The sequence below is a fragment of the Cupressus sempervirens genome, chromosome 5, assembly GCF_028749045.1.
Source record: "Cupressus sempervirens isolate cs-2001-9-10 chromosome 5, ASM2874904v1, whole genome shotgun sequence".
NCBI classification, from domain to species: domain Eukaryota; kingdom Viridiplantae; phylum Streptophyta; class Pinopsida; order Cupressales; family Cupressaceae; genus Cupressus; species Cupressus sempervirens.
The window spans coordinates 891,819,525-891,963,703 of record NC_143122.1 but is presented as its reverse complement, the minus strand read 5'-3'; the positions used below and the strand labels follow the sequence as shown (position 1 = coordinate 891,963,703).

General features: G+C 36.1%; 1 protein-coding gene across 1 annotated transcript; it reads right to left on the bottom strand.

The window, feature by feature from the left end:
• Positions 1-33,603: 33,603 nt before the first annotated feature.
• LOC149558793 (U3 snoRNP-associated protein-like EMB2271) lies at positions 33,604-140,533 on the bottom strand. Its single transcript, XM_089832852.1, has 7 exons — positions 140,076-140,533; positions 68,944-69,268; positions 68,632-68,856; positions 67,781-68,039; positions 66,488-66,666; positions 58,618-58,683; positions 33,604-34,370 (listed from the first exon to the last, which is right to left on the bottom strand). Exons 1-7 carry the CDS (start codon positions 140,531-140,533, stop codon positions 34,293-34,295), a joined length of 1,590 nt encoding a protein of 529 aa, XP_089688978.1. The 3' UTR covers positions 33,604-34,292.
• Positions 140,534-144,179: the final 3,646 nt, after the last annotated feature.

The window sequence follows — 144,179 nt, the reverse complement described above, 5'->3', positions numbered from 1 at the left end:
TTTTGGAACCAATTTAAAGAGAGAAATCATCGACATCTTCGCATTATTGCTAAGATTAAAAGGAAGGGAGGAGATCTTAGATTTTATAGAGCATCACTTCTACATAGTCCATGTCATTTATGTTGAGGGACTACAAATTCACTGGGTGTATATTATATGTGAAGAGCTTGCCTCTTCGCTAAATTTGGCTAAGGCATTCAGGCAGTTCTATATGTTGTCATATTTGATATATGCCTTAGCTACACATCATCTCTGGACTGGTATTCCCAGTATTCAAGACTATGATGAGAACACTAAGGTGTATGAATTCTACCTTCACCTACAACTATAGAGGAGCTTTGAGGAATATGTAAAGGTTAATGGTGCCTTTACAATGAGGCTATGTCGAGAATTGCAGGAGTGCCCTAAGTGAAGATTTTCACCAGAGGCTATATTAGCAGTAGGCCAGTTCAAATGTTGCTTCATCCAATTCCCATCTTTGTCCTACTTGAGGATTGGTGCATTCGATGGTTTCCCAAAGAGGCTCCCCAGGTATCGTGAAGACAGGGTTTTTCTTGTTGAGTTATGTAGGAAAATACTAGAGGTGAACACCTTGTGTTCCAATGTGAAGAAGATAGTTGGGTTTTCTTTTCCAATAGTAGTAGGACCTTACTCTTGTGCCTCTAAATTTGAATCTTGAAATCTAGTCAAGGCCTTTGAGAGCATAATTAAATTTATTGATTACGAGGTAATAAGACCCAAATATGACCCATTGAACTTTGTAAAAGATCACCTAAAGCTAGGGTACACTCATAGGCATGTTCTAGACATTGAACGCTCATAGGCATGTTCTTGACATTAAAGACTATTGGGTTGGGTGTTATGATGAATTCAAAACCAGAGAGAGGTGCTAGTCTAGGTTAATAATAGATAAAATTAAATTTTATAGTGACAATTGATGTTACTAATCTTGTAGATTATGGCTCCTACATACATCCCTCAACCTATGAATCAACTCTGCCTAAAAGTCCTATTGTCGACATAATGGAAGTCTTGATGCGTGGAATCATTAAAAGGATGGACAAGCGGGTGGAATGGAACAGAGCAAGAAAGAAAAGAACTAGAACTACAAGTTCTACTAGTGGATTAGCTTCTAGGGTAGCCCAATCAACTCTTGCTACGTCCACAACTACTCGTACATCAATATCAACTAGACCAACACAATCTGTTAGTGGAGGAGGAGACCAACCTGTGGAGGTGGATCTTTGTCAAACACAGGAAAGGTAGGGGACAAAGAGAAAGACACGAAAAAATGAAAGGAGAAGGAAAAATTAATAGCTAAGCCCTCTTCCACTGTGCTAGTGATCAATCTCGATGGTGACAATAATCCTCTAGATGGTCAATAGTAGGAGGCATCTCAATAAGGTGATACTCTAGCCGTCTTTGTTACTAAGGCTACTTCTTTCCCTGTTGCCAACCAAAGCAAGATAAACCCTCCAGTTGTGAGGATTCTATTTGATCCTATAACTCTATAATCGACACTCAATATCCTTTCAACAGAGTCTTGGTTAGAAGTGACTATTGATTGCAAAAAGAGAAGATGTAAGGATGCTTCTCCATCTAAGGACCTCATCGTGCAAGCAACTTCAACTCAACCAATATCAAAGAAGGAAAAGAAGTAAAAGACTATAGCAACATTGGCCACATATTCCTCTATTGGTCTCATGCTAGTGGAAATTGTAGAACCTCAGAAGGAGGGGAAGTTTGATGAGCTAACTACTAATAGTTTTCATATCAAAATGGTTAAAATAGGCATTCCAGTGCCCGATTCTATGGTCAACATTTGGAAATCAACTAATGAGAAGATTGAGGACAAACTCAAAGAATTGAGATTAGAAAAAGAGGTACTCAAAACCTTAAATAAGGAATTGATGAACTATGTTAGAGTTGCACTTGGAAGCACTTCTACAAGCACATTCGACCCAAGTACATAGGGGAATAAGAATTTTCTACTTAAGCTACAAAAGGAGAGGCAGTTTGGTCAAATTAACCATGTCTAGATTGATGACTTGAAAGCCCAAGGTCCCCCTTCATTGAGAACCTTGGAAATATGTTGCTAGACACTGAAAAATTGAGAGTAGTAGTGACAAGAAATCAAACTTTGATGCACAAAGCATCAAAGAGCCTAACCAAGCAACTGGCCTTATTGCAAGAGGTGATTGATATGAAAACTAATGTTGTTATCACCCATGGGATACTTAAAATAGGCCAAGAACCATTGCTTTATTGGAAGCAAACATTGGAGTTCAAAGTTAAGAGCTTAGGAAAGTTTGAGAATGAGCTAAAGGATGTATATGATTCAGTGAAGAAGGTAATGGAGAAGACAATTGAAAAATTAATGATTTTGCACACTGAATCATATGTCACTAGTAATGGTCAACTGGTAGACATCGAATGGATGAAGACTAAATTTCTAGTATTTGTTGATGAGACTATTGGTCCATGAAACTTCTAGTTGGCAAAGATTCGACAACTATCAACAATAGTTTCCATTTTGAAGCGTGTAGTGGAGAAGCTCAAATCAAATATCTCTAGAGTTGAAGAATTGACTGAAATGCATGATTACTAAATGATTAGAGTTGACAACATTCTCATCTTAAGTGTCCATGAGCTAAAGAGTGTAATTGATGTAATGAAAACATACATAGCCAAGGTTGTAACCCCAAAGAAAAATTAATGCTCTGAGAAAATATTACATTCTTCCTACAAAAATATGACAAGTGTCACCTCTTCTCTCTTTATCACTTTCTAATGTTGTAGCCATATTTGGCATTCTCTTCATGGATAAAGTTTTTTAATGGATGACTAATGATTCAATCCTATTATTAGGATCATTCAATGATGATTTGTTAAGTAATCATGAGATGTAACTGGCCAATTCTAAAGGGGCCTATAAGTGTATCTTTTTGAGAAGTAAATAAAATTGGAAAAATTGGGATTTGGGCAAATTCTTGTAGCTAGGAAAAATTGGGATTTGGGCAAATTTTTGTAGCTAGAATTAGGGCAAATTCTCCACAGGTTTGGCAGCCTCTGAAGAACAACAAAGCAATGAGCAAAAATCAAGTTCTGGAATGAGCCCAAAATGTCTCCAAATCCCTTAAAAGAGGGCATAACCCTAACTCACGTCCAAGAGGGGTTAATAAAACATATTTTAATAATAATTTTCATTTATTAGTCCATTGGTTTCCAAAGATTAGCCCCTTTTTTTGAAACTTCACCTTTTTGGGTCTGCCTGCCTTAGCAGAGATTATTATTTTTAATTATTTGAAAAGGGGACATGATAGAATTTGTCTCTAAAGGGCTTTAAAACCCTTAAGTGTAACACATGTGACTCTTCCACCACACTCTTTTCATTGAGGTATTTTTATACTCCTGTGGAAACCCTAGTGTAAACTACCTCACAATTGGCGATATGTCTACACACTTAGCCTAAACGATGGTCCTAGTGCAATTGCCTCATAGTCAACAATCTGTTTACCCACTTAGGAACTCTGATACCACTTGATCAAGGGTGCTCCTTTTAATACCACAAAGACATAACTAAGACAAAGAAATAACAACAATTTATGAGAACAAAATATAGGGTTCTAATTATCTCCACAAAAGAAAAATTACAAAAAATAGAAATATAATATGCAAACCCACATGAGTGCCTTACAATAATTTGCAACGTAGAGATGCAAAATATCACCCAGAGCTATCCTAGATAATGTATGAGCATTCATTAAATAGACATTTTTACACCACCTGCAAAGTTTCTAGGCATCAAACCCTAACCCTTGAAACCAACTAACTCAAAGTTTCCATATAGAGTCGGCCTGATACACCTTTGACACTTATTTTGCAAAGTTTGGTTGGCCCATCTTTGGAAGGGCACAACTTTCAAACTATTTCTTTGGTTAGCTATTATAACCACTTTTTAGAACCCTCTGCTTTAATCTACAAGTCTTGATTAGCGAAGGTGACCCCATTTCAAAGCATATTCGGGACCTCTAAGGTCTTTAACGGTGAGCCTGAAGTTTTTATACTAAATTGTACACCAAAGTTTATGCTATAAATCCATGAATACTCATGATATGGCACTCGGCCTCAACTGGTAGGCTAATATATCCAAGATAAACATCCACCTCTAAAATTAGGACATTTTGAGCTCGTATGACTTACTTACTAAGTAGCAAGCCTCAAGAAACAATAACTCTACACTAAGACAACCATTATTCAAGAAACAAAAAGGACAATTTTTGGGTGATGCAAGATTACTCTTACACCTAGGATGCTCATGCATTAGACACCTACGGTAATTTGAGAAGTGACCTCTTCACGTCTCAGGTGTTCAGAGAAAAACCAAGACGATTAACCTCCTCCCTTGCTAGTCATGATGAATCTTCTACTAGCATACCTTTCCACTTGGCCATGTACTCTTCATAAGTTTTGTTCCTTGTACTCTTGCCAATACAATTGTCTAATATCTCTTTGATCTCCTTTCTAGTTGAACTAGTTGCTGGAATACTCCACTGTGCTTCTGCAACTTCATCTCCATCACCTCCTTCACAATACTCTATCAAATCTGAAATGTTAAATACTGGTGGAATATTCAATTCAACAGGCAACTCTACTTCATAGGAATTTCTAGAATCATGTCACTTTACTATCTTGCATAGTCCAAACTTCTTCATTTTCAGTTTATTATATCTACCTACTAAAAATGCTTCTTTCTCAAATGAACAATGACTTCATCTCCAATATGAAATTCCTTATACCTCCTTTTCATATCTACCTTAGCTTTACACTGTGTAATCATCTTGATAATGTGCTTCCTCACCTGCTCATGGATATTCTTCAAATGTTCAACAAAATCTTTTGCTTTAGCACTGCTTATTTAGCCTTTATTCAATTGTTGCAATTCATAAGCATTTCTAGGACTATTCCCATATACAATTTGGAATGTTGATTTACAAGTACTCATGTTGATAAAATTAATGCATGCAAATTCTACCTCTGATAAAATTAGATCCCAAGCCTTTGGTTTATGTCCAACGAAGCATCTCAACAAACTACCCAAACTCCAGTTCACAACTTCTGTTTGTGCATCATCCTGTGGATGATGTGATGAATTGAACTTCAAATCTATCTTCAATTTCTTTCACAATTTTTGCTAGAAATACCTAACAAACTTGGTATCTCAATCTAAAACTTTACTCTTTGGAAAACCATGTAGTATTACCACTTCTTTGAAAAATAACTCTGCTACACGAACAACATCACTAGTCTTCTTGTAGGGAATGAAATGTGTCATCTTTGAAAATCTTTCAACCACCACAAATATTGAATCATGCCCTTGCTGGGTCCTTGGTAAACTAAGAAAAAAATCCATGCTGACATCCTCTCGGGACTTCTTTGGTACAGGTAACGGCTGATACAACTCAGTATTTTCTTCATGCCTTTTGCCATCTAACATAATCTGCAATTCTTTACAAACTTCATCACATCTTGCTATAAGTATGGCTAGTAATAATTCTTTGCAACCAAAGCAATGGTCTTATCTCTCCCAAAATGTCCATTTAATCCTCCACTATGCTTCTCCTTGGTGAGATTCTCTCTTATAGAACTTCTAGAAATTAACGATTGACATCCTTTGAACAACATACCATCTTGGATAATGAAATCCAACTACTTGGTCCTTTCAAGTGTAAGAAAGTTTTGTACAAGCCTCCCAAGCTTTGCAAAAATCAAGATATGTTGGATATAAAGTCTTGAGTTCCTTGAACCCAACCACCTCAATCTGCTTCTCTATTAGCAAACATTGTCTTCTACTTTGAGCATCTTTAAATTTGTTAGACTTCCCACTATAGTAATTCAAAACAAATGTATAACTCTACAAAAACTCAACCCACTTCAAATGCCTTTGGTTCAATTTTCCTCGACTATTCAAATATTGCAAAGATTGATAATTAGGATACAAAACAAAATCCTTAGGAAGAAGATGGTGTCTCCAGTTCTTCAATGCCTGAACTATAACATTATATTCCTGATCATAAACATAATATTTTCTTTTGACACTATTCAACTTCTCATTGAAATAAGAAACATGTCTACCTTATTAGCTCAAAACAACTCATATTGCAGTACCATTAGCATCACAATCTACTTGAAACACCTTGTTAAAATCTGGAAGTGCTAAAATAGGATGCTTTATAACTTTCTATTTCAACATATTAAAAATTTTATATGCTCCTACAATCCACTTAAAGTCTTTCCTATTTTGTCTCATTATTTCAGAAAAAGGCCCACAAATATTGCTAAAACCTCTAATAATTTTTTTTGTAAAAACTAGCCAGTCCATGAAAAGATCCTACCTCACTTGCACTCCTCGAAGTAGGTCATTCAAGGATTTCTTTGACTTTCTCATGGTCCATTTTCAAACCTTTTTTTGATATGACAAATCCCAAGTACACCAACTCCTCCTTCACAAAACTACACTTCTGTAGAGTTATTAGCATATTTTCTTCCCTCAACTTATCAAACGCCTCATGAATATGTGTCAAATGCTCTTCTAATCTCTTGCTAAAGATCAAAATATCATCTAGGCAAATAATGACAAACTCCTTCAATACCTCTTTCATGAGCCTCATGAAAGTACTCAATGCATTGGTTAGCCCAAAAGGCATGACTAACCACTCATACAATCCTTCCCTTGTCTTGAAGGCAATCTTCCACTCATCTCCTTCTCTGATGCTACCCACTCTTCAGATCCATTTTTGTGAAATACATAGCTCCACTCAAACAATCCATAATATCATCCATTCTTGGAAATGAAAATCTATACTTTATTGTGATCTTGTTAATAGCATGTGAATCTGTGCACATCCTCCATTATCCATTCTTCTTTGGTGCTAATATTACCAGTACAACACATGGACTTAGACTCTCTTAGACTCAATCCCTTCTTCTACAACTCATGAACTTGTCTATTTAATTTTTCACTTTTTGTTGTTGTCATTTTGTGCGATGCCTTGTTTGACAACCTAGCTCCTAGAATCAAATCCATTCGGTGACTGATTTTCCTCACTAGGGTTAATCCACTAGGTACATTATCTGACTCAATATTAGGAAACTCTCCCAATAAATTTTCAACTTCTGCAGGTATCTCCTCTACTTCTTCTTTACCATCTTTCGAGATTACAAAAAAATACATCTGCTTATGCGTTATGCCTTTGAGAAAATCCATTCTATCAACAAAACATGTTCTAGTAGCACTACCTACCTTTTCTTCTTTCTCCTTCAACAACTTTGACCTATGGTTCACTTCATCCTTTGTTAGAGTGTAGGTATTTGCTTGCCCATCATGTACAACATGTCTGTCAAACTACCATGACATGTCCAACAACATATGATATATGTCCATATGTATGATATCACACAACAACTTATCCTGGTAGCTTCCAATCTTGAACTTCACTAAGCACTGCTCATTGACGATGACCTTGTGGTCATCCTGCACCTAGGCAATATGATATGAACACAAATTTTTATGCCTCTTGAGATTTAACTTCATGATCATCATCTTGTCTAATACTAGATTTTCAATAATTTTACCATCAATGGTCACATCACAACACTTATCTTCACATTTGCACCTTGTGCGAAAAAAATTTCTCCTTTGATTTAGGTTAATTCTTACGACTCAATAAGACTCGTTGATTAACTAGGACTTCTCCTCTTTCAACATCTTCATAATGCAATGATTTGGCATCTTCATCAACATGCGCAACTTTGGCCTAGCCTTTAGTTGTTCTATCTATTCTTCCTTGGCACTGGGAACATTCAAATGTTCTATGCCCTTCTTCTCCATGTGAAAACATTTGCCGCGAAAACCTCCTCTTCCAGCTCCTTGCCCTCTTCCTCTTCATCTCTGATCTTTGTTGTTCTAGTCATGGAAGTGATTGTAATTATTTCCCCTCTAGTTCTGACTACTACTACTCGCCTCGTCCTTGTTCTTTTGATCATCATTTCGGCCTCCATAAGACCATCTACCAAATCTTCCATTGCAACCTCTTCTACTATTCTTGTTATCAAAATTTTTGTTTATCTTTTCCTCAACTCTTAGGGAAAAGTAGTATGCCTCTTGAATATTATTTATTCAAACTAGACTCAACTCCTCCAGAATGCTTGGCCTTAACCCATTAAGATAACAAAAAAATTCTCCTTGTCAATTTTTGGATGGTTGGTTCTAATGAGAACTCAATAGAACTCTTTAGTATAGTCTTGAACAAATCTTTCTGCTTGCTTCAACCCTTGCATTTTCTTTAGCAGATCAAGCTCATAAGCCATGGGAGTGAATTGTCACTTCAATTTAACTACCATTTGGTGATTTTTTCCTCTCCTTTTCTATTTCTCTCCAACTAAATATCCTGCCACCAGATCTTTGCATGTCCCTTCAATTTCACCTTCAAAAACTTGACCCTATTAGGATCCTCAATACCTTCATACTCAAATTATTCCTCCAATTCATTGATCTAATTGATCAACTCATCTGGGTTAAGGTTTCTCAAAAATGCGAGAACCTCAAACTTGGGTCTTTTACTAATATTGGAGATGGCTTTAGAAAATCTTTCTTCCTAAGGGTTCATAACTGGTTCTTCTTCAACATTTTCTTCTTCTTCGCCTTCATCATTGATTTTATCTCTTACAATAAGATTTATGCCTCTATGCATATGTTTTGTCAATGCTTGCATTTGTATCTAAAGGATTCTAAAACCCTTAGGTGTAACACATGAGACTCTTCCACCACGCTCTCTTCATGGAGGCATTTTTGCACTTTCACAAAAATCCTAGTGCAAATTGCCTCACAATTGGCGATCTATCTACATGCTCAGCTCAAACCATGGTCTTGGTGCAATCGCCTCACAGTCGGTGATCTATTTACACACTTAGGAACTCCTGCTCTGATACCACTTGATGAAGGGTGCTCCTCTTAATACCATAAACATATAATAGAAACAAAAAAAAAAAAAATTCGTGAGAACAAAACATGGGCTTTGTTGTCATTGAGGTTTGCACTCAAAAGGGGCGTGGGTCCAGGTAACTGCTGACATCAACGAACTGCCTAGTTGGCGATGAATCAAAGCCTTGTTCCAAGCATAGTCATCCTTCCACGTTGCCTGAGGTCCCACCGTGTGCACTAAATTTCATCACTAATATCCAACAGGGCATGCTTGGGACCCACCTTGCTTCTGATATCGCTGTAGTATCATTTTTTGTTCGGGCGCTATGTCGCTAACGACGAGGAACACAAATTTTTTTATAGTGCCATAGCGCCCACCGTGGATCTATCAAAACTCAGAGCTGGAGAAACAACAAGGAAAGGGAGGACCCACCCGACACACAACCAAAAGGCACTATGTTACTATGGCAAAACAACGTGCAACTTCCCATAGTGAGATAGCGCCAACCGTTGATCTTCCTTAGATCTAACGATGGGGACTTGCGGGCCCGCAAAAATATTAAAATGCGCAAGGAAGAAATATCATAAGGTTAGCCTAAAGTATTTTGCGCCCTTTTGAATATTTGAATATTTAAAACTTGTGAATGTTACTACGTTGAATTCAAATGTGCTGATTCTGGCGGGAAGGCAAAAATGACCAACATGCTTCTTATTGTCACCGCAAATGCATAATTACAAAATTTTGAAATACAATATGCAAACCCACATGGGCACTTTCCTTTCAGTAATTTGCAACATAGAGCTATGAACTATCACCCGGAGTTGTCCTAGACAATGTACGAACATTCTTTAAATAGACATATTTACACCAACCGAGAAGTTTCTAGACCAATCTTATTAGATTTCCACAATCCATTAAACATATAATTTTTGCTTCCGGATTTGGTTGTGTTTGCTTTTTTTAGCATCAACATTTCATATCACACTCTGTGATCCATCATCAGTATGAGAGGATGCAAGAATGGAATAGTTCTGGATTTGATTGTGTTTGTTTTGTTTAGCATCAACATTTTGGATCACACTCTGTGACCCATCATCAGGATGACAGAATGCAAGAATGGAATAGTAATCATACTATTCCATTCTTGCATTCTCTCATCCTGATGATGGGTCACAGAGTGTGATCCGAAATGTTTTACTATTCCATTCTTACATTCTCTCATCCTGATGATGGGTCACAGAGTGTGATCCGAAACGTTGGTGCTAAACAAAACAAACACAATCAAATCCATAAGCAAACATTATAAGTTTCTAGACATCAAACCCTAACCCTTGAGACTAACTAACTTTAAAATTCCATATAGAGTAGGCCCGATACACTTTTGACACTTATTTTGGAAATTTTGATCAACCCTACTTCAGAAGGCCATAATTTCGAACCGTTTCTCTACTTGGCTATTATAACCACTTTTCATAATCCTTGGCTTAAGATTTGCAAGGCTTTACACATAGAAGGTCCAATTGACCCCATTTCGAAGCTCATCTAGAGTCTCCAAGGGCTTCAACGGTGAGCTTGAAGTTTTTATACCAAAATTACACACCAAAAATACCTAATAAATCCACAAATACTTATCATATGGTACTAAGCCTTAATTGATAGGCTGATATATCCAAGATGAACATCCACCTCTGAAATTAGGACATTTCGAGCTTGTATGACTAATTTACTAAGTAGAAAATCTCTAGAAACAACAACTCTACAGTAAGACAACCCTTATTCAATAAACAGAAAGAAAATATTTTTAGGTGATGCAAGATTGGTCTTACACCCACGATGGTCCTCTGTCACAACCTTGTGTAATGGACCCAAGAAGTTTAAAATAATAGGATCTAGTGCCATTCACTTCTAACCTTTTGAATTTATCTTTATCAACATAGAATCTATCCAATTTTCAAAAGGTTGTTTTATCCCCTAGTTAAAGATTGGACTCAGTATACAATATAGCTTTTTTGTTAGTCTTATTGCTATCCAAATTGCCAAAGATCTTGTGTTTATTGATCTTTTTATACCAAAAGTATCTGTCTGCACCATTCTAGTCAAAATGACACCCTTTAACCTCATTTTAAGGGGGTTCAATCATATTAATGTCATTTCCAAAAATCCATGAATTGTTTCTTAGTTGGAACATCCATTTCCACAACTCAGTTCTTTCTATGTGGTCATTTTCTACATATACATTATAGGTGCCAATCTTTTCATGACTATATCTAAAAATGATCCAAATTATTTAGATTAATCTGTGACAAGGAGGACATTCCCAATTGGTAATATGTTTGCTCCACTTAGGGCCAACTAAAATGACAACCCCACTTTTCCTTTATGGCGAGATGTGATGAAGTATTTGAGATCTTTTGAGATGCATTTTAGGGATACATCTTGATAAAAATCAACAACTTGAATTTCTTGGAGAAGGATAACATCTTTTCCTCTATTCATCATAAGAAATATTTTAATAATATATTTCCTATTAGGGGAATCAAGGCCGATGACATTCCATGAAGTACATTTCAAGTCCACAGGCAACCTTAAAAATCAATATCCATGAGTGTTATAAAAGCTCTTATAGAAGCTTGGGAGTTGTTTCCTTGGTATTTATTCCCTTTATTGTTATTAAAGGAGTCCTTCAATCCCCCTCTCTTCTTCTTAATCACAACCTCTTAGGGGTCCAAGTATTGAGTAGGGGTTTCCAAAGTGTTTCTTAACCTTTTGATCCTTTCCCTCCCCTTCTTTTTTAGAGCATTAAAAATAAAAATGCTAGGTTCATCTTGAGTGGCATTGACGAGAACAATAATGATCTCATTAATATCTTCTTTACCTAATTTTAGTGCATGAAACATCTCTTAAGGAGCATCACTTGGCTCTACCTCTTGAATCTTAATGGTACCAGGGTTGGAAGAGACATAAAGGGGAAATGCAAAAATGAAATGCTTGCAAAGGGGAGGTGGGGGAAGAAGATTCAAGATGATCACAAGGGAGAAATTAGAGAGCTTCTTCTCTTTAGCATACATATTTTGAAGGGCTTCCAAGCCATCACCAGAAACTACAATATTAGTATCACTGTTTAAATTCTTAACCCTACCCAAATTCCTAGATTCGTTCTTAGTCACCTTGTGGACACTTCCAACCTTGCTACCATTCTTATCTAGGACTAAGGGTGAAATGACATGTTTTTCCAAAGATGCCTAATCCACGGAGGTAGGATATTGGGGTGAGGAACCTTCACCTTTGGAGGATCTGTTACTAATAAACATAGGATCAAGGACCCTTGTGATTTTTTCAATAGAAAGTTTTTGAGCATTCTTAGTCCTGTGTTTAGGATGAGGATCATAGGGCTTCAAACCAAATGTTCGACCACCAACGATTTTCGGAGACATTGAACACTTTGATTATGGTTGGCCATTGGGAAATAAAGACCCTATAGAAAAAAGGGTTGGATAAGGAAATAAATGCTATTAATAGAAAATGACCTTCTACACACAAGGAAGGCCTACTTGAAGATCATACTCAACTTGTAGTACAATCAATAGATTTCTTATTTATATGTGAAACTATTTTTAAAACTAGTTATCAAAAATTAAATGAAAACAACTTCAAATTAATATGAAAACTATTGTAATATGTCTACCAATATTTATATAGTTATGTAAATTTGTAAAATTTATATAGTTATGTAGATTTGTAAAAGTATATGTTAAATAATTTTTTTTTAAAAAAAATTCCTTTCATCCAATTTAATTCTTTTCGGTCGCATAGGCAAGATTCAGTCCCCCAAAACCTAAAATTTATTTTCAGAGGTTTAAGCCGATGAAAAAATGTAGTGGCAGCCAGAGAGTTTCTGAAGGAAGGTGCCGCCATTGTTAAAGCTGAAAGGATCAAGATTTTCGACAATGTTTAATATGAAGAAAAACCAACAGCGCCATAAGAGCAATGTATCCAGAGGAGGAGGAAGAGGAGGACGAGGAGGAGGAAGTAACAGTAAAAGAAAAACTCCTGCAATTGGCAATGACCCATTTTTCAACGATAAAACCTTTAAACGACAGAGAGGGAAGGGGGAGGAGATTCACAGCAACGAAGAAGACGACGACGATTTTGTTGACAGAAATGGGGAGGAAGAAGATGAAGACGTCGCCTTGGAAGATACAGAGGCTGCTGATGATAAGCGACTTAAGTTGGACAAAGCTTATATGGACAAAATTAGGGAAATAACAAAAGATCAGGATGAGGAAAATGAAGAAGATGAAGATGAAGAAGGGTGGAGGGGTAAACGGGATTCGCTTGTTGCCGAGATTCTTCAGCAGGAGCAGCTCGAAGAGAGCGGCCGTGTGCAGCGTCTTCTTGCTTCGAGGTATTTCCCTTCTTCATTTAAATTTATTTATTGGATTGATAAAATTATCTTTTTGGCTAAGGTAATAATTGGGAGGATGAATTTGAAGGTATCACGTGCGAGAAAACTTTTTCTTGACAAGAACGTTGAGCAATGGAGTTCATGAAATCATTAAACTGGACATCTCGTCTGTTAGCATTAAACCATGAACATAAATAACAATTTCATGCAAATATAACTAATAACAGAAAAATAATAGATTACACAGAAAAAAGAACACAAGACACCAAGATTTAATGTGGTTCACCCAATCCATGGGCTATGTCCACCAAACAACAAGTCTGATATTTTTATGATCCAGTGATTACTACCTGATTACAATCCGTAATCCCTTACAGCTCAATACCACCGCAAGAACCAATTTCACATCACAACTATAAAAAAACCCTAACCCTAAGCCCTTTCATACAAGTATTAAATCGCTTTAGGGTTACTACATGTCAACCATAAATTGGCAAATATTAGCCATTACTTTAGTGGTGAATCTACGAATAGTACCAAATAATTTATGAAGTATGTACAATACATTCTTGATTAGTCACCACAAACTAACACTATTGAAATGGGACCTCTCTAGAATCAGGATCAAACAACCTGTAGACCTTAACATCCTCATAGTAGCCAACAAAAATGAGGTGTCAGCTCTTCTGCTCCATTGCTCTCCTCTGAGCATCTGGTATAAATGCCCATGCTTCACTACCAAAAACTCAAAATGAAGATACATCATTCTCGACATGAGACCAAGCCTCCTCAGGAGTCATTAGTTGAACTGCCTTGTGAGGCATCCAATTCTGAATATTGTTGGCACAATTGACTGCCTCTACCTAAAAACATGAACCTATGGACCTAGACTGAATCATACAATTAGCCATCTCCCGTAGGGTTCTGTTCTTTCTCTCGGCCACACCATTCTGTTGAGGGGTGTAGGGCATTGAAAACTAATGTTGAAGACCATGTTCAGAGCAAACATCCTTGAAAGCTTGGTTCACATACTCCCCCCATTATTTGTGCATATCTGCCAAATAGAAAGACTAGACTACTTCTTAATAAATGTCTTAAATACTTGAAATGAATCAAAGACATCAGAGTTGTACTTCAAAAAGTACACCCATGTACATCTGGAGAAGTCATCAATGAAAATAAGCACATATCTAGCACCTGAAAAGGAGTTGGAAATGACATGAGGTCATTATAAATCAACTCCAATGGTGCCAAAGCACGAGTGGCTTGTCCATGAGGAAAAGGATCCCTATGTTGTTTTCCAAGAGCACAACCCTAACAAACACCATTTGTGTGGGAAATCTAGGGAACCCCAAGAACAAGTGCCTGTGTGCTCATCTGCTGAAGATATCTGTAATTGACATGGCCAAAATGCTCATGCCAAAGTCTACTTACTGGATCTGCATGTGCTATAAGAAAAGAACTTGTGTCATGAGAAGACTCAAATCCATCAAATCTGTAGAGGTGAGATGCATAGTCAACACTCCTAGTGGCCACAATCAACTCAGAATTAAGTAAGTGCCGAATAACCACATCATGTGGTGAGAACTCAACTATCTTACCAAAGCCAGAGTGGCAAATCTAATAAATAGACAATACGTTTGTCAATATGTCAAGGACAAAAAGAACATCCTAAAGAGAACCCCCAGCTAATGCAACATAACTAGAACCTACGACTGAAAGATGTGATGAGTTTCCAACAACAATCTATGAAGTAGCACAAGGAGCACATGAGGTAACCAACTGTTGAATGTTTGTAATATGGTGAGAGGCACCAAAATAAAGAATCCAAGTAGGCCCAGAAGTCATAGCTCATGCAGTAAGAGCGTGATCTTTCCCTACAGGGGGGGAATGAAAACTTAGGAGCTAAAATGTGATGCTCCTGCATGGCTTCCTCTAAAGCCTCTAAACATTTCCAACACCTACAAATGAGATGTCCATCCTTTCCACAAAAATTGTAGGTCTTAGCTGATTTCTTCTTAGTCTTGGAGGTAGACTCAGTAGACTTCAAAAGAGATTTACCCTTGGAAGGGTTAGCTAGAGGCTTGGCATCAATTTTTGGTGTATCTTTCTTTGGTTTGGCTTTCTTTTTTGGTTTCCCCTGAGAAGTCTAAGCAACCAATGCTTGGATGGAAGAGCCAGAGGCATCCATCTATTGGATCTTTGCCTGTTCCCATGTCAATCGATGACAAAATGTCTCAAAAGAAGGCATCTGATGTCTGTTACCCAAGGCATCCATAGTGGAGTAGAAAGTGGAAGAAAAGAACTGACACTGTCCTCGCAACTTTGAGAGTATAAAAAAAATACACTCATCATCTATTTTGTTTTTCCCACATCCTTGCAAAACTGTATGTAGAGTTTTAAACTTTATCAAGAAGTCCTCAATGGTGGGCAAGCTAGTAGGTGTCAAAGAAGTCAACTCTGCATCAAGTTGTAGTACCCGAAACTCATTCACTATGCCAAGCAAGTTGTGAAACTTGGTCTAAATAGCCTGAGGAGTGGTTAAACCATCCAGGTGAAACAATAGACTATCAGAGATGTTCACTGCAATCAATCCCATGGCCTCATCCATTTTGTTCCTATGCTGAAGAACCTCAAAAGGGTGCTACAGGATAGGTTCATTTTCATCCAGACATGACCATAAGACACGTGACATAAGAAGTTGAGTCATGTGTGCTTTCCAATTGTGATAGTTGTGTGGCGTTAGCCAGGCCACAGAGGGGTTCGACATTGAGAGAAAAAGACGAAAGTAGAAGGGTCGATTTTGAAGTAAATTATAGAAAAGAAAATGGTTACCCCCACAATGGATAAATATATCCCTCAAAAACCAAAGCAACAACTATTGAAAGCACAAAAATTGAGAAAAGAACCTGGATTCCAGATGCAGAGTGAGAGGAAATTGAAGCCTCTTCTTCAACACAAAAAGTGGGAGCACAAATAGACTCAAAATGGAATGAAACTAGCATCATTATCTTTGTCTTGGAACCAGCATTTTGATGCTTCTTTCGAATTGAAAAAAGACCTCCATTTTCTCAAATTATGGCCAAAAAAGCAACTGTTGCTACAATAGACAAGCTCATTGGAAAATTACAGACATGACCATCGTTGAAAAAAATTTCAGCCATTAGAATGATGACATCAACTGTCAGATTGATGATGTTAGCAAGGTAAAAAAATTGGTGCCAGAAAATGATGTGGCTCATTGAAAAGATGACATAATCAGTCGTGATGTTGATGTATTCTAGTCTAAAAATGATTTCATGCCTACATCATGCCTGCGCAGGGGTTATCAACGGTGTCACTGGCAAAGGTTGTAGTGGCAGTGGCAGATCTGGGTGGTGCCACTAGTGTTTATAGCGATGGGGTTGAGTGGATGTGGCTAGAGGGCGATCGTCGGAGGTGGCCTGGAGTGGCTAGCACTGCGGCTACGCATTCGGTGTCGACTGAGCATGAGCTGAGCGCAGGCTGTGCTCCAATAGTGGCGGGGTGGCCAATGGGTGGAGTAGCCTGTACGACCATTTTTTAAACCATTTTTTTAATTTGTTGCAATAAATGCATTTGTACGACCTTCCAGGAGGCAAAAAAAATTTGCCTAACGCTATAGTAGTCGAAAAACAAAAATTTTATATGGATTCTGACTGTAATGGCAACATCTATTTGGGCCCAAAGTGAGCCAAAAAAATGTCCTCTTGATTGAAGGAAAAAACCTCGAAAAAGCTAGGATTTTTGACTCCTAATCATGGCTTCAAACTCTATAAACCAGGAAGCAGTAAGGACGCTCTGATACCATGTAAAAGTTGTCAAAACCAACTTCATAAATCGCCAAGAACACATGCATGCAAATAACCTGTACTGAAGAGAAATAAAAAAAGGAAAAAGCAGAGCTTGGAAAATCTCAATGGTGTGAGAGAAAAATTGTATTCCATGTTATGAAAATAAAAGGTACAAAAGTTCAACCTTAAAGGTGAACAAAACCCTAAAGGCAAAGAAAATTAGATTTGTGCATTATAATTAATATAAAATATTAATTATATGCATCTAAGAGAAAGCTTAAGTAACTAGAGTAATAAAGAACTTGATTAATTAAATCAATACGATCTAATTAATAAGCAAAATAAATAATTACTCTAACAACACATTTAAGTAATAGGATAAAGAGTGTGAATGAAATTGTTGAATGGTGCAAAGATCATTTTGCTACTCGAGATATTGAACACAATAAGTGCTATTTTTGGGAAGTGAAAGGAAAATATTATATATACATTATTTATTTGATATAATATTTACATATGTATATTTTTATAATTCAAGTTTTAAATTAAATTATCTGTATTTGTATGTTTAGATATAGATCAATCTAATCATTACAATTGCCAAATGATTTCTAGTATTAGAAGTTTACATCAAGTGGTGACTATAGGACACCACAAGCCTCCAGTGATTAAAGTATGAGAGAAATCATGTTTTTGTGATGACTACATGAAGGACAATCCAATGAGTTTATTTGAAAATATTACGAATGGATATGTTTCACATTGGGATTTGAAGCACATAGTCAAAAAGCCTCCTTTTGAAGATGCTGACATTGACATTGACATTCATGATCCTGTATATTTAGTTGATTATGAGTGTGTTTCTAATTCAGTTATGGCAGGTTTGTGGCATGTATTACACACACACACACACACACACACACACACACACACACACACACATGTATGCTCATTAAAGAAAACTTATATATATATATATATATATATATATATATATATATATATATATTAAAGTTTTCACTTTATAAACATGTCTATTTTTATGTAAATGTAGGAGATATTTTTGCTGTCCAAGCCTTAGCAGATAATGTAGAAAATGTAGACTATTATCTTCTAAGATGCACAAAAGCAAAACACAAGTTACTAGAAGGAACTATAGATGTTGATGGACAGTCATATCCAATTGGATCAATTGTTGTTGAAGGAACATATTATCAACAAAATAGGATAACCAATAGTGGTATTGAATTTATTGAATACATGCTTGGACAATTTTTTTTACAATACAGTAACCAAGTTATAGCGACAAAGTTGCAATTTGACACAATACCAAGAAGAGGACATCATGGAAATCAAAAGTGGAAACTGTCTATTGAAGAACATGATAATATTCTAGAGATAATTAAAAATAGAGAGGATCCTAACAATAAAATGTTTGTGGAGCTCTAGTTCAGCTATTTGTACTTATTTTCTATATACAACTCTCATACTTACATATTTACTACATACACATCATTTTGGATATATGTTTTATAAATTTATATACATTTGATCATGGATCTTGGATATATGGTACAAATTATAAGTTACATGTATTGTTATTTATATCTTGTGTATGGTTTGATGTATATATATGTATACATCCCATTAGGACTTCCTCTTTGGACCTCCCCTTAAGACTTCCCCTTAAGACAACCCCTTAAGACATCTCATTAGGACTTCCCCTTAGGACCTCCTCTTAAGACTTCCCCTTAAGACAACCCCTTAAGATATTCCATTAGGACTTCCCCTTAGGACCTCTCCTTAAGACATTCCATTATGACTTCCCCTTAGGATCTCCCCTTAAGACTTCCCCTTAAGACAACCCCTTAAGACATCCCATTAGGACTTCCCCTTATGACCTCCCCATAAGACTTCCCCTTAAGACCCTCCCATAAGACTTCCCCTTAAGACAACGACTTAAGACATCCCATTCTAAGAACTTTCCCCTTAAGACATCCAATTAGGAAAACCCCTTTACTAATTAAACACACTCTTATTAGATTCTATAGCTCATGTATTACATTCTTTACGTTTGTATGTATTATTTGTGTTCTTATATGTATACAATTTAGTGATTAAATGTTGTAACACATGTTTTCTTTACTAGTACTCTTTATGTTCTTAAATATATATTAAATTTATTGATTAAATGTTGTAACACATGTATTCTTTACTAGTGAGCTTTATGTTCTTAAATATGTATATAATTTATTGATTAAATGTTGTAACACATGTAATCTTTACTAGTACTCTTTATGTTCTTAAATATGTGTACAATTTATTGATTAAATGTTGTAACACATGTATTCTTTACTAATACTCTTTATGTTCTTAAATATGTATTAAATTTATTGGTTAAATCTTGTAACACATGTATTCTTTACTAGTGAGCTTTATGTTCTTAAATATGTATACAATTTATTGATTAAATGTTGTAACACATGTACAAAATAACACATGATCTATGAAATAAAAATATCAATATTGAAAACATAAATACATTCAACATGAACATAACATGTACATCTACAAAATAGCACATCTATGAAATAATGGACCCATGTAAAATGTATCCAAAATACCACATCAATTGTCTCTAAAATGGCACATCAAATGTATCCAAATAACATATAAACAACATCAAGGTCTCCAAATCAAAGTATCTGAAATAACATGTATATATATAATGTCCCAACAAATCAATGAAATAGACATCTAGAATGAGATTAACCACATTTCCCTCTGATCCATGATCCCAAGAGGCACTATGATTTGGGTCTGAACCCTGTGTCAAATGAAAAAAATTTGTTATATTATATAAAATTATGTACGTGCATATATATATATATGAATCAAATATATATTAAAAAATGCAACATACCTGTGACTCATGTTGTGCAGGATCTATTGGGGTCTGAAGATCTCAAAAATCCAACGCACTATCACTAAGACCCTATAGAACAAATGTATGTACACAAGTCAGATTGAATCACTTGAATATATGTATGTCTTTAAGTACATGTATAAAAGCTCAAGTACACGTTAAACTTATAAGTGTAAATTATAGTAACAAGTAAATTTAAACATATATAAATTTATATTTACCATAGCATCATGTAATGCTTTGCCAATCTGATTGATATCTGAATCATAAAGTGATAAAGTAGCTTGGTCCAGGTTGACTACCTCATCTGAAAGCATAGTGGTAAATAAACTTCGTTGTACTGTGGGGGCCTGATTATGGGGGGGTGCTTTAGGAGGTGGTACAAGATCCTGAGCAGTAGGTGGGGGGTGGGTGCTGTAGGGCCCCGTATAGGAGCAGGTGCTGTAGAAGGTGCAAGGATATCCTCCTGTCTCTGTGAACCCAGTGATCTTGCTATGCGTGAGAGAATATGGCTGATGTGTCCACCAATGTCACTAAGAGTGATATAAACCAAGAAGATCAGATGCTAAATAGGATGCCATACAACACAATTCATCCACATCTAATATAGCAGAAACCTTCAGTGGAGATGTTATATCTTCTATCACATACACATCATCAACTCCTGTGCTAGAGGGTGTAGCTCTCAGAATGGTACCACGAGATCATAACATATATCTACCACATCGATCTGAAGACATCTCCTGTAACTGTGTAGTAACTGTGGCAATGCTAGAATAGATTTGAGTTGGATTGTATCATCTAGAATAGTCATACCTACAACAACCATATGTGGAGCTCTTAGCATGACCAAAAGGTTTGGACCCATCATTGCTCGTTTACTAACGGGTGTAGGGGTGTCTGCAAGTCTAAATCTCTCTGATAATCTATCAAGGCCCTGTCCAACATGACTTGAAAAATTTGTATAATCTACATCATGATGTAAATAAAATTTTGCAAACAATTGTTTGCATAAATAAAGAGGAAACTCATCCATCTATAGCCACCTGTGATGAGTAACTAACCAACGAGGATATATAAATGGTGCAACAAGCTAATCCATACACTTCAAAGCCAAATAACCTCCAAGCCTAGACCTATTTGTATAAAAGGGAAACATACTCTTCACCATAGCGATGGAGACCTCTCTAACAATCTGTGTATACTTCACAGTGCCAGTGACACTATGAGAAAGAGAAGAGTAAAAAGTCTCAATACTGATTTCATCATATGGGTTGTATGCCTCTATCATCTAAATCATATGGCATAACTCATCTCTCATAGAAACAATTTTCTCCCTGTTAGGGAGAGTGGTAGAAGCCAAAAGTGTAGAATCAAGAAACTCTACAGCATGAGATAATCTAGCAACTGTGTCTCTAAATAAATGTTGTCTCTCCTTAGAGGATGATGTAGGTCTACATGTTGTACCTGACTCAACACTATGACCCCCTCCCTGAACACTAGCCTCCTCTGAGGATGTAGGTGCACCACTAGTACCAGATGTCATAATGATATGCAAAGAAGATCTATGCCGATAAATGCAGAGTTAAGATATATGTAAGTAAATATAAAATTGAAAATTTAATTTAATTTAAAACATGTATAAAGTTGAATGTAACTAAAAAATATAGATCATCATTTTATTTAACACACTTTTATAAATATATATCAACTTGATGTGTCTAGCTCATATATGTGAACAAAAAATATGCACATGTGCATGTGTGATAAAAAACTAATTTGAAATTAAGTCAACTTTCTTCTACCTGATTTTTGACTACATGTTAAAGTACATAGGTTTACTATGTTAATGCTTTCTAAAATGTAACTAATTTTTAGCTATCTTGAGGTCTGAACAAGTTTTTTAAGTTTCATGTACATGTATGTTGAATTATAGTTTCCAAGTTTTCTAAATTTGAAATTGGTTAAATTTTAAGTTTTCAAGTTTGAACAACTATCTAAGTTATTATAGTTTAGTTCTACCTAATGTTTCACTGCATGTTAACTTTATCTATATAGGTTTCTACTATGTTAATTTTTTCTCAAATGTAATTAATTTAGTTATCTAGGTCTCAACTTGAGTTTTCTATGTTTGATGTAAAATCTACATTTATGAAATTAAGTAAATACTTAATTAAAAAATACTATATAGCTCTTTATCTAACATATGATCTAACTATATTAAAAAAATTAACTAATCTAAATAATCAACTACTAAAACACTTAAAATAATATTAATTTGATTACTAAAACACTTTAAAATAATTAATTTGATTACTAAAACACTTAAAAAACAATTAATTTAATTACTAAAATACTTAAAATACAATTAATTTAAGTAATACTCATGGTTGTGCAAAGATTTGGGATGGAAGATTGTCACAAAGTGTTAAGTGAATGCCGCCTTTGTCAAGGCTCTTTAAGCAATGATGTTGGGGTGATATTAGAGTGGATGCAAAACTCCATTAATGGGTCTTAAATATATCTTTATATATGTATTACTGATACTCTAAGATGTATGTGGGCATGTTTTGGAAGAGGGCAGCCAACTCATCTCACATTTTAATTTTGTAGTAGAATTTATAGGTAGTCTAAGGCCATCACTCTATTATCAAATTTATATTATGTTCTGCTTTTTTTCTTAATGTTGGGTATATTTTGTTGTTACAATACTTGGAGGATTCCACTCCAGTATTGTGTTTGGTCTATCATTTTGTACATTTTTTAGATATATCATATCTGTTTATCATTGAATATTTTGCCTAAATATAAACTGTAAGATCGTAATTCCAATGCAGCATTCACCTAAGTTTTTGGTTCTGCAGCTTTTTGTCTCCATTCCTCTCAAATTGCCTGCACCAAACCCTGCATGGAATTATCCGAACTCTGTACAATTGAAGCTTTGGCATTATCGGTGGTCACAAGCATAACTATGACTGATTTTTATGATTTATCTATGCTCATCATACCTACTTAAATGCTTACCTTGTTATAAAAGACGGCATGCTAGGTTAGCTTCCTCCTGAGCTTTACTTAAGGTAGGGTGTTAGAGTAATTATTTGTTTTTCTTATTAATTTATAGATCATGTTGATTTAATTAATCAAGTTCTTTATTACTCTAGTTACTTAAGCTTTCTCTTAGGTGCATATAATTAATATTTTATATTAATTATAATGTGCAAACCTAGTTTTCTTTCCCTTTAGGGTTTCGTTCACCATTAAGGTTGAACTTTTGTACTTTTTGTTTTCATAACTTGGAATACAATTTTGCTCTCACACCATTGAGATTTTCCAAACTCTATTTTTTCCTTTTCTGGCTTCTCTTCAGTACAGGTTATTTGCATGGAGGTGTTTTTCGTGATCTATGAAGTTGGTTTTCATAACTTCTACATGTGTAACATGCATGTATATATAATTTTAAAAAAATTAAATCTGTGTGTGTGGGTGTGTGTGTGCGCGCGCACGTGTGTCTCTCTAGACATAATTTATACATGTATATATTCTATAAGTAGATCAAGAACACACTAAATGTATGTACATATGTACCTACAAATTCATGTTGTTTAAGTGCGCACTTTATACATGCTCTTGCTCCATCGTGCTCCCGTTTTCCATGTCCACTTTCAAAGCAGTTCCACAAAAAACTAACATTTCTTCTAGCAAGTTGCATGGCTAACCAATTAAATCCTTTTGCAGATTTAAGTTGTCTTGTGAGTTCATGAAATGAGATTATTAAAAATAAAAATATATAGAAATCAAATTGAAATATGTGTACAAATCAATTTAAGTTTCGAATTTAAAGTTAAATAAAAATGTACACATACATACACTAACCTACACAACTACCAGACCAGATCCATTGCTCTGAAAAATTTATTCGACAATTTTTAAGATCTTGAGAGATCATTGCAAAAAATGAGCAACATAGCTCCTATCATGAACTCTATCATCACTAATATAGAAATGAACCTCCTTGATGATAATGTGTTCATTTTTCTTCGAACTTTCTATCTCATCCACCTCAAATTTTGCATGTCTATAAACCACTTGCACAAATATTGCAACTTGTTCAAAATGAAAATATTTTCCTTGAAGCTCTGTTTGAGGTGAAAATGTATAGTTCTCAGAGAAATCTACAACTAGAATACAACCAAGTGGAAAACAATTTTTTGAATCACAAAATTGTCTAGCTTGCCATCGTGCACCATGACAATGTTGGATATGTAGATATATCAATGGACGAAAGTTGTTCGCAAACTCATCATACCGCATTTCACTCTCCTTCAATACATTTTTTTTGGATTCAACTCCTGTCTTATTTTGGTATGTCTCATATTCATATCTCATGCATGAAACTGTTGTTGATTCATCAATATTCTCAATTTGCGATGGAAATTTAGATAAATCTCCATAATCTGGACATTGATTTATGATGCACTGTACTTTGAACTCATCTAAATCTTCTAGTATATCACGAAACATAGACTTCACAAATTGTGATGTACTGCTAAGGATGACCAAATTTGGATCAAGTACTGCCATAACCTTTTTTTATGATTACAAGTGTAGACCAAATTCAATATGGTTTTGACAACACCAAGTTTTACGTTTCTTATTTATGCATACAAAGGAAGGATGTAGGCTCTCAAACATTCTCTAACATATTTTCACATTTGAAATTTTTTGCTTGAATATTTGAAATAATTCACTTTGTGTTATATCTATAAAATGTTTTGGATGTTCAATTTTTACCCCTGTCTCTTGATCTTTAATTTGTAGAGTATCATGTCTATTGGAAGAAACACGAGACGATGTGGTCCCAAATTCAATAATCTATATTTTTTTATATCTTCAAAAATTCTATCTTTTCGAGGAGCTCTGCAAATATTCACCCAAATATTCTCAATGTTTTCATCTAACATATTTCTCCTCCTAATGTATCTTTGAATAGTTCTAGATATATGTAGTAAATCAAAAATTGCACGTACTTGTTTTCTATGTGTTAACTTTCTACTAGATATAATAGTCATCAACGCTCTATATGTAGCACTCAAATCACCTCCTTGAGTTGTGTTGTCAATTTTGTTATAAGCAGTTTGCAAATTTTTAACTATTGTTTTATTAACATTATGTGCATGGTTTTTCCTGTTATCAACACCCAACAACTCCAAAACAGGCCTCATATATTTTCTCCTAAATAACTTGACAAATAATTGTGTCTTTCCAAATATACTTTTGTTTTTGAAATATTCATCCCACATGTTTTGACAATGCTTTTTAATAGTGTTCTCTTTTGCCATTTTTGTAGATGGAATTCGACTATAAAATAGGTCCTCATCCATATCCATCAAATTTCCTACACCTAATAATATGTTTCTATCATTAAAACTATCAATTTGTTCATCTTCATGAATCTTGTCCTCTTCATGAATCTCATCTTCTTCATTAACTTCGATAGGTTGGTTTTGATTACGTTTTGTATGACCCTTCATTTTGTCATCTCTTATTCTGTCGTATTTCCTTGATCTAGCCTTTTTATTACCTATTCAATACTTTGACGATCCTTTAATTTAGATTCCACTAGAAATATATTTCAATACTTCAATATAGAGTACATAAAAATAACTAGGTGAAAAAAAATACCTTATTGACGATCCTTTGTAATTGTCATTAAACTCCACGAAACAATTGATAAACACGGCTTCAAAAAAATATTTATTTTTGAAAATGCTCCTTTAAATTTTGCAATTTATTGTGCAGTTATTATAAATTGAAATTAAAAGAAAATTATTTTATATGAAACCACCAATGTAACCAGTAGCGATTTTTTGGGGCCGATAAGGGTTACGGCCGAAACCGTTACAGCCAAAAGAGTTGCGGTCGAAAGGGGTTTGGTCATAACTGTCTATGTGTCATCCTAAGTGGCAGCCACACAAACAAAAGATGCAATTTCTCAAAACTTTTCACTTTCAATACTAATTTCTCCATACAAAATGAAGTTTTTCTAAAAACTAAAAATACCCTTTTGACGAGCTTGGGGTCAAGATTATGTTCATATAAATTTTGTGGTATTTTGATTATTTTAAGTATGTTATATTTATAAAATATTACGAGTAGGTCTTTTAAAATTCAACAAAATGTTTGTTCAAAAAAAGAAAAAAAATAGTAAATCATGTTCAAAAAATAAAAACTTTATGTGTACCTCTCCAGGAGAGAGTCATCTTCAAGAATATGTAATTTTTTTTTTTTAAATGTGTATATTTGATAGAAAAAGTTTGGCGGGAAAAAAAACTGTCAATTTCTGACAAGTTCGACTTTGAACACTTATAACTTGAAACATATAAGTTTAAAATCTTTTTTTGTCCTCTAGGTATACAAGTCCACTATAACATAGTTTAAATTAGACCAACATATGATCATTTGCATATATTTGTTTGGTGCGAACGAAACTGTATATTTTCAACATTTTAAAATAATTTAAAAATAGACTTAAAAAATTTTTAAAATGATAAAAATTTCACTCAATTAAAAAATAAAAAATTATAGGCATAAACTTCATCCAATTTTACACATTTCATTAGTTTACATCATCTTCAAATTTTAAACACAAATGTCCCTTTTCTGTCATTAAATTTGAACAGTTTAAATTTTGATATCATTTTCCTTTATAAAAGGGTGACACATGTTTGTGCTTTTACCCTTAAGTCTAAGTAAACCCACAAAGGATCAAGAACAAGAAGGAACCAAGACTGGTAGGAAGTAATGATGATGTTATGAAGATGTTTTCATTGATGTCAAGGCATAAGAAGGAACCAAGATTGGTAGGAAGTAATGATGATGTTATGAAGATGTTTTCATTGATGTCAAGGCACAAGAAGGAACCAAGACTAGTAGGAAGTAATGGCCAAAAAGGCACATTAATCTTATAGGTGTGACTCTAGTTCACAGGGGTGATCAGAGAAAGATGAAGTACAAGCCTAGTAGAGGCAATGACAAAGGAGATCCACTTAGATGGAATTATGCTAAGTGAAGAGAGAATCTGTTGAAGGATGTCAAGCAGAAAGAATGTCAAATCAACTAGTGACTATGAAAGATGGCTTGGCCAAGTTAGCAAGAAAAACATGAAGCAAGATACTAATGACTGCGATGTCACCAAGTGGGTAGAACTGCACTCATCATTGCACTTAATGGTGATGGGGTTGACATATCAAGGAACGGTCGAAAGAATTCAAATTTGAATTCTTTCCAACAAAAGAAAGTCATCGAAGACACAAGACACCCATGAATCCTATACAAACATACTACATCTAACAAGAGTGACGCACTACTGCAACGAGATTGTTGATTGATTAGCCAAAGAGTCAAGATAAGTGTAATCTAAAAGTGTGAAGAAAGTGACAAAGTGAGGGAAGATCTTACACCTAAGAATGTGTTGAGGATAATCTAGTGAGCCAAAACAACACAAGTGTGATCATGTGCGAGAGTGAGCAGAGCCAAGTCCACAAGTGATCGTGTATGAAGTTGTTTAGCCAAGAGAAGATGGAGCATAGTTCCAAATGTGTCAGAATGGCTGAAGAGGGATCTATTTCCAAGCTAAGTGTAGTAGCTATTTTATTAGATCAATCCCTATTGTTTACTAATCTCTATAACAGAAAATCTCATTGAGAGTGGACCCTAACAGGGTTCTTGCGTCAAATTCCCTAACAGGGTGACACATTAACTTGTGTTCCAAAGTCCTTTGACAGGGTTGCTCCTAATAGGGCAAGATTTTTATAGGCCTCATCAAAATCCCTTAACAATGTCTTTGTAATCTTTTAACACAGATAAGATTGACCAGGCGCACTTTAGGAGAGTGCAAGCTTTGTGAGGATCGACTTACATACTGTAGTTTTTACCCTAGCCAGATTTCCATGAGATAAATATTGTGTTATGTGTTGCTACGTTCATGTTCATTATTTTTACTTAATTCTAACTAGTTAAGTTGTAGCAAGCACAAACCTATAGACTGGTGTGAAGTGTGATATAAGCAAAAAAGTTGAAACTAGTATAGTATATTAATTCACCCCCCTCCCCCTCTCAGTATACTAATTTGTGTTTGGGCCAATTGTATTATCAATTGATAAACTGATGTGGGCAAGAATAAAAATACAATTTTTAAAATACTTGGTAAAGTAGTTAAGTATGGTATCTTAGTTCCTATTAAAGTGTAATCAATTGTCTAATAAAGAGGATAAAAGAAAGTTAGAGAAATGAGTTATTGATCAATTGATAAATTTTAGTAGAACCTTGGTTGAAATTGAAGATCAATTACTCGAGCATTGATATGGTATATTGGAGGAGAGATCGATTGCTTTAGACAAAAATTGGAAGATTAGTGAAGCATCACTACCTATAATACTCCATTTAATCACTATCGATGAGATATGTAACATGTTGGAGCAAGCTAAAAGAAGAATAAGTATTTTCACAATCGAGAAGCAAAGGAAGTTACCGCAAAATTGATGATGTTATACATAGAATGATTGGGGAAGTTAGACCAGATGTTCCAAGGAAGAAAGAGCCAAGAACTAAGAGGAACAAAGACAAGAAATTTGTTGATGATCAATTCTTTCACAGTTAGAGAATCAAATTTGTTTATAGCTAGAATCCTTGTTACAATTCATTCACATGAGGATATCAATTTTGAGATGAATGAGCTCAAAGATGTAGAAATTAATAAAGGCCAATCTTTAATTGACCCTATAAATATTGATTCTAGACCATAAAGTAATGTGCCTAATGTATTAGACAATTTGAGATCCATTTTAGTCATTTTAAATTGTCATTTTCAACTCAATGAAGTAGTATCTAATTCACCTTCTGCTAAAACCTTTTCAATCAAATATGAGCTTGAACCAAGTGGGTCCACTTTCCTTGGTGTAATCAAAGGATATAGCTCTATTTCCTAGTTCGCATAAATAAAGTCAGGAACACATTATCCAACATTATAACTACTATCAACAATCATAATTAATCTTACATATAAACAAGATTTATTGGAAGAATAACACAACACATGAGCATAACACATTGCCTGAGAAATTGTATGTCATCTCTAAGTCCTATAAGTCTGAGCATACAATAAGAATCACCAACCAACAAATGACAAAATCACAATGAAGATAAGTGCAAGCATCCATGTTAGATCTCTTAAGATCATTACTCACTTTCAACTGAGAAATGTTGTCCTTGCTCAAACTTAGATGCAATGTGTGTAACCTCAATTGGATAGTCAACTGTGTAGTGGTTTGGGGCAACCTCTTAACACCGAGTTGCAACAAACTTTTCATTGGATTTGGGATTAGGGCAATCAATGACCACATGCCTAATGGTGTAACATCACCAACAACAAACGTGTAGTTCTTTGCTAGTACATGAGAAACCTAATTTGGTCATCCACGCTGGGCTTTAATTTTGTGGTAGATCCTTTTATATGTTTAAATCTACCAAAATATGTGTAAATGTTGTGGATGAAATATGGAGTAATTGTCAATATCCAAATGTAACCTAATGCATCACCAATCACCTCAAAACAAGAATCACTACAATAATGTAGTGGGAGATGTTGAACCCAAACCAAATTGAATATAGAATGATTCTACAGAAAGATCAAAAAAATGGTCACAGTTTGACCAAAAGATATTGTTCCCATGCCTTTAGATTGTGGAGAATTGCATTACAGTCCTCAATATGATCACAATACACAATTGAGAAGCCACTAACACAAGGATAAATTTCTAAGATTTCCTTCAAAATAAGCTTCTGGATATTAGTGATCCATTGATATATAGCAAAAAGAGAATGTCAAAAAATTAAGTGAACAAGAAACTCATACAAGCCTTGGTCGATTAGCATCACCATTGTTGAGTCCCTTGCGTTATCTTTAAATATCAAGTATTCCCCAAGCTTTTCAAAAGAAATGATCACATAAGACTTTAGATACTATATCAACACAAATCCAGATCATATAGTAAATTTAAGATATTGTTAGATTACTTGAATAATTATATTGATGTGCTCTATAAAAACTTTAAAATAAAAACATCCTAAGAAAACAATCTTTTTACATATTGTTTTTAATACTTACATTATAGAAATTATTCAAATTTGATACTAATTATACTTGATAAAACAAATAAGAATTTATATCTATAAATGCAAGATAACTTTCCATTCTCCAACCATAGTAAAGAGATCCACTAAAGGACTAAAGGCGGTGGGATGTCAACATCGGTCTTAATATGTACCTTTCTAAGATTAGGCAATCCAATCTTCCTTCGAATGGAAGAATTATTCAAAACTAAATATCTCGAGAAGGATAGATAAGTTCAAATAATGGAAGACATTATGACGTAGATAGAGATGAGGAAAATAATAATCCAATGAATACAAATTATTTAGGTGGATGACTTTATTAATTGAAAGGTGTATAAAAGAGAAATATTAGTTTGCCCATATTCAACGTGATTTTAGAGAAATTACTAAGAGTACAAATCTTAAATAAAAGAGTAAGGCACAAAACATAAAGCAGGTATATATGTACATCAATATATTTAAAAATATTGATGGTTATGTTACAATCCTTATTTTACTTTATTGATTTATGTGCGTCTGGTGTTTTATTATTAAATGATAATAATAAATTATTTAATTTAGGTTTGATTCTATTTGTACTTTTTTAAAATTTATATGTAAAATATCAATTATGTTAAAATATATATATATATATATATTAATTAACTTATTTGGTAGTCACGAATTGATTGGCTTGTGAGAATATTTAAATTGTGTGCTCTATTTATGGAGGAAAAAATTTATTTTATTTTAAACATTGAAATGAGAGAGCATAGGTCATTTATAATCCATTGCACAAGCCTACCTCATACTTCAATATGTAGGAGACATCTGATTGCACTTCCAATATTAGTTGTACAAACCCTATCTCTCATACATTTGAATTCGTGACTTCTCTTACAAGAACACAAGTTTCTCACCATCTAGAGTTGGAGTATTTAAATTGTATGCTATGTTTATGAAGGATGAACTTTATTTTATTTTGAACATTGAAATGGCATAACACATAGGTCATTTATAATCCATTATACAAGACTACCTCATACTTAAATATCTAGGAGACATGTTATTGCACCTCTAATATAAGGTGTGCAAACCCTATCTCCTATACATTTTAACTCGTGACCTCTCTTACAAAAACACAAGTTTCCCACCATCTAAAGTTGAGCATTGAATCATTGTTTTAGCTTTTTTTAACATTCAAAGAATATGATATTAACATTATTTCATCACTTATGCTTCTTCCAATGTGTATAGCACCACTTATGCTCGGATCCTAGTTGAGGTCAACATCTCCAAAGGTCTCTCAGCGAAGATTTGTTTGGCCTCTCTAATTGGATCTTGGATCCAGTGTCTTGATTACGAAGGTATCCCTTTTCGATGCAGGAAGTGCCACAAGACCGGTCACCTTGCTGCTCCTCTGAAAAACCTAGACAGAAGAAGTCTCCTTGGTGGAAGAATGTGTCGAATGATCATTACACTATCCTCAAAGCCCCCTCTGTTGGGGATGGTGACTCTCCTTAGGACTGTTTGGTGGCTGCCACGACTGTTGTCTCAAATGGCTCTCTTGTGGCCCCTTCTTTGGAGACCTCCTCTGTTCTACCCTTGTCTACGAATGTCTCCCTTGCAGATGATTCTTCGGTGGAGGAGTTTGTTGTTCCTCGTGGTCCTATTGGGGGCCAGGACCCTGTTCCCTCTCTTGGCCCCGCCCTTGTTCTGGACTTTCCTCCTGTTTCAGTGGGGGGCCAATTGGCTTTGGGTTCTTCTAGGGAGATTGTTGTTTTCTCGAATTCTCTTGGGTTCCATTGTTCTGTTTCTTTTGGAGATCGGATTGCTGAAGCAACTAAGGTGGAGGATAGTTGGAATGCAGTAAAAAGAAAGAAAACTAGGCCATCTGCTCCTTAAAAATGAATCTTCGATCATGCAAGGGAAGCTCTAAATCAAAGGGCAAATCGTGATGTATCTGGCCCTACCTCCTAGCTGGATCTTTTCTTTTGGCTGGTGACTGGCTTTTTGTCACCATGGTTACCCTTAGATTGGGGGGTGACTAGTTCTACATTTATTTATTGTACCTTTTGTTTATGCACTCATTGAAAACTTTAGGCTTGTACAAGGTTTCAAGCACCCTTCAAACCCTGTTTTAGTTAATCAAAAACATTATTTCATCACCCTAGGATAGTACTCTTTGGTCGATTGCTATTCTTATTGTGCTTATATTAATGCTTTTAATATAAGGTGTACAACCCCTCCCCACTACAGATTTGAACTTTTGACCTCTTACAAGAGCACAAGTTCTCTACCATCCACAATTGGCAAAGTATCAATTCATTTTTCACTTTCTGTATCATTCAAAGAATATGATATTAACATTATTTCATCATCCTAGGGCAAATAATTTGGATTATTGTCATCCTTCATCTTTGCTCCAGGCCTTTAAATCTATTCATCTCAAGGTTTGATGAATGGAGAAACTAACCTTGCCTAGTTTTTGTGTGTGCGTGTCATCATTTACAATTTGATGAAGCAAATTATGTCATGCCCTTACACATCAACAACAATGATTTTAAGTGATTGTCACTGTTTTTGCACCAATAGACTCAACAAGACTTTGCATAAAAGCATGCAAATCAAAAGCCAACTAATGTTGTCAATCTTCAAATGTATAGCTATGGAAATAGCATGCAAATAAGCTCAAAATGTAAAATCATAAAGTTCACCCCACATGCAATATTCTGATATGTGCAGTTCTCTACCACTGAGTGGAACTTCGCTTCTTTGTGTAATGTGGAATACTATTGGTTATTGTCGTGACCGGCACTCATTGTATTCTCTAATAGCCACGGTGAATTGTAACTCCTTGCATGTGTGCCATACAGTGCCCATTGCTTATTTTATTGCACTTGAACTCCAAATTTAACATTAATCTAAATTGCAAAAAGTATAAAACATATAGTTACAATGAAAATTGACACCAATTGATTTAAACTTGAAAAGGATGCCATCCGTGCAGTCCAATGTGGTCTTCAGCTGACAAAGAACTACATATTTAACTTTGATCTACATTACACATTATATAACACCATAACGTTAAAATGCCAAAAATAATACAACGATTGATTTCAGCATAAAAGGTGCCACACATGCAGTAACATACAGCCATTCAATTTATCACCAGCTCCTGATTATGGTTTCATGAGTTATATGTTACAGCACATTGCATTTTTATGTTGTGAAATCCATTCTTTAATTTTTTGCGACTTTAATGTAATTTTGTACTACCAACCTCATGTGTCAGTCACCTTGTTTGACAATTTGATGACATAATTCTTTATGATACAAGTAAAGATCGAGCACATTTTCTGTATTACAGAAAAGTTAAATATGAGAAATGCCAAAATACATAATGTTCAGTAGAATCCAACTCCACTAAATAATGAGACATGCACTGATAGGCCATACAATTCACCTTCTATGTAAAATTATTTTGCGAGGCCCATTTAGATATAGCCTAAAATTTGATAAAATCTGGCGAATTTGCATGGCACCTGATGTAGATTCAGGTTTCTCAAAATTGACCTCAAGAAGGCAACTTCTAGAGGTGTATTAAAAAGATTAAATCATTAAGCAATTTTTTTCATATCTACTACAAAATTACATTGGCTTTACAACAAATAAAAGAATGCATAGATTGAGAGGACAAAATTAGAAAATTCTCTCTGCACTACGTCTCATGCCAAGCCAACTTCCTAAAAATACATTTGATATATTCCCGAATAAAATATTCTGGTCGGCCACAGTTAGGGGTCAGAACGATCTTGGTGCTTGAAACTTGAAATGCAGCAGACGACCTTAGACATAAAGCAAACATTGACAAATCAGGAGAATGTGTTGCTATAAAGGATTTCCCAAAACATGCACCAAGTTCTCCTATACACTAATGTACATACCAGGCATATCACTGAGAGAAGCAACAAAGATATGATATGATAATTCCAATTTTCTCCTCATGCTCATCATGAAATATCTATAGGGTACAAAGCAACACCGTTGCGAGCAGCTTGAATGCGACCCCATCTACCTAACCGAGGCTCCTGTTTAAGAAATTTCCAATTAGATAATTAGTGCTTGCTCTAACTGTTGATTTTAATGATTGATAAAACAAATTGAATTGTAATATATGAAGGAATCCGTACAAAATTCAAAATGAAAAGATATGCAGATGAATGTGAAAAATTGTACATTTAGCATTGGTTTGTAGCTATAAATCAACAAGCAAGGAAGCAAAAGTATAGGAGCAAATAGGATTTATTGAAACCAGAGCCCTCCCTTTCCCAAAGACATGTAACACCATATCCAGTACATTTAGTTTGGATATGTAATAACTTGTTAAATGTATTGGATGTAGTATCACCAAAAAAATCAAGCCATGAACTAATTAACAATAGTGCAATGCAGTCTTTTATAACAAGGTAAGCATTTAAGTAGGTACGATGAGCATAGATAAATCAAAAAAATCAGTCATAATTATGCTTGTGACCACCGATAATGCCAAAGCTTGAAATGTACAGAGTTCGGATAATTCCATGCAGGGTCTGGTGTAGGCAATTTTAGAGGAATGGAGACAAAAAGCTGCAGAACCAAAAACTCAGGTGAATGCTGCATTGGAATTACGATCTTACAGTTTCTATTTAAGCAAAATATTCAATGATAAACAGATATGATATATCTAAAAAATGTACAAAATGATAGACCAAACGCAATACTGGAGTGGAATCCTCCAAGTATTGTAACAACAAAATATACTCAACATTAAGAAAAAAAGGAGAACAGAATATAAATTTGATAATAGAGTGATGGCCTTAGACTACCTATAAATTCTACTACAAAATTAACATGTGAGATGAGCTGGCTACCCTCTTCCAAAACATGCCCACATACATCTTAAAGTATCAGTAATACATATATAAAGATATATTTAAGACCCATTAATGGAGTTTTGCATCCACTCTAATATCACCCCAACATCATTGCTTAAAGAGCCTTGACAAAGGCGGCATTCACTTAACACTTTGTGACAATCTTCCATCCCAAATCTTTGCACAGCCATGAGTACTACTCCCTTGCACTAATTACAAAAAACAAGTTGCAATGAAAGATGTCCCAATAGAAATGCGGTTAAATTAGCATATAAAGGTAGAATCATATAAAGCGATTGGGAAGCATGAAACTATTGGAAGTAACCTAGAACCCTAATAAAAACACTTATATATTGTATGTCGAACTTCGCAGAGAATTATGTATCCTCTTTGCCATAAGTCACAACATGAATGAATGCATGTCTCAAGGTTCGCCTTTTTAAGCTTATTATTTGAGTCTGTAAGACATGATTAAACTCTCCTTTCGAAACAGTGCAACAACTTAAGGACAATGAATTAGTGAACAGTAACCAGCCAGGAAGAATGGCACACATTAAAGCAATTTAAGCATAAGAAGAAGTTTCGTGCAGTAAAACTGAAACACAAAATAGTAATGCGTAACAGAGGAGTATATGTCCATCAATGGAAGGGTGGTTTTTAGGCCTTATTTCTAGATCTGAAATCCTTTGACCTCTTTGCCGTTTCAAATTTCTTGTAGTGTTACTTTTAATATTTTATTGATCTGTGTTAGTATTTCTTTATTTAGTTATTAAATTTTATTTTTATTTCTATTGAATTGACCCACAAATCAGTCAGCAACCTTGGTTAAAAGCCAACAACAATTCTTTCCAGCCTTTAATCTGATAGAAACTTATCTTCAAAATCAGACACGGTAGCTGAATGCAGAACATTAATTGAACCTTTGTGCAGATGCACAAGGCAATTGCAAGCATTTCTATCATTGGTTAAAATGAAGCTTCTGTACAGTAATACTTACAAATGTTTAACAGGATAAACTCAACCTTAATGTGTATTGATTTCAGCATCTGTGTAATTAGTAGACACGTATTAAAGAGCTCAGGAAATATTGAACTCAACCGCAGTGTTTTCAGAATTACAAATTTTATGGTAAAATTGTCAGTGTAGCATAAAACTTCCAAAAGATTCTACGAAAAAAAATGGTTTGACGGTGAAATGTTTGCAAATTAATGATAGACTACTTAATTTGGTACAAGCAGTTCTATGTCTTGTCTGAGATGCATGAGTTGATTTCTAGCACCACAATGCACAACATGGAAAAAAATTATCCTGTTTTTTGAGACAATTTGGTATGTATTGCCATCTCACATCAGATTTAGGCAGTGAAAATGTCTTAAGGTTGTTCGATCCCAGTGATCTCTGCCCTTTTTTTTTTTCTGGCATTGGTACTAACCAGTAATTGCTATTGGTGTGTGATGGGTACGCCAAAGAGGAGTGGAAGGTGAAATGGAGAAAATTTTGGTCTATTTTTGACATACGTTTTTGATGTCCATGAGAGAGAGAGAGAGAGAGATACCGAGGTTGAGGAAGAGGAAGCTAGAGAGGGAGAGAAAGAGATGAGAGGAGAGATGAATGGGCAAAGAGACTAAGACATGTCTAGAAGTAGATGCAGATAGAGCGAGAGAGGAAAAGAGAGACAAATAGATAGATGTAGAGAGAGAGATAGAAAGAGAGAAGGGGAAAAGGGAGATAGAGAGGGAGAGGGAGAGCATAATGTTCCCTATTAGAACTTCACTTAATTTTCACTAGGACCCCTAAACGAGGTCTGGATTAATACCTTGGTTTAAAGCCCGCACCAAGTTAGTTATCAATAGCTAAACAAACACATAGTTCAACAATGTTCCAAAGAAAATTCTAATCATTATTATATAATCCTAATGTACACGAGATTTCCTTAAGGCTTTTTCAAAGAACCCATCCTCATTATGAAGCACCATGGGAGATCGTACAGGGCACATGGAACCTATCCATCAAGCCCAAGAGCGAGAAAGTGACAGCCACCATTCAACCTCCCTGCCCCACTCAGGGTTACCACTCTCAAATGGATCTTATACTACTTACAATCCCTATATGTACACTCCCCTCCATGATGGAATGGTAGATTAAGCTTATTGGAATCTTCATTATTAATTATACATTAGAAGCAATAGAATATCGGCACACATTCCCACTTCCCATCAAATGAACGTCCAATAACAAAAATTAGCCAATTGATATTGTAAACCATTCTTGCTTACTTTGAGTGGATACTCATACATTCCCATAGATGATCAGAAATCGTGACCTCTTGTATGGTTATAACTGTTATACAGGCGTGATTGGGCTATTTGCATTGTTTTGAATATTGGATTCATAATACATCTTTGATCCATTGATGGCAGAATTCGTGATCAAGTTACCGATTCACAAAATGGGCAGCGTGATGGGCATTATATTTACCCCATGCTTGATTTGTTTCAAGGTCACTGTTTTAGCAAAATTATTCTAGAATCACAACTAAAAATGAGATCCATAAATATGATGCAATGGACAAATTTTATGGCATTTAATTGACAAATGTTGGAGTCCATTATGAATAGCCCTATGATCGACTATGCAAAGAACATTGGGAAGTAGGAGAAACACTTCTTTCTTATAATCCTTGGTTAATTTATGATGTAGATATTATTGGGTGGCTAGTGAGTTTCAAAGAAAAGCCCGACAAGAACGCCCAAAGTTATATTTTCTCCCGGCAGTTTATAAAGGCTTTGGAATAGCTGAGATAAGTAGAGGATCGGGCTCTTTCTTAAGTTCAAAAAAAATGCATGCAACTCCAATGCCGAGCTCCAGCTCTTACGGTCAATCTCCGAAGTTGCAAAAATAGAGGATTATGAGGCAAAATAGTGGTTGAATTGTCTATGCATGTGACTGTATCATGGTTACTCTAGAGAGAGCTCAAGAAATGGTGGTTGCTGCAATTGGAATGTCTGAAGCACATCATCAAACCATTCTGTTGTGACTTCTCTATTGGAACATTTCCCAGTTGGCTATACTGCATCGGTGGATTGGACTTCGTGACACAGTGACAGATATTCACTGTGTCTTCAGTACCTTTGAAGAGAATGTCACATGTCATAAAAGAATGCTTATTGATTTTGAAGCCCAGGGGGATGCTGTTTTTCAGAGACTGTGGTCTTTATGACATGACAATGCTATGATTTCCTTCTGCTCAAAACATTGCAGATCGTCATTATGTACAAGGTGACAGTGTAAGGCCTATGGATACTCTACATGTTTTATTTGCTGACATTTATCAAGAAATTCATGAAATTGTGACGCTGAATGGAAAGACTGGGGCAGATCATACAAATTGCCAATGTCTGGTTGAACGATTGAAGCTTTTGAAGCCTCTGCTGGATGATGTTAAGGACTCAAAGATAGCTTTGATGGGATCAGTTGTCAGGGTATTTGAAGAACTATATTCTTCTTTGAAGAAGGCTCAGGAACTTATGGAAAGATGTAGTACAAAAGGGAGTCAAGTTTATAGGGTACTTTGCAGCCAGCAGAATATCACTAAATTTCAAGAAAAATCTTTGGATATCTATCATGTCCTGAATTCCTTGCCTCTTCTCTACATACTCCAGACCAGTTACAACTTCAAGTTGAAATTTGTGCTGAGGAATTGCGCAGGTTAAGATACACTATCTCAAACATAATGCCATTATAGGAATCGACACAATTGGTAAAGGAGAAGCTCCATGAATGGTTATTCAAGGTTAGGGCGCAACTTCTGCGGGAGATGCAGGATACAAGTTTTGAGTTTGTTCTTCAAGATATAAATAAGGCAAAGAAGGCAATGGATAAGGCTCCTTCTGGGAGTATTATCAAAGTTATTGAAAACATGCTAAATACTGGAAATCTCAATACTCAATCTGGTCTTGATCTTCAATAGAGTTCTGTAATGACTGTCATTGCAGAGAAGCTCAACTTTTTCCATTTTCTTTCACATTTCCGATCTTTTCAAAGGGAAGCATAGTTTGCACAAATGCAACCAGTACAGTGTGCAAGCTGCTTCCAGAGTCATGGGGCTTTATGTGTCTTGTGCACACACACCAGATGATCACACTCCAAACCGAAGTGTTAATAATGTTAACCTGATCACCTACAGGTCTGATAGTACATACCATAAATGTTCTTCTCAATATAATATATCTCTAAATTAGCATTTTATATAGGACTCTAAGGGCCAGAGACTTCTTAGGAAACAAGATTTTAATGTTTAACCAAACTAACAATTAGTTTGTTAAGTGCTATTAATTATATCTTCATGAATCGCCGACTAGGAAGGAGTTTGATTAGTGCTCATTTAGGAAAGGTTATGTCCCTCTAAGGGACATATCCTTTAGAAAGGATATATAGTAGGTTGTAAATGCAGTTTATATGACACACAGTTACAGCAGTCTGCTCCTCCAAGCATTTTACATCTAGCGTATTCTAAATCAGAGATATTCTAATTCAATCAAGATCGATTGTAGAGTACTGGATCTGCATTTAGGATAAGTGTTAAATTCCTCAACAATCTGAATATTCATAATATTTAGAAGACCATTCTCAGCAATTCAAGACTGACCTAATAGTCTGATCCAAAGAACAAAGAATTAGCAGAAACTTTACATGGTATCAGAGCCAAGTTATCGGTTCTAGGGCTCTGCAAAACTCAGTTATCAAACTTCATATATATTTAGTAGCTTTCTCCTATCTTCAGTGGCATACACAATCAGACTTGAGGACAAGTTTGATGGAAAAGAACACTTTGAAGCCTGGAAATTCAGAATCTTGATGATTCTTGAAGAGAACAATGTTAAACAATTCGTTGAGGGAGCATCCAAACAACCCCCAGTTGAACCTCACAAATCTATATGGCGAAAAGAAAATAGAAAAGCTATTCAAATCATCTTGGATGGAGTTAAAAATGATATTGTACCTATGCTTACAAAACATCAAACTGCCTTTGATATGATGAACGTATTACAAAATGCATATGAAATAAAAAATGCAACCAGGGTTCTTGCACTAAAAAGGAAACTAAATCACATTCAAATAAAGAAAGGAGAATCGATAAATTCTTATTTCCTAAGAGTTGCCGGCATTAGAGATGAACTATCAAGCATAGGAACCATCATTAGTGACACAAAATTAATACTTATGGCTATACATGGATTGCCAGATTCATGGGAGACATTCGCACAAAGAATAAGTGCGAGAGATCAGCTTCTGGACTTTAACAAACTCAAGAATAGTTGTCTTCAAGAGGAATCTAGAAAACTAAAGAAAAGAGGGAAACCAAAAGTAGAAGATGAAGAACTTTACGTTCTTAATACAAACTCTTATAAGGGCAAGAAGAAGCATTTCAAGAAGAAAAAGGGAAATCAAAAAAATGTGAAGCCCAAGAAAGATCTATCTAAAATAAAGAGTTTCAAATGCGAAAAATTTGGACACTATAGATCTAATTGTCTTAAAAATTCCAAACAACAGGCAAATTGTACATATGTCACTAAAGAAGAAGATACTAATGATCCTGAGAACCGTGTTTTGTATTCCTCTCTATCAAATGAAATTTCAAATAAAGCATGGGTAATTGATAGTGGATCTTCTAGACATATAACGAGATACAAAGAAACTCTAGATTTTTTATCAGAGAAGGTTAATAGTGAAGCTAACATTGGTGATAACTCAGCACACCCCGTTGAAGGAATTGGAAATTGTACTTTGAAACTAAAATCAAGAAATACTCTTCTTCTTAAAGGTGTACTCTATGTACCAGGGATTAAAAGAAACCTAATCTCAATTACAACACTTGAAGATGATGGACATAATGTTGCATTCATAGATGGCAAAGTATTAACTTGGGCTAATAACTCTTCTATCAAAAAAGCAAAGTTAATTGGTCAAAAAAAAGAATATTTGTATGAATTAAATACAGAATCTAGTCAATCCACTCAAGCCCTAGTCCATGAAGCTATAGATACAAATGAAATATGGCACAGAAGATTAGGGCATCTAAATTTTAAAACCTTATCAACTATGGAGAAGATGGTTATTGGATTACCCAAATTAAATAAAGACCATCCTAGTATTTGCAAAGGGCGTGCTCTGGGTAAAAGCACTAGAAGTCCCTTTCATGATAGTACTAGAAAAACAAATAATGTACTAGAATTAATTCATTCCAATTTATATGGACCTATGTCTATTCCTTCTCTTGGAGAATTTTGGTATTATATCTTGTTCATATATGACTTCTCTAGGAAAACATGGATTTACTTTTTAAAATGCAAGGAATTAGAAAAAATCCTACAAAGATTTAAAGAATTCAAAGCATTAACTAAAAAAATTTCAGGACATAAAATTAAAACCCTTAGAACTGATAACGGAGGAGAATATAGCTCAGACTTGTTTAAAAGTTTTGTAACGAATCAGAAATTAAGAGGGAGTACATTGTTCCTTATAACCCAGAGCAAAACAGGGTAGCAGAAAGAAAGAATAGGACAATTATAGAAGCTGCTAGGGCTATGATTTTTGACCAAAATCTAGAATACTATCTTTGGGCAGAAGCCTCTTGTACTGCAAAATAGAAGCCCTCACTCCTATCTTTAAGATAAAATCCCTGAAAAAGTATTTACTAAAGTAAAACCCAATATAAGTCCTCTTAGAATTTTTGGACGTCCTGTATATATCCATATTCCAAAAGAAAATAGAACCAAGTTAGAACCCTCTGGGAGGAAAGGTATTTTTGTAGGGTATAGTGAAACTTCTAAAGCATATAGGATTTTCATACCTGGACAAAAAACTATTGAACTTAGCAGAGATGTAATCTTTGACGAAGATCTTGCATTCAAAAGAGTCATAAGTTCTGATGAACCTTCTTCTTTATCTATTTTTGAAAGAAATAGTGACTTTGGGTCCCAGAGGGAGAACTTAGAAGAAATCAAAGATGAAATTCAAAATATGAACCTTAAAGAAAATTCAAAGAAAAGACCACTTTGGGCCATTAAAACAATTGAAGCAGCCCAAGACTTTGTTGCACCTTCCGAAACAGTCAGAGAAAGCAAAAGACCTAAAAGATTCTCTGGTTATACAGCTAACATGAGTGACTTATCCAAAACAAAGCCAACCAATCCCTCTGATGCTATTAAACAAATAGCTTGGAAAGAAGCTATGACAGAAGAATACCAATCTATCATAAAAAATGATGTTTGGGAAATTGTTCCAAGACCTAAAGGAAAACTTGTTGTTTCTTCTAAGTGGATATTTAGAATAAAGCATGTTGTTGACAGTAGTATTGAGAATTATAAAGTCATATTTGTAGCCAGAGAATTTTCTCAGAAAGAAGGGATTGATTATGAAGAAACCTTTGCTCCTATTGCCAAATATACCTCCGTAAGAGCAGTCTTAGCAATTGTCGCATCAAAGGGATGGAAGGTACATCAGATGGATGTAAAAACAACATTCCTAAATGGAAAGATTTAAGAAGAAGTCTATCTAGAGCAACCGGAAGGATTTGAAACTCATGATCCTAACGCTTTTGTTTGCAAGCTCAAGAAAGCTCTTTATGGGCTTAAACAAGCTCCCAGGGCCTGGTATGAAATAATTGATAAATATCTCACCGGCTTAGGATTCTCCAAGAATGAAGCCGATTCAAACTTGTATTATAAAAGAGATAAAAATGATATGGTAATTCTGATATTGTATGTTGATGATTTATTAATCAAGGTGATGATCATCTTATAGATCAATGCAAGAAAGATCTAACTAGAGAATTCGAGATGAAAGACTTGGGGCTTCTCCATTACTTCCTAGGATTAGAAGTATGACAGTATTCTGACAGTATCATACTTAATCAAGGGAAGTACACATCAGACATTTTGAACAGATTTAGAATGTGGAATTGCAAGTCTATGTCTTCTGCAATGGAGACTAATTTACATAAACTTAAAGAAGCAGCAGCAGAATCACCTTCCATAGATTCTACTCTCTACATACAGATGATTGGATCACTTATGTACTTCGTAAATACAAGACCAGATATTTGCTATGCAGTTAATGCCTTAAATCAGTTTATGTGTGAACCAAAGGAGATTCACCTAGTTGCGATTAAACACACTATGAGATACTTACAAGGCACCCTTAATTTTGGACTCAAATATGAGAAAGTTGCTTTAGATTTGCATGGATTCACCGATTCAGATTGGGGTGGAAGTGTTAAAGAAGGGAAAAGCACTTCAAGATGCTGTTTCAATTTAGGATCAACTCTAATATCTTGGATATGCAAAAAGCAGTCTTTAGTTGCTCAGAGCTCCATAGAAGCAGAATACATTGCAACAGCAATGGCCTCTCATGAAGCAGTCTGGCTGAGGAAGTTACTTGTAGGATTATTAATTTACTTGGGCAAGCCATGAATCCTATGATTATTCATTGTGATGATCAGAGTTCCATCAAACTCTTAGTGAATCCAGTTTTCCATGACAGGTTTAACATATTGAAATTTCTTACCATTATGTAAGAGATATGATAGACAAGAATTCTGTAAAATTGGAATACATTTGTACTGCAAATCAGACAGCAAACATGCTCACCAAACCTCTATCTAGAGTAAAGATAGAACATTTTGAGAGGAGACTTGGTATGGTTGAGTTGTAATCCATTTGTACTCTTTTGATTATTAATAAAATAATTTTATTTTTGTCAAGCTATCGACACATGTTTTCTAACAGTGGTGTGAATTCATTTGTTGCGGCCATGACACATTACAAGGATTGTTCTTTAATGCTGAACTACATTCTTAGGCCTTGTTTGCACAACACCTTTGCATCTCCATGCCTCTTTATTGAATGTAATGATCAAATCTCATGGGATTTGATTTCTTACGGCTGGGTGCATTTGTTTTTCCCTTCTTGTCACTTCACTACAGCAAGCTGATTTTAAGATCAGATTTTACTCTGATATTCATTTATTGCTCTCTGCAATTCAACTCCACTTAGGTTGGGGTTTGAACTCCATAGTTTAGATCCGAGTTATGCCTGCTCTATAAAGACAAGTTGTAAATACTTTTTCTGAGTTCTTCTCTGTTCTTCTCTGGTTCATGACAGCAGCCTTGTGCACTGTTATTGTAACTGCAACTTTGCCTTCCATTAATAAAACTTGTCATTTTCTTACCTATTCTTACCATTCTGCTCTCTAGTGCATGTATTTGCCTTGTAGTGAATAGTTCCTTTCTGTTTTCTTGATTCATATGTTGTGTTAAGTCTATTAGTAATTGTTGCATAGTGAAATATCTTTCCTTTCAGCACTTCAATCAGTTCCAAACCTGCATGTGGTTCCTTTGACATAGAATAGAGTCAAGACTAGAGTATTCCGGATTTTCATTGTTGTGTAGTGCAGTCATAGGCAGAGCTGTGACCACACTTCTATCTCGGAGCATCACCCCCTTTCCCTTTCTACATTCTCTTTCAGTTCTCCCTTTTCCTTCCCAGTTTTAGTTTAGGTGCATAATAGTAAGGAAGCCAGCCTTCTCCGAAGATTCAGCCTCAGAGCGCAAGTCTCACATTTGAAGGTTGTTTCCATGTTACACAAGGTCGCTTGAGGGTCATACCTCAAGCAAGGGTGCAGACTTTTTTGTCAATAGTAAAGAAATTGGTAAAAATAAAATGATATTTCCTTACAGCAAAGGTAAACATAAGGGTCAGATATTTTAAAATAGGGAAAAGTGAGAAACCAATGAAGAGGGACCTTTTCAAGATTCAGTTGCAAAACTGAATAATGTTTTCCAGGGGAATCTGTTTATTGAAAAAGATGGGCCAGAAAAGGCTGCTTCTTTCTCGAAAGTCTGTAGGCTACAGGGAAGAGAAGATGGTTTTCGAAGTTCTGATTGTAACAGAGAGAAAGGGGAATTATATTTGTGTTTTCTGCAGCTAGATTTTAATGGCAGGGTTAAAAGTGATCCAAGGATCATTTTTTTTGTGTATTGAAAATTAAAGAGAAGTTTGTATCCTAGATGTTTTGGTCCAGATATTTACTTCTCTGATTGAAATAAATCAGTTGGTTGTTTCTTTCATGTTTTTTAATATTATCCTGTATCATCTTGTCAAGTAGATGTTTGCAATGTGAATCTATTGGTTTATGTATACATGTTTTGCAGATAGAGATATTAAATTCCCTTTTGATTTCTCTGTAATAGGGAAGATTGAATATGTGATCTGTTGATCATTTGTTTATTTTTCTCTGAATCTTTCATGTAATCACATTCATTTCGTATTGATGAATGAATGTCAGTTGCCTTCGTGTCTTCTAGTTAAAGAAATAATCAGTAACTAATTCGTTGAATATCTTTTAGGAGGGAGCTGTAGCTCTCAATTCAGAGGAAAGCTAGCAATTCCATGATAGTCTTTCCAACTGTTGGTTGAGTTTGTTCTTCTGTTAGGGCATTCTGAGTCTTTCTGTATCATTCATTTTGAAGGATAAATCTGTCAACCAACATATGGTATACCTTCTCCCGAATGTACTGTGACTGTTTCCAACTAATTGTTGGCCTTGATCGCTTGTCTTAATTAGGTGGTTGCTCTTAACTATGACTATCTCTAACATCTATTCACAACACAACTAGTAATATTCTTAATACATAATCGATTGCGTACTGCTGCTTGACAAAAATGTATCATCAATATCCATGGTCTGCTGTAGACGATGAACTACCATCACCACCTTCACTGGAGGAGAGTAACAGTTTTTTGGGTGGAATACATATATCTTCATTATCAATTTAAATATTTGTTTTTACTTTAGGTTATTGCGGGGCCATGACAGTCTGCCCTTCCCAATATTGCTTATCCTCGAGCAATCTCAAATTCAGACAATTGATGATCTTCTCTTTCCCATGTAGCATCTTCTATAGGCAGGCCTTTCTCCACTGAACCAATAATTTGGGAGTCTTATTCTTTTATCTTTTCTTCCCCATAGCTCGGAAGTCTTATTCTATAATCTTTTCTCCCGCATAGCAAGGAAGATTTCAAGTTTCAAAAATAAATTTGCCTTCGATGGAAACATGAAATATATTGTGGATTCTAATATTTCCAGACAATTCCAATTCCAAAGCTATCACATCTCTCTAATAATCTTGTATTATCCGAAAAATCGAGCTTCCACTCCACTAGCCTTGATTGAAAATTATTTGTGGTTGTAACCTAGGATACCAATGTAGGCATTGTAGGCTTCCGTCCACATTTGGATGCCTGTGGGTGGCATCCGGGAAATTCCAGTCACATCCACGTGCGTCAGCCCAGAAAAACAAAAAAACAATGACTTTTCACTTTTACAAGAAAATTAAAACATGTACGTTTTAGCACTTTAATAACATTTTATTTGCCAAACCCTAAAACGGCCCTAATAGAGGCCTTTCAACCATTCAACTATCATTTTGTTGCAGCTGGGTTTGCTCTTCTCATTTGGCTTCCATTTTGGCCTTTTGAAGGCAACTTAATTATATTTTCAAAGAGGAATCATCGTAGGGCGAGAGTTGACTTCCACAAGTTCATTAAAACACAAAGAGGTAAGCATTTTATCCTATTCTTGAGTGTCTCAATGAAATTTTTTGAGATTTTGATGAATCTTTGGAAGTTTGTGAAGAAATCTTCCATGTTTGTTTCAATTTATTTTTTCTAAAGAAATTTAGAAACAAGTTTAGGTATCTATTCGAATGGTTTTGTATCATTTTTTTTTACTTGTATGCTTGATAATTGATATTCATAGTTTTTTTATTTATTTAAATTTATTTAATTTCTTATTATAGAAAGAAACTACATTGTATTGTGCAAGAATGGTTGCCACCAGTAGTTAGGACCACTAGTAGTCAAAGTTCAGTGGGAGGGAGGGCAAGGTCAGAGTTCAATGGCAGGGGAAGGAGGGGATAATTTCAAAATTAATTTAGGGTCTCCTCTATGAAGACATGCAACAAGAATATCACAGGTTTCAAGTGGTGGCTCCTATAGTTGGAGTTGTAGTTATTATCAAAGTAACAAAAGAAAGCCTTTTAATAGCTCTTATTCCCGAGTAAAACTTCATTTTATGGGCCCAGTTCGTAGAGCCTTTGGAATATGCAAAGGTGCAGAGGGGAAGGGGTTGTTTGATGCACAGATAGCTTCGTTCATAAAAGAACAAGAAGTTGTCGATCGTTTGGTTAAAAGATCAAAAAAAAGTTATTATCAACCTCCTTCCTCAAAAATGAACAAAATGCAATCACCCATTGAGCCGGAACCAATTGTATCCTCCAAACGTTCATTCATGCAAGTACTTGTACTGGGAGAGGAGGAAGAAGTAGAAAATAGTGCATCAGCCCAAAAAAGAGGCCCATTGCACTCTACATTTAAAATGAAGGCAAGAGACCACGCTAATGAAGCCATTGCACGTTGCCTCTATGCTAATGGCCTTGCGTTCAACCTGGTAAGATCACCACATTGCAAGGAAATGGAAAGAGTCATCAAAGAAGCACCAAATGATTACACAAGTCCTGGGTATGAAAAGGTGTGTACCATACTCTTGCAAAAGGAGAGAGTTTCTATAGAGAAAGAACTTCAACCCATTAGAAGTGCTTGGAAAATTTTGGGTGTGACAATTATGTTTGATGGTTGGGAAGATACAAGAAACAGGTCATTAATTAATGTGATTGCAGTGTCCCCCAAACGGGAAATGTTTCTAAAGGCAATTGATTGTTAGATGGAGGTGAAGGATTCAAAATTCATCTCTAATATTTTCATTAAGGCCATAGATATGGTGGGTAGTGAGAATATGGTCCAAGTTGTTACAAACAGTGCCAAAAATTGTAGGGGAGTTGGTGCTTTGGTTGAGGGTCGGTATAACCATATTTTTTGGACACCATGCACTATACACTCCCTCAACTTGATCATGCAAGAGATTGGCACTCAAATAGATTAGGTGAATCAAATATACAAAAAGGGAGAGGACACACAAATGTTTGGAAAAAAATCACAATCCATTTTTAGAACGTACTCAAAATTGGAGTTGCTGAAGGTAAATTAATTTTTTGTAATTATTAAATTTCATGGATTTGCAATTTAGTTAATATTTACACTTTTATTGTCAATTGACATATTGTTCACTTGCTTAGGTTGTTAAGACCCGTTTTGCATCTCATACTATTGTTATGAGACGACTTCTTAAGGTGCAAGACGCTTTGAGCCAAATAGTCATTTGTCCTCAATGGGGTATGTGGAAGGCTTCAAATACAGAAAGAGCCCTAAAGATTAGGGGTATGATCTTGGATGATTGTTGGTGGACTCGTACGTACTAGATATCACCGAGCCCATCATGACTATGCTTCGCTTTGCCGATACAGATACACCTTGCTTGGCAGATGTGTACAATGGCATGGACACCATGATTGAGATGGTAAAACATTCTATACAAGCACATGAGAGTGACCCTACAGAATGTCAAGCCTTATGCATTAAAGCAGAAGCAGTAATTCTTCATCATTGGGAGAAGATGACTACCCCATTGCACCCCCTTGCATATGCTTTATCTCTCAGGTATTATAGTGAGGCGATACTTTCAATGCCAGATAGAATTGCACCATATGGTGATGAAGAGTTTGCTAATGGGTGCTCCAAAGCTTTTGCAAGAATCTTTGAAGATGATGAGATGCATGAAAAGGTGAGGCTAGAGTTTAACTATTTGCTTTCGGAGCAACACTTACTCCATTTCCAATTAAGGACCAAAATGAAATGGGAGCAATCACATGGTGGTACATGTATGATCAGCCATACCAACATCTACAACATCTTGCAATCAAAATCATCTCACAAGTAAGTTTTGATTTTTGTTTTTAGAATACAACTTGTATTCTACAATCTAGTGTTTAACATCTATCATATTGTCATTTGCTTTTCGTTTGTATGTTTAAAAATTAATTTTGTGAACACAATGTGAGTTGTGAATTCTTATGCTGCTGAAAGGAATTGGGCTACATACTCTTATATCCATTCAGTGAAGCGCAACCAATTGGGGTCAAAGAAAGCTGAGGACTTGGTCTACATTCATACCAGCCTTCATCTTTTGTCACATAAGGATGATGAATACTTGGATGGGGCAGCCAAAATTTGGGATGTACTCCCTCAGTGTGCAAACTTGGATGCAACACTTCATGATCTTACTAAGATGGTGGATGATTGTGATGATAGGTCTATGACACAGGGTGCATCTAGTGCAAGTGGAACCATTCTTGGTTCAAATGATATGGAGCTTGCAAATGTTGGAGATGAGGAGGATCCAGAATTTTTTGAGAATCCTTATGATTCTGATTAGTGAACATTGAATCGTGAACTATGTTTTTGATTTTGTAGTTTGGACATGGAGTCTAGAACATGAATAATTGTGGCTATGAAGTTAAATTTGAAGTTTGAACTATTTAATTGACATATAAATAATCTTGAATCTTGATCAATGGTAAAGCATCATACGATACTATCAAATGATGTATGTTTGTCTATTTCTATGTTTCTAACTCTAAGTTCTTGTATTTATACATTTCTTAAATTCTTTGCATATTTATTAATATGCAAAGAATTTAAACACATCCGTACCCAAAAAAATCCTACATCCTATATCCGCATCTGAATCGATAACTTAGGTTGTAACCATAAGAAAGCCAAACCTCCAACTTCAAGCGTTCTCTCAATGCAATTCCAATTGGTATAGATCTTTTGTTAGTTCCAGGTACGATGCTAGATGCCCTTGAGAGTCTTCGCGATATCCATATTTTGTTGTGCAAAGTCCTTGGCCCTTGGTACTCAACTTTCTTGGATGAACAATGACATGTGGTTGGAGGTATTATAACAATGATCACCAAGGTGCAACCATCTTGTCCATTCATTTTCTTGTCTAGAGACATAGTTCCTCAAGTATCCTTGTATCACTTGTTTACAATCTTTGTTTGTACATCTATTTGGGGATGGTAGCTTGTATTGGGTGTAAGTTTAGTACCTATTAAATGGAAGAGAACTTACCAAGATAGGCTCAGGAACTATCTTTACCACTGATAACTTGCAAGGTCATGCGGTTAGAAGTTTCAACTATTTGCAGAGCTTGACAATCCACCACTACATACATACAATCCTTTCCTTCAACCTTGAGTAACCAGATTATGAATTCCATAAAGATAATTCCCATTTTTCATTTGGATTGGATGAAGGTTGTAGGAACATGACTGGATGACTTTCTTCAGTTTTGTTTCTTTGATAGTCATACATTTTTGTACACATCAAAGGACATCTTTTTTTAAGTCCCTTCCAAAAGTATTTTCCCCTTTTTTGTAAGTTTTGTCAAATCCATGGTGACCGGCTAACGAGTTGCCACAATATTCCTTAATAATTGTGTCCTTCATTTTAGAATTGGGTACCAAGAAAGCCTATTCTTGTACAAGAAAAGTTTTTCTACTACTTTGTATTCTTCATTGAGCATATTTCCTTCTAGAATATTATCATCTTGTGTGTCTTTAACATATTTCGCAATGATGTCATTCCTCTAATTGGCTCCAATGTTTTTCATGGAGTTAAGGTGGGATCCTTATGATAGGGCATCTGGGGACAAACATAATCAAGATCAAAAGTTATAGGCTTGTATATTGTTTTTCATTTAGGTGCTTTGATTAATAAAGAATCTCAAGCTATTATGATCTATTTTGACATGGAACTTCCCACAAACCAAATAGTCTTGACTAGGTTATAGGGTATGCATGATGGCTAACTTCTTCTTGTCATAGATGGAGTACCAATTTGAAAGAACGTAAAATCAAGGATGGCTATGAAAGAACGTAAAATTAAGCATGGCTAAGATAGGGCATAAGCTCCTATACCTCTTTTAATTTCTTAGAAGCCTATTGAGTCGCTTATTCCATACAAAAGCGCCCTTTTTAGTTAAGCCTGTGAGTGGAGTGGCCAGTTCAAAAAATCCATTTACAAACCATCAATAATAATTGCATATTCCCACAAATCCCCATAAATGTGTTAGGGTTCTTAGTTGACCATTTATTGATGGCTTTAATTTTATCCTCATCGACACTCACTTCACGTGCATTGATTTGATGACTACGGTACAAAATCTCCTCTAGCCCATATTCAAATCTGCAAGTCTTGGTGTATAGTGGTTCTTGTCACAAAATGCTTAGAACTCGCTTAATATAATTCCTATGTTCCCCGGGGATGCATACCCGGCCTAAAACCCGACATTTTGAGGACAGGAACGTCCTAGGGACGAGGGGGACAAGTAGGGGACGTCCCCTAGCCGTCCCCAAAAAGTGAAAAAATGCAGGGGACATCTCGAAAACTTGGGGACGCTAGAGGGAAAAAATGGGGGACGGCTAGCTGTACCCAGTACGAAAAGGGAACGTCCAAACGTTCCCTTTTCGAACATTCCCTTTCTGTACTAGGTATGGCTGGCCGTCCCCCTTTTTTGTTTACATAAAATTAAAAAAGTTTTAACATAAAAAAATATTTTAAAGCCTCCAACTTGGTCGGCTAGGTTGGCCCCACCCGTCCAAATGCCCTAAAAGGCAGTAGAGGCAAAATAGGAGCACCAAGCTGCTCCATTTTTCTATGTTTTGTTTTTTAAGTTAAAAAAAAACATGATTATGATACATTGATACTTATTACTTTATGGCAGCCCTCTATCCTTTGGGCCTATAGCTTTGGGCATATTTTGATTTTGATTTTCAGATTTATCATGTTTATCATTATGACATTTTGATATTGACAATTGTTAATGTTTATTGTTCAGCGTTCACTGATATTGTTATGCATTTTGACAATTGGGTACTAAAATCGGATATTATTTCCTAGATGGCATTCAAATGTTGTATGTTATGGTTCTATAATGTTTAAATGACATGCTCATATGAATGATGTGTATATTTGCAAATTTGAACATATATTTTTAATTTTTCTATATATATATATATATATATAGCCGTCCCCGTTTGCCATCCCCCCCATCCCCAAAATCACCATAAAAATTTGCCGTCCTGAAAACCCATCCTGCCATCGAACACCGTCCCTGTACAAGAAACTTGGGGGAACATAGTATAAATCATATGTTCTTTGCATGTCCTATTGTAATGAAGGATATTATCGGAGATCAATAGAAACCTCCTTAGTTGTTTCCTCAATATATTATTCGTGCACAATTCAAATGTTGCAGGGGCATTGGTCAAGCCAAAGGGTAGGACCAAAAATTCAAGTGTCCAACCTAAAAGTCGTCTTGGGAATATCTTCTTTTCTCATTTTTATTTGATGGTACCTAGACCTTAAATCGATCTTGGAAAAATATTTTGATTTGTGTAATTCATTAATTAATCTGTTAATTCTTGGGATAAAGTAGGGGAGTTTTTCTTGTCTTTTTGTTTTAACACCCTTTTATTTATGCACATCTTCATAGTGCCATTGACTTTCTCAACTAGCACCAGGATGGATGCAAAAGGTTCAAAACCTCTCTTTGGGGGTAGTCCTAGAGGAATATCACCAAATACCTTCCTATGTTCTTTTTACATGGGTTGGATATCAATGTGAACTATCTTCCCTTGGGAAAAAGTCTTGTTAATAGTCATACATTGCACAAACCATGTTAATAGTCCCTCACTGGATTTGCGACATGGTTTAACAACCTCATGTGTCTTCAATAAGTCTAGTAGTTTGTATCAGGCATTGACAAGTCGATCACTTGGTGCAACGGCACCCCTAGCAGTTAACAAGTGATATCAGAACTTGGTCACAAGTTTGAATCCTTGCAGGTCGCAATGAGCAATGTTGGGAGGGGGATTACTAGCAATTGAATACATGTGCTTGCAACGATAATTTGATAGGTGCTCAATAATAAAATTATTTTTTAAAACACAATCTTACGTGAACAAATTAGATTATTAATAATTTTTAATTTAAATAACATAGCATTTTACTAAAATCTTTTAAATAGATAAATAATTATTATTTATTTAAATTCAATTTATCAAATATGAAGGCAAGAGCCTACAACATAACGGTAAATTGTGAGCCTCTTAATTGGGAGGTTTTGGGTTCAAATCTACTCAAGCTTAACTAATAATAAAAAATCTTTAACCACAAATAATAATAATTAACCGATAAATTTTTTGTAATCAAATATGAAAAAAAATTAAAATTAAAAAAAATCAAAAAATCTATTATGAAAAATTAATAAGAGAAATAAAAAAATAATAATATGAAAAACTAACATCTCTAACAAATATTCTATTGACTAAATAAAATATAGAAACTAAAAAAACTACACTAATATAAATATAATTTAAAAACTAAAATCAAAATCAATTTTAAAAATCAAAAGCTAAATAAATAGAGATCACAACATGAGCTAATGTGGAGATCACAAGTAATTATTTTTAAAATAAGTAGGAAAAGAAAAACAATAGTTAAAAATGGAGATTTAAAATATAATCTTCTGTGAACAAATTAGATTATTAATAATTTTCAATTTAAATAACATAATATTTATTAAAAATCTTTTAAATAGATTAATAAATATTATTTATTTAAATTCAATTTATCAAATATGAAAAAAAATCATTTAAAAAAACCCCTTCAAAAAATCTATTATGAAAAATTAATAAAAGGAATACAAAAAAATAATATGAAAAAATAGCAACATCTCTAACAAATATTTTATTGACTAAATAAATTATAGAAACTTAAAAATAATATTTAAAGAAAAAAAAAACTAATATAAAAAACAAAATAAAATAATTTAAAAGCTAAAACCGAAATCAATTTTGAAAATCAAAAGTTAAATACATAGAGATCACAACATGAGCTAATGTGAGATCACAAGTAATTTTTTTTTTTAAATATATAGAAAAAGAAAAATGATATTTAAAAGTGGATACAACAACTAATAGATATCTAAACAAGAGTAAAAAGTGGAGTGAGATAAAAATTGGTCGGTAAATAATTAACGGGAAATATCTACATTTTTTCGGCTAAACTGACAACTTTTTAGTCAAAAATTTAATTTCTGGGAACAAAGTTCCCACAAATAGCCTATCAGCTAAATTAGCAATAGGCCAACATCCCTCACTGGATTCGCGACATGGTTTGACTGACTTATGTGTCTTTTATAAGTCTAGTGGTTGTATCAGGTATACATAGGTCGATCTTTTGGTACAACCCTAGTGGTTAACAAACCACTCTTCTTCCTTTGAGATGAGACTACTTTTGGTAACTACTACTCCATTATGTTGGAAACAAATCTCCAAATTTGGAAGGTCAAAAATGAAACATCCCAAGGAGTGTATCCGAGTACCTAATCTGTCATTGGCATCTAATGTTACACGGAAATCCTCTTTGATGGGGTGTTTTCCTGGGGTAATTTCTAGTCAGGGAATTATCTTGGTAAGTTGACCCATTGTAAAATCATTGAAGTCCTTATCTCCAATTTCAATTTTGCAACTAAATCTTTATTGATCAGGTTGTAGAATGCCCCACTATCCAAGATCTGGAGGCTTGTGAGATGGTGGCTAAGTTCCCATGATCTTCCCTTCTTCACCCCATCTTCATTTGCTAGGGTCTTCTTTCCCTCCTTTCTATGTTACTTTGCCAAATAATGCTTCCATATAGTATGCTTGACTTTCCTTTCCACACAATTGCCTAGTATCGATTCTTATTGGTAGCTAAACACAAATTTTGATCTTCTCATTGTCTTTTACAAATGTATCCTACTTCCCTTTCTTCCTTGCACTTAAAACACAATTTGTTTTTCATAGACTCTTTCCTTTCTTTGTAAGGCATCAATGTTTTTTCCATTTGTCTTTATAAAAACTAAAAGGTTTAGGAGATTTTGAGTCTTTGTATGGTTCTTGTCCTTTGTAAGCATGATGACTACATTAAGTTCTTTTTGAATAGCATAGTTAACAGGTGTAGGCTTAAGTGCACTTACCAAGCTCCGAATACAATCTTTTAACTTTGGACAAATAGCTAGGTCAGTCTTCTATGAGATACTTTTGGTACTATTATCAAAAGGCACAAAGAAGGGTTGTGACCCAATTCTTATGAAAGGAGGTGACTCTTTCACCAATGAAGTATAAATGAGAAATTGTTTCAAGCATTCAATGTTCGATCATTAGAACAAAATAAAATAATTTAAAAGCTAAAACCAAAATCAATTTTGAGAATCAAAAATTAAATAAATAGAGATCACAACATGAACTAATATGAGATCACAAGTAATAGTTTTTTTTTTAAAATATATAGAAAAAGAAAAACAATATTTAAAAGTGGATATAACAACTAATAAATATCAAAACAAGAGTTAAAAGTGGAGTGAGATAAAAACTGGTCGATAATAATTAATGGGAAAGATTTACAATTTTTCGGCCAAACTGACAACTTTTTCGTCAAAAATTTAATTTCTGGGAACAAAGTTCCTACAAATAGCCTATCGGCTAAATTAGCAATAGGCCAACATCCCTCACTGGATTCGCAACATGGTTTAACTGACTCATGTGTCTTCTATAAGTCTAGTGGTTGTATCGGGTATTCGCAGGTCGACCTTTTGGTACAACCCTAGTGGTTAAAAAACCACTCTTCTTCATTTGAGATGAGACTACTTTTGGTGATCTATCAAGTAACCCTCTCAAAGTGACTACTACTCCATTATGTTGGAAAAATATCTCCAAATTTGGAAGGTCAAAAATGAAGCATCCCAAGGAGCGTATCCGAGTACCCAATCTCTCACTAGCATCTAATGTTACACGGAAATCCTCTTCGCTAGGGTGTTTCCCTGGAGTAATTTCTACTCAGGGAATTATCTTGGTAAATTGACCCATTGTAAAACCATTGAAGTCCTTAATCTCCAATTTCAATTTTGCAACTAAGTCTTTGTTGATCAAGTTGTAGAATGCCCCACTACCCAAGATCTGGAGGCTTGTGAGATGGTGGCTAAGTTCCCATGATCTTCCCTTCTTCACCCCATCTTCATTTGCTAGGGTTTTCTTTCCCTCCTTTCTATACTACTTTGCCAAATAATGCTTCCATACAGCATGCTCGACTTTCCTTTCCACACGTGCCTAGTATCAATTGTTATTGGTAGCTAAAATAAAAATTTTGGTCTTCGCATTGTCTTTTACAAATATATCCTATTCCCTTTCTTCCTTGCACTTAAAACACAATTTGTTTTTCATAGACTCTTTCCTTTCTTTGTAAGGCATCAATGGTTTTTTCATTTGTCTTTATAAAAACTAAAAGGCTTAGGAGATTTTGAGTCTTTGTACAGTTCTTGTCCTTCGTAAGCATGATGACTACATTAAGTTCTTTTTGAATTGCATCGTTAACAGGTGTAGGGTTGAGTGCACTTACCAAGCCCCAAATACAATCTTCTAACCTTGGATAAATAGCTAGGTCAGTTTTCTATTAGATACTTTTGGTACTATTATCAAAAGGCACAAAGAAGGGTTGTGACCCAATTCTTATGAAAGGAGGTGACTCTTTCACCAATGAAGTATAAATGAGAAATCGTTTCAAGCATTCAATGTTCAATCATCACTCCAAAATCCAACAAAACAAATCCTCCATTCATCCATCAATCAACAATCCCTAAAGAAATCAAGCAAACAAACAATCAGTTAGGTCAATCAAATCATCATCAATCATCACTTCATCTTGTGAATAAGATAAAAACAATCCAGCAATCAACCATCACTTTACTAAATCAACAATCTTAGATCATCATCCACCAATACCTCAAATCAACAAATCAAAGGAATTCATTCAATCAATCATCACAGACATCAATTTGGAAATACAAATAGAGAGCAGCAACTTGTGTGTGTGCGTGCGTGCATAGGGGTGTGTGAGTGTGTGTGTGTGTACTTGTTACATCTGTTTGAGAATAAATCTATTAATTCATCAAGAGATATTTTGCTGGCAATGATAAAGAAATTTCCTTTAGGAACATATTTTGAAGTTCATGAGACCCAAGCATGCCCACCAAGATGACTGTTATGCTTGTAGGCCAGAGGCATTAAGTGCCCCTAAGTTTGAGGCCCCATCAAGTATGCCACTCTAAGATGGTTGGAGCCATTCTCATGGGTTGAGGCGAGTTGCATGCCCCCAAGTCAGAACAAGGACAGCAACCTCCAGGGTGGACTGAGGGATGGAGGAGACCTTACGCTTGTCATACATATGGACCAAGGGCATTGAGTGCCCTTGGGCTTGAGAGTCTTATCAAGTAGGCCACCTGGGATGGATGGATGTGAGCTCCGCGCATGCTCTCAGAATACAAAAACAATTATCCTTGGGATTGCAGTATGCAAGCTATTCCTAATACATTCCTAATATGATTAAATATTGGAATATAATTGCTCAAAATGAAATTGATGTGGAATTAGATATTAATATGGATTTATGTAATTAAAAAGCTATTATGGATTATTAATATTTATTGTAGTAATATAAGTTTCTAGTGACTATTGACAAGTGCAGATCCTAAACCAAAAATAATTCCAATTAGGATCTTTAGAGTGGGCAACTTTATTACAAGTTTATGTCACTGAGCATTATGCATTCTCATCTTGAAGTTGATTTTTTATTTTTGGGCTTAATCCAAGTAAATCCCAAAAGGGACAGACATCACATGTTCACCTAAACGTGTAGGTCGACTTGCATTTAACTTGGATATCTGCATGTCCATAAGATATCTAGTGTTGCTGTTGCTCAAGAAAGGTATAAAAATGGTCCAACATTGCATTCAAAATTTTAATCAATTGAGAAAGGTTCATAAAAATACCAAATAACAAGTTGTGCAAACAATTATGAATTTGTGTTCACAAAAAAGGTTATTTATCATTCACGGTCGTCCAATACTTGAGCTTAATGAAATGGTAAATCAAGATACAAGGTATATGGGTACGTGAATCTTTATCAGAAAAGAAACCTTGAGCTAGGGAGATAGAGGCATGATGCACATTTAATCTAGCAATTAAACAAATAGACTACCCCTTATAAATCAATGTTTCAGCAGTAGGAGAATAGGAAGTATTAGGTGCAACCACATAAATGCAAGACCACGTTTATCATTAAAGAAGAATGCTCCTACCAAAAAAATGCAATGTCAATGCATGTGTGTTAGAAATTTTGGCATTCTTCTAGATTGTTGAATATTAGAAGTTAGAACAAAAACAGACAAGAATTCAACCTTGAGCTGTTGTTGCCCACCATAGAAACAACAAATAAAAACCTTCAATATAAGCTGAAAATAAAAAATACAATGGTTTTGAATCATACTGAACTCAGATTGCGTATAAAAATAAAAAGCGTACCTGCCCAACTCCAGCAATAAGAAATCGTCCAGACTGTGCAAACGTAAGTGAATTAACAAATCCGGTCTGTTTTCCACATAGCACAACAAGGCATCTATTCAGATAACTGACATAACATGAACATAGGCTTAATATTTGAAACAAAATAAAGTATAGCCTCAGAGCATATGAAATGCACAAAACAAGAAATATAGCATAAAACATAATACTAATGGAATCGTGATTGTGTACCAGCCTGAAGACCCAAAAATTTAAAATAAGAATATAATTAAATATCAATCTGAGAGAGAGAGAGAGAGAGAGAGAGAGAGAGAGAGAGAGAGAGAGAGAGAGAGAGAGAGAGAGAGAGAGAGAGAGCGGAAAAATGCAGAGAAATGACAAAAAGATTGGGAGCACAAAAAAATGGAGCAATAAAGCAGAATAATATATCAATTGAAGGAAAGTCTCAGGAGGCAAGAAGAGGAAGGGCAAGAGGTGAAAGTCCAAAATCTGCAAAAGGCTTCTTCCAAGTTGAGTGTGAATCAAAGATTCAAAAAAAATCAATAAGGGACACCTTGGCTAATGGATCGAGCTGGATTCTACATCAAGGATTAGGAGCCAAACTTTGACCCTTCTAACCACAATGTTTTGAATACACAATTGTGGATTAGAATGTATAACCAAACTCTAAAACTGGAGCTCTTTGCTCCTGGTAGGACTAGACAATTACCTATACACTTTCATAATGGCTGATAAAATAAAATCATAAAATGGTTTTGGTTATATGTGCACATTTGTGCCTTCCTAAACCTACCACACAATGCCATATTCAATTGGAATCCGGACCTAAGAAAGGAGCTGAATACAAAAGGATGAAGTCAAGGGTTGTCAGAGTTCTACCCTAACTGCTCAAAATGTGGTCAAATCAAAGAGAATTGCTAAAGAATTCAAAACAACTGCTAGCCTTGGAAGAACCGAGTCTCTCGAGAAATAAGAAACAAAATCAAACCCCAAAACCTGGCAATAATTAGGTAGAAATGGAGATTTGCAAATAATATTGCATACAAATCATACTTTGTTAGGGGGATATTTGGATATATAAGGACAATCTACCTTTGATATCACCTTGAATCTTTTTGGAGGTGCAAAAAAAGTAGGGGAATATTCACCCCTAGGGAGAAATGAGAAAAGGACAAGGAATCGATCAGCAAACAGCCCACCCAATTCCAAATGAAAGATAATCGGATGCAATACAAGGAGAAGAATAGGAACAAGTGCAACAAGAGATCCTCAATTATCAAACATGAAATCACTTGAAAAGAACGACACTAGTGATGAGTAAAATTAGTAGTATTACCTATATCTTTGCTCAAATTGAATATTTTTCTTGATCAAATGTATATGGCCCAACTATATGCACTAATAAAAAGAGTTCGGGAACAAATTATCATCTTTATTGATACCATTCATGTAATGTCCCCTTTCAGAACTAATATTATATCAAATCGAATATTTTTCCACAATTAAAAAAGGATTCAAGAAAATAATTATCATATTTATTGATACTATTCACGTGATGTCCTTTTTCAGAACAACTTATAGTTTGCTCTGAATTCACAAATCCAAAATGAAGCAAGAGCAAAAATGCAGTTAGAGTTGTAATTCTTAGCAGTTAGAGTCGCAATTCTTACTTAAATAAGATGAAATAAGTTGTATGAATACCGAAAGTCCAATTTTTCATATCAGCTTGATCTCTTAAATCAATCTCCTTTATCAAATGTTATTCTTCTACTCAGTCTACTCTCAAAATCTGCATAACACTCTTTTACTGTTATTCCTCCATTTTGGCTTGGAATGATAACTCTTGTATACTTTATTGGTAAAAGGGTCACCACATTTCATTAGAATTGAGTCAACACTTATCAATGCTGCCTTTGAGAATAATATAATATTCCCCAAATTGCTCTCCCTAAATGTCCTCAAATGAAACACTTGCCCCTTCATATCTTGCAATGTGAGCTTGAACCACACCTCTTCATCGTGGCTCCCTTTGCAAAGGTTTACCCCTCTTTGGATGAGACAACCCTTAATAATTATGCCTTTGGAAAGAGTCACAACCCTTGAAAATTGGCCCTCTTTCAAAGAGTAACAAACCGCCAAAATCACCACGTTTTCAAAGAGTCACAACCCTTCAAGACTTTTGACCTTTGAAGGAATCACTTCCTTATTTTCTTCTTATTTCTATTTATCCTCTTCAATTAATCTTCCTTGCTTCACACCTTCCATTTTATACTCTCTCCCCCTTTCAAATGAAGTTCTCCTCCCACTATATATCACATGTTTGATCGAGTTGCACCTTTTCATTTCATGCCTTTTGACCCTTCACCAACTTAACTAAAATTAATTATATTATATATTAATATTTATTTTATTACTTTATATTTTATTTTTATCCTTTTATATTTTGATTTAATTATGTTAAATCCTATTTCAAAAAGGGGACGTTACATGCCCTTCCCAAATTTGCTCATCCTCAAGCAATGATTAAATGATCATGGAATCTCATCCATATCCACCTTCCACTGCACAATTATTATCATATGTGTTCTCTCCCTTATTTTGAAAGTGAATTATGATCAATAGTAGAAACTTGACAAAGCTTGAGAGAATTTTTTCTCTCTTCTTCTAGAAAAAAGATCAAGCCCATCTCATAATGGTGTCAATTGAATTTGCAAATGCCAATGTTCGCATGATAGCATACCACAAATTCATATCTTTTTGTTCACTCTTAGTTATTCTCTTCTTCTAGATCAACTAAAAACATAAAGCAAAGCATGGATCGTACACTTGAAAACATGATGCATACACATGAATGCGTGAAAACATGGAGCATTCACAAAGAAAACAAGTGAATATATCGAAACACAAAGCATAACATTAAAACACAAAACATACACATAAAAAAAATGGAGGGAACACATGAATATAATGTAGCCAAAGTTAACTTGGTCCACAAAATAGGTAGGAAAGTCCAACCAAGACCAGAACCATCTCTTAGGGTAATCAATTCACCACTTAGGCCACATGAGGCAATAACATAAAATCGGGACCAAAACCATCCCTTGGGGTAATCAATTCATCATTTGGCCCACAGGAGGCAAGGACGCCCAACCAGAACCAAATCCATCCCTTAGGGTAATTAATTTATCATTTAAGTTTTTAACCCACAAGAGGCAAGAATATTCAATCAAGACTAGACGCATCTTGTAATGTCCCTATCATAGATCACCACAAGTTGCAGAGAACATTAGCCTATCAATTAATATAACAACCCTTCATCATTTATGCCCTTTAAAAGAGTCACAACCCTTCATAATTGGCCTCTTTGAAAGAGTCACAAGCCTTCGTAATTAGTACCTTTTCAAAGAGTCCCAACCCTTCAAAACTTTTGCCCTTTGAAGGAGTCACATCCTTATCTTTTAATTTCCTTTTTTTTCTTCTATTAATTCTTCCTTTCTTCATACCTTTCTCTTTTTACTCCTTTCTCTCCCCTTTCTAATGAAGTTCTCTTCTCTATTTATATATGTCATGTTTGAAGGAGTCACAACTTTTCATTTAATGCCTTTTGAACCTTTATTGACTTAATTTTGTATTGTTATATTTTAATATTATTAAATTTTTATATATAAATTATTTTTTGTTCTCTTATAATTTTATTTTATTATTACTTATTATTAGGTCCTATTTCAAAAAGGGGACATTAGAATTCAACAAAAATATATTATTAATGAGATAATTTAGCGGTTGTTAAGAAGGTGAAGCAATCATAACTGGACTTTATATTATTTGTAAATGGAGCAAGTTTACCAAACACTAAACTAAAAGACGCACCCTTAACTTGGATAAATCGTCATTTGAGTTTTTTTAATATAACTAAAGATACTAGATCAGTAGCAACTGGAAATCTTTCCCACTTGTGCATAAAGTATGCTTGTTATTCTTGGATCTGACCACTTCTCAATTTAGCTACTACACAAAGAAGATCAAAACCTAGATCAATGCCCGTTTGAATTAGAAAATATGTGGCTCAAAGATCCAAATTTCAATTCCAGCATGGAATAACAACGAGCTGACGCTAAGTCACAAGGTTCTAATTTGGGTTTGTAATAATAAAATTAAGATTATGCAAGGGTACAAATTTGAAAAAACAAAATCAACATTACAATCGCCTTATATAAATTTAATTATTTTGAAGTAATATATCCACAAAATTATCAAAATAATTTAACATTACCTATAAGAGTTTCTGGATTAAATTGTGTCGAATAATTTTGCATCAATGTTCCAAATCACACTCAATTATCCATCATCAAGATGAAAATAAGAAAGCATAAGAAAAATAGGATAAAGTTACAAACCTAAACAAGTGAAATAGAGTGGGAGAGGTGGAAAAATACAATTGTAGAGAACTTGTGATGCAGGAGCATCCTGGGTTTCTTTATAATCCTGCACATTAGTTCATTCTGCCTAGTTCCAATTAGGCCGACTTCGCTCACATTTAATTTTGGTATAGTCAAATTATATTTGATGAGGGCCGACTTGTGGTTTCTCCATGTTCTAGAATTATCCGTAAGCCATTTTGGCAAGTATAAGTAGGGTGTTTAGGTTTAGGGTTAAGGTAGACTTTTGGGGAGAGTTCAATAGAAAAGAGATATGTGGATTTAAAAAGCTGATTTGAAGATCTGGAAGTTGTACATTTGTAATTGGTCGTAACCCAAAAGGCCTTACAGCTGGGCATGTATGCTGAATATTTGATGAATCAATAAATATATCCTTGTTCTCCCTCTCCTTGGTGCTGTTCCTCGTGTTTGCTTCCGTTGTGTTAACTCTTGTAGGGTGGTTTTGATAGCTGGGTGTGCCTTTGGCCCTAGTTATTCATCCCTTGCCTGCATCAGTTGGTATCAGAGCTCGAAGTTCATCCTTGTGGAGATTGGATCGTGTAGAACCCTGATTTGGATCTGGTTGTAGGGTGGCAGATCTGTGGATTTGACCTATAACTTGCAGAGGGTTACGATCTTGCAGGAACCTAATTTGTAAAGATGGTTCGTGGTAGAGGAAATAATGTTGATAACGCTATATTGAATCAGTTAAGACAAATTGCACCCAGATTAGATGATGTGGAGACAGCCCAGAGGAGAGGAACGCATCTTGAAGATGTAAGTGATGATGAAGCAGCAACACCAGACCATAATCCAGAATCTGAAGAAGATCGAGATGAGGAAAGATTGTTGCAATTATTGTCTAGGGCAAATTCAAAGCCTGCTGTAGAAGTTGTCCCTTATGATGGGAAATTGGATACAAATACTGTGCTAGATTGGATCTCTGATATGGAGAAGTTCTTTTGGTATGAAAACACTCCTGATAACAGAAAGGTGAAGATTGCAGTCACTAGGCTGAAAGGTCATGTATCATTATGGTGGGAGCACTTGCAAACTAATAGACAAAGGAGAGGAAAGGAGAAGATAAGAACTTGGCCAAAGATGGTGAACAAGGTAAAGAACAAATCCCTTTCTGCTGATTACCAAGTTAGCTTATTGAGAAAGATGCAAAATTTGAAACAAAGGGACATGACTGTGAAAGAATATACCGAGGAATTCTATAGATTGGACATCAGATCTGGACATGTGGATGATGATGTTGAGAAAATTGCAAGGTACATTAATGGATTGAGACTCTGTATCACATGAAAAGTTCTAGTAACACTATGAGCTGTTCAAGTCATTTCAGATTGACAGGTCTAGAAAATGTGTAACTGCTATTGAAAACATCCCCAAATCCATCATAAGCCTCCATGCATGATACAAGTATTATGGTGAATGGTCATATCCCCCCCATAATATTGATGTAGCCCCTCTATCATATGGTGCGATAGTGAACATTGTTCCAAATATGCAGATTTTTCCAAATTTGACTTTATGTTAGATATATTCTAGAAGTGTTTAATGATATTTGTCTCTTCTGAAGATGAACATGATTGTTACCATCCCTATTAACAAAACATTGTTCAACTGGATCACGTATTTCCTATCTCAGCTACCGCTGTGATGACCCCTTCCTTTTGGTAAGTTTTCTCTCAATTTGTTTAGGGTGATAATATAATTATCTTATTTTGACAATAGACGTTACACTCTTACACTCTTACTCATTGAATCAACATTCCCATTTCATACTTCCTTATCACTAAAATTATGCTATCAATTTCTTATACAACTGGAGACCATATTTTTGTTATGATGACATTTCCAAACCATTTTCTTCACAATAATCAATGTCCTCAAATATGATTGCTGTCTAGTTCGATCTTGGTTATTGACTTATCATAGATTGGGATGATACAATTGCAGTCTTTAATAGTGCCTTGTGTTAATTTGGATCAGTTTGGATTTTTCATTAAACTCCTCAACTAAGTAAGAAATGGACCGACTTCCTATGAGACCCCCATCATTGTTTGTTTATATGTGGCAAAAATACTGACCGTATGTTCTAAGTGATGAATCGATTCCCTTTTCTCCAATTCGGTGATTATATCAATAATAAGCATCACAAAATTCTTCTGTGTCTTCACCTTTCAGCAAATACCCAAAATAGTTGATTTAATATTATTCCTTGGGTCGATACTTATGCTTTGTTAGCATGTTATTTGTATATAATGATCATCAGTAGTTTCTGACATATGCTGAATAGACACAAAGTCTGAATCTTCATTCGTACCATTGACTATGTATTCTTCCATGTGTATTCCCTGGTTGGATATTCATTGTCTGATTATATTCCAATCATATGGGATATTATTCGATTTATAAATTGTAATCCCTCTTTTTCCATCATAGTCATCTGCGACTAATGAATTTACCCTAGAGTTGAATTTCTGTCTGATAGCTGAAAGAGAAACTGAGATTTTTTATGATATATAATTGTGAGGTTCTATACTGGTCGCTGATTCTGACTGGACCTGACTTATGTGATTCCTTCCTTCTTGATTATTTCTATCAATCATTTTTATTAATTGATTGAGGTGTCATCCTAAGCTATAGAAAACTGGATAATATATATTGATGTCTGAATTGAGTCTAATCATTGATGCTTATAGTACCAACGCTGCCAATAGAGAATATTGCTGGAGCATTCGAATGAATCTCTGAGATAACTTCTATTAATATTCATCTTCCTTTACAATTCAGCAATGGTAGGTTTTTGTGTGAAGAGAATTTTGTTCAATTCTAGTTTCTGCACTGTGTATTTAAAATATGGTCTGTAGAACAAGTCTTCAAATGATAGTAGACCTGATTCTCTTCCATAGTGTGGATGCTCAATAATAGGTATCAATGTAAGTCTTGTTTGATGAGTCAATCCTTATATTCCATTGACTCGAGTATACGTGGTAGTAGGTTAATTGTGATACCTTATCTTCTTTCATTCCCATAGCTGAGATGAAGTTTGTTTTGCCGGCAGATACCTTCCATTTTTGTTGTTTGATAATCCTCTATGCACTATACATATATAATCTTTATTATATCAACATTGTATCTTATGATTAAATCAATCCGACTGTAGCTATAATCTTAACAATATGCACTCAAATGCAAGGAAAGTTTTACATCAGAAGTTAAAAAGGCAGAAAAGCAAGCCCTTAATGTAACATATATTTGCAATATGCAATAGTGCAAGACAATCATCTTTTAATGAGTCGAATTAGATAACCTTAGCATTTAACTTCAGCAATATGAACTTCCCACTAAAAATATGCTCACTGGTGCTATTTAAATTTTAATTAGGCCTTTTCTCATCTGACATTGACTTCAGAACAGAAAAAGGTGATCTCATTTCTTACCAAAGGTATATCATGCACAACTTTAAGGCTTTTACTGCTGTTCTCAATAGCCCACAATCGCACAATTCCATCACCAGCCCCTGATGCAGCAAGATCACTCCCTCTACACACTGCAAGAGCTCCAACCCAGGACTCTACAGAAGAGCTACTTCCCATTTTATGTGTTACGTTACCATTTCCTGCATCCAAGCAAAAAATTCAACACAATGTTTTAAACACATAAACTAGAGAAGAAAAGAAAGAGAAACAAATGAACCAAAACAAAAGCGTGTTAAAAACATAGACATCCAAAAAGCAGTAACAAGGTCCAAACTTGCAGGTCGTGTAATGTCTCCATTTTGGATTTTTTTTACAATGCAATTGGTGTTGGCTTTGCAGGTTAGTGTCAGCCTGATCAGAGGAATAATTTACCAATGAGCTTAGATGGTTTAAAGGAGTCATTAGTACTTTCACATGTTATTTACGACTTCTGGTTGTTAATGTTTTCGAACCAGAATACAGGAATGTGATAACAAATGACACAATAACTTATCCTGAGAAAACCCTCCTACTCAGGGGTGGAAAATCCAGCCCCACAAAATATAGACCCTTTTATAGAAAGCTAAAACAAATACACAGGGCTCTTAAACTTCTGATTATCAATACCAAACAATCGATCAGTCAGTAGTATACGAAGTTCAATCACTTCAACTATGCAGATACAGAATATAAAAGTTCTTCAAATGAGATTAACTAACTCACTCAAATCTGGTTTATCACAGATCACATACATACAAATACAATATCATAAGATGCGCTTGATACAGAAGATTTACTCATATTTCAGACCAGTAAATATCTATGCAGCAAAATGATCAAACACCCAATACTCTCTCTCAACCCAATTTCTCTCCAACTGAACAGTATAATAAAGGCACCAATGATTTATCAATTAATTATATCTCTTTGAATAAATGACATTATTTCTCTTGCAACAAATTTGGCTAGTTACAGGGGTTGTCTTTACAGTCCACTCATCCTTGATTTTTAAAAAAATATCTACCATAGAGATTCCGGAATAGTATAGAGAGAGAGAGAGAGACTTCAAGTTTGAAGAGCTGCAGTTGTGACACTTATTTTGCCTAGCATAATTGCTAATTGCACCTTCCTATGCAAATTAATTCATTTTGTTCAATGTTGTCTTTTTTAACCTTTCTCAATAGATCAATTATTTTTGTTCAATGTTGGCATTTTAATCAAACAGTGGCATGACATTAAACCCAAATTTCCAATTATCATTTACAAATTGCTTACCAATATCATTGCCATCATTAACTTGTGATGATGTCATTTCTTCTGGCTTTTCCTCAGCGCCATGATTCTCTAAGAGATGTTGAATACCCGCATGCCCATGTGCACCTTTTGCAATAAAAACCGGTTTTTTCCGCATCATGCTCCAAAGTTCTATGCTTCCATCATCAGAACCTGATATAAACTCTTCATTGTTGACAAAACAACAACATTCTAAAGATGCTGCAGGTCCTCTAAACACTAACTGTGTCTCCTCAGGAATCTGCACACCAAAGTTAGTCATTGGGGAGAATCTATTAAATAATCAGTAAACCATAACCATCACACAAGCACTCTAAAGAAAAAAGGCCATAAATAGATTTCATCATAAAAGTTGAAGCCACTGAATGGATGGTGATGGGAATTTCTAGTTTATCTGCCTTGAACATCATTAGTAATAAATGATCCATCATTTTATATAATGTCAACAAATAAAATACTAAAACTATACAGGGAAGCTAGAAAAAAGGGGTAAAATATTGTGAAAGATAAAATGAACTTTTCACAACCACGGGAATGCTCCATAATATAGACACTAGATTGGGAGAATGATATGATGAGCTAAGCACCTACACCATAAGATCATTCAGATTTTCTAGACAAGAAGTTTCAAAGCAAATTACAGCAGATCTTGGTATTTGTTTCATGACACACAACACATACTGATAGCAAAAATTTCAGAATACTATCATCAAACACCTCAAAAGAAGTGACATTATTTTTTAATGTAAACTTGAGCTGCTATATAAAAAATTATATATGAAACAGGATATCTCTAAGTGCCTAAATCCTTCCACCAATACATTAAAAGATACCTTCCATAAACGCAATGTGTGATCACGTCCAACAGAAAGAACTCGTTCTTTTCGCAAGCAATCTACCATTAGGATTTCACTTTGATGACCGTAGAGAGTATCCATGTACAATCTGTCTTCTGCACTCCACAATTTGATTGTGCGATCAAATGATCCAGATATGAGTTGCTGTGTACCTTGCCGAAAAGCTAAACAAGACACAGCTCCCCTGTGACCTGGAAAGGCCTGCAGTAAATAGAGAAGATTAAAAATTGAATGATTGCTCTGCCCAGATTAATAATGGATAAGCACTAGAGGTTATGAAATTTGTACTTGAATATGTTCTCGTGTGCGGGTATCCCATAGATGAACAAAACGATCTAATCCTCCAGTAGCCATGTACCGGCCATCAGAACTGATAGCCATTGATAGAATATGTTTGCTGCGCTGCTTCCTATTTAAACTTTTTGTAGAGGCTTCCTTGCTAGGCCAGTCATATTTCTCACTTGCACCTATTTCAACATCCCAATGAAAAATAGTACCATCTTTTGATGCTGAGAAACCCTTTGAATCATCTTCTCTTAGAGCTACAGCTGTTACAGACTGCTTGTGTCTTTTAACAACTCGCCACTCTACCTGATTGGAAGGCTTCACAACCCTGTTGAGAATTGACCTTTAGCACTCATTTATTATACGGAACCAAACTAACATACCACAACATATTGTCTTGAATTTCCATTTACTAAATGAATTCTTTTCAAAATTTTGAAGGGCTAATCAATAATTTCCCGTGGCACTTATTAGAGAAATTTGGAATTTGGAATAATTGTCCACTCAATTACTTACTACTTCAAACCATCATACGAGGCTATGCATTGAACTCTTTTACAAAACTCAGCACCAACCACACTATCAACATTTCTTTAGCAAAAAAAAAATATTACCAATAGGCTGGATAGCTATTCAAAATTCATGATATAAACATCAAAAAAAGAAACTAAAACAGCTATAAACATTCATGCGCATAGACTTGTTCCTTGAATGAAGTATGCACACATGTAACAGAATCAAACGACTAGGCAGTTCAGTTGAATACAATGCCTTTTCTGGAAGTAGAGAAAAGATAAATGCACCAGCAAGCTATCATAACATCTACGAAAAAATTATCTTTAAATTGTATTTTGTTAATATTTCATTGACAATCAAGTAAACAAGCAAGTATTTTTAGATTAACAATCTTCTGTTAATATTTCAGATTATCATAACTACTAATTTTAAGTGTTTGCACCATTCTCTGGTGAATGAAACTCAAAAACTTTAAAATAAAAGCCCTGGTCTAAATAAACACAAAGAATCACCTCAAGAAAAAAAGTTCTTATAATAAAAAATTTAAACACAAGAGGTTTGAATCTCCAGGCCATCAAGTTGCTCTTATTTGTCGCATCAACAATAATACACAACTAAACCAATATACAGTTGAGAACTCCAGACACCAATAAAAATAACTAAAAGATCATTGTAATTTGACGGCATACAGTCAACTGTACTTATTTCTGGTGCAAAAGCTTAAGCTGTATATCCATGGCATCATTTAGAGTTGGATCCACACCCAAAAGAAAAACGTGCAGAACTTGTCCCAAAAAGATAATTTCTGCAATGTCCCTAAATTTAAGTTCCACTAAGGCCATAGCTAAAATAAAAAATGTATAGTACTGCAAAAATGCGAAGTACTATAACAAAAATTTAGGTACTATAAAATCATAACTTCAACTTGCAATGTATAAACTTACTGATAACCAAAGCAGAGTATCTCATGGTTTAGAGCCCCATAAAAGCATAACTCGTTTGGGGAGTAAATCCACAAACCAGAGGAGTGGGATTTTTAAATCCGCAAACCAGAGGAGTGGAATTTTGGAAAAAATCGACAAAAATCAGATATAGACAAAAAAATGTGAAAAACTCAAGAAAAGCAGTCAAGAACTGCGCTTCTTTTTTAATTAAAGGACATTTCCATAGAATGGATGAAAAGGGACATACATAATGATTCAAAGCACTTGCACAACCTCCTGATATATTTTAAACTTGGAGTACTCAAAGTTTTAACCGTGATATTGTTTGTTTAGAATTCAATCAAGCTATGATTTGAACAACAAAATATGATGTGGCCTTTCTTATTTTTCAAAATCAGAATGAAGCTACGAAAATCTTCATATTCATTTAAGTAGAATTCATTTGTGATATTGCTATCAAGATTCGTCTGTGTAGTTTTTGAGTCAAACTCATTGACCCAAGTTTCATGAGTAGTAGTTTACAATATTCCATCTCACATAAGAATGAATGGAACACTATGCACTCATTACATCCAAGTGGTGCTCACAAACGTGAACCACTAGGACTTCCCAAAAGGTCACCCATCCCAGTACTACTCCAAGCATAAGTGCAATTAACCATGATTGTACCTTAAGAATCATTCTTTAGAAAGCCTCTTAAACTCATCAATTGATAAGTGGGAGATGTTTTCCACAGAAAATCTAATCGTTATATTTACTATCAGGATTCATCTATGTAGTTTTTTAGTCAAACTCATTGACCTAAGTTTCATTAGTGGTTCGCAAGAACCCATCTCTTATGAGATTGAATGGAACAATTAGCATTCATTGCATCTAAGTGATAAAGAGTGAAGCACCAAGACTTCCCAAGTCGTCACCCATCCTAATAGCGGTCTAGCTCAAGTGTGTTTAACAACGAAGTTTCCTCCAAAGTTAATCCCACTTGGCTTGCAACCCCATTTACATAACCTTCAATATGTGTTGTGCCTTATGAACCATTTATTGGAAAGCCCCTTATACAAATCAAATAATAAGTAGGCCATATTTTCCACAAGTAGTCAAACTATGATATCTCTATCAAAATTCATCAGTGTAATTTTTGAGTCAAACTCATTGATCCAAGTTTCTTGAGTAATGGTTCTCAAGAATCCATCTCTCATGAGAATGAATGGAACACTTAACACTCATTGAATCTAGGTGATGAGCAGAGGTGAAGCATCGGGACTTTCCAAAACATCACCCATCCTAGTACTATTCCAACTCAAAGTGCACTTAACCACAAAGTTGCCTCCAAGGTTAGGCCCACTTTGTTTGCAACCCCATTCACAAAACCTTCAGCAAGTGTTCTGCCCTATGAAACATTCCTTATAAAGCCCCTTAAGCTCATCAAATGATAAGTTGGAGATATTTTCCATAAGTTAAATTTTGATATTGCTAATAATTTTTGAGTTAAACTCGTTGACCCATGTTTTGTGAGTAGTGGTTCACAAGAGCCCATCCCTCATGAAAATGAATGGAGCACTAACCACTCGTTGCATCTAGGTGAAGCTCGTAGAGGTGAAGCATTAGGACTTCTCGAGAGGTCATTCATCCTAGTATTATAGCTTAGACATGCTTAACCATGGAGTTTCGTCCAAGGTTAAGGCTACTTTGCTTGAAACCCTGTTTGCAAAACCTTTAACAAGTATTGTGCCTTATGAAGCATTCATTAGGAAGCCCCTTAATCTCATCAATTGATAAGAAGGAAAATTCATTATTTAGAACTCTCTCAAGTTCCTTTCATTATATACACTCAAAAAACAATTGTATACAAAGTTGGCATGACATACACATATGTGAAGTGATACATACACGTGTATATAACAAAACAATTCTATATATGTTGAACATAAAGACTGAGCTGCGTGAATTATAAATTTAATTTAAGTTATAAATATTGAGCAATTTCATAAATCATAAGAACTTATATGTCATAATTGACAAGCCTAAAGTGATTTATATAATTATCGACGGGTTCTTTGTTTTCTCTAAAATAGATAGTGAAAAACAATGTTACCCTGCTCTTTTAGATATATTGCAACAAATAAGGAAGCTTTGTTATGATCTTCTTTTGCTTCATATTGCAACAATTTAAATATTTGAAATTCACATAAACAAAATCAATGTTAGAAAAGAAATATTATCAATCAAGTTATACAATATATTCAATGCAGAGAGGAAAAATTTCTTTGTAATTGCCTATCTCTCATGCCACTTCCCGAATCTACAATACTTCGCGACTACGCAAAACTTTCAACCCCACTTTCCCAATTGCATCTTGAACGCCACGCATCAATTTCGTAGAGAAACACGTCATATTTTTGCAAGTTTTTCCCATCACAATTGCTATTAGAGTTTTCGCTAGTTTCCCGTAATTATTTTGCTTATCAAATTGTCACTTTTTGCCAATTAATCATCTAATAAATTGCAAAAAAAGTTGAAAGTCGTTGACCAAAAATCCTTGATTTTTGGGAGAATGAATCACTGCACATGCCAACTAATGATTAATCACACATAATCGTGATTTTTTGTCATTTTTTGCTTCTATGCTATTAATATTTATTAATAGACAATAACAATTAATATTTTGAAACTACTTTGTAATATTAATTATAAACTATAAGAGTTTGTTGCTTCTTGTAAACGGGCAATCTATAATAGTCATAGTTACACCGCCTTTGGGGACGGGGGGACGGCAGAATTGGGGGGCAAGTTCCTAGGACGGGCTTACAGAGGGGCCTCAATTTGGGGACAACGGGGAGACGGTGGCAGGGGACGGGGCGTTGTATATACTATACATACGATACTTAAAATGCTAGTTATGAAAAGATGTATTGCAATAGAAGATATAAAGATGTAAAAGTGTCAATACTTGAACATTGCATTGAGTTGGAACATCGAACATTGAACATAAATAGTCAAATCAGCACATAGTAAACATTGGACATCCCCCCATCCTCAGTGAAGGTGGCAGAAATTGACGGTGTCGCTTGGGATAGGGGGACAAAGTCCCCAAGTACCTGGTGCATCCCCTTCTTCGAGATGTGGGGCAAAAGGGGAGGGACGTGTCTCCATGTTACTATGATAATAGTGCATAATAATTATAGTTTCATAGCCCAAGTCCCCGGTGCATCCCCGTCTCTTCATAGCCTTTGCTCATTATAAATTAGAGGTTGCTGGCATTTGGAACACAAATACCAATCTGGCAGCGCTTAGTACATTTGCAGCGATCCTTCGCGAAAACCAACAAATAATGCTCCTCAACCAAAAGCCAACTACTCTACAATTATTGGCGTTGTCTATTATGATAATGGTCAAGATAAAGATGTAATCAACACATGCATAGGCTTTGGACAAGGGTTCAAACCTCAGTGACAACAAAGCCCATGTTTTTTTCTCACGAATTGTTGTTTTTTTTGTTTCTATTATATGTTTATGGTATTAAGAGGAGCACCCTTCATCAAGTGGTATCAGAGCAGGAGTTCCTAAGTGTGTAAATAGATCACTGACTATGAGGCGATTGCACCAAGACCATGGTTTGGGCTGAGCATGTAGATAGATCGCCAATTGTGAGGCAATTTGCACTAGGATTTCTGTGAAAGTGCAAAAATGCCTCCATGAAGAGAGTGTGGTGGAAGAGTCACATGTGTTACACCTAAGGGTTTTAGAATCCTTTAGAGACAAATGCAAGCATTGACAAAACATATGCATAGAGGCATAAATCTTATTGTAAGAGATAAAATCAATGATGAAGGCAAAGAAGAAGAGCCAGTTATGAACCCTCAGGAAGAAAGATTTTCTAAAGCCATCTCCAATATTAGTAAAAGACCTAAGTTTGAGATTCTCTCATTTTTGAGAAACCTTAACCCAGATGAGTTGATCAATTAGATCAATGAATTGGAGGAATAATTTGAGTATGAAGATATTGAGGATCCTAATAGGGTCAAGTTTTTGAAGGTGAAATTGAAGGGACATGCAAAGATCTGGTGGCAGGATATTCAGTTGGAGAGAAATAGAAAAGGAGAGGAAAAAATCACCAAATGGTAGTCAAATTGAAGTGACAATTCATTCCCATGGCTTATGAGCTTGATCTGCTAAAGAAAATGCAAGGGTTAAAGCAAGCAGAAAGATTTGTTCAAGACTATACTAAAGAGTTCTATTGAGCCATCCAAAAGTTGACAAGGAGAATTTTTTTGTTATCTTAATGGGTTAAGGCCAAGCATTCAGGAGGAGTTGAGTCTAGTTTGAATAAATAATATTCAAGAGGCATACTACTTTTCCCTAAGAGTTTAGGAAAAGATAAACAAAAATTTTGATAACAAGAATAGTAGAAGAGGTTGCAATGGAAGATTTGGTAGATGGTCTTATGGAGGCCGAAATGATGATCAAAAGAACAAGGACGAGGCGAGTAGTAGTAGTCAGAACTAGAGGGGAAATAATTACAATCACTTCCATGACTAGAACAACAAAGATAAGAGAGGAAGAGGAAGAGGGCAAGGAGCTGGAAGAGGAGGTTTTCGCGGCAAATGTTTTCACATGGAGAAGAAGGGCATAGAACATTTGAATGTTCCCAGTGCCAAGGAAGAATAGATAGAACAACTAAAGGCTAGGCCAGAGTTGCGCATGTTGATGAAGATGCCAAATCATTGCATTATGAAGATGTTGAAAGAGGAGAAGTCCTAGTTAATCAAAGAGTCTTATTGAGTGGTGAGAATTAACCTAAATCAAAGGAGAAATTTGTTTCGCACAAGGTGCAAATGTGAAGATAAGTGTTGTGATGTGACCATTGATGGTGGAAGTACTGACAATCTAGTATTAGACAAGATGATGATCATGAAGTTAAATCTCAAGAGGCATAAAAATTTGTGTCTGTATCATATTGCCTAGGTGCAGGATGACCACAAGGTCATGGTCAATGAGCAGTGCTTAGTGAAGTTCAAGATTGGAAGCTACCAGGATAAGTTTTAGTTTCTTTACTTTATTATGATTTAGTAGTTTGCGTAGTTAAGTAACTAAAAACTATTAACTCCTGGTGGGGTAATTTTGGATTATGGTTTATTGAGCCCTGAGAAGATTATATATGTAATAACTGGCTACTTGAAAATGTTCTCTTAGTAGATACAAAGAGAAACTCATTTTAATTAGTATCTATGCTTTTGAATTCAAAGTAAGAACTTTGACATAAGGATTATATAAAATTTTGTTAGTTTTATGATTGGAGCTTTTCAAATAGAAACTATTGTCCATTCAATGTGTGATACATTTTCATGTGGAAATAGATTACATGTAGAGTTGATCTTGCCTTATTATGAATAGAGGCTTATTTTGAAGTAAGAAGAAGCTGAGGGAAGAAAGTGAAAGTTATAGTTGGATTTCATAATAATAGATAATCATGTGGATGATTATTGTTATTAAATTTGAACGGTTTTTCAAACTATACATTCTTTTTATATTGATGAATTGAGTGTTATAACTTTTTAAGTATTTTATGGTAAAAATACTTATGAAAGGCATTCTCTTGTAATGAGAAACTATTGAATATCTTTCAAAAATGTAGTTGCGCTTAATAATATTGAAATACTTACATATAAGCAGAGAGTTCCATATTGTTTTGTACGAACTCTAACAATTGGTGAGTTAACTTATTATTTCCTCTGAAAAAACACATATATCATTCCATCTATGCTGGGAAAATCTATTTACCAACACCTAGCATCACTAACCTAATGTGCTAACAAACATCAAGCACATCGATTGCATACATCAACCTTTATCAATTATACTCGGGCTCTCTTCTGGAGACACTCTGAAAAATAGATTACATGCTTTCCTTGTATCTCTAGGAGTATAATTTGATTAACGATCACCACACGGCTTGGAAAGTGGAGTTTCAAACATGTAACCTAATTATGTTTATTGTCCACTCTTTCAATCACTCACCAGTTTGGCAATTGGGCATATTATCTAATTGCTATCGAAATCATGAATTATCTCTTATGGCGCTCGATGATTTTTTACATGAGAGCGAACTCATATATGTTATAGCCATGCCTGCCTCCATTAATCAATGAACTAGATAGGAAACAATATGTACCATCTTCACATTTGATCATATCTTCGAGTTGTAAATGGGAACACGAAGCTTGGACTGGAAATCTCTAGCAAAAAAAAATATAAGGTTGAACAAATCCACCATTATCTATGCTTCCACATATTGGGTTGGACATTTGTTAAACAAGAACACTTGATGTACAATGCCGCTCACATTTTGTCAAATAGTTCACATGTATTGTCGGTGTTTTTCCAAATTCCATTCCACGATGGTAGTCTATTGCTTATATATTCACGGCTATAAAGCCCACATCTTCATATTGATATATTAAATGGCCAATGTAACACCATCATCAATGTTGCCAAGCATCTTTGCAGTTGAAATTTGATTGTAGTTTGAACCTGTTTCCTGATAAATATGAAGAAGGTTATTGGGTACGGTCTGAGATTGAGGATATGCAATTACAACATCGCACACTTGGGCATCGACAACTTTGGCACCCTCAATGCATGGGCGTTCATGTGTCTGTGGAATTAAGACTGAATGTTGATCCTCCTATAGACTTGTCGGCTGACAAGACAGGGCACAGATAGTTTTACTTATATATATTTGTAGATGATGATCATCAATCTGACTCGAGCCATATGTATTGGTCTGCACCATCTTTTATGAGGCCACCCCAAGCTTTTAAGAGAAGTAATTATCTCCAATTTCTACCTTGTTTAGATGAATCTCGAATGGTTTATATCCTTTGTTTCTGGCCACAACTTCTTAGCTACATTATATACTATTGGGTGAAGGTTGGATACCATTTCCAACCACTCTTAAACATCACAAACTCAGAAAAAAATAAGCTTGGGAAAAATAAGTCAACTTTGATTATTTAACACTTTTATTGTAGGAATGAAGCTTAGTGTGTGATGTCAAAGCCGTTTGACCATTTAGTGTGTGATATTTAAGTCGTTCGACCATTTCCATAGAACTCCCCATGAGTTCTACTCAATTGATCATGTGCGTATTATGTAGGAGAATATCAATTGAGATAGATTACTTCATGAAGGTGAATATCTCCATTACAACTCCCCACAAGTTCTACTCAATTGATTATGTGTATTATGTAGGTGAATATCAATTGATATAGATTAATCCATGAATGTGAATATCTCCATTTAATCATGTTTCATAGCTTCTTGTTTACGGATATGATAGGAATGTGACACTTCCCCATAAACAACAATGATAATACCTTCTTACCCGATAATGAGTATGTCACCTACTAATTTTGTGAGTAAAAACCATTTGATCCCTTGAATACGAACTATATCTTTGATCTTGACTAAGTCATGGATTTATAAACTTTTTAGTTCTAGGACTGAACTTATATTTGGAACTTTGTATGTTAAACTTCAGCCCTATGCAACTTCGAGTTGTTGAAATACTTGCAATTCTGAACCATGCATCTAAACCTCCGAACATGGCTTTATACTTTGAACCTTGAACTTTTGATGGTGTACCTCTAATGAATCCAGATTTTGAACCTCAACTTGTTTCATCTTTCTCAAATATTGAACTTCTAAATTTGCATCCTTGAATTGTAGATGTTGAGCCTTCAAACTTTGAACCTTAGAACTTGAACTTGAAACCCATGGTTCAAGTTTGAGTTCAACACAATATCAAACCTTAAAAAGACATTTTTAGTAACAAAAATCGACAAGAAACTAAAACAATTTCCCCACATGACTAATTTGCAAAGTTTAAAAACTTAGATGTTGAAAGCATGCTTACATGTGTCATCAAAACTACCCTCGATAACCCCTGTTTGTCTTCTTTATATTCAGAATTTTAGCAACCTTAGAAGGTTCTAAAAATCATAAACCCGCTTTTATGGTTGACCACCTTTATATTATTTTTTCCTAACTTGGAATATTCAAATAATATGCCCTCAAATGGGTTTCAAGACTCTCACTAATGTATTTGAAGGGATTTCATTTTTTATCTTAAGTAGCATAACTTTCAGAGCTAGTTTGATCTTATAACCACTTTTTGGAAAATAGTTATCATTCATGATGTAGGAGTATCTAGGTTGTAAGTTCAATCTTGCATCACCCAAAAATATTAGTTAATATTTAAACAAAGGCTATGTTGGCATGGTTACTATTTGTTTAGTACATGGTTAATTTTGAACATCTTACACATATTTTTCTAAAATATTGAAAGAATTCCCCTAATATTATGGGGCATTTAAGAGGTATTAGAATTTTCTACGAAATGTCTCTAATAAAATCTTAAATGAAATTTTGAGGACCTTAGAAGCTTGAGTTCATATCAAAAGTTGACCAATATATGGTGATTAATGATTCAACAATTGGTTTCAAAGTTGTCTATCCTAAAGTTAATCTACTGGAAATCTAGTAAAATATATTTCTCAGTAAATAATTTGTCAATTGGGGTTTTGATGCCCAAAAATGGGGGATTTCACCTTCTAGAACAATCTAAGACAATTATGCATTGAAATTAAGTTGAACAAGGATCACAAAAGAGAGTTCTACCAATACAAGTTTCGACTCCAACTTGCAAATTATTATAATAGGAATGTCCATGTAGTTGTACCATGTCATTTTCATAACAATGTAATTATTTCTTTGGGATAACAGAAACAACTATTCCTTTGTTGCATTTTCTTATTTATTTATTTTATTTTGTTGTGTGTTTGGGTTGTCAAGGGCAGTATCCTTCATCACCTACACCTTACAATTCTTTGTGACACACTTTGACATGGGTGTTTAGAGGTATATAACGTGGTTGAATTTGCCATTCCAAGATTGAATTAAATAAATCATATACTCTTCTCTCATCAATAATAAACTTTATTTCATGGATGCTTGACATCTATTGCCATTATTATATTTAGAAGAATATGATTCATTTTTTTAACATTAATAGTATAATTCAATCACGACTTAATTATTTTTTTTAAATATTTAATTTAATTTATCATATATTTTTTCAATCATTTGATTTTTTTCCTATTTAGTATAATGAAGTCAACAATATATACTTGTTGGCAAAATGGTCAAGGCTCTCTTTAGGATTCATGACAGTGGGTTAACTACCTCTTATGGATTCTATATGTTTAGTGCTTGTATCAAGTATTAACAGGTTGATCTTTTGGTGCAATGGAAACCACACTTGTAACAAATGGCATCAGAGCTTGGTCATAGGTTTGAATCCCCTCAGGTAATGTTGAGGGGGAGATTGTTATAACAATGGTCAATGGTCTCCTCAAGATTTGTAACAAGGGACTAACTGCTTGTTGTGGATTTAATAGGTCTAGTGGTTGTATTGGGCATTGATAAGTTGATCTTTAGATACAATGGCAATCACACTACAAATATAGAGTATCCTACATATGGTTTAACATAAATAAATTTATGCTCATGAGATGGAGACCATAATCACAATTCCTTACCAATCTACCATGAAAATAATAGTATCACATATCAAAGTACAAAAGAGCATGTATATATTTGATCGTAACTCATTATTCCTCATGTATACCCATGTTGTCCACATCCTGGGGAATTCCATACATATTAGGATCCTATCATTCTATATATGAATACCATATGGGTGTGTTGACATTTATTTTTGTTGTTTTTTTGGAGTGAGGCAGAATGGAAACTAGTGGATTAGCACAAACTGGTATGACTTTGTCTCTTTCTATATCTAACACATCATTTAACTATCTCATAAGATGATAAAGGGATTGTTGAAAGGTTTATGCATGTTCTTCTTGTTTCTGAATATATGTCTACCCATGAGCAACCTCTTTTGTTAAAACTTGAACAATACCATCAATGAGAAAATCTACAAATTTCTTCTAATCCACCTTCATGATAAGGGTGACCTATAAAGCAATATTGTGATAGATGAGTATTTTTTTAGGCTTGGTAAGAAATCCACATTTACCACTAAAAATGTCTTCATTGCATAACTTCCAAGTGACCAAAAATATTTCAATAATAAGTATAGACTAAAAGAAATTTCTACATTGTTTGAAGCCTAGAATACTAGTTGAAAGGATTATTAAAGTGATTAAAATAACTAAGAGGGGGGAGGGGTGAATTAGTTATCCTCAGGTCCAGATGTGCCAATACAACTTTTAACAACTTAATCAAGCTCATACATCCACTGATTCAATTTAGCAAATTATCAATAATTCAACTTATTCATATCAACACCCAACTCTCTATTTTAGTGTTAGCTAAATTGCAGAAAAATATAGCAGTAAACAACATAAGACATGAAAACAACATTCACACAAGTATGACACTAGGATTTAATGTGGAAACCCAATTTTTGAAAAATGACCAAGTAATATGTTACCACTTTTTCACTCTTCTGAAGTGAGCTCAATGAAGAGTTAATCTTGTTATAGGTTACAAAACACACTATTAGGTGTGAACTTATTAAAGGATTTAATTGTACACTTGATTTGTGTCACACTCTAAACCCTTCTATCCAAACAATTCCATGAGTTGGAATGCTTAGATGTCGGCTTAGAGCTCCCTATCCACGGAGTGCAAGAAGCTAGTATTCAAGCATGAAGGCTCTCAGCCAAGCTTTAGAAATGTGCTTCTTGCTAGTAAACCATGCAATGGGAGGTTCTTTGAGACAAGAGCAAGAATGCAAGTGTCTATAATGTGTTCCTCAAAGATGCAGTGCAAGATGGAAGACTAAACTTGAATGGAAATGCAAGATGCAACTATGCTAAACATGGATGAGAGTATTACAAAATCAAATATTTAAACTATGTGAGATTATTGCAAGAAATCAAATCTAAACTAAAATGCAACTATGCTAAGAATGCCATATGATCTTGTGCTAATATGATGGAATGAGAGAATGAGATAAGAAATGAGAAGTTCTCCACAAAGTTCCAAAGAAACCTGTTAGAAAACCTACAGCATGACAATATTCAAAAGATGGATCCTTTAAGGGGGAAAGCTCTCTCCCTTTTAAAGATATATGGACGGTAGAGATCAAGATGAAGATGGTGGATGATCAATGGTGGAATTCAAAAATAGGAGTGATCCATGTGCACACACAAGTCAACCAATAGAATATAAGTTGACTTGTCACATAAGACAAAAAGTCTCACAAGCCTTTTCTTTTAATTGTAAAATAGAAAAAGGACTTTATGTGTGCACTTTAAGTGGGTTAGAAGAATGGGGTCTTTTATTTAATTAAAAGGGGACATGTTCTTTTAATCAAATAATGAACTTAGGATAGCATAGTCAAACTATAGGTTATAATCAAATAAATTGATTATTAGCAATTTGGTCTAGATAAATGATTAAATTAATTTAGCCAAAATGCTGAAAAGGGGGCTAATAGTCTAGGTGACCATTTTTAGGTGATTACATTTGCCCCTCTTTGACTAATGCGTGATCGATCTGGGAACACATTATGTCAAATAAAATAGAAAGCCAAGTAGGCGGTGATAGATATAGACGTCTGATTCCAAAAAATGGAATGCAGAAATAGATAGCAAGTCCTAAATGCACAGGTTGATAGTGGTAGTACTAAACATTAGGAAGATTATGTTAGGATCCAAAAAGAATTTTAACACCTAGCAAAGTGAATAGACCGAGGGCAAGTGATAAGGTCAAACAAATGCTCCTAAGAAATAGATAGCTATAACAATCAGCAATAGAGTATTTCTGCCCCCTCGAGATCGAAATTGAAATGAGGTAAGGGGATGCAAAAACTGGCTAGACATGAGAAAATTAGAATAGAGAAATGTCCAAGATGACAGGTAGATGATTAGAACCCAAGAATGACTATAAGAAATTGATAAAATGTCCCAGTTTGACTAGAGTTGACCTTGAAGGATATAGCATAAAAATTAGGTCAAATCTAGTAGAGAGATGATTTAGATGTGAAAAGGTGAATAGAAGGAGATATGAAGTATAGAAATGATGAAGACATGAAGAAATGAAGATGCCCCAACGATGATTCAAAGATTAGACTTCAAACGGTCAGCTAACTGCTCAGAAGAAGGAAAAATTTAAAAATGTGATTTTGACCATTAAGATGAACTCAAATTTTGATTTCCATCCTGAAAATGGATCCAGGACGTCGAAATTAGCTAGGGGTGCAATTTTCGCGCAATTTCGAGGAGTTTTAAAAATTAGGTCAAAATGAGGTTGGAGGCTGTAAAAGGGGTCCAAGTGTCATTTTCACTATTCATTTGTCTTTTTGTGATTTGAGATATTTTGTGTGGTCCACATAGCATCATGGCTCAGGCGAACATTCCTCTTCATCGACACCATTTCGAGCGCAGCCGGTTGCACAATCGGCCAGAGCGATATGGGGTGCCGGTAAGTGACTATCTTTTTATTGCTTTTTCGAGCTTTTTGTGAGTTTTTAGCACGTTTTAAAATTTTTTGAAAAAAAGTCGCACGATACTTTTAAAGTATCGCACGGTCTCAGAAATATTATCGTGCGACACATTTTTTCGAAAAAAGTGTCGCACTGTTCAGGAAAATGTGTCGCATGGGCGACACCCAAATGTCACACGACATGGTGTGAAATGTCGCACGACATAAAAATGTTGCACTCATATTTAAAAAGGTGTCGCGCGACATTATTTCAAAAAATGTGTCACACTCTATTTGTAAAAAGTGTCGTACAACTAGTTTTGTTGTTTATCTTAATGCTTTTTTCGTCATGTGACTATTACTGATGATTGCTTGTTTTACCTGGACAGGAGGTATTCCCAACATTACAGATTAGAGCTCCCAAGGTGGTTGGTTTGTGCGTTGTGTAGCATTTGAGCGATGAGGAGCAGATTGCGCTAGTGGCTATGGGCTTGTGTTGGGTTTTACGGTGCCCCATATTCGGGCAAACCACGATTTGCTATCTGCGCTGGCAGAGAGGTGGCATAGCGAGCATAACACCTTTCACTTACCGATCGGCGAGGCATTGATTACCTTGGAGGACGTATATCGTATTCTCCGAGTGCCATGCCACGGCGAGTTGGTAAGTTACTTGGTTAGTAGTTTGTTGATTTAGCCATTTCAATGTTGGATGCCAGGTGTACTGATGTTAAGTTTTCATGATGGCACAGGTGTACTATGATATGACCCCGACAGAGGGGCAAGCACGAGTGCAGGAGCTTTTCCAGGATGTGACCATTCTGGATCATCACCTGAGTTGGGAGAGATTAATGACTGAGTATGGATATGATTATCCTTTGCCCAGCTTGTTATGTTCTTTGGTAGCCCAGGCCCTGGTGACAGACCGAGGCCAGAAGGGCTTTCTACTAGGATGGGGTCGGCTGGTATATGATCTGATCTCCTGACCATGTAGGATGGCATGGGGGCCTGTGATATTGGCAGATATGTACCACGAGCTTCATGAGATAGTATATCATGAGGGTGGATCATGGGCATGCAGAGCAGTGTTGGCGCAGATCTGGGCTTGGGAGCACATCACTGTGATCCGACCACAGGTGTAGCCACGAGAACGCAGCCAGCCGTACATTTTTTGCTATAGCGGTTTCATCCCACAGAGGCATAGTGGAGATGTGACCTATTACTGACGCATGTTTGATGAGCTGACAACATTCACATGGTGACCATACCGGGAGTGTCAGCGATGGTCAGATTCATGGGAGTTAGATTACATGCGGTATAGCAGACCGTTGGTGGGTTGGAGCACAAACATTGTGGAGCGGTTTGTGATCAGTCGCATATGGCGGTAGTTTGCAGAGCGATTCACACATCCAAATGCAACACCTATAGGAGTGGGAGGTGGAGGTGGCGGTAGAGGAGGAGGCGGAGGAGGAGGGAGAGGGGGTAGGCAGATGGAGGGGGAGAGTTCCCGAGCAGGGCGGAGGAGGATGCGAGCGCAGGTGAGGCAGGCGGCAGAGGAGTCCTTAGAGTCTGATGGTGATGATGGTGGAGAGGAGGAGGTGCCCTTGAGGAGACAGTGAGCGGTGAGGGTAGAGGCACCTATAGAGAAGCCAACAGAAGGAGAGGAGGAGGTGCCCTTGAGGAGATGGTGAGCGGTGAGGGTAGAGGCACCTGCAGAGCAGCCAGCAGGAGGAGAGGAGCAGAGTGCGAGGATCCGTGCCTTGGAGGCAAAGTTGCAGGTAGTTCGGGTGACCATTGCAGTACGGGATCAACAACTGATGGACGAGCGAGCACGAGAAAATGAGCTGCACCGAGAGCGAGATGTTGCGAGGCGAGAGGCAGCGCATCATGGTGCCTGAGCTGCATACTATTATGCCGCCTATAAGAGTGTGGTACCACTAGGACAGGGTCTTCCTGATTATTCGGAGCGAGCGGGCAGATTAGAGGGTGCAGTGCAGGCGCTAGATAGGAGACAGGCTCCTCCACCAGGGCCAACACCAGCCGTAGAGGGTGGCAGTCGGACATGACATTGTGTTTTGATTTGTACTTTATGTATTTTTGAGACATATATCCAGATTTTGGATCTCACATTTGTATATGTACCATGACACATTTGATATATATATGAGATACTGGGTTTATCGATATTCTTTTGTACTTGTCTCAAAATGTATGTTTCAGCTTTCATGTGATGTTTCAGTTTTTGTTTTCAGCTCATGTATGTGTATATGCTTATGTGTATTGTTTTTGGTCTCTCATATGGGTGGTATAGATTTAAATATTTTTGTGAAAATGTGACACTTGGATAGATCGTATGTGATGATTTTTTGGATTAACCCCTTGTGATGACAGGTTAGCAAAGAAATGTAGCAAAAGATTAAGAAGGTGAAAAGACAAGTAGAAGTGAAAGATAAAAGCAACTAACTGATATGTCCATGAAAAAGATGAAGAGAGAGAGCTCTTCCCACATGTAGGAATGTGCAAGTAGAAAAAAATGACATGAACCTAAAATGCAAACTACGATGCAAATTGGTTTACCAGCAAGAAGCGCATAACATTTAGACTCTTAATTTCATCATTGAGCATTTATTAGGGACATCATGAGATCATACAACCATCACTAGTATAACTATGAGGATATGAATATGATCGATATTAGATAGGTATGTGGAAATCCAATCTAAGCATCAGAGACATGTAAGTCAAGATAACTACACGATTAGATTCCCTAAGTTTAATTTAGCAAGATTAAACCTGTATCAAGGCATAAGCGCCAGGATAAACCCTGAGTGCGGTCTTGCAAAACAGTCAAGGATGATAGATTTATAAGTCAAAGTGTTGAATAGGACAAGCACGAATGCTTACAACACTATAGAAAAATAAAAGCATACCCACAAGTAGAAATCAAGAAAATATGTCCCATGCCCCCAGTCTTCTAGTCAATGACATCCTTGAAAGACTATTAGGGAGGGAACACATGGAAAAGAAATCATCATAGACAGCACACAAAGTAGATAAAGATCAGCATAGCTCAGTCATTTAAGTGTTAAAGTGCATGTGTGCAAGTCACTTGGCCATTTCTTCAAGACTTGATTCTAATAGTGAGAAATATCGCAACATCGGAGACCGGAGGTAAACTATCTGTAAAGTGTTAAAAAAAAACACTTGATGTCAAAGTGGGGGAAGTGTTGAGAAACACTGTTTTGTGATTTGTCAAAGAAACCCTAATGCACAAGAATAACTCAATAGGCTAAGTAGCTATGCCCTCGAGATGAGGACAAGAAACAATTCCAAGCTAGGAAATGTGTAGCGAAGTGGATGATTGAGTTTGATAGACATAGATGTAAGGGTTTCAAGTAGTGCCGGTTTCCAAGTTTTCACCACTTGACAGATTTTTTCACGACTTTTTTTTTTGTTTTTTGATACACCAAAGTGCCTATTGCTAGGTTTTCACTAAGATGATCATTTTTTGAGGACTTTTTTGATTTTTAGGATTTTTTCATGATCATAGATATATACAAGATAGCTGAGCAACAAGCCTCTAAGTATAGAACTTCTTCAAGTGTAGGATGTTGATAGGCTCTGCAAGCTCTTCAACCTCTGAAGTAGACAAGTAGTAAGCACCAGACCCAAATGCTACTGTGACAATGTAAGGACCCAACCAGTTAGGTTCAAATTTTCCTTTCTGTTCCCGATTTTGCTGATTTTTGGGATTCTCTCTAAGCACAAGTTCACCAACTTGGAACTCACGGGGGTGAACCTTCTTGTTATATTGTGTAGACATGCGCTTCTGATAAGCTCTCATGTGATCAAAAGCAGCCTTGCGACGTTCATCCAGAGTCTTTAATTCTTGTACTTGCATAGCTCTATGATCTTCATCGGTTATTAACCCATGTAAGGAGATGCACAAAGAAGGTATCTCGACTTCTAATGGGAGAACAGCCTCAAAGCCATAGACTAGAGAAAAGGGCGTAGCCCCTGTAGGAGTACGACTAGAGGTTCTATAGGCCCAAAGTGTCAAATTTATTTGCAAGTGTCAATCTTTCCCAGACTTGTGAACTGTGGGGTGTAGGATTTTCAGCAGTGTTTTATTAGAGGCCTCAGCTTGGCCATTCCCTTGGGGATAGTAAATGGAGGACCAGTGTTGTTTAATTCAAAATTTTTTGCACAACTGTTTTAAGTCCTTATTCTTGAACTGCCCTCCATTATTCGTAACAATAGAGGATGGCATACCATATCGGCAAATGATGTGATTCAGTATAAATAGGGCAACATGTTTGTCTGTAGCAGTAGATAATGGTACAGCTTCAACCCATTTAGTGAAATACTCCATTGTTGTGATGATGAATTTATGACCGCTGGATGAGCTTGGATGAATCTTTCCTACCAAGTCAAAGGCCCATTGCTGAAATGGCCAATATCTCACAGAAGGGATTAACTCTCGCCTAGGAGCATGTATCAAGTTGCCATGGAGCTAACATTTCTGACAGGACTTTGCATAGAGCACAGCATCAGCTTGCATGGTGGGCCAGTAATAACTCGTCCTAAGCAGTTTTCGGGCAAGTGCAAGGCCATTAGAATGTGCCCCACAAATGCCATCGTGGACTTCGGCAAGTGCCTTCTCAGACTCTTCTAGCTCTAAACACCTAAGCAACGTTTCGTCTAGACCCTTCCTATACAGGTCACCAGAGACCAAAGTGTAGTGTGAAGCATTACGAAGGAGTTGGCATTTTTGGTTGCGCATGAGGGTTTCAAGAATAACTTGATCACATAGGTAGGAGAAAATAGCTACATAGCGGGAGGAATTGTGACCCACAACAGTGTAGATCACCTGGTTATCTGAGGAATCATAGGCTGGATGGCGCAATTCTTCCACCAGGAACTCAAATTACGATTCATGTTCTTGTATTTGGAGGATAGATGCGAAGGTGGCCATAGCATCAGCAGCCTTGTTTTCTGCTCTAGGAATCTGTTGGAATGTTACAAAGGTAAAATAATTCCTTAGAGCATCTATCAACTTTTTATAAGGGATCAACTTGTCATCCTTTGTTTGATATTCATTATTCACTTGGTTCACAACCAATTGAGAATCCCCATAGATGTGTAGCTCAGTTATTCGCCATTCAAGGGCCATTTTGATCCCATTTGTTAATGCTTCATACTCTGCAATATTGTTTGTACATGAGAATAATAATTTGTAAGACTTTGGGATCGTATAACCATGAGGGGAAACAAACAACACCCCCGCTCCTGCTCCATTCTGTGTATGGGATCCATCAAAAAACATCTTCCATGTTCTGTCAGTAATGTTCATGATCGAGGCATCTGGAAACTCAATTTGCATAGGTGCTACATCTTCAAGTGGGAAGTCAGCCAATTGGTCAGCTATGGCCTGTCCTTTGATTGCCTTACGTTCAACATACTGAATGTCAAATTCAGAAAGAATCATCATCCATTTAGCAAGGCGACTAGTAAGTGCAGCTTTAGTTAATAAATATTTCAAATGGTCTATCTTGGCAATCAAGTGAACTATATGGGCCAACATATAATGCTGAAGTTTTTGGGAGGCAAAAACTACAGCAAGGCATGCCTTCTCTATACTTGTATAATTTAGTTCATAAGCCACCAAAGTTTGACTGATATAGTATATGGCTCTTTCTTTACCCGTCTCATCACTTTGGGCTAAGAGTGCTCCTAGAGAAGAATCCGTAGCTGAAATGTACAAAATCAAAGGTTTTCCCAGAATGGGTGGCATCAAAACTGGCAGTTTTGCCAAGTAGCCTTTGATCTAGTCTAAGCTTTGTTGACAGTCACTGTTCCAAATATGGGTAGATCCTTTATGCAGATTTTTATTGAAAGGTTGAGCCTTATCAGCTAATTGAGAGATAAATCTTCTTATGGATTGTAGTTGTCCTTGCAGACCTCTAAGCTGACTGATAGTCTTTGGTGGAGGCATATCCATGATAGCTTGGACCTTTTCAGGGTCAACCTCAATGCCTTTTGCTGAAATGATATAACCTAGCAATTTTCTAGAAGTGACACCAAAGGCACATTTTTTTGGATTCAGCCTAAGTTGGAATTGTTCCATACGGTCCAATATCAAACTAAGGTCTTTGAGATGTGTGTCTCATTTCTTTGATTTTGCCAATGTGTCATCAACATAGTCTTCCATGTTTTTATGCATCATATCATGAAAGATGGTTGTCATTGCTCTTTGATATGTAGCGCCAGCATTTTTGAGCCCAAAAGGCATGACATTCCAACAAAAGGTACCCCATGCACATGTCAAGGCTATCTTTTCTTGGTTTTCTAGAGCTATCTTTATTTGGTTGTACCCAAAAAATCCATCCATGAGCGAGTACATCTCATAACCCGCAGTCATGTCCACTATCATATCGGTGTTTGGTAGTGGAAAGTCATCCTTGGGGCACGCTTTATTGAGATCTCTAAAATCAGTACAAACTCGTATGGATTTGTCATGCTTGGAGACAGGTACAATGTTGGAAATCCACTCGGCATAATCAATGGCCCTAATGAAGTTTGCATTCAATAGTTTTTCTAACTCTGTCTTGACCAGTAGGGCCACATGTGGATGCATTTTTCTCAACTTTTGTTTGACAAGCTTGACATCTGATGAGATTGATAAGTGATGCATGATGAGATCTGTATCAAGCCCTGGCATGTCAAAGTATGTCCATGTGAAGTTGACCTTCTTGTCTTGAAAGAATTGAGCAAACTGTGTCTTTTCTTCATTTGAGAAAGATTGAGCTACATGGATAATCTGAGGACACTCTTCTGTTCCCAAGTTGATAGGCTTTGTAGGTTCGACTAGAACCAAAGATCTATCCTGGAAATAGCTTGGCAGACTACCAAGTACCTCATCCGCAGGTGTCTCAGAGAGGTTTTCACCGTTAGATACGCCTTTATTTTTACTTTTTTGAGGGTTAGACACACCCACAATGTGGTTTTCGCCGTCTGATCGCTTATTTTTCCTTTTAATTTTTTGACTGAGGTACTTGATATCCAATTCTGTCATGTTAACCGTGGGTTCGCTGGTGGAAGAAATGACAGGTTCAATTGCGTTTAGATAACAAGCGATCTCATAGTCGTTTTGGAAAGACCATATTTCAGGTCTTTGATTTTGGATAGACCAATCTATGAGATTTGGGTAAATTAGCGAGAGTGAGGGAGAAGTTTCAATGTGATTGATATGGAAGGAGTCATCTTTGGTGACCTATGAAGTTGAGCCTATAGAAAATGTCGCAAAAGAGTCCAACTCAGGAATAGTCCTGGAAGAACTAGCGTGATCCATTGAGACATGTTGTGAGTCAAACTCATCTGACCCAATACTAGACCGTTCGACTACATCGGGTTAGGTAGCATAGGCATGAATGACATCCACCCCTAGCTCACAGGATGTATCAGAGACGCTTTCCCACTCATACTCATGAGAATTTGTACTTTGACCCCTATCTATGAGATGAGCAATATTCTGCCTAATTTGTCCTCTATTTATGTCCTCAGAAGTAGACCCTTCTTGTTCCTGTTGTTGGGAGCTAGAAGCTTCTTCATTATTAGCAGTCACTATTTCTTCTCCCCAAAGGAGGGAAGTGAGAGGAACAAAGTCTTCGTCTTGTGGAGTAGAAGCAATTACGGGAGAGTCATCATCCTCTAATTCACTAGACATGAGCAATCTTCGATCACAGTTTGGTGTATTATTGTCTAGCCCAAAGCCTAGACCAGCGGTGTCTCGAGCATCACGACCTTGAGTGTGACTTAAAGGTTCAACTAGAGCATTCTTACAACCAGTTAAGGACCCGTGACCCTGGTAGCCCTTTTTTGTCAAAAATTTATAGCCTTTTCCATATTTTTTGGGAGAAATAGGGGTAGTCATTGTAACCTCCTCGTCTTCCTCTTCTCTGTAGATCCGATCCCTAATGGCTTGTCCTTCCTTCTCCGCTTCCAATCGTATGGAAGATTGCACAAAAGTGCCAAAAAGTGTCATAGCAGAAGCAGAAGACTTCTTTGCAATAGTTGGTTTCCCATAGGGCCGAGGGGAAATTGGTAAGGCAGCAATAGAGTCCAAAGTGTACTCGCCCATACCAAGGCTCATCATTTTCAGTTTTTGTTCACATTCTGTGAAAGATGGTGCTAGCTCATGAGAAGAGCAATTGTGTGGGACTAGCATTTCAGCAGCAGATAATGTGTTGATAGACATGGAGTTGTCGCCGGGGACAACTACTTCAGTACCATTAAAAGGGAACTTAATGCACTGATGGTATGTAGAGGGTACTGCTTGCATATCGTGAATCCATGGTCGTCCCAACAACAAGTTGTATGCAAGTGGTATGTCTAAGACTTGAAAAATAGCATTCTTCTCAACTGGACCAACTCTGATTGGAAGTACAATTAGACCTTTAGAAGGCCTTTCAACCTCATCATAGGCCTTTATAGTGATCTTGCGCTTAGGATCGATGGCAAATTCAGACATGCCCAATTGTTGGATTACATTGAACGAAATGATATTTAACCCTGCACCATTGTCTATCAGGACTTGACGGACGCGAGTACGAAAGATTTAAACTTCGATATGAAGAGCAAGGTTATGGGGATGACTGAGAGCTCGGTCATCTTCTTCACAAAAGGTGAGATAGTGAGGCGAGGAGATGTGGTTCACCATAGCTTGGAATTGTTCCGCATCAATATCTATGGAAACATTGGCAGAACGTAAATCCTTCTCAAGGATATCCCTGTGCAAAGGAGATAACTCTAGCAATTCGAAAATGGATATTTGTGCTTGTGTGCGTTGCAGTTGGCTAACAAGATCGTAGTTGGAGATCTTGGAAGTAATTGGTTGCTTAGACGATGAAGCATTTTTAGGATCATTAGCAACTTTTAGGACAACCTTAGATTGCACCCTAGTGACAGCGTTGAGTGGTTCACCTTGAGAAGATGAAGACTCAGCCACTTAGAGTACCACCTTGGGTCTAGTATCAGTATGATCTTGAGGAGTGGATCGTGTCCTTAAGACCACTCTTGGTCGTTCATCTTCAGCATCATAATTTGGCCAGTTTTCATTGTTGGAGCTTGTCATACATATGTATTCAACGGGCTCAAGCATGCTTATAACATTATCAGTGTTAGCGTAAGCATAACTGATTTTGGCGTCATGATTCTTTTTGGCAGCTACCCTTGAGGTCTCACCCTTTTCGTATTTAGGTAATGGTTTTTGGAAAGCCTTATGATCAGTATTCTTAACAAGGCCATCTGTAACAACTTTGCCAGCTTCAATGAGGTCTTGAATTACATCTTTGAGTTTGAAGCAATTCTCTGTGTTATGTCCCTTACTTCAGTGATAGCTACAAGTATGATCTTCTCTCCACCATGGAGGTCTAACGGGTGGATCGTAAGGACGTGAGTTTTCTGGCAAGGTAACCAATTTTTTTGCAATTAAGGTTTTTAAAACCACTTCATAAGGTTCGACCATAGGTGTGTAAACACGCCGCTTCTTTGCAAACTTAGAGCCTTTGTCAAAGGTTTGTGGTTTTGAACCTTCTTATTGCTTTGTTGCATAGATGGCATTGGAAAGATTAAATGCAGGTTCCTTAGTCTTAGGAGTGTCCACTACTCCGTCATTGACAACATACTTGTTTTTGTTCCAAGGTTTTCCTTTCTCTTTACCGTTTCCATTGTTAATTCTATCCTTGTTTATGGAAATATCACCTCTTTTTATAGCAACATCCTCAATGCGATATGCACTTTCTACCATGGTGTTGAAGGATGTGAATAACTGTTTTCTTAGATCAAAGTATAATTCGAGTACAAGCGTATTGACAAAAATGTCAATTTTTTCAGCCTCGAGCACTTGCCAAGGATACCGAGAGTATAAAGATCTCCATCGTTGGAGGTATATTGAAAAAGATTCTCCTGGTTTTTGTTTGATGTTGCATAAGTCTAGCACAGTCACAGGATGTTGAATGTTGTATGAATATTGTTGGATGAAGCGTTGCGCAAGTTTGTCAAATGGTTTAAGAGGAGGACTCAATTTTGTGAACCATTCCATAGCTTGTCCTCTTAGACTTCTAGGAAACAAACGCATAAGAAAGGTGTCTTCATGCATAAAGTCCATGCTAATAGCATAGAAATGTCTCACATGGTTGTGAGGGTCACCATTTCCATCGTATTTTTCATACTTAGGAACCTCTATATCCTTAGGAAATGGCAGCATGTATAGACTCCTATCGAATGGAAGAGCGCAAATTGATTCAACAAATGATGTCCTAGGAGGCTCTTTTGAAGTTTGTAGTTGTGCAAATTGTTTCCTTAGTTCCTGTATTTCTTCCCTTAAGATTTCAGCCTCAGTGGGCTCTCATTTTGGAATAATATGTTCAACATTAAAACCTTGAGGGAGTTTCCATCCCCTAGCTGTCATGTATCTGAAGTATTGGTCTCTATTTTCCTCTAAAGCTCTGAGCATTAGTTTTTGGGTGAAGCCATCCTGTTGAAATTTGATCACGTCTTCGCTAGTTACTTCTTCATCACTATCATGATGAGATGGTTTAGGTGAAGGACATGCGCCAGCGGCAGCTCTAGGAGTCCTTGGAGGCGTGTGATTACCATCATTATTTTCAAAGGGATTTCGAGGACAAGTTCCTTTATATATTTCATACCATGCCTGATTGTCAGTTTCAGCTTGTTGATTTTCTCTCTCCATAGTGTATATAGCCTCCAAAGTCTTTTGGGTTTCACATGCTTTTTCTTCTAAGCGACGTTTAATTTCATCAAGGTGCACCATAGACTATACCACGCGTATCCTCGATTGTCTCAAAGGGTGTACCAAATGGATTTTCAAAACTATAAAGCGGGTTGTGCCAAACGTTAGCTGTTTGTGTTTGAGCAAATTTGAGATTCTTATCACAAGGTTGTTTGCAAAGACATTTGGGTGGTGTTTCCAATTGCTTGAAAATAAAAGGTGTGTGGCTACCGTTACCAACTTGATATCTAGTTGTGACTGACATGTAAAGAGTTGTCTTTGTTTAGTAGGACAAGAAAAGAGAACCGAATTTGAAGCTTTTACGATTAGGACTAGTCACTTATCAAAATGTGATAGATGGCTTGTCAAACAGTGCTCAAGATCTTACAGCACGGGCGACTCGAGTCGGGCGAACAAGCGAGAAGATCAATAGCGGATAGCTAGAATAAAATAATAGCTGAATTTTGACAAGTGATTCATCAAGACGTTTCAAGACTTACATTCGACGGACTAAACTCATCTTTTCAACCTATGATGAATTCTTCACACACTGATAGGTAGCTAGGATCAAGGGTGACCAGCGTGACACTCCTTAGACCAAACAAATCCAACGGCAAACTCTATTTTTGACCCAAAATGACTCTAGGCGATACTTTCTCAAAAGGAGGGCGACATAAGTTCAAAAACAGTGTCATGCAATAGAATTTCAGGAACAGTGCAACACATTTTTTTCAAGCAACAGATATTAGGCCCGATTGCGATAGAATCTTGCGAACAACGCGATATAATTTACCAAGACATGCGACAGAATTTTTTGAAAAAAATGTCGTGCGATATTTCTTCTGAAAGTGTGCGACAGAGTGTCAGTTTTGTGCAAAAAAGTCAATTTTTCAATTTGAAGTTCGTTTGAATTTGTCAATCAGACAGTCATTTTAATTAGACAGCGTTTCGTTTCAGTTTGTATCAGTAAACAACAAGGTTTGCAAATAGTAAGTGTTGTAACATGTCTCAAAACAATTGATCAAGGGCAAAAACAACCTTGTCAATATGCATTTGGGATATCAGAACGACCTTCCTAACAACTTTTTATCAGAATGTTTATGTTGCAAAAACATAAAACTGGTCAAAACATCGAAAAAAATAGCCAAGCAATCTACCTTAGAGTCACGGTTCATTACTCAACAACTTGGCCCACGCTTGATGCTCCTTTGCCTCACACCAAGTGGTTTCTCACAAGAGATATTGGCTTTGTCATGGAAGTTCCATAAGCACAACCAAGGGAACACATATGGTGAGTGTAAATCTAGGGGTGATCCGGGTAGTCCACTAGGATCGATCCTTGCACCAAGAAGTTGAGCGGCTAAAAAGGGTAGTTACTAACTTAGAGTTTTTAGATCGAGCTTCTGTTCATAGTGTTCCTCTTGCTCCCAATTACGGGACACCTCACCTTACAATGAGTCACCGATCTCGCGATCACAAGAGTACCTTAAGCATTCTTGCCTAGTGATCTCCCTATGGTCCAAATCCCATAAGCGATCACACTAGGCGAAGACAAACACTATGTCTACCAAAGTTTTGTGTCCTTGGTAGCCTTGAGTTTATAGTGGGTTGGAAGAGCCAGGTAATTGGCTTGTCCCCACTTGGGTCGTTCCTCTCAGGTCATCCGAGAGCAAGCCCTCTAAAGGATTCTAACTACACAAAGTGGATCAACTTTCGAAAGTCAAGATTTCTGATTCACCGCAAGGGTGAAGAGCATACTCTCCTATTCCAATCGTTTTCTCCCAAACACGCCAAGAAGATTCAATTACCCCTTGCTTTTGAAACCAAATGGCAAGTCAAGATTTCTGATTCACCACAAGGGTGAAGAGCATACTCTTCTATTACCAAAAGACTCCAATCACAAGTTTTATGTGCCTAAAAAAATGAACAACTATTCAAATGCCGCACATGGAAACAAAAAGTCAAGCTAGTTTGGGTTTTTATGCTTTGGGCAGCCCTGCAAACAATGTTAGTAGCCCTTGCACATTTGAAGCTTTGACATGCGTTCTTTTGTATGCAAGGTTTCAATTTTTTTCTTCACAAAGAGGGCAACCTGCAATCACAACTCGTTAGCCCACAAGTTAGCACAAAATAATCACAAAAATTGTGAATTAAACCTCTGCAAAACAACCTAGAAATCTTCTTTAAAATGACAGTTAGCTAGCTAAGAAGAAATTTCATCAAATCCCTCAAGTAACGAGCAAAAAAAATGTCAAGCGATACTTTTTGCTGAACAAATGTCGTGCGATACTTCACAGTACACGCAAGCGACATTTTTTGTTTGGACGACAGTTTTTCTTAAGTCGTGCGACAGATTTTTGCATAGAGGGCGACAGTATGCAAGCTGCAAGAGCGACACTATTTCCAAAAAAAGTGTCGCATGACAGTACTATGAACTATTGTGCGATACTGGAAAAATGTCGCCCAACCCTGCGACTGTAAAAAAGAAAAAAAAGTAGAGCAGTAAGGGAAATGCAAGCGAAAATAAGAAAAGGTAGGGCAAAACGTATAGTCCATCCCCACGGTGGGTGCCAAAAATGTACACTTGATTTGTGTCACACTCTAAATCCTTCTATCCAAATAATTCCATGAGTTGGAATGCTTAGATGTCGGCTTAGAGCTCCCTATCCATGGAGTGCAAGAAGCTAGTATTCAAGCATGAAGGCTCTCAGCCAAGCCTTAGAAATGTGCTTCTTGCTAGTAAACCATGCAATGGGAGGTTCTTTGAGACAAGAGCAAGAATGCAAGTGTCTAAAATGAGTTCCTCAAAGATGCAATGCAAGATGGAAGACTAAACTTGAATGGAAATGCAAGATGCAACTATGCTAAACATGAATGAGAGTATTTCAAAACCAAATATTTATACTATGTGAGATTATTGCAAGAAATCAAAGCTAAACTAAAATGCAACTATGCTAAGAATGCCATACGATCTTATGCTAATATGATGGAATGAGAGAATGAGTCAAGAAATGAGAAGTTCTCCACAAAGCTCCAAAGAAACCTGTTAGAAAACCTGCAGCATGACAATATTCAAAAGATGGATCCTTTGAGGGGGAAAGATCTCTCCCTTTTAAAGATATATGGATGATAGAGATCAAGATGAAGATGGTGGATGATCAACGGTGGAATTCAAAAATAGGAGTGATCCATGTGTACACACAAGTCAACCAATAGAATATAAGTTGACTTGTCACATAAGACAAAAAGTCTCACAAGCCTTTTCTTTTAATTGTAAAATAGAAAAAGGACTTTATATGTGCACTTTAAGTGGGTTAGAAGAATGGGGTCTTTTATTTAATTAAAAGAGATCATAAGGACAACACTCTTGCCTTCATGGCCAAACGATTGAGCTATGGCACAAATAATGTGGCAAAATTTTGTGTGACAAAAGAGGCTCTAGTTTTAGGAGCGTGGTGGACAAGTTGGCCAATATGGGCGCGAATGCATCTTTTGGGATTTAGGATGAAATATTTGAAGACCTTCAGCTTCTCATTTTAGATTGAAGAGAGGAATTATTAACAAGCCAAATAAAAAAATAAAGCATCCTTGTTGATTATTTAGGGAATGTAACTTTCATCATGACTCCATCCCTTGATGGCATTCATCAATTTATGGTATATAGAGATCATAATCTCTAGTGCATGTCAACTTGTGATATCATTATTTGGCACCTAGACATATGCTTGCTTCCAGAGTATTTGAAGCAAATTAATATAAGGAGGAAAGGCAGGGTAATACGTAGAGTTTTAAACAAGGAAGACAAAAATGGAGGCAAATTTTGCATTAAGGTCAGAGAACAAAATGCAAACTTATGAAGGAAATATTACAGTCCGATGTTTGAAGAACATTTTCATGTTCGATGATCTAGATTTCTTGGAGGACATACAATAGATGTTCCATGTGGAGTACCTGGATGATTACTGGAAGTAGCAATCAAATTTGGACGTTGCCTCACTTTTGTGGCACTAGCATTGATGGTGGGCGAATTGAATGAGGAAGTATATTGGGTCGTGGCAGCTTGTGTCAACCCGTACTAGCTATTGGGGTTGGAAGAGACAGTGGAACACGTTGTTTTGGGTGTGGACTTAGAGATTGGAGAAGAGTCATGGAGATTGATTGGAGGTGGGGAATCTTCTATACAACCCCCGGTAGTTTGGTCTTCAACAAGTCCAAAAGGTTCACACATCCCCAAGGTAGAGCGAGGATGGAGGAAGATAGTGGACTTCCTATAGGGGAGGATTTGGGTGTCGGTTGAGGATAAGCATGGATTCAAGAAGGCAACATTGCAGAAGAGTGTGTTAGCTCTAGGGTAGCCCCTACGACATCAACTTGTGAGGAAGAATAAAAAAGAAGGGGGATAATCCAGGGTAAAGGGCATGTGGGTGGATTTTTCATTGACAGAAGAGGCGGGAGAAAGCAATAGGAAGCATCACCAAATTCCACATGGGAAGCCAAGGTCGATATCTCTACTAGACAATCAATCAACTCCAACGTTCACATGGGAGGAGATGGCTCGTTGGTTCAAGGACTAGACATAGGAAGCTAGTGGAGGTGGTAGGTGTTAGCCCTTTGGGCACCTGTATGTTTTCTTTTTGGGTGGCTAAGTGGGTTTGGGTGGTTAGTACTTGTGGCAGGGTGTTAATGCTCTATTTTTTGTACAAACAAATATGTATGGCCCTAGGGATGGGTAGTTATTAAGGTCTTCGGCCAAACATTGCATATGAAAATATTGTAATTCCTCTTTTTAATATTAATACAAAATCATAATATTACCTATCAAAAAAAAAAAGCTAGGTTGATCTGAAAAATTACAACTCACTTTACATGTTCAGATCTCCATTAAGCCCATTCCTAGTTCATTGATTAGTCTTCATCATATTCTCCATCTCTAATCTGCTCGGCAACACCTCAAGCAATCTCACTCTAACCAACTTCTCATTTTTATCTACAAATCTTGTTCTTTCACAAATTCTCTCAAGTTCGCCAGCCAACCTGTCATCTCTTATGTCTCTTTAAATAGATAGGTTTAATCTTTGCCACTTAAACATTATCGTAGAACTTAGGGTTTGATTAGATTCACTAAATCTGTTCATCATTTCTCTTTCTTCTTCTTTCCTTGAAATATCTCATTAAATCCTCATCTTAGATTATTCATCAAGCTTAATCATGTATTAAATATGTCAGCTCATCAATCCTCGTCTTCAACATGCTTTGACTATTCCATAAATCCAATTGTGTAATGTTAGGATTAACCACAAACTAAAATAATAATTACATGCAAATATAACAATATCAAAAAATAATAAAACACATAGAAGAGAACACGAGACATAACAATTTACCACTAATGAGATGTGCTATTAATAAAATTGTAGGATTGTAAATGAACTGGGTTTTTTTTTCCTCCTTATCAGTGGATGTAAGCTTTATTTCCATTATTTGCAGTGTTATCTAATTCCTTATGCTCTATATAAGTTAGTTTATGTGCATCTTCATGGTTGTGTGGTAAGTTCGATATTTAATAATGTAGGCTACTAAGTAAGAAGCAAACTGTTATTGTGAAACCTCAGTAACTTAGGCAATCACAACATTGCTAAGTTGATTTTCTTTTTTCTTCTTATGTAGTATGCATTATTAGTTAGTCTTGCATTGTTGCATCTTTCATTCAATAAATTAAATAAGCTACGTTTGGGTATCAAAGGAACTTAAGGTGACTCAAGTGCATTCATAGTTGTGGAGCTTTGTGAGCCATCATATGAGATTCACCTATATTGTTTGAGAGCTTCAGAGAATCTAGTCATACCTCTTCTGCTCTCTGGTTAAGAGCATGCCCTTAAATTATGTTGATCTACTAAAAAAAACATTCATTGCAAATATTTTCATACAAGGGAGTTGTACCTTTCAATTTAGGGGTCCTTGATAGAATAGCTATATAGATCCATTATGTTACTAACAAATTTTTCTTTCACCATATTGGGCATATCAAGAGTCAGGGCATAAACCAAATCAAGGAAGACAAGTTGTTAACCAAAAATGATCAATATTAAAATAAAATAAAATAAAAAATCCTTAGGAAGAAGATAGTTTCTCCACTTCTTCAATGCCTGAACTATAGCATAAACTTCTTGATCATAAAAATAATATTTTCTTTTTGCATCATTTAACTTCTCACTAAAATAAGCAGCAGGTCTACTTTCTTGGCTCAAAACAATTCCTATTTCAGTAACACTAGCATCACAGTGTACTTGAAACACCTTGTTAAAATTTGGAAGTGCTAAAATAGGTTGCTTTGTATTTTTTATTTCAACACATTAGAACTTTTATCTACTCCTACAATCCACTTAAAATCTTTCCTATTTTGTCTCATTGTTTCAGTCAAAGGCTCATAAATACTGCTAAAACCTCTGATAAACTTTTTGTAAAAACTAGGCAGTCCATGAAAAGATCTTATCTCAGTCACACTCCTTGGAGTAGGTCATTCAAGGATAGCCTTCACTTTCTCATGGTCCATTTTTAAACCTTCTGTTGATACTACAGATTCCAAGTATACCAACTCCTTCTTCACAAAACTACACTTATTTAGATTTATTAGTAGCTTTTCTTCCCTCAACTTATCAAACACCTTCTGAATATGTGTCATATTCTCCTCTAACATCTTTCTAAAGATCAAAATATCATTTAGGTAAGAAATGATAAACTTACCCAAAAACTCCTTCAACACCTTATTCATGAGCCTCATGAAAGTACTTGGTGCATTAGTTAGCCCAAAAGGTATGACTAACCATATGTACAATCTGTCCCTTGTCCTGGAGGGATAATTCCACTCATCTCCTTCCATGATGGAAATATGATGGTACCCACTCTTTAGATCTATCTTTGTGAAATACATAGCTCCACTCAAATAGTCTATAGTATCATCCATCCTTGGCAATGTAAATATGTACTTTATTGTGATCTTCTTGATAGCCCATGAATTTGTGCACATCTTTCATTCTCCATTCTTCTTTGGTGTTGATATTGTTGGTACAACATATGGACTTAGACCCTCTCAGATCAACACCTTTTGTAATAGCTTATGAACTTGTCTATTTAATTCTCCGATTTTTGTTTGTGTCATTATGTGCACTACCTTGTTTGGAAAATGGGCTCCTAGAATCAAATCTGTCCGGTGAATGGTCTTCCTCATTGGGGGTAATCCATCAGGTACATTATCTAATACAATGTCAAAAAACTCTCCCAATAAATTTGCAACTTCTACAACTATCTCCTCTACTTCTTATTTACCATCTTTTGGAATTACAACAAAACACATATGCTCATGCTTCATACCTTGGAGAAACACCTTTCCATCAACAAAACATATTTTGGAAGCACTACATACCTTTTCTTTTTCTCCTTCAATGACTTCAACTTATGTTTCACTCCATCTTTTGTCAAGTGTAGGTATTTGCTCACTTATCATGTACACCATGTGTGTCAAACTGCCACGACCTACCCAACAAATATGACATATGTCCATAGGTATGATATCACACAACACCTCATCCTAGTAGCTTTCAATCTTGAACTCCACTAAGCATTGCTCATTGAGCATGACCTTGTGGTCATCTTGCACCTAGGCAATACGGTTTGGATATGGGTGTTTCTACCTCTTGAGATTTAACTCTGTGACCATCTTTTCTGACACTAGATTGTAAGTTCTTCTACCATCAATGATCACATCACAACACTTATCTTTACATTTGTACCTTGTGTAAAAAAAATTCCTCCTTTGATAAGGTTCATTCTCACCACTCAACAAGACTCTTCGATTAACTAGGACTTCTCCTCTTTCAACATCTTCAGAATATGATGATTTGGCATCTTCATCAACATCCACAATTTTATCCCGGCCTTCATTTCTTCTATATATTCTTCCTTGGCATTGGGAACATTCAAATGATATATGCCCTTCTTCTTTTTAGAGAAAACATTTTGCACAAAAACCTCCTCTTCCAACTCCTTGCCCTCTTCCTCTTCCTCTTCCTCTTTCTCTCTGATCTCTATTGTTCGAAGCTAGAGTTGTTATCGCATCAAAAGGTCAACCTATTAATGTCTGATATGACCACTAGACTTATAGAACACAAGAGGTAGTTAAGCCATGTAGCCAATCTCGAAGGGGAAGGTTGTCGATTAGTCCAACAATTCCCCCCTTAGTGTTACCTGAGGGGATTTGAACTTGTGATTGAGCTCTAATACCACTTGTTAGAAGCCAAGGTTGTCATTGTACCAATAGATCAACTTATTAATGTTCGATACAACCACTGGACTTATAGAACACAGGAGGCAGTCGAGTCATGTCATGAATCCTAAAGGAGAAGACTATCGGTTAGTCTAACAGTTTTGGTCATGGAAATGATTGGAATTATTTCGCCTCTAGTTGTGACTACTACTTTTCATCTCGTCCTTATTCTTTTTTATCATCATTTTAGCCTCCATAACATCGTCCACTAGATCTTCCACTACGACCTCTTCCACTATTCTTGATATCAAACTTCTTGTTTAGCTTTTCCTCAACTCTTATGGAAAATTGGTATGCCTCTTCGATACTTTTCATTTGAACTAAACTCATATCCTCCTAAATTATTGGCCTTAACCCATTGAGATAATGGAAAACTTTCTCCTTGTTGGCTTTCACATGGCCAGTTCTAATGAGAACTCGGTAGAACTCTTCAATATAATCTTGAACATATATTTTTGCTTACTTCAACCCTTGTACTTTCTTTAGTAGATGAAGCTCATAATCCATGAGAATGAATTGTTGCTTCAATTTAACTACCATCCAATCCCATCTAGTGATTTTGTTCTTTCCTTTTCTATTTCTCTCCAACTAAATATCCCGGCACCAGATTTTTGCATGTCCTTTCGATTTCGCCTTCGCAAAATTCACCCTATTAGGATCCTCAATATCTTCATACTCAAAGTATTCATCCAATTCATTGATCTAAGCGATCAACTCCTTTGGGTTAAGATTTTTCAAAAATGTGGGAACCTCAGACTTAGGTCTTTTTCCAATCTTGGAGATGGCCTTAAAAATTCTGCTCTTCTTTGAGGTTCAGAACCACCTCTTCTTCAACATTTTCTTCTTCTTCGCCTTCATCATCACTTTCATCTCTTACAAAAAGATTTATCCCTTTACGCATTTGATTTTCCAATGCTTGAATTTGAAATGTCCCCTTACTAATTTTATTTGATATTTAAAACCTCTAATAAGGTTTTTAAAATCAAACAACCAATATTTCAAAGATCCACCAATTTCTCAATAAAACCCAAATCGAGTATGCCCGAAATAGTGCCAAAAACTTCACAGCTTCACATATTATTAATAAATTTGAAAGTGGACATTTTTACAAAAATTTCACCAGCATAATGACCTAAAAAATGACATTTCTCGATCTGTATAGCATTTACACAACAGCTTCCAAACGGAGGACAAAAACAATGCTCATCGGGCTCCCAAAAATAACACAAAATAGCTTGAAAACACCACAAAAACACTAATAATCTATCACAGAAGTATAACCATGACCAAATACATATATTCATCTCTTTTTTAACATATAAATGTCTGAAATATAGCAGCAACCCAAACTGATAATAAATACTCAACCAAAAACACCAAACTCTTACAAAAACACACCCGAAAACCCACAAATTTGCACTGTTCAACACAAGGGAAAACTCTGCATGAGCTTGCACATGGAATGGCTTTAAAATCCCATCCTTAGCCTTCCTTTAAACCTGCAAACTCCCGTCCTTGGGTCTCCTTCTCCACAGGTTTGGCAGCCTCTGAAGAACAACAAAGCAATGAACAAAAATCAAGTTCTGGAATGAGCCCAAAATGTCTCCAAATCCCTTAAAAGAGGGCATAACCCTAACTCACGTCCAAGAGGGTTTAATAAAACATATTTTAATAATAATTTTCATTTATTAGTCCATTTGTTTCCAAAGATTAGCCCCTTTTGCTGAAACTTCACCTTTTTGGGCCTGCCTGCCTTAGCAGAGATTATTATTTTTAATTATTTGAAAAGGGCACATAATAGGATTTGTCTCTAAAGGGCTTTAAAACCCTCAAGTGTAACACATGCGACTCTTCCACCACACTCTTTTCATTGAGGTATTTTTATACTCCTGTGGAAACCCTAGTGTAAACTACCTCACAATTGGCGATATGTCTACACACTTAGCCTGAACGATGGTCCTAGTGCAATTGCCTCATAGTCAGCAATCTGTTTACCCACTTAGGAACTTTGATACAACTTGATCAAGGGTGCTCCTTTTAATACCACAAAGACATAACTAAGACAAAGAAATAACAACAATTTTTGAGAATAAAATATGGGCTTCTAATTATCTCCACAAAAGAAAAATTACAAAAATTTGAAATATAATATGCAAACCCACATGAGTGCCTTACAATAATTTGCAACACAGAGCTGCAAAATATCACCCAGAGCTATCCTAGATAATGTATGAGCATTCATTCAATAGACATTTTTATACCACCTGCGAAGTTTCTAGACATCAAACCCTAACCCTTGAGACCAACTAACTCAAAATTTCCATATAGAGTCAACCTAATACACCTTTGACACTTATTTTGATAAGTTTGGTTGGCCCAACTTTGGAAGGGCACAACTTTCAAACTATTTCTTTGGTTGGCTATTATAACCACTTTTTAGAACCCTCTGCTTTAATCTACAAGTCTTGATTAGCGAAGGTGACCCCATTTCAAAGCATATTCGGGGCCTCTAAGGTCTTTAACGGTGAGCCTGAAGTTTTTATACTAAATTGTACACCAAATCTTATGTTATAAATCCATGAATACTCATAATATGGCACTCAGCCTCAACTGGTAGGCTAATATATCCAAGATAAACATCCACCTCTAAAATTAGGACATTTTGAGCTCGTATGACCTACTTAATATGTAGCAAGCCTCAAGAAACAATAACTCTATGCTAAGACAACCATTATTCAAGAAACAAAAAGGACAATTTTTGGGTGATGCAAGATTACTCTTACACCTAGGATGCTCGTGCATTAGACACTTGCGGTAATTTGAGAAGTGACCCCTTCACGTCTCAGGTGTTCAGAGAAAAGCCAAGACGACTAACCTCCTCCCTTGCTAGTCATGATGAATCTTCTACTAGCATACCTTTCCACTTGACCATGTACTCTTCATAAGTTTTGTTCCTTGTACTCTTGCCAATACAGTTGTCTAATATCTCTTCAATCTCTTTTCTAGTTGAACTAGTTGCTGGAATACTCCACTGCGCTTCTGCAACTTCATCTCCATCACCTCCTTCATAATACTCTATCAAATCTAAAATGTTAAATACTAGTGGAATATTCAATTCAACAGGAAACTCTGCTTCATAGGCATTTCTAGAATCATGTCACTTTACTATCTTGCATAGTCCAAACTTCTTCATTTTCAGTTTATTATATGTACCTACTAAAAAATGCTTCTTTCTCAAATGAACAATGACTTCATCTCCAATATGAAATTCCTTATACCTCCTTTTCATATCTACCTTAGCTTTACAATGTGTACTCATCTTGATAATGTGCTTCCTCACCTGCTCATGGATATTCTTCAAATGTTCAACAAATTCTTTTGCTTTAGCACTGCTTATTTAACCTTTATTCAATTGTTGCAATTCATAAGCATTTCTAGGACTATTCCCATATACAATTTGGAATGGTGATTTACAAGTACTCATGTTGATAAAATTAATGCATGCAAATTCTACCTTTGATAAAATTAGATCCCAACCCTTTGGTTTATCTCCAACGAAGCATCTCAACAAACTACCCAAACTCCAATTCACAACTTTTGTTTGTGCATCATCCTGTGGATGATGTGATGAACTAAACTTCAAATCTATCTTCAATTTCTTTCACAATTTTTGCTAGAAATACCTAACAAACTTGGTATCTCAATCTAAAACTTTACTCTTTGGAAAACCATGTAGTATTACCACTTCTTTGAAAAATAACTCTGCTACACGAACAACATCACTAGTCTTCTTGTAGGGAATGAAATGTGTCATCTTTGAAAATCTTTCAACCACCACAAATATTGAATCATGCCCTTGCTGGGTCCTTGGTAAACTAAGAACAAAATCCATGCTCACATCCTCTCGGGACTTCTTTGGTACAGGTAACGGCTGATACAACTCAGTATTTTCTTCATGCCTTTTGCCATCTAACATAATCTGCAATTCTTTACAAACTTCATCACATCTTGCTGCAAGTATGGCTAGTAATAATTCTTAGCAACCAAAGCAATGGTCTTATCTCTCCCAAAATGTCCATTTAATCCTCCACTATGCTTCTCCTTGGTGAGATTCTCTCTTGTAGAACTTCTAGAAATGCACGATTGACATCCTTTGAACAACATACCATCTTGGATAATGAAATCCAACCACTTTGTCCTTTCAAGTGTAACAAGTTTTGTACAAGCCTCCCAAGCTTCGCAAAAATCAAGATATGTTGGATATAAAGTCTTGAGTTCCTTGAACCCAACCACCTCAATCTGCTTCTCTATCAGCAAACATTGTCTTCTACTTTGAGCATCTTTAAATTTGTTAGACGTCCCACTATAGTAATTCAAAACAAATGTATAACTCTACAAACACTCAACCCACTTCAAATGCCTTTGGTTCAATTTCCCTCGACTATTCAAATATTGCAAAGATTTATAATTAGGATACAAAACAAACTCCTTAGGAAGAAGACGGTGTCTCTAGTTCTTCAATGCTTGAACTATAACATTAAATTTCTGATCATAAACATAATATTTTCTTTTGACGCCATTCAACTTCTCATTGAAATAAGAAACATGTCTACCTTATTGGCTCAAAACAACTCATATTGCAGTACCATTAGCATCACAATCTACTTGAAACACCTTGTTAAAATCTGGAAGCGCTAAAATAGGATGCTTTGTAACTTTCTATTTCAACATATTACAAATTTTATATGCTCCTACAATCCACTTAAAGTCTTTCCTATTTTGTCTCATTATTTCAGAAAAAGGCTCACAAATGCTATTAAAACCTCTAATAAGTTTTTTGTAAAAACTAGCCAGTCCATGAAAAAATCTTACCTCACTTGCACTCCTCGAAGTAGGTCATTCAAGGATTGCCTTTACTTTCTCATGGTCCATTTTCAAACCTTTTGTTGATATGACAAATCCCAAGTACACCAACTCCTCCTTCACAAAACTACACTTCTGTATAGTTATTAGCATATTTTCTTCCCTCAACTTATCAAACACCTCATGAATATGTGTCAAATGCTCTTCTAATGTCTTGCTAAAGATCAAAATATCATCTAGACAAATAATGACAAACTCCTTCAATACCTCTTTCATGAGCCTCATGAAAGTACTCAATACATTGGTTAGCCCAAAAGGCATGACTAACCACTCATACAATCCTTCCCTTGTCTTGAAGGCAATCTTCCACTCATCTCCTTCTCTGATGCTACCCACTCTTCAGATCCATGTTTGTGAAATACATAGCTCCACTCAAACAGTCCATAATATCATCCATTCTTGGAAATGAAAATCTATACTTTATTGTGATCTTGTTAATAGCATGTGAATCTGTGCACATCCTCCATTATCCATTCTTCTTTGGTGCTAATATTACTAGTACAACACATGGACTTAGACTCTCTTAGACTCAATCCCTTCTTCTACAACTCATGAACTTGTCTATTTAATTTTTCACTTTTTGTTGTTGTCACTTTGTGTGTTGCCTTGTTTGACAACCTAGCTCCTAGAATCAAATCCATTCGGTGACTGATTTTCCTCACTAGGGTTAATCCACTAGGTACATTATCTGACTCAATATTAGGAAACTCTCCCAATAAATTTTCAACTTCTGCAGGTATCTCCTCTACTTCTTCTTTACCATCTTTCGGGATTACAACAAAATACATCTGCTTATGCTTTATGACTTTGAGAAAATCCATTCTATCAACAAAACATGTTCTAGTAGCACTACCTACCTTTTCTTCTTTCTCCTTCAACAACTTTGACCTATGGTTCACTCCATCCTTTGTTAGAGTGTATGTATTTGCTTGCCCATCATGTACAACATGTCTGTCAAACTGCCATGACATGTCCAACAACATATGATATATGTCCATATGTATGATATCACACAACAACTTATCCTGGTAGCTTCCAATCTTGAACTTCACTAAGCACTGCTCATTGACCATGACCTTGTGGTCATCCTGCACCTAGGCAATATGATATAGACACAAATTTTTATGCCTCTTGAGATTTAACTTCATGATCATCATCTTGTCTAATACTAGATTGTCAGTACTTCCACCATCAATGGTCACATCACAACACTTATCTTCACATTTGCACCTTGTGCGAAACAAATTTCTCCTTTGATTTAGGTTAATTCTCACCACTCAATAAGACTCTTTGATTAACTAGGACTTCTCCTCTTTCAACATCTTCATAATGCAATGATTTGGCATCTTCATCAACATGCGCAACTCTGGCCTAGCCTTTAGTTGTTCTATCTATTCTTCCTTGGCACTGGGAACATTCAAATGTTCTATGCCCTTCTTCTCCATGTGAAAACATTTGCCGCGAAAACCTCCTCTTCCAGCTCCTTGCCCTCTTCCTCTTCCTCTCTGATCTTTGTTGTTCTAGTCATGGAAGTGATTGTAATTATTTCCCCTCTAGTTCTGACTACTACTACTCGCCTCGTCCTTGTTCTTTTGATCATCATTTCGGCCTCCATAAGACCATCTACCAAATCTTCCATTGCAACCTCTTCTACTATTCTTGTTATCAAAATTTTTGTTTATCTTTTCCTAAACTCTTAGGGAAAAGTAGTATGCCTCTTGAATATTATTTATTCAAACTAGACTCAACTCCTCCTGAATTCTTGGCCTTAACCCATTAAGATAACAAAAAAATTCTCCTTGTCAACTTTTGGATGGCTCAATAGAACTCTTTAGTATAGTCTTGAACAAATCTTTTTGCTTGCTTCAACCCTTGCATTTTCTTTAGCAGATCAAGCTCATAAGCCATGGGAATGAATTGTCACTTCAATTTGACTACCATTTGGTGATTTTTTCCTCTCCTTTTCTATTTCTCTCCAACTGAATATCCTGCCACCAGATCTTTGCATGTCCCTTCAATTTCACCTTCAAAAACTTGACCCTATTAGGATCCTCAATATCTTCATACTCAAATTATTCCTCCAATTCATTGATCTAATTGATCAACTCATCTGGGTTAAGGTTTCTCAAAAATGCGAGAACCTCAAACTTAGGTCTTTTACTAATATTGGAGATGGCTTTAGAAAATCTTTCTTCCTGAGGGTTCATAACTGGCTCTTCTTCTTTGCCTTCATCATTGATTTTATCTCTTACAATAAGATTTATGCCTCTATGCATATGTTTTGTCAATGCTTGCATTTGTCTCTAAAGGATTCTAAAACCCTTAGGTGTAACACATGTGACTCTTCCACCACACTCTCTTCATGGAGGCATTTTTGCACTTTCACAGAAATCCTAGTGCAAATTGCCTCACAATTGGCGATCTATCTACATGCTCAGCCCAAACCATGGTCTTGGTGCAATCGCCTCACAGTCAGTGATCTATTTACACACTTAGGAACTCCTGCTCTGATACCACTTGATGAAGGGTGCTCCTCTTAATACCATAAACATATAATAGAAACAAAAAAAACAACAATTCGTGAGAAAAAAACATGGGCTTTGTTGTCACTGAGGTTTGAACCCTTGTCCAAAGCCTATGCATGAGGACAACCTAGTGAAACATGAAAACAACCTCCAAGCTGTGGGACTTGAACTATGAGGTTGAGTCTCTGGAGAAGGTCGGCTTCCTCTTACTATCAGGGTGCACCTAACTACTCTTGGAGAGGAAAAGGGAGAAGGAGAACATGAAAGTGAATCTACCTAATCTAATCTAAAGAGGTGATGCACCAAAATAGAGTGTTCAGACCAATCTCTGCCGATATATGCACTATTGAACCATAATGAAACTAAGGACATACACATTCAGACTTGCTTTAATATAATAATCACATACAGATCAAAAGACCAAGATGAATGTCACAAGGAAAGAGAGATTCACTTATATTATCATTCATGGGCCAAGGAGATATAGTTATGCAGATCATAGATCTCTACAAAACATCAGTAAGAGGCAAAGAGTTCTTGCACTTTCATAACAATGGCTGAAAGATATAAGGCAGAAAACCATGCAGTTCAGAGGCACAGGGGAATTTACACTAAGAATCTGCAGAGCAATAACAGAGAAAACAGAGAAAGGTTGACCCCTTCAAATTTTTTAGAAGTTGCCTTTATAGCTCAGGCATAGCTGAGATGTCCTCCAACTGAAGTTACTCCCCAACCACTACATTAAAGTCCTACATAGAACAATCATGGGGATCCAGAAGAAAATCTGATCTGAATATAGCTTTTTGGTACCATGAAATCTGATTTTTAACTAAAATAGGGCCTTAAAAAGATAGAAATGACACCATAATTGTGCTTTGACCAGGTAGATAAGTTGGATTGGGGGGTAGAGTGTTCCTCTTTGTTTCATATTTACTCCAGGGTGGTTGGAATCGATCATAAGATCAGATTATGCAAAAAACTTCGGTATCCCCTGTTCCTAGTTCACGAACCAGTGTGGTCAGCAGGTCAACATAACCTTGGCACTGAAATGAGCCACATGGACCAACAATCTCTTTTCACTTTGCCACCCCACAAGGTCTTCCCGAGGTTCACTAATCTTTCTTTACTAATTGCGCCAATTCCTCAAACTCCAACTACGATGGTCACATTAACTGCCAACGCATCTAACCGTTATTGCCTCCACCAAACCCACTAGGACACATGTCACTGAGGTGCTATGTCGCTATGCATATCCTCCAAGCAATTTTCCATAGTGAGATAGCGCCCACTGTGGATTTAGACTGATCTGACGATCATGAAGACTCGCCATATTATTGCGCTATCTCCTTAAAAGAAACTTGAAAACCTAGGCCCACGAACCACTTGGCAACCACCTGTTATCTTCATCTTGGTGTAACCTGGCCCTACCGATCCATGTGGCACAATGGTGCTATGGGTAATATCCTCATAGTTTTCCATAGCGAGATAGCGTCCACCGTTGATTTTCCATAGATCTATGGTGATCAACAAAAATGCACGACTGCACACCGAGTTGGCTGAGTGGACCAATGAAATATCACCGCTGTACTATGACCCACCTGACAATTTCCATCAAGGACGAGCCATAATATTACTTTGGAGAAGGGCATGCCCATGATGTCGTCTGTGCCACGCGTTGTCGAGGCGCTATATCGCTATGGATAATTTCCTTGCAGTTTTCCATAGCGAGATAGCACCCACCATTGATCCAAACTGATCTGAGGGTGAGGAAATCTTCATGCATTCAAAAGGGGCATGGGTCTAGGTAACTGTTGACATCAACGAACTGCCCAGCTGGCGATGAATCAAAGCCTTGTTCCAAGCACAGTCATCCTTCCACGTTGCCAGAGGTCCCACCGTGTGCACTAAATTTCATCACTAATATCCAACGGGGCATGCTTGGGACTCACCTTGCTTCTGATGTCGCTGTAGTATCATTTTTTGTCCGAGCGCTATGTCGCTAACGGCGAGGAACACAAATTTTTTGATAGTGCTATAGCGCCCACCGTGGATCTATCAAAACTTAGCGCTGGAGAAACAACAAGGAAAGGGAGGACCCACCCGACACATGGCCAAAAGGCGCTATGTTCCTATGGAAAAACAACATGCAACTTCCCATAGCGAGATAGCGCCAATCGTTGATCTTCCTTAGATTTGACGATGGGGACTTGCGGGCCCGTAGAAATATTAAAATGCGCAAGGAAGAAATATCATAAGGTTAGCCTAAAGTATTTTGCGCCCTTTTGAATATTTGAATATTTAAAACTTGTGAACGTTACTACGTTGAATTCAAATGTGGTGATTCTGGCGGGAAGGCAAAAATGACCAACATGCTTCTTATTGTCACCGCAAATGCATAATTACAAAATTTTGAAATACAATATGCAAACCCACATGGGCACTTTCCTTTCAGTAATTTGCAACATAGAGCTATGAACTATCACCCAGAGTTGTCCTAGACAATGTACAAACATTCTTTAAATAGACATATTTACACCAACCGAGAAGTTTCTAGACCAATCTTATTAGATTTCCACAATCCATTAAACATATAATTTTTGCTTCTAGATTTGGTTGTGTTGGCTTTTTTTAGCATCAACATTTCATATCACACTCTGTGATCCATCATCAGGATGAGAGAATGCAAGAATGGAATAGTTCTAGATTTGATTGTGTTTGTTTTGTTTAGCATCAACGTTTCGGATCACACTCCGTGACCCATCATCAGGATGAGAGAATGCAAGAATGGAATCGTATATTCTTGCATTCTCTCATCCTGATGATGGGTCACGGAGTGTGATCCGAAACGTTGATGCTAAACAAAACAAACACAATCAAATCCATAAGCAAAAATTATAAGTTTCTAGACATCAAACCCTAACCCTTGAGACTAATTAACTTTAAAATTCCATATAGAATAGGCCTGATACACTTTTGACACTTATTTTGGAAATTTTGGTCAACCCTACTTCAGAAGGCCATAATTTTTGAACCGTTGCTCTAATTGGCTATTATAACCACTTTTCATAATCCTTGGCTTAAGATTTGCAAGGCTTTACACACAGAAGGTCAAATTGACCCCATTTCAAAGCTCATCTAGTGTCTCCAAGGGCTTCAACGGTGAGCTTGAAGTTTTTATACCAAAATTACACACCAAAAATACCTAATAAATCCACAAATACTTATCATATGGCACTAAGCCTTAATTGATAGGCTGATATATCCAAGATGAACATCCACCTCTGAAATTAGGACATTTCGAGCTTGTATGACTAATTTACTAAGTAGAAAATCTCTAGAAACAACAACTCTGCAGTAAGACAACCCTTATTCAATAAATAGAAAGGAAATATTTTTGGGTGATGCAAGATTGGTCTTACACCCACGATGGTCCTCTGTCACAACCTTGTGTAATGGACCCAAGAAGTTTAAAATAATAGGATCTAGTGCCTTTCACTTCTAACCTTTTGAATTTATCTTTATCAACATAGAATCTATCAAATTTGGAAAAGATTGTTTTATCCCCTAGTTAAAGATTGGACTCAGTATACAATATAGCTTTGTTGTTAGTCTTATTCCTATCCAAACTGCCAAAGAGCTTGTGTTTATTGATCTTTTTATACCAAAAGTATCTGTCTGCACCATTCTAGTCAAAATGACACCCTTTAACCTCATTTTAAGGGGGTTCAATCATATTAATGTCATTTCCAAAAATCCATGAATTGTTTCTTAGTTGGAACATCCATTTCCACAACTCAGTTCTTTCTATGTGGTCATTTTCTGCATATACATTATAAGTGCCAATCTTTTCATGACTATATCTAAAAATGATCCAAATTATTTAGATTAATCCGTGACAAGGAGGACATTCCCAATTGGTAATATGTTTGCTCCACTTAGGGCCAACTAAAATGACAACCCCACTTTTCCTTTATGGCGAGATGTGGTGAAGTATTTGAGATCTTTTGAGATGCATTTTAGGGATACATCTTGATAAAAATCAACAACTTTAATTTCTTGGAGAAGGATAACATCTTTTCCTCTATTCATCATAAGAAATCTTTTAATAATATATTTCCTATTAGGGGAATCAAGGGCCATGACATTCCATGACATACATTTCAAGTCCATAGGCAACCTTAAAAATCAATATCCATGAGTGTTATAAAAGCTCTTATAGAAGCTTGGGAGTTGTTTCCTTGGTATTTATTCCCTTTATTGTTATTAAAGGAGTCCTTCAATCCCCCTCTCTTCTTCTTAATCACAACCTCTTAGGGGTCCAAGTATTGAATAGGGGTTTCTAAAGTGTTTCTTAACCTTTTGATCCTTTCCCTCCCCTTCTTTTTTAGAGCATTAAAAATAAAAATGCTAGGTTCATCTTGAGTGGCATTGACGAGAACAATAATGATCTCATTAATATCTTCTTTACCTAATTTTAGTGCATGAAACATCTCTTAAGGAGCATCACTTGGCTCTACCTCTTGAATCTTAATGGTACCAGGGTTAGAAGAGACATAAAGGGGAAATGCAAAAATGAAATGCTTGCAAAGGGGAGGTGGGGGAGGAAGATTCAAGATGATCACAAGGGAGAAATTAGAGAGCTTTTTCTCTTTAGCATGCATATTTTGAAGGGCTTCCAAGCCATCACAAGAAACTACAATATTAGTATCGTTGTTTAAATTCTTAACCCTACCCAAAATCCTAGATTCGTTCTTAGTCACCTTGTGGACACTTCCAACCTTGCTACCATTCTTATCTAGGACTAAGGGTGAAATGACATGTTTTTCCAAAGATGCCTAGTCCATGGAGGTAGGATTGTGGGGTGAGGAACCTTCACCTTTGGAGGATCTGTTACTAATAAACATAGGATCAAGGACCCTTGTGATTTTTTCAATAGAAATTTTTTGAGCATTCTTAGTCCCGTGTTTAGGATGAGGATCATAGGGCTTCAAACCAATTTTTCAAGAGTTGGCCTTAAGTAGGTTTTGACCCCTAGGGAGAGTCTAGCTGGTGTACAAAGTGACAGGTTCACCTTTTCCGAGAAAGCAACTTTGAGGTGGTCAAGTTTTTTAGAAATGACCATAAAGTTTGATGGAAGATGTCTTAGAGGGGGTATGAGAAGCAAATTTAAAGGGCTATGTATTTGGAGTATTCTTGGCAAGATTATTAAGGTAAGAATTACCATTGCAAGTCTCTAATGATTTAGGGTTAGCAATAAGTTTCTTTTGATTAGTGGACAAGAGCTTCACATACGTCTTGTCCTACACAAGAAGCACACATTGATTCCTCCAAGGAATGTAACAAAACAAGAAACCAATTGATCATCCAAATCATTTCCCCCCCCTTGGCGATGTCTAGACTAGGGTTGAGAGATATAAGGACCCTTGCATTAGTATGGAGGAGAAGATAATTAGTTTTTATCAACCCTTATAACATTTATAATGAGTTAAAGAGCACGAGGTATAATATTGAACAAAAATGGAGGAATGTTTTCATTAGAGAGCCACCAAGGGCAGGATAGGGCAAAAATCTCCTCTTGTATAGGTTATGGAGACCATGAGATGACCCAAAAGTTATAGGCACCTATCCTCCAAAACTGTCTTAATACTTTTCTTTTCGCTATTATTGTTTATTGAAAACCCCAAAACAATCCTTGCTGTAACATACGAAAGCATGAAAAGTGAAAAACTAATATTTTTCCCCACACTTTATGAAGCCACTCATTTTAAAAAGTTTGAGAAGGCAGATTAGTTAGTTCCTGGGTTGCTAGAAATACAATAGCGCTCTTTAATTTAGATTTTTCTACATCAATAGCCATGACCATTTGTTGGTTAGGTTTAAGCGTTGGTAGGTAGTTCCTTACACCCATTGAAGTCCTTGGTAGAGGTGGATGTGGTTGATCACTACTTGTAGAAGCGTGCTTCATCTAGGATTGAGAGGGTTTCTTGTAATGCTTCCTTGAAAGACGCATGTTCGACCACCAACGATTTTTGGAGACATTGAACACTTTGATTATGGTTGGCCATTGGGAAATAAAGACCCTATAGAAAAAAAAGTTGGATAAGGAAATAAATGCTATTAATAGAAAATGACCTTCTACACACAAGGAAGGCCTACTTGAAGATCATACTCAACTTACAACCAATAGATTTCTTATTTATATGTGAAACTATTTTTAAAACTAGTTATCAAAAATTAAATGAAAACAACTTCAAATTAATCTGAAAAGTATTGTAATATGTCTACCAATATTTATATAGTTATGTAAATTTGTAAAATTTATATAGTTACGTAGATTTGTAAAAGTATATGTTAAATAATTTTAAAAAAAAAATATTCCTTCCATCCAATTTAATTCTTTTCGGTCGCATAGGCAAGATTCAGTCCCCCAAAACCTAAAATTTATTTTCAGAGGTTTAAGCCGATGAAAAAATGCAGTGGCAGTCACAGAGTTTCTGAAGGAAGGTGTCGCCATTGTTAGAGCTGAAAGGATCAAGATTTCCGACAATGTTTAATATGAAGAAAAACCAGCAGCGCCATAAGAGCAATGTATCCAGAGGAGGAGGAAGAGGAGGACGAGGAGGAGTAAGTAACAGAAAAAGAAAAACTCCTGCAATTGGCAATGACCCATTTTTCAACGATAAAACCTTTAAACGACAAAGAGGGAAAGGGGAGGAGATTCACAGCAGCGAAGAAGACGACGACGATTTTGTTGACAGAAATGGGGAGGAAGAAGATGAAGACGTCGCCTTGGAAGATACAGAGACTGCTGATGATAAGCGACTTAAGTTGGCCAAAGCTTATCTGGACAAAATTAGGGAAATAACAAAAGATCAGGATGAGGAAAACGAAGAAGATGAAGATGAAGAAGGGCGGAGGGGTAAACGGGATTCGCTTGTTGCCGAGATTCTTCAGCAGGAGCAGTTCGAAGAGAGCGGCCGTGTGCAGCGTCTTCTTGCTTCGAGGTATTTCCCTTCTTCATTTAAATTTATTTATCGAATTGATAAAATTCTCTTTTTGGCTAAGGTAATAATTGGGAGGATGATTTTGAAGGTATCACGTGCGAGAAAACTTTTTCTTGATAAGAACATCGAGCAATGGAGTTCATGAAATCACTTGATTTTTGTTTTGGTTAAGAGACAGTCCTAAAGGTAGAAATTGAGCACGACAGCGTTTTAAAGAAGCAAGATAGACATTGCAAGGAGCAACAGAACTAGTGTCAGTTTACATGGGCAATATTGTGTAGTTTTCTCTTTAGGGACATTTCCTATTTTTGCCCTAGAACAATAGTTCCTATTTAGGTTGAAAACTGTATTGTATCTTAAATATTAAAAAATGATGAAATTTAATTATCATTCAACTCAATAATTCTGAAAAGAAAACTCATCTGAGTTTTCTGCTGTGTCATTGCTGATTGCAGTTCTCTTCCTTAATATTGACTTGTCTTTCACTCCTTAATAGGTCCTCATATATAATCCAAATTGCTGATCTGCTTATTCGATTTCCATTCCAAAAATGTCTTGAATGCTCCCATCTACAAATGCATTTTGCTCACCCTTGTAGCTTCCAGAGTTGGGGGACTCACACCTTTCCATAATGGGGCACTGCTTTTTAATTAGAGAAATGGCAGAAAAGCTTCTGATCTACAGCCATGGGCTGGTTGTCTGTGCAGTACATAGGCTTTTGGGCGGGGATTTTCTCTCATCTGAGCATTGTTGTTGTGTGAATATGGATATTACGACAATGTTTGTTGCAGTCTTGAACAATGTTGGTGAAGCGAAGGATATGGTTGCATTGTGTCCGAAGCTTTTCAAGAAAATTTCCTTGATGAATTAGACCATATGCAGGAGAACATTGATGAAAAGAAGATGATCGCTTTGCTAAAAGTCTACTATGTGATATGTCAATGAGGGAAGGAAGTGAAGAGATATCCCCTTTGCTGGGTGGATGGTTCTAGAATTGTGTAGCGGTGGATGGTGGCAAGATGCAATACTTTTCTGAAGAAATTGATGGACCTACTAAAGGAGTGTGGCCTGGTTGGTTGCAGAAGTAATTCGTTTTGGAAGGTCTTGCTAGGGATGAGGAGAGTGTTCAGGTCAAAGATATCAGTGTTGCATCCTCTAGTGTGGAGCTACTTGTGAAAGAGGATTTGGCCATTCATTCTAAGTGTGGCCCTGGATGCCTAGTCAAGGTTTGTGCTGCCAAGGAAATGCCTGGATGGGTTGTTGTTTAGTAGGATTTATAGAAGATGTTCGGTTGAGGGGTAGATGAATTACAGATAGAAGTAATAATCAGGACATTTTGAATACAGTCTCTTGCCCAATGATGTGATTTTTTAGATATTACTACAAGGGCGCTGCCCCTAGCCGCTATTTAATGATAAAAAATATACCAGTCAACCCTATTAAAAATTAAATTGCTTTATAATTTCTTCTAACTCTACTTTCCCTTTTAAAATAAATTTCTTCTGTTTAATTCTTGTAGATATGGTTGGCGGTGGCCTATTATAATGAATTGCCATTATATTTTATTGTATATCCTAGGTTTATTTATTAAGAACATGATCTCTAGCATGGGCATGATATATTGCAAACGTAAAGTTGTATCATATGGTTGGTTGTAGTAGTTGCCTAAATTCCTTCAGAAATATGGAAACTTTTTGTTCCTTTGAATCTGTCAAGATGAGTAATACATACAAGCATGCAATTATATAGTCATAGGCATGAAGAGTTTTCATAGTTCAAATCAAAACTGTATTCATTAAAAGGCAACTTTCAAACCTAAAACAATCCTCAAATATAGTCGCATATGATTCTATAGAGGAAAATATGCAGAAATCATACAAGAACTGTGAAATGAGGTAAAAGGGGGTAGATAAATAGTTACAGAAGTCTATGATAGAAGTCAGCTGTAGTGCTTGATGTATAGGAGCATTGCTTGTGGAGGTAGACTTGGCCATGCTGTAGATGTCAATGTTTCACATCCAAAACATGTTGAGGCTCTCGTTAATACTAGTGGTGAGCTTTTAGCATGTGGGGAATATCTCAGCTGTGCTGTATAACACTTTTTGGTGATTTATATACGTGGGGAAATGGTAGTCATATGGGTTCTAGAAGAGCTAAATGGACATTTGGAAGGAATATCCTCATCTTCAATTTCTTGGGGACCACGACACACTGTTATAGTAATCTCTATAGGCTAGTTCTTTACATTTGGTGATGTAACATATGTTTTGGGTTGTGGAGAGGGCCTCAAGAAATGAGCCCCCTTGCTCCATCTGATCTTGAACTTTTGGTAGAGGAATTGCCCACTTTTGGCCACACTTAAAGAACAATCCATGGTTCTTACACGAGACCAAATCAAATAGCTGGAAATGATATTTTACAAGAGTTTCAAGAGATTGCCAATTATCACATTCATAGATGTATCTATGCAAAGGGATTGACTTTCAACATTTTCTTCTCACCATGTTGGCAAAAAATGCTCAGATAAATTAATGAAGATTGAAAAGGGTACAAGTGCCTAGGTTTTGAGGTATGTGACAACTAATTGCAAAAGACGAACCTCGTAAGGGATCCATTGAAGCCCATTAGTAATTTGTGGGATGAGGTAGAGGTATCCATATCATGGATGGAATAATGGAAACCTTTAGTTGTTGATCAATCAAAGTCATTGAAGTGACTTGTAAAAGGAAAATGCATCTAATAATAGTGGATTTTAAGGGGGAGATGAAGATGGTGCATGTGTTGATTACATCTTTATCTTGACCATTATCATAATAGACAACACCAATAATTGTAGAGTAGTTGGCTTTTGGTTGAGGAGCATTATTTGTTGGTTTTCGCGAAGGATCGCTGCAAATGTACTAAGCGCTGCCAGATTGGTATTTGTGTTCCAAATGCCAGCAACCTCTAATTTATAATGAGCAAAGGCTATGAAGAGACGGGGATGCACCGGGGACTTGGGCTATGAAACTATAATTATTATGCACTATTATCATAGTAACATGGAGACACGTCCCTCCCCTTTTGCCCCACATCTCGAAGAAGGGGATGCACCAGGTACTTGGGGACTTTGTCCCCCTATCCCAAGCGACACCGTCAATTTCTGCCACCTTCACTGAGGATGGGGGGATGTCCAATGTTTACTATGTGCTGATTTGACTATTTATGTTCAATGTTCGATGTTCCAACTCAATGCAATGTTCAAGTATTGACACTTTTACATCTTTATATCTTCTATTGCAATACATCTTTTCATAACTAGCATTTTAAGTATCGTATGTATAGTATATACAACGCCCCGTCCCCTGCCACCGTCTCCCCGTTGTCCCCAAATTGAGGCCCCTCTGTAAGCCCGTCCTAGGAACTTGCCCCCCAATTCTGCCGTCCCCCCGTCCCCGAAGGCGGTGTAACTATGACTATTATAGATTGCCCGTTTACAAGAAGCAACAAACTCTTATAGTTTATAATTAATATTACAAAGTAGTTTCAAAATATTAATTGTTATTGTCTATTAATAAATATTAATAGCATAGAAGCAAAAAATGACAAAAAATCACGATTATGTGTGATTAATCATTAGTTGGCATGTGCAGTGATTCATTCTCCCAAAAATCAAGGATTTTTGGTCAACGACTTTCAACTTTTTTTGCAATTTATTAGATGATTAATTGGCAAAAAGTGACAATTTGATAAGCAAAATAATTACGGGAAACTAGCGAAAACTCTAATAGCAATTGTGATGGGAAAAACTTGCAAAACTATGACGTGTTTCTCTACGAAATTGATGCGTGGCGTTCAAGATGCAATTGGGAAAGTGGGGTTGAAAGTTTTGCGTAGTCGCGAAGTATTGTAGATTCGGGAAGTGGCATGAGAGATAGGCAATTACAAAGAAATTTTTCCTCTCTGCATTGAATATATTGTATAACTTGATTGATAATATTTCTTTTCTAACATTGATTTTGTTTATGTGAATTTCAAATATTTAAATTGTTGCAATATGAAGCAAAAGAAGATCATAACAAAGCTTCCTTATTTGTTGCAATATATCTAAAAGAGCAGGGTAACATTGTTTTTCACTATCTATTTTAGAGAAAACAAAGAACCCGTCGATAATTATATAAATCACTTTAGGCTTGTCAATTATGACATATAAGTTCTTATGATTTATGAAATTGCTCAATATTTATAACTTAAATTAAATTTATAATTCACGCAGCTCAGTCTTTATGTTCAACATATACACGTGTATGTATCACTTCACATATGTGTATGTCATGCCAACTTTGTATACAATTGTTTGTTGAGTGTATATAATGAAAGGAACTTGAGAGAGTTCTAAATAATGAATTTTCCTTCTTATCAATTGATGAGATTAAGGGGCTTCCTAATGAATGCTTCATAAGGCACAATACTTGTTAAAGGTTTTGCAAACAGGGTTTCAAGCAAAGTAGCCTTAACCTTGGACGAAACTCCATGGTTAAGCATGTCTAAGCTATAATACTAGGATGAATGACCTCTCGAGAAGTCCTAATGCTTCACCTCTACGAGCTTCACCTAGATGCAACGAGTGGTTAGTGCTCCATTCATTTTCATGAGGGATGGGCTCTTGTGAACCACTACTCACAAAACATGGGTCAACGAGTTTAACTCAAAAATTATTAGCAATATCAAAATTTAACTTATGGAAAATATCTCCAACTTATCATTTGATGAGCTTAAGGGGCTTTATAATGAATGTTTCATAGGGCAGAACACTTGCTGAAGGTTTTGTGAATGGGGTTGCAAACAAAGTGGGCCTAACCTTGGAGGCAACTTTGTGGTTAAGTGCACTTTGAGTTGGAATAGTACTAGGATGGGTGATGTTTTGGAAAGTCCCGATGCTTCACCTCTGCTCATCACCTAGATTCAATGAGTGTTAAGTGTTCCATTCATTCTCATGAGAGATGGATTCTTGAGAACCATTACTCAAGAAACTTGGATCAATGAGTTTGACTCAAAAATTACACTGATGAATTTTGATAGAGATATCATAGTTTGACTACTTGTGGAAAATATGGCCTACTTATTATTTGATTTGTATAAGGGGCTTTCCAATAAATGGTTCATAAGGCACAACACATATTGAAGGTTATGTAAATGGGGTTGCAAGCCAAGTGGGATTAACTTTGGAGGAAACTTCGTTGTTAAACACACTTGAGCTAGACCGCTATTAGGATGGGTGACGACTTGGGAAGTCTTGGTGCTTCACTCTTTATCACTTAGATGCAATGAATGCTAATTGTTCCATTCAATCTCATAAGAGATGGGTTCTTGCGAACCACTAATGAAACTTAGGTCAATGAGTTTGACTAAAAAACTACATAGATGAATCCTGATAGTAAATATAACGATTAGATTTTCTGTGGAAAACATCTCCCACTTATCAATTGATGAGTTTAAGAGGCTTTCTAAAGAATGATTCTTAAGGTACAATCATGGTTAATTGCACTTATGCTTGGAGTAGTACTGGGATGGGTGACCTTTTGGGAAGTCCTAGTGGTTCACGTTTGTGAGCACCACTTGGATGTAATGAGTGCATAGTGTTCCATTCATTCTTATGTGAGATGGAATATTGTAAACTACTACTCATGAAACTTGGGTCAATGAGTTTGACTCAAAAACTACACAGACGAATCTTGATAGCAATATCACAAATGAATTCTACTTAAATGAATATGAAGATTTTCGTAGCTTCATTTTGATTTTGAAAAATAAGAAAGGCCACATCATATTTTGTTGTTCAAATCATAGCTTGATTGAATTCTAAACAAACAATATCACGGTTAAAACTTTGAGTACTCCAAGTTTAAAATATATCAGGAGGTTGTGCAAGTGCTTTGAATCATTATGTATGTCCCTTTTCATCCATTCTATGGAAATGTCCTTTAATTAAAAAAGAAGCGCAGTTCTTGACTGCTTTTCTTGAGTTTTTCACATTTTTTTGTCTATATCTGATTTTTGTCAATTTTTTCCAAAATTCCACTCCTCTGGTTTGCAGATTTAAAAATCCCACTCCTCTGGTTTGTGGATTTACTCCCCAAACGATTTATGCTTTTATGGGGCTCTAAACCATGAGATACTCTGCTTTGGTTATCAGTAAGTTTATACATTGCAAGTTGAAGTTATGATTTTATAGTACCTAAATTTTTGTTATAGTACTTCGCATTTTTGCAGTACTATACATTTTTTATTTTAGCTATGGCCTTAGTGGAACTTAAATTTAGGGACATTGCAGAAATTATCTTTTTGGGACAAGTTCTGCACGTTTTTCTTTTGGGTGTGGATCCAACTCTAAATGATGCCATGGATATACAGCTTAAGCTTTTGCACCAGAAATAAGTCACAGTTGACTGTATGCCGTCAAATTACAATGATCTTTTAGTTATTTTTATTGGTGTCTGGAGTTCTCAACTGTATATTGGTTTAGTTGTGTATTATTGTTGATGCGACAAATAAGAGCAACTTGATGGCCTGGAGATTCAAACCTCTTGTGTTTAAATTTTTTATTATAAGAACTTTTTTTCTTGAGGTGATTCTTTGTGTTTATTTAGACCAGGGCTTTTATTTTAAAGTTTTTGAGTTTCATTCACTAGAGAATGGTTCAAACACTTAAAATTAGTAGTTATGATAATCTAAAATATTAACAGAAGATTGTTAATCGAAAAATACTTGCTTGTTTACTTGATTGTCAATGAAATATTAACAAAATACAATTTAAAGATAATTTTTTCGTAGATGTTATGATAGCTTGCTGGTGCATTTATCTTTTCTCTACTTCCAGAAAAGGCATTGTATTCAACTGAACTGCCTAGTCGTTTGATTCTGTTACATGTGTGCATACTTCATTCAAGGAACAAGTCTATGCGCATGAATGTTTATAGCTGTTTTAGTTTCTTTTTTTGATGTTTATATCATGAATTTTGAATAGCTATCCAGCCTATTGGTAATATTTTTTTTTTGCTAAAGAAATGTTGATAGTGTGGTTGGTGCTGAGTTTTGTAAAAGAGTTCAATGCATAGCCTCGTATGATGGTTTGAAGTAGTAAGTAATTGAGTGGACAATTATTCCAAATTCCAAATTTCTCTAATAAGTGCCACAGGAAATTATTGATTAGCCCTTCAGAATTTTGAAAAGAATTCATTTAGTAAATGGAAATTCAAGACAATATGTTGTGGTATGTTAGTTTAGTTCCGTATAATAAATGAATGCTAAAGGTCAATTCTCAACAGGGTTGTGAAGCCTTCCAATCAGGTAGAGTGGCGAGTTGTTAAAAGACACAAGCAGTCTGTAATAGCTGTAGCTCTAAGAGAAGATGATTCAAAGGGTTTCTCAGCATCAAAAGATGGTAGTATTTTTCATTGGGATGTTGAAACAGGTGCAAGTGAGAAATATGACTGGCCTAGCAAGGAAGCCTCTACAAAAAGTTTAAATAGGAAGCAGCACAGCAAACATATTCTATCAATGGCTATCAGTTCTGATGGCCAGTACATGGCTATTGGAGGATTAGATCATTTTGTTCATCTATGGGATACCCGCACACGGGAACATATTCAAGTACAAATTTCATAACCTCTAGTGCTTATCCATTATTAATCTGGGCAGAGCAATCATTCAATTTTTAATCTTCTCTATTTACTGCAGACCTTTCCAGGTCATAGGGGAGCTGTGTCTTGTTTAGCTTTTCGGCAAGGTACACAGCAACTCATATCTGGATCATTTGATCGCACAATCAAATTGTGGAGTGCAGAAGACAGCTTGTACATGGATACTCTCTACGGTCATCAAAGTGAAATCCTAATGGTAGATTGCTTGCGAAAAGAACGAGTTCTTTCTGTTGGACGTGATCACACATTGCGTTTATGGAAGGTATCTTTTAATGTATTGGTGGAAGGATTTAGGCACTTAGAGATATCTTGTTTCATATATAATTTTTTATATAGCAGCTCAAGTTTACATTAAAAAATAATGTCACTTCTTTTGAGGTGTTTGATGATAGTATTTTGAAATTTTTGCTATCAGTATGTGTTGTGTGTCATGAAACAAATACCAAGATCTGCTGTAATTTGCTTTGAAACTTCTTGTCTAGAAAATCTGAATGATCTTATGGTGTAGGTGCTTAGCTCATCATATCATTCTCCCAATCTAGTGTCTATATTATGGAGCATTCCCGTGGTTGTGAAAAGTTCGTTTTATCTTTCACAATATTTTACCCCTTTTTTCTAGCTTCCCTGTATAGTTTTAGTATTTTATTTGTTGACATTATATAAAATGATGGATCATTTATTACTAATGATGTTCAAGGCAGATAAACTAGAAATTCCCATCACCATCCATTCAGTGGCTTCAACTTTTATGATGAAATCTATTTATGGCCTTTTTTCTTTAGAGTGCTTGTGTGATGGTTATGGTTTACTGATTATTTAATAGATTCTCCCCAATGACTAACTTTGGTGTGCAGATTCCTGAGGAGACACAGTTAGTGTTTAGAGGACCTGCAGCATCTTTAGAATGTTGTTGTTTTGTCAACAATGAAGAGTTTATATCAGGTTCTGATGATGGAAGCATAGAACTTTGGAGCATGATGCGGAAAAAACTGGTTTTTATTGCAAAAGGTGCACATGGGCATGCGGGTATTCAACATCTCTCAGAGAATCATGGCGCTGAGGAAAAGCCAGAAGAAATGACATCATCACAAGTTAATGATGGCAATGATATTGGTAAGCAATTTGTAAATGATAATTGGAAATTTGGGTTTAATGTCATGCCACTGTTTGATTAAAATGCCAACATTGAACAAAAATAATTGATCTATTGAGAAAGGTTAAAAAAGACAACATTGAACAAAATGAATTAATTTGCATAGGAAGGTGCAATTAGCAATTATGCTAGGCAAAATAAGTGTCACAACTGTAGCTCTTCAAACTTGAAGTCTCTCTCTCTCTCTCTATACTATTCCGGAATCTCTATGGTAGATATTTTTTTAAAAATCAAGGATGAGTGGACTGTAAAGACAACCCCTGTAACTAGCCAAATTTGTTGCAAGAGAAATAATGTCATTTATTCAAAGAGATATAATTAATTGATAAATCATTGGTGCCTTTATTATACTGTTCAGTTGGAGAGAAATTGGGTTGGGAGAGAGTATTGGGTGTTTGATCATTTTGCTGCATAGATATTTACTGGTCTGAAATATGAGTAAATCTTCTGTATCAAGCGCATCTTATGATATTGTATTTGTATGTATGTGATCTGTGATAAACCAGATTTGAGTGAGTTAGTTAATCTCATTTGAAGAACTTTTATATTCTGTATCTGCATAGTTGAAGTGATTGAATTTCGTATACTACTGACTGATCGATTGTTTGGTATTGATAATCAGAAGTTTAAGAGCCCTGTGTATTTGTTTTAGCTTTCTATAAAAGGGTCTATATTTTGTGGGGCTGGATTTTCCACCCCTGAGTAGGAGGGTTTTCTCAGGATAAGTTATTGTGTCATTTGTTATCACATTCCTGTATTTTGGTTCGAAAACATTAACAACCAGAAGTCGTAAATAACATGTGAAAGTACTAATGACTCCTTTAAACCATCTAAGCTCATTGGTAAATTATTCCTCTGATCAGGCTGACACTAACCTGCAAAGCCAACACCAATTGCATTGTAAAAAAAATCCAAAATGGAGACATTACACGACCTGCAAGTTTGGACCTTGTTACTGCTTTTTGGATGTCTATGTTTTTAACACGCTTTTGTTTTGGTTCATTTGTTTCTCTTTCTTTTCTTCTCTAGTTTATATGTTTAAAACATTGTGTTGAATTTTTTGCTTGGATGCAGGAAATGGTAACGTAACACATAAAATGGGAAGTAGCTCTTCTGTAGAGTCCTGGGTTGGAGCTCTTGCAGTGTGTAGAGGGAGTGATCTTGCTGCATCAGGGGCTGGTGATGGAATTGTGCGATTGTGGGCTATTGAGAATAGCAGTAAAAGCCTTAAAGTTGTGCATGATATACCTTTGGTAAGAAATGAGATCACCTTTTTCTGTTCTGAAGTCAATGTCAGATGAGAAAAGGCGTGTGGCTACCATTACCAACTTGATATCTAGTTGTGACCGACATGTAAAGAGTTGTCTTTGTTTAGTAGGAAAAGAAAAGAGAACCGAATTTGAAGCTTTTACGATCAGGACTAGTCACTTATCAAAATGTGATAGATGGCTTGTCAAACAGTGCTCAAGATCTTATAGCACGGGTGACTCGAGCCGGGCGAACAAGCGAGAAGATCAATAGCGGATAGCTAGAATAAAATAATAGCTGAATTTTGATAAGTGATTCATCAAGACGTTTCAAGACTTACATTCGACGGACTAAACTCATCTTTTCGACCTACGATGAATTCTTCACACACTGATACGTAGCCAGGATCAAGGGTGACCAGCGTGACACTCCTTAGACCAAACAAATCCAACGGCAAACTCTATTTTTGACCCAAAATGACTCTAGGCGATACTTTCTCAAAAGGAGGGCGACATAAGTTCAAAAACAGTGTCATGCAACAGAATTTCAGGAACAGTGCAACACATTTTTTTCAAGTGACAGATATTAGGCCCGATTGCGATAGAATCTTGCGAACAACGCGATATAATTTACCAAGACATGCGACAAAATTTTTTGAAAAAAATGTCGTGCGATATTTCTTCTGAAGGTGTGCGAAAGAGTGTCAGTTTTGTGCAAAAAAGTCAATTTTTCAATTTGAAGTTCGTTTCAATTTGTCAATCAGACAGTCGTTTTAATTAGACAGCATTTCGTTTCAGTTTGTATCAGTAAACAACAAGGTTTGCAAATAGTAAGTGTTGTAACATGTCTCAAAACAATTGATCAAGGGCAAAAACAACCTTGTCAATATGCATTTGGGATATCAGAACGACCTTCCTAACAACTTTTTATTAGAATGTTTATGTTGCAAAAACATAAAACTGGTCAAAACATCGAAAACAATAGCCAAGCAATCTACCTTAGAGTCACGGTTCATTACTCAACAACTTGGCCCACGCTTGATGCTCCTTTGCCTCACACCAAGTGGTTTCTCACAAGAGATATTGGCTTTGTCATGGAAGTTCCATAAGCACAACCAAGGGAACACATATGGTGAGTGTAAATCTAGGGGTGATCCAGGTAGTCCACTAGGATCGATCCTTGCACCAAGAAGTTGAGCGGCTAAAAAGGGTAGTTACTAACTTAGAGTTTTTAGATCGAGCTTTCGTTCATAGTGTTCCTCTTGCTCCCAATTACGGGACACCTCACCTTACAATGAGTAACCGATCTCGCGATCACAAGAGTACCTTAAGCATTCTTGCCTAGTGATCTCCCTATGGTCCAAATCCCATAAGCGATCACACTAGGCGAAGACAAACACTACGTCTACCAAAGTTTTGTGTCCTTGGTAGCCTTGAGTTTATAGTGGGTTGGAAGAGCCAGGTAATTGGCTTGTCCCCACTTGGGTCGTTCCTCTCAGGTCGTCCGAGAGCAAGCCCTCTAAAGGATTCTAACTACACAAAGTGGATCAACTTTCGGAAGTCAAGATTTCTGATTCACCGCAAGGGTGAAGAGCATACTCTCCTATTCCAATCGTTTTCTCCCAAACATGCCAAGAAGATTCAATTACCCCTTGCTTTTGAAACCAAATGGCAAGTCAAGATTTCTGATTCACCACAAGGGTGAAGAGCATACTCTCCTATTACCAAAAGACTCCAATCACAAGTTTTATGTGCCTAAAAAAATGAACAACTATTCAAATGCCGCACATGGAAACAAAAAGTCAAGCTAGTTTGGGTTTTATGCTTTGGGCAGCCCTGCAAAAAATGTTAGTAGCCCTTGCACATTTGAAGCTTTGACATGCGTTCTTTTGTATGCAAGGTTTCAATTTTTTTCTTCACAAAGAGGGCAACCTGCAATCACAACTCGTTAGCCCACAAGTTAGCACAAAATAATCACAAAAATCGTGAATTAAACCTCTGCAAAACAACCTAGAAATCTTGTTAAAAATGACAGTTAGCCAGCTAAGAAGAAATTTCATCAAATCCCTCAAGGAACGAGCAAAAAAAATGTCAAGCGATACTTTTTGCTGAACAAATGTCGTGCGATACTTCACAGTACACGCAAGCGACATTTTTTGTTTGGACGACAGTTTTTCTTAAGTCGTGCGACAGATTTTTGCATAGAGGGCGACAGTATGCAGGCTGCAAGAGCGACAGTATGTAGGCTGCAAGAGCGACACTATTTCCAAAAAAAGTGTCGCATGACAGTACTGTGAACTATTGTGCGATACTGGAAAAATGTCGCCCAACCCTGCGACTGTAAAAAAGAAAAAAAAGCAGAGCAGTAAGGGAAATGCAAGCGAAAATAAGAAAAGGTAGGGCGAAACGTACAGTCCATCCCCACGGTGGGTGCCAAAAATGTACACTTGATTTGTGTCACACTCTAAACCCTTCTATCCAAACAATTCCATGAGTTGGAATGCTTAGATGTCGGCTTAGAGCTCCCTATCCATGGAGTGCAAGAAGCTAGTATTCAAGCATGAAGGCTCTCAGCCAAGCCTTAGAAATGTGCTTCTTGCTAGTAAACCATGCAATGGGAGGTTCTTTGAGACAAGAGCAAGAATGCAAGTGTCTACAATGAGTTCCTCAAAGATGCAATGCAAGATGGAAGACTAAGCTTGAATGGAAATGCAAGATGCAACTATGCTAAACATGAATGAGAGTATTTCAAAACCAAATATTTATACTATGTGAGATTATTGCAAGAAATCAAAGCTAAACTAAAATGCAACTATGCTAAGAATTCCATACGATCTTATGCTAATATGATGGAATGAGAGAATGAGACAAGAAATGAGAAGTTCTCCACAAAGCTCCAAAGAAACCTGTTAGAAAACCTGCAGCATGACAATATTCAAAAGATGGATCCTTTGAGGGGGAAAGATCTCTCCCTTTTAAAGATATATGGATGATAGAGATCAAGATGAAGATGGTGGATGATCAACGGTGGAATTCAAAAATAGGAGTGATCCATGTGTACACACAAGTCAACCAATAGAATATAAGTTGACTTGTCACATAAGACAAAAAGTCTCACAAGCCTTTTCTTTTAATTGTAAAATAGAAAAAGGACTTTATATGTGCACTTTAAGTGGGTTAGAAGAATGGGGTCTTTTATTTAATTAAAAGAGATCATAAGGACAACACTCTTGAATTAATGGCCAAACGATTGAGCTATGGCACAAATAATGTGGCAAAATTTTGTGTGACAAAAGAGGCTCTAGTTTTAGGAGCGTGGTGGACAAGTTGGCCAATATGGGCGCGAATGCATCTTTGGGGATTTAGGATGAAATATTTGAAGACCTTCAGCTTCTCATTTTAGATTGAAGAGAGGAATTATTAACAAGCCAAAATAAAAAAATAAAGCATCCTTGTTGATTATTTAGGGAATGTAACTTTCATCATGACTCCATCCCTTGATGGCATTCATCAATTTATGCTATATAGAGATCATAATCTCTAGTGCATGTCAACTTGTGATATCATTATTTGGCACCTAGACATATGCTTGCTTCCAGAGTATTTGAAGCAAATTAATATAAGGAGGAAAGGCAGGGTAATACGTAGAGTTTTAAACAAGGAAGACAAAAATGGAGGCAAATTTTGCATTAAGGTCAGAGAACAAAATGGAAACTTATGAAGGAAATATTACAGTCCGATGTTTGAAGAACATTTTCATGTTCGATGATCTAGATTTCTTGGAGGACATACAATAGATGTTCCATGTGGAGTACCTGGATGATTACTGGAAGTAGCAATCAAAATTGGACGTTGCCTCACTTTTGTGGCACTGGCATTGATGGTGGGCGAATTGAATGAGGAAGTATATTGGGTTGTGGCAGCTTGTGTCAACCCGTACTAGCTATTGGGGTTGGAAGAGACAGTGGAACACGTTGTTTTGGGTGTGGACTTAGAGATTGGAGAAGAGTCATGGAGATTGATTGGAGGTGGGGAATCTTCTATACAACCCCCGGTAGTTTGGTCTTCAACAAGTCCAAAAGGTTCACACATCCCCAAGGTAGAGCGAGGATGGAGGAAGATAGTGGACTTCCTATAGGGGAGGATTTGGGTGTCGGTTGAGGATAAGCATGGATTCAAGAAGGCAACATTGCAAAAGAGTGTGTTAGCTCTAGGGTAGCCCCTACGACATCAACTTGTGAGGAAGAATAAAAAAGAAGGGGGATAATCCAAGGTAAAGGGCATGTGGGTGGATGTTTCATTGACAGAAGAGGCAGGAGAAAGCAATAGGAAGCATCACCAAATTCCACATGGGAAGCCAAGGTCGATATCTCTACTAGACAATCAATCAACTCCAACCTTCACATGGGAGGAGATGGCTCGTTGGTTCAAGGACTAGACATAGGAAGCTACATATCCAACATTGTCATGGTGCACGATGGCAAGCTAGACAATTTTGTGATTCAAAAAATTGTTTTCCACTTGGTTGTATTCTAGTTGTAGATTTCTCTGAGAACTATACATTTTCACCTCAAACAGAGCTTCAAGGAAAATATTTTCATTTTGAACAAGTTGCAATATTTGTGCAAGTGGTTTATAGACATGCAAAATTTGAGGTGGATGAGATAGAAAGTTCGGAGAAAAATGAACACATTATCATCAAGGAGGTTCATTTCTATATTAGTGATGATAGAGTTCATGATAGGAGCTATGTTGCTCATTTTTTGCAATGATCTCTCAAGATCTTAAAAATTGTCGAATAAATTTTTCAGAGCAATGGATCTGGTCTGGTAGTTGTGTAGGTTAGTGTATGTATGTGTACATTTTTATTTAACTTTAAATTCGAAACTTAAATTGATTTGTACACATATTTCAATTTGATTTCTATATATTTTTATTTTTAATAATCTCATTTCATGAACTCACAAGACAACTTAAATCTGCAAAAGGATTTAATTGGTTAGCCATGCAACTTGCTAGAAGAAATGTTAGTTTTTTGTGGAACTTCTTTGAAAGTGGACATGGAAAAGGGGAGCACGATGGAGCAAGAGCATGTATAAAGTGCGCACTTAAACAACATGAATTTGTAGGTACATATGTACATACATTTAGTGTGTTCTTGATCTACTTATAGAATATATACATGTATAAATTATGTCTAGAGAGACACACGTGCGCACGCACACACACACCCACACACACAGATTTAATTTTTTTAAAATTATATATACATGCATGTTACACATGTAGAAGTTATGAAAACCAACTTCATAGATCACGAAAAACACCTCCATGCAAATAACCTGTACTGAAGAGAAGCCAGAAAAGGAAAAAATAGAGTTTGGAAAATCTCAATGGTGTGAGAGCAAAATTGTATTCCAAGTTATGAAAAAAAAAAGTACAAAAGTTCAACCTTAATGGTGAACGAAACCCTAAAGGGAAAGAAAACTAGGTTTGCACATTATAATTAATATAAAATATTAATTATATGCACCTATGAGAAAGCTTAAGTAACTAGAGTAATAAAGAACTTGATTAATTAAATCAACATGATCTATAAATTAATAAGAAAAACAAATAATTACTCTAACACCCTACCTTAAGTAAAGCTCAGGAGGAAGCTAACCTAGCATGCCGTCTTTTATAACAAGGTAAGCATTTAAGTAGGTATGATGAGCATAGATAAATCATAAAAATCAGTCATAGTTATGCTTGTGACCACCGATAATGCCAAAGCTTCAATTGTACAGAGTTCGGATAATTCCATGCAGGGTTTGGTGCAGGCAATTTGAGAGGAATGGAGACAAAAAGCTGCAGAACCAAAAACTTAGGTGAATGCTGCATTGGAATTACGATCTTACAGTTTATATTTAGGCAAAATATTCAATGATAAACAGATATGATATATCTAAAAAATGTACAAAATGATAGACCAAACACAATACTGGAGTGGAATCCTCCAAGTATTGTAACAACAAAATATACCCAACATTAAGAAAAAAAGCAAAACATAATATAAATTTGATAATAGAGTGATGGCCTTAGACTACCTATAAATTCTACTACAAAATTAACATGTGAGATGAGTTGGCTGCCCTCTTCCAAAACATGCCCACATACATCTTAGAGTATCAGTAATACATATATAAAGATATATTTAAGACCCATTAATGGAGTTTTGCATCCACTCTAATATCACCCCAACATCATTGCTTAAAGAGCCTTGACAAAGGCGGCATTCACTTAACACTTTGTGACAATCTTCCATCCCAAATCTTTGCACAACCATGAGTATTACTTAAATTAATTGTATTTTAAGTATTTTAGTAATTAAATTAATTGTTTTTTAAGTGTTTTAGTAATCAAATTAATTATTTTAAAGTGTTTTAGTAATCAAATTAATATTATTTTAAGTGTTTTAGTAGTTGATTATTTAGATTAGTTAATTTTTTTAATATAGTTAGATCATATGTTAGATAAAGAGCTATATAGTATTTTTTAATTAAGTATTTACTTAATTTCATAAATGTAGATTTTACATCAAACATAGAAAACTCAAGTTGAGACCTAGATAACTAAATTAATTACATTTGAGAAAAAATTAACATAGTAGAAACCTATATAGATAAAGTTAACATGCAGTGAAACATTAGGTAGAACTAAACTATAATAACTTAGATAGTTGTTCAAACTTGAAAACTTAAAATTTAACCAATTTCAAATTTAGAAAACTTGGAAACTATAATTCAACATACATGTACATGAAACTTAAAAAACTTGTTCAGACCTCAAGATAGCTAAAAATTAGTTACATTTTAGAAAGCATTAACATAGTAAACCTATGTACTTTAACATGTAGTCAAAAATTAGGTAGAAGAAAGTTGACTTAATTTCAAATTAGTTTTTTATCACACATGCACATGTGCATATTTTTTGTTCACATATATGAGCTAGACACATCAAGTTGATATATATTTATAAAAGTGTGTTAAATAAAACGATGATCTATATTTTTTAGTTACATTCAACTTTATACACGTTTTGAATTAAATTAAATTTTCAATTTTATATTTACTTACATATATCTTAACTCTGCATTTATCGGCATAGATCTTCTTTGCATATCATTATGACATCTGGTACTAGTGGTGCACCTACATCCTCAGAGGAGGCTAGTGTTCAGGGAGGGGGTCATAGTGTTGAGTCAGGTACAACATGTAGACCTACATCATCCTCTAAGGAGAGACAACATTTATTTAGAGACACAGTTGCTAGATTATCTCATGCTGTAGAGTTTCTTGATTCTACACTTTTGGCTTCTACCACTCTCCCTAACAGGGAGAAAATTGTTTCTATGAGAGATGAGTTATGCCATATGATTTAGACGATAGAGGCATACAACCCATATGATGAAATCAGTATTGAGACTTTTTACTCTTCTCTTTCTCATAGTGTCACTGGCACTGTGAAGTATACACAGATTGTTAGAGAGGTCTCCATCGCTATGGTGAAGAGTATGTTTCCCTTTTATACAAATAGGTCTAGGCTTGGAGGTTATTTGGCTTTGAAGTGTATGGATTAGCTTGTTGCACCATTTATATATCCTCGTTGGTTAGTTACTCATCACAGGTGGCTATAGATGGATGAGTTTCCTCTTTATTTATGCAAACAATTGTTTGCAAAATTTTATTTACATCATGATGTAGATTATACAAATTTTTCAAGTCATGTTGGACAGGGCCTCGATAGATTATCAGAGAGATTTAGACTTGCAGACACCCCTACACCCGTTAGTAAACGAGCAATGATGGGTCCAAACCTTTTGGTCATGCTAAGAGCTCCACAGATGGTTGTTGTAGGTATGACTATTCTAGATGATACAATCCAACTCAAATCTATTCTAGCATTGCCACAGTTACTACACAGTTACAGGAGATGTCTTCAGATCGATGTGGTAGATATATGTTATGATCTCGTGGTACCATTCTGAGAGCTACACCCTCTAGCACAGGAGTTGATGATGTGTATGTGATAGCAGATATAACATCTCCACTGAAGGTTTCTGCTATATTAGATGTGGATGAATTGTGTTGTATGGCATCCTATTTAGCATCTGATCTTCTTGGTTTATATCACTCTTAGTGACATTGGTGGACACATCAGCCATATTCTCTCACGCATAGCAAGATCACTGGGTTCACAGAGACAGGAGGATATCCTTGCACCTTCTACAACACCTGCTCCTATACGGGGCCCTACAGCACCCACCCCCCACCTACTGCTCAGGATCTTGTACCACCTCCTAAAGCACCCCCCCATAATCAGGCCCCCACAGTACAACGAAGTTTATTTACCACTATGCTTTCAGATGAGGTAGTCAACCTGGACCAAGCTACTTTATCACTTTATGATTCAGATATCAATCAGATTGGCAAAGCATTACATGATGCTATGGTAAATATAAATTTATATATGTTTAAATTTACTTGTTACTATAATTTACACTTATAAGTTTAACGTGTACTTGAGCTTTTATACATGTACTTAAAGACATACATATATTCAAGTGATTCAATCTGACTTGTGTACATACATTTGTTCTATAGGGTCTTAGTGATAGTGCGTTGGATTTTTGAGATCTTCAGACCCCAATAGATCCTGCACAACATGAGTCATAGGTATGTTGCATTTTTTAATATATATTTGATTCATATATATATATATATATATATATATATATATGCACGTACATAATTTTATATAATATAACAAATTTTGTTCATTTGACACAGGGTTCAGACCCAAATCATAGTGCCTCTTGGGATCATGGATCAGAGGGGAATGTGGTTAATCTCATTCTAGATGTCTATTTCATTGATTTGTTGGGACATTATATATATACATGTTATTTCAGATACTTTGATTTGGAGACCTTGATGTTGTTTATATGTTATTTGGATACATTTGATGTGCCATTTTAGAGACAATTGATGTGGTATTTTGGATACATTTTACATGGGTCCATTATTTCATAGATGTGCTATTTTGTAGATGTACATGTTATGTTCATGTTGAATGTATTTATGTTTTCAATATTGATATTTTTATTTCATAGATCATGTGTTATTTTGTACATGTGTTACAACATTTAATCAATAAATTGTATACATATTTAAGAACATAAAGCTCACTAGTAAAGAATACATGTGTTACAAGATTTAACCAATAAATTTAATACATATTTAAGAACATAAAGAGTATTAGTAAAGAATACATGTGTTACAACATTTAATCAATAAATTGTACACATATTTAAGAACATAAAGAGTACTAGTAAAGATTACATGTGTTACAACATTTAATCAATAAATTATATACATATTTAAGAACATAAAGCTCACTAGTAAAGAATACATGTGTTACAACATTTAATCAATAAATTTAATATATATTTAAGAACATAAAGAGTACTAGTAAAGAAAACATGTGTTACAACATTTAATCACTAAATTGTATACATATAAGAACACAAATAATACATACAAACGTAAAGAATGTAATACATGAGCTATAGAATCTAATAAGAGTGTGTTTAATTAGTAAAGGGGTTTTCCTAATTGGATGTCTTAAGGGGAAAGTTCTTAGAATGGGATGTCTTAAGTCGTTGTCTTAAGGGGAAGTCTTATGGGAGGGTCTTAAGGGGAAGTCTTATGGGGAGGTCATAAGGGGAAGTCCTAATGGGATGTCTTAAGGGGTTGTCTTAAGGGGAAGTCTTAAGGGGAGATCCTAAGGGGAAGTCGTAATGGAATGTCTTAAGGAGAGGTCCTAAGGGGAAGTCAATTTATTTTCTTAACATGGAATACAATTTTTCTCTCACACCATTGAGATTTTCCAAGCTCTGCTTTTTCCTTTTTTGATTTCTCTTCAGTACAGGTTATTTGCATGCATGTGTTCTTGGCAATTTATGAAGTTGGTTTTGACAACTTTTACATGGTATCAGAGCATCCTTACTGCTTCCTGGTTTACAGAGTTTGAAGCCATGATTAGGAGTAAAAAATCCTAGCTTTTTTGAGGTTTTTTCCTTCAATCAAGAGGACATTTTTTTGGCTCACTTTGGGCCCAAATAGATGTTGCCATTACAGTCAGAATCCATATAAAATTTTTGTTTTTTGACTACTATAGCGTTAGGCAAATTTTTTTTGCCTCCTGGAAGGTCGTACAAATGCATTTATTGCAAAAATTTTTTTAAATGGTTTAAAAAATGGTCCTACAGGCTACTCCACCCATTGGCCACCCCGCCACTATTGGAGCACAGCCTGCGCTCAGCTCATGCTCAGTCGACACCGAATGCGTAGCCGCAGTGCTAGCCACTCCAGGCCACCTCCGACGATCGCCCTCCAGCCACATCCACTCAACCCCATCGCTATCAACACTAGTGGCACCACCAAGATCCGCCACCGCCACTACAACCTCTGCCAGTGACACCGTTGATAACCCCTGCGTAGGCATGATGTAGGCATGAAATCATTTTCAGACTAGAATACATCAACATCACGACTGATTACGTCATCTTTTCGATGAGCCACATCATTTTTTGGCACCAATTTTTTTACCTTGCTAACATCATCAATCTGACAGTTGATGTCATCATTCTAATGGCTGAAATTTTTTTCAACGATGGTCATGTCTGTAATTTTCCAATGAGCTTGTCTATTGTAGCAACAGTTGCTTTTTTGGCCATAATTTGAGAAAATGGAGGTCTTTTTTCAATTCGAAAGAAGCATCAAAATGCTGGTTCCAAGACAAAGATAATGATGCTAGTTTCATTCCATTTTGAGTTTATTTGAGCTCCCACTTTTTGTGTTGAAGAAGAGGCTTCAATTTCCTCTCACTCTGCATCCGGAATCCAGGTTCTTTTCTCAATTTTTGTGCTTTCAATAGTTGTTGCTTTGGTTTTTGAGGGATATATTTATCCATTGTGGGGGTAACCATTTTCTTTTCTATAATTTACTTCAAAATCGACCCTTCTACTTTCATCTTTTTCTCTCAATGTCGAACCCCTCTGTGGCCTGGCTAACGCCACACAACTATCACAATTGGAAAGCACACATGACTCAACTTCTTATGTCATGTGGCTTATGGTCATGTCTGGATGAAAATGAACCTATCCTGTAGCACCCTTTTGAGGTTCTTCAGCATAGGAACAAAATGGATGAGGCCATGGGATTGATTGCAGTGAACATCTCTAATAGTCTATTGTTTCACCTGGATGGTTTAACCACTCCTCAGGCTATTTAGACCAAGTTTCACAACTTGGTTGGCATAGTGAATGAGTTTCGGGTACTACAACTTGATGCAGAGTTGACTTCTTTGACACCTACTAGCTTGCCCACCATTGAGGACTTCTTGATGAAGTTTAAAACTCTACATACAGTTTTGCAGGGATGTGGGAAAAACAAAATAGATGATGAGTGTATTTTTTTTATACTCTCAAAGTTGCGAGGACAGTGTCAGTTCTTTTCTTCCACTTTCTACTCCACTATGGATGCCTTGGGTAACAGACATCAGATGCCTTCTTTTGAGACATTTTGTCATCGATTGACATGGGAACAGGCAAAGATCCAATAGATGGATGCCTCTGGCTCTTCCATCCAAGCATTGGTTGCTTAGACTTCTCAGGGGAAACATTCAACAGTTGGTTACCTCATGTGCTCCTTGTGCTACTTCATAGATTGTTGTTGGAAACTCATCACATCTTTCAGTCGTAGGTTCTAGTTATGTTGCATTAGCTGGGGGTTCTCTTTAGGATGTTCTTTTTGTCCTTGACATATTGACAAACGTATTGTCTATTTATTAGATTTGCCACTCTGGCTTTGGTAAGACAGTTGAGTTCTCACCACATGATGTGGTTATTCGGGACTTACTTAATTCTGAGTTGATTGTGGCCACTGGGAGTGTTGACTATGCATCTCACCTCTACAGATTTGATGGATTTGAGTCTTCTCATGACACAAGTTCTTTTCTTATAGCACATGCAGATCCAGTAAGTAGACTTTGGCATGAGCATTTTGGCCATGTCAATTACAGATATCTTCAGCAGATGAGCACACATGCACTTGTTCTTGGGCTTCCCTAGATTTCCTACACAAATGGTGTTTGTTAGGGTTGTGCTCTTGGAAAACAACATAGGGATCCTTTTCCTCATGGACAAGCCACTCGTGCTTTGGCACCATTGGAGTTGATTTATAATGACCTCATGTCATTTCCAACTCCTTTTCAGGTGCTAGATATGTGCTTATTTTCATTGATGACTTCTCCAGATGTACATGGGTGTACTTTTTGAAGTACAACTCTGATGTCTTTGATTCATTTCAAGTATTTAAGACATTTATTAAGAAGTAGTCTAGTCTTTCTATTTGGTAGATATGCACAAATAATGGGGGGAGTATGTGAACCAAGCTTTCAAGGATGTTTGCTCTGAACATGGTCTTCAACATTAGTTTTCAATGCCCTACACCCCTCAACAGAATGGTGTGGCCGAGAGAAAGAACAGAACCCTACGGGAGATGGCTAATTGTATGATTTAGTCTAGGTCCATAGGTTCATGTTTTTAGGTAGAGGTAGTCAATTGTGCCAACTATATTCAGAATTGGATGCCTCACAAGGCAGTTCAACTAATGACTCCTGAGGAGGCTTGGTCTCATGTCGAGAATGATGTATCTTCATTTTGAGTTTTTGGTAGTGAAGCATGGGCATTTATACCAGATGCTTAGAGGAGAGCAATGGAGCAGAAGAGCTGACACCTCATTTTTGTTGGCTACTATGAGGATGTTAAGGTCTACAGGTTGTTTGATCCTGATTCTAGAGAGGTCCTATTTCAATAGTGTTAGTTTGTGGTGACTAATCAAGAAAGTATTGTACATACTTCATAAATTATTTGGTACTATTCGTAGATTCACCACTAAAGTAATGGCTAATATTTGCCAATTTATGGTTGACATGTAGTAACCCTAAAGCGATTTAATACTTGTATGAAAGGGCTTAGGGTTAGGGTTTTTTTATAGTTGTGATGTGAAATTGGTTCTTGCGGTGGTATTGAGCTGTAAGGGATTACGGATTGTAATCAGGTAGTAATCACTGGATCATAAAAATATAAGACTTGTTTTTTGGTGGACATAGCCCATGGATTGGGTGAACCACATTAAATCTTGGTGTCTTGTGTTCTTTTTTCTGTGTAATCTATTATTTTTCTGTTATTAGTTATATTTGCATGAAATTGTTATTTATGTTCATGGTTTAATGCTAACAGACGAGATGTCCAATTTAATGATTTCATGAACTCCATTGCTCAACGTTCTTGTCAAGAAAAAGTTTTCTCGCACGTGATACCTTCAAATTCATCCTCCCAATTATTACCTTAGCCAAAAAGATAATTTTATCAATCCAATAAATAAATTTAAATGAAGAAGGGAAATACCTCGAAGCAAGAAGACGCTGCACACGGCTGCTCTCTTCGAGCTGCTCCTGCTGAAGAATCTCGGCAACAAGCGAATCCCGTTTACCCTTCCGCCCTTCTTCATCTTCATCTTCTTCATTTTCCTCATCCTGATCTTTTTTTATTTCCCTAATTTCGTCCATATAAGCTTTGGCCAACTTAAGTCGCTTATCATCAGCAGTCTCTGTATCTTCCAAGGCGATGTCTTGATCTTCTTCCTCCCCATTTCTGTCAACAAAATCGTCGTCGTCTTCTTCATTGCTGTGAATCTCCTCCCCCTTCCCTCTTTGTCGTTTAAAGGTTTTATCGTTGAAAAATGGGTCATTGCCAATTGCAGGAGTTTTTCTTTTACTGTTACTTCCTCCTCCTCGTCCTCCTCTTCCTCCTCCTTTGGATACATTGCTCTTATGGCGCTGCTGGTTTTTATTCATATTAAACATTGTCGAAAATCTTGATCCTTTCAGCTTTAACAATGGCGGCGCCTTCCTTCAGAAACTCTCTGGCTGCCACTGCATTTTTTCATCGGCTTAAACCTCTGAAAATAAATTTTAGGTTTTGGAGGACTGAATCTTGCCTATGCGACCGAAAAGAATTAAATTGGATGAAAGGAATTTTTAAAAAAAAAAAATTATTTAACATATACTTTTACAAATCTACATAACTATATAAATTTTACAAATTTACATAACTATATAAATATTGGTAGACATATTACAATAGTTTTCATATTAATTTGAAGTTGTTTTCATTTAATTTTTGATAACTAGTTTTAAAAATAGTTTCACATATAAATAAGAAATCTATTGATTGTACTACAAGTTGAGTATGATCTTCAAGTAGGCCTTCCTTGTGTGTAGAAGGTCATTTTATATTAATAGCATTTATTTCCTTATGCAACCTTTTTTTCTATAGGGTCTTTATTTCCCAATGGCCAACCATAATCAAAGTGTTCAATGTCTCCAAAAATCGTTGGTGGTCGAACATTTGGTTTGAAGCCCTATGATCCTCACCCTAAACACGGGACTAAGAATGCTCAAAAGCTTTCTATTGAAAAAATCACAAGGGTCCTTGATCCTATGTTTATTAGTAACAGATCCTCCAAAGGTGAAGGTTCCTCACCCCACAATCCTACCTCCGTGGATTAGGCATCTTTGGAAAAACATGTCATTTCACCCTTAGTCCTAGATAAGAATGGTAGCAAGGTTGGAAGTGTCCACAAGGTGACTAAGAACGAATCTAGGAATTTGGGTAGGGTTAAGAATTTAAACAGTGATACTAATATTGTAGTTTCTTGTGATGGCTTGGAAGCCCTTCAAAATATGTATGCTAAAGAGAAGAAGCTCTCTAATTTCTCCCTTGTGATCATCTTGAATCTTCCTCCCCCACCTCCCCTTTGCAAGCATTTCATTTTTGCATTTCCCCTTTATGTCTCTTCCAACCTTGGTATCATTAAGATTCAAGAGGTAGAGCCAAGTGATGCTCCTTAAGAGATGTTTCATGCACTAAAATTAGGTAAAGAAGATATTAATGAGATCATTATTGTTCTCGTCAATGCCACTCAAGATGAACCTAGCATTTTTATTTTTAATGCTCTAAAAAAGAAGGGGAGGGAAAGGATCAAAAGGTTAAGAAACACTTTGGAAACCCCTACTCAATACTTGGACCCCTAAGAGGTTGTGATTAAGAAGAAGAGAGGGGGATTGAAGGACTCCTTTAATAACAATAAAGGGAATAAATACCAAGGAAACAACTCCCAAGCTTCTATAAGAGCTTTTATAACACTCATGGATATTGATTTTTAAGGTTGCCTGTGGACTTGAAATGTACTTCATGGAATGTCATCGGCCTTGATTCCCCTAATAGGAAATATATTATTAAAATATTTCTTATGATGAATAGAGGAAAAGATGTTATCCTTCTCCAAGAAATTCAAGTTGTTGATTTTTATCAAGATGTATCCCTAAAATGCATCTCAAAAGATCTCAAATACTTCATCACATCTCGCCATAAAGGAAAAGTGGGGTTGTCATTTTAGTTGGCCCTAAGTGGAGAAAACATATTACCAATTGGGAATGTCCTCCTTGTCACAGATTAATCTAAATAATTTGGATCATTTTTAGATATAGTCATGAAAAGATTGGCACCTATAATGTATATGCAGAAAATGAGCACATAGAAAGAACTGAGTTGTGGAAATGGATGTTCCAACTAAGAAACAATTCATGGATTTTTGGAAATGACATTAATATGATTGAACCCCCTTAAAATGAGGTTAAAGGGTGTCATTTTGACTAGAATGGTGCAAACAGATACTTTTGGTATAAAAAGATCAATAAACACAAGCTCTTTGGCAATTTGGATAGCAATAAGACTAAAAAAAAAGCTATATTGTATACTGAGTCCAATCTTTAACTAGGGGATAAAACAACCTTTTGCAAATTGGATAGATTCTATGTTGATAAAGATAAATTCAAAAGGTTAGAAGTGAATGGCACTAGATCCTATTATTTTAAACTTCTTGGGTCCATTACACAAGGTTGTGACAGAGGACCATCGTGGGTGTAAGACCAATCTTGCATCACCCAAAAATATTTTCTTTCTGATTATTGAATAAGGGTTGTCTTACTGTAGAGTTGTTGTTTCTAGAGATTTTCTACTTAGTAAATTAGTCATACAAGCTCGAAATGTCCTAATTTCAGAGGTGGATGTTCATCTTGGATATATCAGCCTATCAATTAAGGCTTAGTCCCATATGATAAGTATTTGTGGATTTATTAGGTATTTTTGGTGTGTAATTTTGGTATAAAAACTTCAAGCTCACCGTTGAAGCCCTTGGAGACTCTAGATGAGCTTCGAAATGGGGTCAATTGGACCTTCTGTGTGTAAAGCCTTGCAAATCTTAAGCCAAGGATTATGAAAAGTGGTTATAATATCCAAGTAGAGAAACGGTTCGAAATTATGGCCTTCTGAAGAAGGGTTGACCAAAATTTCAAAAATAAGTGTCAAAAGTGTATCAGGCCTACTCTATATGGAATTTTAAAGTTAGTTAGTCTCAAGGGTTAGGGTTTGATGTCTAGAAACTTATAATGTTTGCTTATGGATTTGATTGTGTTTGTTTTGTTTAGCACCAACGTTTCGGATCACACTCTGTGACCCATCATCAGGATGAGAGAATGTAAGAATGAAATAGTAAAACGTTTCGGATCACACTCTGTGACCCATCATCAGGATGAGAGAATGCAAGAATGGAATAGTATGATTACTATTCCATTCTTGCATTCTCTCATCCTGATGATGGGTCACAGAGTGTGATCCAAAACATTGATGCTAAACAAAACAAACACAATCAAATCCAGAACTATTCCATTCTTGCATCCTCTCATACTGATGATGGATCACAGAGTGTGATATGAAATGTTGATGCTAAAAAAAGCAAACACAACCAAATCCGAAAGCAAAAATTATATGTTTAATGGATTGTGGAAATCTAATAAGATTGGTCTAGAAACTTCTCGGTTGGTGTAAATATGTCTATTTAAAGAATGTTCGTACATTGTCTAGGACAACTCCGGGTGATAGTTCATAGCTCTATGTTGCAAATTACTGAAAGGAAAGTGCCCATGTGGGTTTGCATATTGTATTTCAAAATTTTGTAACTATGCATTTGCGGTGACAATAAGAAGCATGTTGGTCATTTTTGCCTTCCCGCCAGAATCACCACATTTGAATTCAACGTAGTAACGTTCACAAGTTTTAAATATTCAAATATTCAAAAGGGCGCAATATACTTTAGGCTAACCTTATGATATTTCTTCCTTGCGCATTTTAATATTTTTGCGGGCCCGCAAGTCCCCATCGTTAGATCTAAGGAAGATCAACGGTTGGCACTATCTCGCTATGGGAAGTTGCACGTTGTTTTTCCATAGTAACATAGCGCTTTTTGGCTGTGTGTCGGGTGGGTCCTCCCTTTCCTTGTTGTTTCTCCAGCTCTGAGTTTTGATAGATCCACGGTGGGCGCTATGGCACTATCAAAAAATTTGTGTTCCTCGCCGTTAGCGACATAGCGCCCGAACGAAAAATGATACT

Excerpts from the sequence above, each read along its gene's own strand:
- LOC149558793 (XM_089832852.1), bottom strand. The coding sequence starts at position 140,533 with ATGTTTAATATGAATAAAAACCAGCAGCGCCATAAGAGCAATGTATCC. Across the intron at positions 68,040-68,631 it reads ACACATTGCGTTTATGGAAG|ATTCCTGAGGAGACACAGTT; the intron begins GTATCTTTTAAT and ends TTTGGTGTGCAG. Across the intron at positions 34,371-58,617 it reads TTATTGCTGGAGTTGGGCAG|GAGCCTCGGTTAGGTAGATG; the intron begins GTACGCTTTTTA and ends TTTCTTAAACAG.